This window comes from Microcaecilia unicolor, chromosome 11 (genome assembly GCF_901765095.1).
Source record: "Microcaecilia unicolor chromosome 11, aMicUni1.1, whole genome shotgun sequence".
NCBI lineage: Eukaryota > Metazoa > Chordata > Amphibia > Gymnophiona > Siphonopidae > Microcaecilia > Microcaecilia unicolor.
Window position 1 is genome coordinate 187,957,656 of NC_044041.1, and position 144,179 is coordinate 188,101,834.

A 144,179-nucleotide genomic window follows, 5' to 3' on the forward strand; every position below is an offset into this window, starting at 1 on the left:
CGTCTATACTATGACCTGGTTCTAATAAAGGATTTTTAATGATTGTTTTAATCTAAAACATGAGGTGACGATTAGCCATTTTCTCTCCTGAACCCTTTGCTTCACAAGCATAATGTGCTGTGTCATGGGGATCCTGAGAATTTTTTTAACAAGTACAATAGCCTGTATTTGAGACTAAAATGTCCCGAGTGATTTGATTACAAAACAAGTTCCGTGAGATTAAATCTTTGTTCACTGGCTTTAATGATCTCTAGAACCCATCTGTTAGGCTTTCAGTTTAACCATTCTTAACAACCATGCCAACTGGGTAACATTCAGGTTTAGAATTAGGATTGCCATCGTGGGCTATTCCATACTGTTATTCAAACTTATCATTTTAGATATATTTTTTTTCAATTTACTAATTCATTTTACCTGATTGATGGTTTTAAACCTGCCAATTACCAATTATTTTAAGAAAAGGGATGAAATGTCAACATTTTAACAGACTTACCTTGAGATTTAGAAGTGGGAGGGCACTGAAAATGAGAGCGCCATTCCACAGCAGTGTGGGCAAACTACGGTTCCTCTGAAGTCATGTTTTGGGCTATTGCCTGCTCCAGGGGCTGGGAGGAGTCCCATCCACACCCAAAACAGGCAACGCCCACAGATGTAGCCCCAGGGCAGCAAAAGAGAAAAGAGCAGACTAAATATGCCCCTTCCTGTATTCTCTCATCATTTCCACCACATGGCCCCTGCCCACATAACCTTCTACCTACCTGCCCCTTTTTCACATAGTACTTCAAGTCCCTCTTTCACATGCCTGATCCAGACTTTTTTTTTTGTTACATTTGTACCCCGTGCTTTCCCACTCATGGCAGGCTCAATGTGGCTTACTTTTTAACTCAACTTATTCCCTATCCCTTTTCATCCACTTCTTGGTTGTGCTGATGGGGCAGTAGAAGAAGGAAGAGAACGGCACAACCTTGGGTCATGTTCTCTTTTGATGCCTGGAGCCAGGGGTGTGCTGGTAAATTGTTAACAGGGGGCTCTTTCACGCCAGCAAAGTAAAAGAGAATTCAGGAGGGGCCCAAGCCCACATTTTGGGATCCATTTGTTAAAGTAGCCATGGAGAACCGGCTCCCAAAATTCTTAAAAACTTAACAAACGGCTCTCGAGAGCCTGTGAGAGCCTGCTCCAGCACACCACTGCCTGGAGCCCAATTACTGTTCTGAACCTCAGAGGACACTATCCAGCTCATTTTCGAAAGTGATCGCCGGCCATCTTCCGCCACAAATCGGGAGATGGCCGGCGATCTCCTGAACCCGGCCAAATCGGTATAATCGAAAGCCGATTTTGGCCGGGTTCAACTACTTTCCGTCGCGGAGCCGGTGAAACATCAAGGGGGCATGTCGGTTGGGTAGTGAAGACGGGACAGGGGCGTGCTCACAAGATGGCTGGCTTCGCCTGTTAATGGAAAAAAAAAAGCCAGGCTTGGCAAGCATTTCGCCAGCTGTACTTGGTCTCTTTTTTTTCCACGACCAAGCTTCAAAAAGGAGCCCCAACTGACCAAATGACCACCGGAGGGAATCGGGGATGACCTCCCCCTTACTCCCCCAGTGGTCACCAACCCTCTCCCACCCAAAAAAAAAAATTAAAAAACATTTTTTTGCCAGCCTGTATGCCAGCCTGAAATGTCATACCCAGCTCCATGACAGCAGTATGCAGGTCCCTGAAGCAGTTTTTAGTGGGTGCAGTGCACTTCAGACAGGTGGACCCAGGCCCACCCCCCCTACCTGTTACACTTGTGGTGGTAAATCGGAGCCCTCCAAAACCCACCCAAAACCCACTGTTCCCATATGTAGGTGCCCCCCTTCACCCATAAGGGCTATGGTAATGGTGTAGAGTTGTGGGGAGTGGGTTTTGGGGGGGGGGGTATTTGGGGGGCTCAACACCCAAGGTAAGGGAGTTATGCACCTGGGAGCTATTTTAATGTTTCTTTTTTTAATTTTTAGAAGTGCCCCCTAGGGTGCCTGGTTGGTGTCCTGGCATGTGAGGGGGACCAGTGCACTACAAATGCTGGCTCCTCCCACGACCAAATGCCTTGGATTTGGCCGGGTTTGAGATCGCCGGCATTATTTTCCATTATGGCCGAAATCCGATGCCGGCGATCTCAAACCCGGTGAACTCTGACATTTGGCCGGGCCCAACCGTATTAGCGAAGCAAAAGATGGCCAGCCATCTTTTTCGAAAATACGGTTGGCTCCGCCCACTTATGGCACCGGCCCGGAAGATGGCCGACCAGCTATTTGGCCGGCACCGTTCAATTATGCCCCTCTATACAATCATCAGAGTTGGCTCAATCATTAGAGCAAACAAGGTAATCACCTAAGGTGATACATTTCGAGGGTGAAGTAAAAAGCACCTGCAGTCAAAGTGAAATAGATCTTCACGGCCACACAAACACAAAGAATTTTTACAGGATCTTGTAGGGGGGTCCTTTTACTAAGCTGTGGTGAAAAGTGGCTTTAGCACTCCCTTACATGAGTCCTTCCTGTGCTCTAATGCCTTTTTTTTCTATTTTTGCATTAATAGCCGTTCGCTAATGCATCCATTTTTTTAAATTACCACATGAGCAATTACCATCACCCATTTTGTAGGTGGTAAGGGCTCCTGCGTGATCTGTGTGCAAACTGGTTCGCACAAGAAAGCCCACTACGCTTGACATGCCTTCTAAAAAAAAATGTTAGCACGTGGTTAGTGTGCACAGATTTCAAAGTTACCACAAGACACCTGAGCGCATTCCACGGAACTCCATTTTTGGCTGCATTAGCGCCTAATGCAGCTTAGTAAAAAAAGTCCCTTAGACAGGGATATTGGGATAATCATGATTGTTGAGTTTAATTGTTAAAATCTCCTGGTGGAAGGGCCTTGGAGCCTGAAAGGTGATTGGGGTGGGGGCACAAGACTTAATATTCACCTGGGGTGCCTAATTTTCTTCCATCAGCCCTGAAAATCATGCATTCAAACAAGCAATTAACCTCAGTCAGCAGAAAAAGAGGACATGAACCAAAGGGCCTCCACTGTTTTCCTTACTACCGTAGGTCCAAAGATAGAGAAAATTGTCTCTGGTGCACTGTAAATGTGCCAGCAGGGTGCCACCACCCGCAGGATGCTGCAGCTCCCAAGCTGTCCCTGCCCCTCTGTTAAAATTATCACAAAGCCCTGCATGGCATTGGGCTTTTACTGATGAGATCAGTATGTAGGTCTTGGAAGCATAGAGTCAGTGGACTGGTAAGCCTGAAAATTTAGCAATGTTGAATAGATGAAAGGGCTCCATGGGCTGGCTCATGGACCTTAGTTTGCCCATCTCTGCCTTACAGGCTAAATCAGAAGTCCTGAGCTGAGTTTCCATCCCTGGTCTCATACATTGTTGGACATGTTGGCTGAAACTCACCTAGGATCTCAATCTGAGCTTCTGGGTCATAGCCTTACTCAGTGAGTGCTCTGTGTGTATTTGTGTGGGGTGGGTGGGGAGCTGTTATTTTACAATTACATTTCTACCGTGAGAATTTCACAGAGCTTGAAAATGTCTACAAGCAACTGACAACAAATCTGTTTCACTGTGTATCATCTTAATGCCATGCTTAGAGTAGTTTTTATTTTGTTACATTTGTACCCTGCGCTTTCCTACTCATGGCAGGCTCAATGCGGCTTACATGGGGCAATGGAGGGTTAAGTGACTTGCCCAGAGTCACAAGGAGCTGCCTGTGCCTGAAGTGGGAATCGAACTCAGTTCCTCAGGACCAAAGTCCACCACCCTAACCACTAGGCCACTCCTCCATTGTGCAGCCTTCTACACCAATGTGGCCGTGCAGGCTTCTGTTTCTGTGAGTCTCACAGAGACAGAAGCCTGCGCAGCCTTCTACATGGAATGTTGCTAGTGGAATAGCAACATTCCATGTAGAATCTCCAATAGTATCTATTTTATTACATTTGTAGCCCGCACTTTGTCACTCACGGCAGGCTCAATGCAGCTTACATGGGGCAATGGAGGGTTAAGTGACTTGCCCAGAGTCACAAGGAGCTGCCTGTGCCTGAAGTGGGAATCGAACTCAGTTCCTCAGGACCAAAGTCCACCACCCTAACCACTAGGCCACTCCTCCACTCAACTCTAAGCAACAAGTTCAACTTAGGATTCTACGCCAACCTCAGACCAGCTAGCATTGGGGTGTGATGGAAGCAGTAAATACAGCGCTTGGATTCAGCAGATGAAGCTACTGTCCTCCAAATACACCTGCTGGCAATCGTGAAGTCACAGAAGCAAATGTCTTTACAATAAAAGAACTCACAAGTAAAGGGTGAAGGCATCTCTGGTGAGCCCCCAGTTTGTGACCTGGAGCAAGATTCGCACAATGGAGAGAGAACTGGTAGAACATAGAGGAAGGTCCGATCAGCACTGTGTTTCACACTCTCTGGTCCTGATCCAAAAGGGCTGGGAGTTTTGCAGGTCCCTTATGTCAGCATTGAATAATGTAGTAGCAGAGCCTGTGGAAAGTGAAGCAAAGCGAAAGCTTTCATTTAAACCATTCCCCCCTCCCTGGCTGATCTCCACAACTTTCCTGCCCTTCCATGTCTATTTCTCTACCTCCCTATATACACAGAGTTCTGTCACAGAGAGGATCAATGAGAAATTAATTAATCTGATAACCAGGGTACATATAAGCACATAAGCACTGCCACGCTGGGAAAAGACCAAAGGTCCATCAAGCCCAGCACTCTGTCTCCGACAGCGGCCAATCCAGGCCCCAAGAACCTGGCAAAACCCCAAAATTTAATAACACTCAATGGACTTTTCCTTCAGGAATCTGTCCAGACCCCCTTTAAACTCAGCAAGGCCAGCTGCTGTCACTACCTTCTCCGGCAATGAGTTCCAGAGTCTAACCACGCGCTGAGTAAAGAAAAACTTTCTCCGATTTGTTTTAAACCTACCACATTCTAATTTCATCTTGTGTCCCCTGGTTCTATTATTGTTAGAAAGCGTAACCAAACGTTTCACATCTGTTCGCTCTACCCCACTCATCATTTTGTAGACCTCTATCATATCACCCCTCAGCCACCTTTTATCCAGGCTAAAGAGTCCTAGCCTTCTTAACCTCTCCTCATAAGGTAGTCGTCCCATCCCTTTTATCATTTTCATCGCCCTTCTCTGCACCTTCTCCAATTCCTTTATATCTTTTTTTGAGATGAGGCGACCAGAACTGAACACAATACTCCAGGTGCGGTCGCACCATGGAGCGATATAACGACATTATATCATCCTCATGCTTGGTTTCCATCCCTTTTCTATTAATACTCAACATTCTATTTGCCTTCTTGGCCGCCGCAGCACATTGAGCGGAAGATTTCAATGTCCTATCCACGATGACTCCCAGATCCCTTTCTCGGTCCGTAACTCCTAAAGCGGAACCTTGCATGACATAGCTGCAGTCATATTACATGTGAAGTCAACATGGACTCCTTGCCACTCTTTGGCAACTGGCTACCCTACAGAGCAGGTCAGCCTTGCAGAAATATGCTCCTTTGCCCAAAGGAAGGATTTGTCACTGGAGTCTGGTAACCATGTAGCATCATGTCTGGCTGGGCCATTCCTGGTGCTACCTCATTTCATGCAGAGAAATATGGTCCTACTTTTCTTAGGGTGCTCAATAGAGAAATCGGAGTTCCACTTCAAAAGGGTACAACTAGCAGTGTTCATGCCAGGGGCGTTGCCATGGGTGGGCCTGGGCTCACCCAGTCTCATCTCAATTCTGACACCCTTATGGCTAGCGGGGATCGCCAAGCATCGGCTGGCAGCGCTTTCCATCCAATGCCACGGTACCAACCCCCCCCCCACCTCGTGCATATACCTGAAAACCGAGAAGCCAGCACGGCAGCAATGGGTGGAACGTGCCGCCGGCTGTTAGCAGGTAGGAAAATCACTTGTTCTGGCCGCAGGAGGACATATTCAGCTGGTCAGGCTTGGGAATCCCCCACCAGTTCAGGTATTTATTTTATTTTGGGGGGGTTGGTGGTGTGGGGCAGGTGCAGAAAGTGCAAGGGGGGGGGGGTAGGAGATTGTGTGCAGGGCAGGGACAGAAGCGCGAGGGGGGGGGGAATTGTAGGCCCACCCAGTTTGGGCTCAGGCCCACCCAGAATACCGTGTCTGGCTACGCTACTGGTTCATGCTTGTGCCCCTAGAAGACAGAAAGATGTATGGTCTTGTAAATTAGTGCATTTTAGTGCTGCCGTAAGGTCTACAGTTCTGGTTTCTGTTCCTCTGGGGACTTGATGCCGCCCTGGTGGCCAGACAGTTCTATACATAACAGAGCAAAGCGCAATGGTCATGTTCCTCTGTATTAGCTCTACTGGAGCTGGGTCTAAACAAAAATGCTCTTGATTAGTGAACTGAAAAAAAAAATGACGAGAGAGTGAGAACAGGAGCTGATTATGCAAATGCTGTGGCCTGTATATTTTCAGATAGCTGTTTCGGCTAGCTGGGTTCTTTTATGCATGAAGAGCCCTCTGTGGATGCTCTTGCAATAGCACACTACTTAAGGCATTCATATCTGCAAAGCAGTATTTAATGGGTTTGCATCCTGGCTCGGCTGACTCATTCCTTCATCCTTCTGTGTAAGCAAAATATGCAATAATTGTAGTTGGGTAATAACTGTGTTTGGAAGGTATTTTAGTCAGAAGTGGTTTTCAGCAAATGCAGTGTCACTGAAACGCTGCCAGCCAAAGCTAAGGTATGAAACCCCGTAAGAAATGATTATTTCACTTTTTATTTTCATGTTAGGCTTTTAGCTCTCCTTTTAGTGGCCAATGAGGCTTGCAACAAATGTAATACAAATTCATAATGCAAATGAACAATCACTTAAAAATACAATCTATACATAAAGTCAACATAACAAATAGACACAAAACAATAATCATAAAACAGCAACCATAAATCTGTCCACTCACCCCCATACATCCTGTCCGTAAAACCTACAGAAAGAAGAAAATACATCTGAAGCACATCAACTCACACCACCAATGAGCTAAAACATGCCTCCCCTCCTCCCGGCAATAGCCTAATTTTTAATCAGAAACTTTTGGTTAGATGTACCTCCTAGATAGGGTGGGGAAACATTGGACTAGGGTTCTCTTATGCAGTAGGAAAATCCCTGGTATTTGTATTGCAAGGATAGGGACCCCTTTACTAAGCTGAGGTAAGCGTTGGTTTGTGCGTACCACAGGTAAAAAATTACTACCGCAAGCTGTGCTCAGGCATCCCGTGGTAGTTTTGGCAACTGTTGCTAAGATGCTAAGAAATACTTTTATTTATTTTTTTTCAGTGTTGGGGCATGTTTAGGGGTGGAGAGTAGACGTGTCCAGTGCTAATCAGTTAGTGCAGCTGCATCGCCATGTGTTAACCGATTAGCACATGGCTAGTCCGTGAACCCTTACTACCTAGAAAAAGAGCCCTTACCACCTAGAAAATAGGTATTGATAAGGGCTCCCACACTAATGGCCATGCAGTAATTGGGAATTTAGTATGTGGCTATTAATGGAGGGAAATAGGAAATTCGGCTATTTTACAGCTGCGCTATAAGTGCAAAGCCATGCACTAGTCATAGGAGTGGAGGAGTGGCCTAGTGGTTAAATAACCTGTCTTTGACATCCAGAGGTGCCCAATTCGTATATCCCACTGCTGCTCCTTGTGATCTTGGGCAAGTCACTTAACCTTCCATTGCCTCAAGTACAAACTTAGGGCCCTGTTTACTAATCCGCGTTACAGGCACGCTAACGTCTTTAATGTGTGTTAACCATGTACGCGTGTTGACCGTGTATGTGCCTACAATATCCCTATAGGCGCCTACACGGTTAGCGCACGCACCAATTGTAGGCACGTTAAAAACGCTAATTCACTTTAGTAAACAGGGCTCTAAGATTGTGAGCCTGACAGGGAAATACCCAGAGTACCTGATTGTATCACGCCTTGAACTACTACGGAAAAAGGGTGTGAGCAAAATCTCAATAAATAGTGCAGGCCATTTTCTAGCGCAACTTAATAAAGGACCCCATAATGATCTGTTCAGGCCTTGTTCTGTCTCCCTTCTCTCTGTTGGAATGGAATTTCATTGTTCAACTCCTCTTGACCATGACATTCCTTTTGAGAAAATAATCTATTATTTCCTTGAAAAACAGAAGTATTAAAGAAGGAGGCCATTTTCAGATTGATTTATGTAGACAGTGAATGCATTACCCACTTTATCAGCCGTCCATAAACTGCCCTTCCTCATTTTGGCTAAAAGCGCATTGCTGGTCAACATGTAAACTTTTAGCCACTTTAGAAGAAGGCTTTTCAAAGGGCATGTTTCGGCTGCAGGGAAGAAACGTACTCAGCATTTCAAACTTTTCTTCCATACTTTTCCAGTAAGATTTTACAAGGAGAAAGAGCAGATGCCAAGTTTCAAAGGAAAATGATGTATGTACGTACATTTGCTTTGAAAATTGCTGCAAAGCCTATGAGTAAAAACTATGCCTGGTCTTCCTCTAAAAGTAGATAATCAAGAAATCACCCCTAACTCTTCTCCTGATTACTTGTCAATACAGGTGGCATGAGGCTAAGCCTTCCCAAAATAATTTCCACTTAATAGGGATCCACTGGGTGGCTGGAGAAACCCATCCTGCAGGTCACTAGAAAAGAGTTTGCAGAGGGTTTACTTGCGGAGTCCATGCCACCAGCTGGCACAGGATTCTTCACAGAGTCCATTCCACTGGTTTTGCCAGTTGCCCCGATATTCTTTTTCATGGTTGTCCCAAGCCTGATCCTTTCTCATGTTCCTGGGACCAAGTGTGCTTCATTCTCTGAACCTCTTGCCCTATACCAGGAATACAAGGCTATCACGGGTCCTTTTAGGTCATCAATGAATGAAGAATTGTTGGAGTATTTGGAAAACAATGCTTTCACTGAAATCATTCCCTCATCTCTAGCTGATTTCCTTCTTCCATTTCCATTCCTCCACCTCTCTACCCACAAACCCCTGGATTCTAAAAAACAGTGCCTAAAATTGCGTGAGCCGATTTGAGGACCACTGCCCTACACCCATGGGGCGAATTTGGGTGAGTAGGTTAGACCCAGTTTTCAGGACACACAATGAATATGCAGGAAGTAAATTTGCATGCATCGCATCCATGTATGCAAATCTATCTCATGTATATTCATTGTGTGTTTTCTGAAAAAAAAAAACTGGTTGAGTATGTCCCAAGGATTCATGTGTCCTGTTTTTCCTACATTGGCACGCAGCTGTGGAATACATTACCACTTGATGTAAAAAATATTCATGACCTTATCAACTTTCCAAAATCACTAAAGACCTACCTTTTTAACAAGACTTACCATAATTTTTCTTGAGAGGCTAGGATGGGGGAGGGCAGACTTATACGGGGTCTGTGCCGGAGCCAGTGATGGGAGGCGGGACTGGTGGTTGGGAGGCGGGAAATACTGCTGGACAGACTTATACGGTCTGTGCCCTGAAAAAGACAGGTACAAATCAAGGTAAGGTATACACATATGAGTTTATCGTGGGCAGACTAGATGGACCGTGCAGGTCTTTTACTGCCGTCATCTACTATGTTACTATGTTACTATAATAATCAATAACAGGAACTCCAACACATCATTACTTACTAGAGAATCTGTCTGTTTTTTGATTTATCGAATTGTTTAATCTGTCTGTTTTCTGATTTATTGAATTGATTATACCCATTATGTTACACTTGTTCTTTATGTAACCAATGGTTTTACCTACTCTTGATTGGCGATTGTCAGGATGTATTATTGTAAGCCACATTGATTCTGCAAATAGGTGGAAAATGTGGGATACAAATGCAACAAATAAATAAATAAATAAATAAATAAATAAATAAAGAACCACTGACTCTGACCACTGCATTAAGACTGAGCCCCTCACATGAGAACAGACTGTTCTCCTGTTTTGACGTGTACTAGCACTATAGTTCATTTCCTACTACTACTACTACTATTTAGTATTTCTATAGCGCTACAAGGCATACACAGCGCTGCACAAACATAGAAGAAAGACAGTCCCTGCTCAAAGAGCTATGTAATAAAAGTGAGCCAAGTATAGGACAATCAAGCCATTGTGACATCACTGATGAGGTTGGCTCTTATTGGTGGCCTGAGGCATTATGACATCACAATATTAGCTCTGGTTACAAGAGACTACTACTACTACTATTTAGCATTTCTATAGCGCTACAAGGCATACGCAGCGCTGCACAAACATAGAAGAAAGACAGCCCCTGCTCAAAGAGCTTACAATCTAATAGACAAAAAATAAATAAAGTAAGCAAATCAAATCAATTAATGTGAACGGGAAGGAAGAGAGGAGGGTAGGTGGAGGCGAGTGGTTACAAGTGGTTATGAGTCAAAAGCAATGTTAAAGAGGTGGGCTTTCAGTCTAGATTTAAAGGTGGCCAAAAATGGGGCAAGACGTAGGGGCTCAGGAAGTTTATTCCAGGCGTAGGGTGCAGTGAGACAGAAGGCGCGAAGTCTGGAGTTGGCAGTGGTGGAGAAGGGAACAGATAAGAAGGATTTATCCATGGAGTGGAGTGCACGGGAAGGGGTGTAGGGAAAGACGAGTGTGGAGAGATACTGGGGAGCAGCAGAGTGAGTACATTTATAGGTTAGTAGAAGAAGTTTGACAGGATGCGAAAACGGATAGGGAGCCAGTGAAGGGTCTTGAGGAGAGGGGTAGTATGAGTAAAGCGACCCTGGCGGAAGACGAGACGGGCAGCAGAGTTTTGAACCGACTGGAGAGGGGAGAGGTGACTAAGTGGGAGGCCAGCAAGAAGCAGATTGCAGTAGTCTAAACGAGAGGTGACAAGGGTGTGGATGAGGGTTTTGGTAGAGTGCTCGGAAAGAAAGGGGCGGATTTTACGGATGTTGTAAAGAAAGAAACGACAGGTCTTGGTGATCTGCTGGATATGAGCAGAGAAGGAGAGAGAAGAGTCAAAGATGACCCCAAGGTTTCGAGCTGAGGAGACAGGGAGAATGAGAGAGCCATCAACAGAAATAGAAAACGGGGGGAGCGGGGAGGTGGGTTTGGGGGGGAAAATGAGAAGCTCGGTTTTGGTCATATTTAATTTCAGGTGGCGTTGAGACATCCATTTCATTTCTCTGTTTTCTTTCATTATCTAATCCAAATTTTAGTTTCCACCAGCCTTCTTTTTTCTACCACATTCATCTGTTTCTTGCGTGCATGATGAAGTTGAGGTCTTAAGTAAGTGATGGTTTGCCTGGGATCCCCAGCTGATTCTGAATCTTGACATAAGGCATCTGAAGTTCCGTGACAACACAGCAAGCCAGTCGGTTGCTTAAAATATCAGATTATACTGTATAGGAATGAAAAAAGAAATCACTGGCTGAAAAGCACATGCTCAACCTGGCCCTAATGAGCCCTGATAAAATGTATAGATGGATTGTGAGTTTCCAGCCTATGAGGGATTTGATGCTAGACAGGAAATGCTTTTGGTTTTCTGAAATGCTCCATGGGCTTTGGCCAGCTCCTGCTTCATATGAGAGAACATGTATCTGCTAAGTGAGGTATCAATGCCGTATTTCAGTGTGATAAAAAGGCTCCTTTTCAAGCAGGGCTTTCTGGCTTTTTCTTTTCATTTGCTGAGGTTTTCACTTGCAAATGTGACCTGGGTTCTAGGCCCGTAGTAAAAATAAAATTGAAAAAGGAAAGAGCCCTTCCATAGAAATACATGTGATCGTGCAACACACCCTTCTCACCTACTGTATAAAGCGGCGTCTTCACGTTCCATTTATAGGGACAACTTTCCAAAGTTCCACTGTGCCGTTTTCTATGACTGTAAATGCTGTTACTAGTTACATGAAAAGACCTTTGATCTTCTCTGTGAAAGTAATACCGGGACATGATCGAAAACGCAGGCCTGCAGATGCACCAGTAGAGATGGGTAGCCAGAAAATGTTTGTTTTTTTTAAATTAGGATTTATTTAGTAGGATTTATTTACCACCTTGTTGAAGGAATTCACTCAAGGTGGTGTACAGCATGAATCACGTCAACCATAAGCAATAGACAATTACAGCACTAAAAATATTCAAACAACAATACAAAGTATGTTTGTTACATTTGTACCCCACGCTTTCCCACTCATGGCAGGCTCAATATGGCTTACATATTGTATACAGGTACTTATTTGTACCTGGGGCAATGGAGGGTTAAGTGACTTGCCCAGAGTGACAAGGAGCTGCCTGTGCCTGAAGTGGGAATTGAACTCAGTTCCTCAGTTCCCCAGGACTACTACTACTATTTAGCATTTCTATAGCGCTACAAGGCGTACGCAGCGCTGCACAAACATAGAAGAAAGACAGTCCCTGCTCAAAGAGCTTACAATCTAATAGACCAAAGTCCACCACCCTAACCACTAGGCCACTCCTCCACTCGGTAGTATGCTGCATTACAATGTCAACACAATACACAATAAAACATTTTAATAGACAGCATGGGGTGTAAGCAAAGATGGAACAGAAACCACAAAAAAGTGGAGGTACTCTGGATTCCTATGAGGGTCAGCCCTCCCCTCCCCTGCCCTTGATGTCCCGTGATTCTGTTGTTGTTTGTACCTGAACGTTCTTTGGCTGGCTGGCTTCGTTCCGTTCGTAGCATCCCCTGACGTCAGCTTGCCTCAGCGTTCCCTTCCCTCTCACTGTTCCGCCCTCTGACGTCATTATGTCTTGACGCGAGGGCGAGACAGTGAGGGGGAATGGAACGCTGGAGGCTGGCTGACGACAAGAGATATTACGAACCCAGACAGCCAGCCAGCCATGGAACGCTGGAGGTACAAATTATTATATAGGATAAGAGAGAGTAGCAGGAGTAAGAAAATAAGGGATTAGTTAAAGGGAGTTGCCAATGAGGTCAGAAAGATGCTTGAACATTAACTTGGCTAGGGTAGGAGTGGACAAACATGTCCTGCTGTGCAGTTGGTGTCATTCCTTGTGTGTGTGTGTATGTGTGACAAGTTAGGGCTTTGTTTACTAAGTAGCGTTATAGGTGCGTTAGCGTTTTAAACACGCGTTAACTAAGTGCACGCGTTAACCGTGTATATGCCTACAATATCCCTACAGGAGCCTACACGGTAAGTGTGCACGCTAATTGTAGGCGCGTTAAAAATGCTAACGCACTTTAGTAAACAGGGCCCTTAGTTACTTCTCTCATTAAAAGGCCTGATTGAAGAGCCAAGCTTTCACCTGCTTCCTGAAATTAGCACGTGAGCCCGGTGGCATACCAAGGGCGGGGCGGTTTTGTATCGTTTCCGTGTTGTTTCTGAGAATGTTCATTTTATTCATTTTCTTATCACAGGAGCAAAGTTGTTGAGCGCCCACGCTTTCGAAAGGAGGCGCACTCCCTATAATTCTATAAAAGTCGCCAAAACTTCTACACACAAACTTGTGCACGTGTCCAATTTGCATGTGAAATTTAATTGAGTAATGACCTGAATAGCACCAATAATTGGCTTTTTAACAAGCAATTACTGGCACTAATTAGATTTGATTAGAACCTATGTGAATAAATTTAGGTACGGAATCTGCACATGCAACTTGGGTGTGTGCCCACAGTTGATCACACAATTTTGGGCATCATAAATAGAATCCGGGGGGGGGAGGGGTATATATGCATAGCGGCACCCTGTCAAAAGAAACCGGTCAAAAGAAACCAGACAAAAAACTTCTAAACAAAAAATGTTCCCGGCATAAAAGTCACTGACAAAATAGACTCCCGACAAAAGGGCCTGATGAAATAGATGTATTTTTGAATGGTACAAATTTGAAGGGTACAAAGAAGTGGAGGAGCCATAAATTACTGAGAAAGTCCACGGCTTGTCACTTGAAAGTCCTGGCATCTGCCTACGGCTTGACTTCACTATCCACACTTGGTATCTAGTGAGAATCATAAATCTGCTTGAAAACATAATCCAGCTTGATTAAGGAGATTTCCCTGCCCTGTTTTGTGTAGTCTATTTTGTCTTGGGGTTTTTTTGGGAGGGGTTTTTTTGTCATAGTCTGTTTTGGTTTGTGTTCTTGATGGCAAATGGTATTCGTTTCAAATGAATTCTCATCCCTACCTAAAAGGGATATTTTTTTATTGGAAGGCCTTGAGGAGTTTGGAAGCAACAGTTGTGAAAGCCATGGAAGAAGTATCTGCTTTTGTGAGTAAAGGTGATTTGCTAGTCGCTAATATAGAGCTCATAATAACTGAGGGGCCCTTTTACTAAGACGCGCCTAAAAGTGGCCTGCGCTGGTGTGGGCGCGTGTTTTGGATTCAGGCAGGTCAATTTTTCAGCGCGCCTGGAAAAAAGGCTTTTTTTTGTGTGTGGCTGAAAATGGACATGTGGCAAAATTAAAACCAGCGCGCATCCATTTTCAGCCTGAGACCTTACCGCCACCCATTGACTTAGTGGTATAGAGAGGCATAATCGAACAGCACCGGCCAAATAGATGGCCGGCCATCTATTTGGCCGGCGCCGCAAAGAGCAGTCCCGAACCATATTATCGAAAAAGATGGCCGGCCATCTTTCGGTTCGATAATACGGTTGGAGCCGGTGAAATGTCAGAGGTGGTTGGGTTAGAGATGGCCAGCATCGGTTTTCGACGATAATGGAAACTAATGCCGGTGATCTCAAACCCGGCCATATCCAAGGCATTTGGTCGTGGGAGGAGCCAGCATTTCTAGTGCACTGGTCCCCCTCACATGCCAGGACACCAACCGGGCACCCTAGGGGGCACTGCAGTGGACTTCAAAAATAGCTCCCAGGTGCATAGCTCCCTTACCTTGGGTGCTGAGCCCCCCAAATCCCCCCCCCAAAACTCACTCCCCACAACTGTACACCGCTACCATAGCTCTTAGGGATGAAGGGGGGCACCTACATGTGGGTACAGTGGGTTTGGGGGTTTTTTGGAGGGCTTAACATTTACCACCACAAGTGTAACAGGTAGGGGGGATGGGCCTGGGTCTACCTGCCTGAAGTGCACTGCACCCACTAAATACTGCTCCATGGACCTCCTGGGTATGACATTTCAGGCTGGCATAGAGGCTGGCAAAAAATATTTTTTTTGGGCGGGAGGGGGTTGGTGACCACTGGGGGAGTAAGGGGAGGTCATCCCCGATTCCCTCTGGTGGTCATTTGGTCAGTTGGGGCACCTTTTTAAAGCTTGGTCTTGAAAAAAAAGGGACCAAGTGAAGCTGGCAAAATGCTTGTCAAGGCTGGCTTTCTTTTTTCCATTATCGGGCGAAGCCGGCCATCTCGTGAGCATGCCTCCATCCCGCCCCTGTCCCGCCTTCGCTACCCCACTGACACGCCCCCTTAAAGTTTGGCCGGCTCCGTGACGGAAAGCAGTTGGCACCGGCCAAAATTGGCTTTTGATTGTGCCGATTTGGCCGGGTTCAGGAGATCTCTGGCCATCTCCCGATTTGTGTCGGAAGATGGCCGGTGATCTCCTTTGAAAATAAGCAGGGAGGTCTAACATGCTAACCAGGTAGTAAGTGGCCAACGTGTAAACTGCCAATTACCGATGGGTAAGCGCCACACAGTAGAAAATAGAAAATATTTTCCACTGCGTATTTTGGACACGCGTCAAAAATTGAATTACCGCCCGGGGCATGCGGTAGCCAGGTGGTAGTTCCAATTTGACGCACATTGGATGCACGTAGGTGCCTACGCACTGCTCAGATTAATCAAGTCCAAGAAGAAGTTAAATCTCTTCAAGTATTATTGGCTACTTTCTTGAAAGATAAAGTTGTGACACAAAGAAAAATTGAACAGATGGAAAAAACCAGTTTAGAAGACTTAATCTTCATTTTTTGAAGTTTCCTAAGCCTCCTGGGATGACCCCTGCTGATGTGTTTAGAAAGTATCTTCTAGAAACTTTGACATTTACCCCTGAGACTATTCTTCTAGTAAATAAAATGTATTATATTTCCTCCAAAAAAGAGACAGTTGTACAAGAAGGAGAACAAGTTGGTGAAGAGAAATTGGATTTAAATAATCTTTCTATATTATTACAAGTATATTACAGAGACTGTAGAATGTTCTACTTTACTTATTTCTTTTGTTAGGGCTCTTCAGCTTGGAAAAGAGATGGACGAGGGGAGATAGGATTGAGGTCTACAAAATCCTGAATGGCGTAGAACAAGTAGAAGTAAATCAATTTTTTTCTTGTTCCAAAAGTACAAAGACTAGGGAACGCTCGAGGAAGTTATGTGGAAATACTTTTAAAACAAATAGGAGGAAGTATTTTTCACTCAACGAATAGTTAAGCTCTGGAACTCTTTGCCGGAGGATGTGGTAACAGCAGTTAGAGTATCTGGGTTTAAAAAAGGTTTGGACAAATTCCTGGAGATAAAGTCCATAGTCTGCTATTGAGACAGACATGGGAAGCAACTTCTTGCCCTGGGATTTGTAGTATGGAATGTTGCTACTCTTTGAGATTCTGCATAGAATTTTGTCACTCTTCAGGATTCTGGAATCTTGCTATTCTTTGGGGTTCTACACGGAATGTTGCTACTCTTTGAGATTCTGCATGGAATCTTGTCACCCTTTAGGATTCCGGAATCTTGCTATTGTTTGTGATTCTACATGGAATGTTGCCCCGATTTGGGTTTCTGACAGGTACTTGTAAACTGACTTGGCCACTGTTTAGAAAACAGGATACTGGGCTAGATGGACCATTGGTCTGACCCTGTATGGCTACTCTTATGTTCTTATATGTTTCTATTTGAGCAAGATTTGAATGCAGTCTTAAGAGCTTATTTTTGTTGCTCACAGGGGTTGGTCAGAAAATTTGTGTTTATCCAGATGTTACTAAATCTACGCAAGTACGTAGGAAGCTTTTTTTTTTGCAATGAGACAGGACACCAAAGATCTTGAGGCTACTTATTTACTGAGTTACCCATGTAAATGCATTGTCAAATAAGCTGGGACTATGGGGTCCTTTTACAAAGGCACGCTGAAAAATGGCTTGCGGTAGTGTAGGCACGGGTTTTGGGTGCACGCCGATCCATTTTTTTAGCGCGCCTGTAAAAAAGGCCTACTTCCGATTACTGCTCAGTTAGCGCCACACGGTAGAAAATAGAAATTATTTTCTGTCACGCATTTTGAAAGCACGTCAAAATTAGAATTACCGCCTTGTATGTTTGTAGGCCCCTCAAATAGCAGGTGAAAAAAAAAAGCATGGGCACTTTATTGGATCCTTTATCAAAGGGGAAAATGCAGTTAATCTCATGCCTACTACAAATCATTTCTATAGCACTACCAGTCGTACGCAGCGCTTCACAATTGAACATGAAGAAAAGACAGTCCTTGCTCAAAAGAGCTTACAATCTAAATCAGGACAGACAGACAGGACAAATAAGGGATAAGGGTAGGACAGACAGATAGGACACTTAGGGAAAAGGGACTATTGAAGAGAGGAAGACAAGATAAAGGTTACGAGCAGGTGACAAGTTAGGAATTAAAAGCAGCATCAAACAGGTAGGCCTTTAGTCCGGATTTGAAGGCGGCCAGGGATGGAGCTTGACTTAATGGCTCAGGAAGCCTATTCCAGGCATAAGGTGCAGCGAGATAAAAGGAACGGAGTCTGGAGTTAGCAATTGAGGAGAAGGGTGCAATTAATAGAGATTTGCCTAGTGAACGGAGTTCCTGGGAAGGAGTGTAAGGAGAGATGAGGGTGGAGAGGTAGTGAGGGGCAGCAGAGTGAATGCACTTATAGGTTAATAAGGGGAGCTTGAACTGTATACGGAAACGGATAGGGAGCCAGTGAAGTGACTTCAGGAGAGGGCTGATATGGGCATAGCGACTTTGGCGAAATATTAATCGTGCAGCAGAATTTTGAACAGATTGAAGAGGAGAGAGATGGCTGAGTGGAAGACCTGTGAGAAATAGTCCAAGCCAGAGGTGATGAGAGTGTGGATGAGGGTTCTGGTAGCATGCTCAGAAAGGAGAGGGCGAATTTTGGCGATATTATAGAGGAAGAAACGACAGGTTTTAGCAATCTGTTGAATATGTGCCTCTGCGACCCTGTCTGCAGTCAGACTTGACCTCTACCTGTCAGCACAGATTTGTGGATGTCCTTGGCTCTGTTCACTAGCTTGGTGTGTCTTGTCCCTGCTGATCGTGGACTGCGACGTCTCCACTGACATTGTGGCCATGGCTCATGCGTTCTTTCTAATCTTTCTCACTGTCTCTTGAAGCTTGCTCTCTGGTTTTCATTGCCGAGGCCCCAAAAGGACTGTAAACCAGCTCGTAAAAGTGCTCCGACTTTCGCAGGTCACAGCACTTACACTCTGACAAGCTGCTAAGGGAAATCCCTCTGGCTTGGTCTTCGGACTTATCCAGGTGTGATGGAGCTCTGCCTTTAATCAATGTGTGCTGACCCTTGTCATGGTATAACTTTGCAAAACTTTTCTTTTCAGTTGTGTGTCTCACTGTCATCTTTCCCTATCATTCAATGTTGCTGTCTTTTTAACATTAGAAAAACTGCTTAGGTAAATTCCAGCCATTCCCAGCATTCTTTTGGTGTTAGAGATCAGTCTTAGTTATAATTTTAATCCTTTCTAGAGAAAATTGCCTCCTTTCCAAATCTGGGAGCAGCTGAGACCTCACCCACCCCTTTATTTCTTCCCTTCCAAAACTGAATCTAGCTGGTCATGTTTTGAGGGGAAGGGGAACAGAAGGAATCTATTGATTTCCAGACTGTTGCTGAGCCTCTATGAATGCTGGTTTTCTTTCCTACCATTCATAAAGTTTGGAGCCTCCCGAGACCAAGGCAGGGTGGGTCTAACTCTTCATCAGCCTTTATCCCCCACATATCCATTTCCAGCTGATGTTTATAAATGCTCCCCCCACACAGTGCCCTCAGACACATAGGTGGTTGAATTTCTGTTCTTACTTTGGGGCCAGACCTGTTGCCTTGGACTCTGTCTCCAGCTTCACCCACCATGAGGAAGGTCGTCCCATCAATCCTGCTGTCTCTGCTTGTTCTCGCCCAGGACCCTGGCGTTGGTGGAGCCCCTCCTCAGCAAAAAGGTGATACCTTCCTAAAGCTTTAGACCCAAAGATCCCAGCCCAGCCTGGCACTGGAGTCTGCAAATATAGCTAAGGATCCTACAATCAGGTTTATTCGCTACCTTTCATAGAATTTCTCTTGATTCAAATGGAAATGCTTGTGCTGTTTTGCAGTGCTGTCTTTCTAGAATTACGAGGCAGTCCTTTTTCTGTGCCAGTTGAGTTCAATGTTTGTTTTCTTGCTTAGAGCAGGTCAAGCACAGAGGTGGCTGCAAGATCTGCCAATTAAGGGGCCCTTTTACTAAGCTGCGGTAAAAATCGACCTGCGCTAGTTTGGATGCATGAAACTGGCATGCGCTGGGCTATTTTTTAGGGTAGAAAGGCCTTTTTCAAATGTGCATGGCTATTTACTGCCTGAGTCCTTACCACCGCCTCTTTACTTGGCTGACATGCTACTCGTATGGTAATCAGGCAGAGTGCAGCAATTACCAGGGCCGCCGAGAAGGGGGGGCAGGGGGAACAAAATTCCCTGGGCCTCCAAGGGGGGCCCGGCGCCGGGGTCAGGCCGCCGGCGCTGCAGTTCCCGGTCTCACCTGCCTGCCTCCTCGGCTCCAGGCCACCTGCATTCGAAGCGGCAGTCACAGATCGCCTCCCTTCAGGCCTTCCCTCCCTGTGTCACGCCCTTTCGGAAACCGGAAGTTACATCACATGAGGGCGGGACACAGGAAGGGAAGGCCAGAAGAGAGGCGATCTGCGACTGCTGCTTTGAATGCAGGGGGCCTGGAGCCGTGGGGCAGGCAGGTGAGACCGGGGACTGCAGCAGCGGGTGTATGACGGGAGTGCGGCAGCAGCAGGGGGAGCGATGTGGGGTGGCAGTGGCGGGGGGGGGGGGGGGGCAGAGGCGGGCGGCCTTGCCCCGGGTCCGGCCTAGTCTCTCGGCAGCCCTGCTGATTACTGCCAGAAATGCCCCCCTCCCCCGGTAGAAAATAGAAAATTAATTTCTATCATGGGAAACAGCACGAGCCAACTTTGGAAATACTAGCAGGCGCCCACGCTACCCCGGCAGTAGTATCAATTTGGCATGCACAACCTGCACGTTAGCCCTACTGCGGCTTAGTAAAAGGGCCCCAAAAAGCTGTCTACTTTTGTGCCTGCTCTGGTCGTTTCACCTGTTGTAGTACAGACTGCTGAGGAATTTTAAAATGTCCTTAAACCGTAAGGATTTATCTTTTCTTTTTACCGTCTACTACTAACATTTGCTTAAAGTCGTTCTGAATCTTTCCCATTTACCTTCCCCAAGGAGAGGTGTAGCATATGGATATGTAGAATGACAAGTTGTTCTCTTTGTGAGCATTGTACATATTCACACCTAAAAGATGCAAATGAGCAGAGGGAACAGAAGTACCTGCCAGTCCTGTCATCCACTTCCTTCATGTATGTGTCTGCTTCTCATTTTAATTTTCTGTCAAGAGACCGCAGTTTGTTACCTGTCGCTTTTAAAACTTTTTCAAGCAGGTGAACCTGGTAATCAATGTGCTAGTCGTCTCTTCCCTTAGAGATCTAGCACCGAGCAGTATGTTGCCTACACGTTGTTAACAAAAGAAAATGAGCAGAAAACAAAAAAACATGACATTTTGGAGAAAGTATTCAACTGGCAGTGGTGAGCATTTTGATTTTTAGTTCTAGCGGCTTTAGGTCCCGATATTCAACGCCAGGTCAGGTCTGTGCACCGGCCTTGAATATTATTATTAACATTTGTATAGCGCTACCAGACGCACGCAGCGCTGAACAGCCAATATAGAGAGAGACAGTCCCTGCTCAAAAGAGCTTACAATCTAAAAACAAGACAGACAGACAAAACAATTAAGGACAAATCATTACTCAAAGCCCACCTATTCAATGTCGCTTTCGGCACCTAATCACAACACCTCTACTCAGGAAATCTAGACTACCCCAACTTGACATTTCGTCCTTTAGATTGCAAGCTCTTCTGAGCAGGGACCGTCCTTAGTTATTAATTTGTACAGCGCTGCGTAAACCTAGTAGCGCTCTAGAAATGTTAAGTAGTAGTAGTACTGGGTGAGAAGGAACAAGGGGAGGGCAAATTGAGTAGTGGCTAGGAGCCAAAAGCAGTGGTGAAAAGGTGGGTTTTTAGCATAGATTTGAAAACAGGTAGAGATGGAGCTAGACGTACAGGCTCAGGGAGTCTATTCCAGGCATAAGGTGCCGCGAGGGAAAAGGAACGAAGTCTGGAGTTAGCAGTGGAGGAGAAGGGGGACAACAAGAGGGATCTGTCCAGCGAGCGGAGGTCACGGGGAGGAATGTAGGGAGAGATGAGAGTGGAGAGGTAATGGGGGGCTGCAGAATGGACGCCATTAAAGGTCAGTAAGAGAAGCTTGATATCCAGGTTTGATGCGACCGACCAACTTTTGTGTATTTAAGGGGTCCTTTTATTAAGGCGAGCTACTGTTTTTTCAGTGTGTGCATTAAATATTCATGCGCTAAACGCTAGAGACACCCATATATTCAGATGGGCATCTCTAGCGTTAAGCATGTGCTAGAAAAACCACTGCGCCATTGTAAACATGGCCAAGACTGAGCTTCTCATCTTCCCCCCTAAACCAACCTCTCCTCCTCCCCCATTCTCTATTTCTGTGGATAACACTCTCATCCTTCCTGTCCCATCAGCTCGTAACCTTGGGGTCATCTTCGACTCCTCCCTCTCCTTCTCTGCAGGTATTCAACAGAATGCTAAAACCTGTCGTTTCTGTCTCTATAATATCAGCAAAATTCGCCCATTCCTTTCTGAGCACACTACCAGAACCCTCATCCACGCTCTTATCACCTCTCGCTTAGACTATTACAACTTGCTTCTCACAGGTCTCCCACTTAGCCATCTCTCTCCTCTTCAATCTGTTCAAAATTCCGCTGCACGACTAATATTCCGCCAGTGTCGTTATGCTCATATTAGCCCCCTCCTCAAGTCACTTCACTAGCTTCCTATCCGTTTCCGCATACAGTTCAAACTCCTCTTATTGACCTATAAGTGCATTCACTCTGCAGCTCCTCAGTACCTCACCACTCTCATCTCTCCCTACATTACTCCCCGGGAACTCCGTTCACTGGGTAGATATCTCTTATCTGCACCCTTCTCCTCCACCGCTAACTCCAGACTCCATTCCTTTTATCTTGCTGCACCATGTGCCTGGAATAGACTTCCTGAGCCGGTACGTCGAGCTCCATCTCTGACCGTCTTCAAATCTAAGCTAAAAGCCCACCTTTTTGATGCTGCTTTTAACTCCTAACCCTTGCTCACTTGTTCAGAACCCTTATTTTATCATCCTCACTTTAATATTCCCTTATCTCTTGTTTGTCCTGTTTGTCTGTCCTAATTAGATTGTAAGCTTTGTCGAGCAGGGACTGTCTCTTCATGTTCAAGTGTACAGCACTACATACGTCTAGTAGCGCTATAGAAATGATAAGTAGTAGTAGTCTTTGGGATTCCGGATTCTTGCTGCTCTTTGGGGTTCTGCACAGAATCTTGCTACTCTTTGGGATTCTGCACAGAATCTTGCTACTCTTTGGGATTCCGGAATCTTGCTACTCTTTGTCCTTATCCCTTATTTGTCCTGTTTGTCTGTCCTAATTAGATTGTAAGCTCTGTTGAGCAGGGACTGTCTCTTCAGGTTCAAGTGTACAGCGCTGCGTATGTTTAGTAGCGCTATAGAAATGATTAGTAGTAGTCTTTGAGATTCCGGAATCTTGCTACTCTTTGGGATTCTGGAATCTTGCTACTCTTTGTCCTTATCCCTTATTTGTCCTGTTTTGTCTGTCCTAATTAGATTGTAAGCTCTGTCGAGCAGGGACTGTCTCTTCATGTTCAAGTGTACAGCGCTGCGTACGTCTAGTAGCGCTTTAGAAATGATAAGTAGTAGTAGTCTTTGGGATTCCGGAATCTTGCTGCTCTTTGGGGTTCTGCACGGAACCTTGCTACTCTTTGGGATTCCGGAATCTTGCTACTCTTTGTCCTTATCCCTTATTTGTCCTGTTTGTCTGTCCTAATTAGATTGTAAGCTCTGTCGAGCAGGGACTGTCTCTTCATGTTCAAGTGTACAGCGCTGCGTGTTGGATTATTTGTAGTAAATAATTAGCAGATTTTAGTACACACAGCTTCAGCTTTAGAAATGTTAATTTCTTTCTTCATCTCTCTCTCATTCACCCCTGAATAATTCACTGCTGAGTCACTTTAAAGTTGAAGTAACAAAACATCTGTTTACTCACAGTTTGCAGTTAGATTATAATCAGACAGGCTTATATATACATATTACTATACATTTGTATTATCAGCTCCTTCCATGTGCTTAGATGGTAATGGATGCTCACACCACCATAGATCCTCTCAGGTTAGGAGAGATCATGAGCTCCATGTGCTCATGTGCTGCATCTTCTTCATCTGCTGCATCTAACCCCTACAGGAAGTTGCATAGCTGTGTGACCTCTCTAAGTAATTCACATCAGAGGTCACAGAGTAATCACAGAGAAATAATAGGTGACAGGCAATGCATGTAAAATACAATACATTCCAACAAACCCCTTCTCATGCATAACTGTCATGCAATTATTTATTCATACAAAGTCCAAGCTTTATACGCAGATTCACAAAATGTTCTCTGGGTAACGGTTTGGTCATGATGTCAGCTGTCATCTCACTGGTGTGACAATAGTGTAGACTGATGACCCCTTCTTTCGCCAACTCTCGCACGTTGTGGTATTTCGTTGCGATGTGCTTGGTGCGTGACTGAACCTTGTCATTCTGTGACAGTCGGATGCAGCTCTGATTATCTTCCATTATCTGGATTGGTCTCTTTTCAGCTATTCCAAAATCCAGCAAAAGTTTTTCAATCCACATCAGTTCTCTGCACGCTTCCGATACGGCCACGTATTCAGCTTCTGTAGAAGACAAACTCACAATACTTTGTTTATGACTGGCCCATGAAATTTGTACATTTCCATACATAAACACATATCCACTTGTGGATTTATAATCAGAATGATCCCCTGCCCAATCTGAATCACAGTAACATATTAGTTTTGGATTACTATTGGCTGAAATCTTTAATTTACAATCAATGGTACCCTTTAAATACCTTACCATCCTTTTAACTGCAGTCCAATCTGATTTGGTAGGTGAGCTGACCCTTCTGCTCAAAATTCCTACTGCATTTGCTATATCAGCCCTGTATGTGGTAGCTAGATATAAAAGCTTACCTATGGCTGATCTATATTGGATGTTATCTGGTAAAGGTTCTCTTACTGTTTCATCCTTCAGAAAATCAGTGATCATGGGAGTGCTTACAACTTGGGCATCTTGCATACCTAAACTTTCAATAAGCTCATTTATTTTCTGCTTCTGGCTTAGAAGATAAGAACCATCATTTTGTTTCTCAATTTCTATACCAAGATAGTATGACACATTACCCAGTTCTTTTATCTCAACATTGTGGTTTAAACATTTTACAATGTCCTTGTACTCTTGCTCACTTTTGCTTGCAATGAGCAGATCATCAACAAAAGCTAAAATGTATGCATATTGTCCATTTGTGCACCTAGTGTACAAACATTTATCTGCTTCACCTTGCTTAAATCCTAAATTTGTCAATATTTCATGCAATTTTTCATTCCAACATTCTGCACTTTGCTTTAATCCATAAAGACCTTTGTTTAATTTACACACTAGCTGTCTTTGTTTTGTATTTATGAAACCTGTTGGCTGTTCCATGTACAAGTCTTCAGTTATATCTCCGTGAAGAAACGCTGTTTTCACATCAATGTGTTTGACTTGCATGCCTTTTGAGACTGCAATGCTCAGAAGTGTTCTTATTGTCGTGTGTTTCACTACAGGTGCAAACACTTCATCAAAATCTTCTCCATATTTTTGAAGATATCCCTTTGCCACTAATCTGGCTTTATACCTTTCCACTTTTCCTTGTGCATTCCTTTTTAACTTGAATACCCATTTGCATCCTATAGCTTTCTTGCCAGGAGGTAATTTTGTAAGAATCCAAGTATTATTTTTATCCAATGCATCAATTTCTTCTTGTGCAGCTTTATGCCATTCAGCAGCTTCTTCTGCTGGCATTTTCTCAATCTCATCCCATGTTAAGGGCTCTTGAGCTTCTGCTGACTTTGTTAGGTAAGACAGTCTTGGGGGTGGAACACCTTTGTTTTCCCTGGATGAGCGTCTGACAACAGGTTGGTCTGACCTTTCCGCATCCTCTAAATCTGAGAGTCCTTCTCCAATTGATTCCCCTTCTCCAACTGTACTGTCTTCTTCAATGATCCTTTCTGTGTCTGCTTCCTCTACCTGTTCCTCGTTAGATACAGATGAGTTGCTTTCAGACATCTGCCTTGGTATGGCATTTATATACACTGGCATGTCTATTATGGTTCTAGTTTCATATTCTGGATAAGGCTCATCTGGGATAATCCAGCCTTTATCAACCCTTTTGTTTTCATCAAAATATGTAACATGTCTTATGCCAACAATGCCAGTTTTCAGATTCAAAATTCTATATCCTTTGTGTCCTGGAGTATAGCCAACTAAAATGCCCCTTTCTGTTGTGGAATCCAGCTTATGTCTTCTTTGCTTTGGTACATGAGCATATGCTGTACTTCCAAATGTTCTTATGTGTGACAGGTTTGGCTTCCTACCATGCCATGTCTCATGTGGTGTGCGCTCAGCGCCTTTAGTTGGCATTCTGTTTTGTAGGTACACTGCTGTGAGAATGGCTTCCCCCCATAGTCTTTTAGGGAGATTGCTATCTGACAGCATACATCTGGTCATTTCCACAAGTGACCTAAATTTTCTCTCTGCAACAGAATTTTGCTCTGGTGTATAAGCTACTGTTGTGATATGTTGAATGCCTTCTTGTTCTAGAAATGTGCGCATGCTTTGTGAAGTGAACTCACCACCATTGTCGGTCTGAAGAACCTTTGGTTTTCTTTCAAATTTATTGCTCACCATGGCTACGTATTTCTTCAGCATGTCTGTGACTTGACTTTTCTCTTTCAGCAAATAGGCCACACAATATCTAGAGAAATCATCCAAGAATATTAGCACAAATCTGTTATTTCCCAATGATGGGATATTAAACGGTCCACATAAGTCACTGTGTATTAAGTCCAGCACTTTATTACTCCTATTTCCTGTGTATGCAGGAAATGAGGGTCTCACACCTTTTTGAGTAACACAGTCTATGCATTTCTCCATTTTACCAGCATCTGCACTTATCTGAATGCCGGTGGCCAGTTGCTTACTGTAAAGATCCTGGATCACCTTACAATCACGATGTCCCAGGCGGCGATGCCAGATTTCCAGACTACATTTACCATCATTCTTCCTTACTTGCGCCATATGTGAGGCTTCACCTGAAATGCTCAGTTTATAAACATCATTATGCATAAAAGCTTCAGCATACACTTCATCATTTTTAGAGATTGTGCACTTACTGTTTTCAAAATGAATCACAAATCCCTTCTTATCTAATGTAGATACACTAAGCATATTGCAAACTGCTTGGGGAATATACAAGACATCATTTACAGGAATTTCTTTAACTTCATTAGACACTTTGCATTTTAAGAATCCAATACCTTTTGCTTGGATCTTAGCAGTCCCTGCGTTTGCAGTTTTAAGAATACCTTCCTCTGGACACATTTCCTGAAAGAAATCCTTACAATTGGTTAAATGGCATGTGCTCCCCGAATCCAAAATCCAAGTACTTTCATTTGAATTATTATTTACCATAGTCAAAGATTTTTCTGCCATTAGAAAGCCCTTGTGTTTATCTTTGTCCTTCATACATTTCCTGGTTTGAAAATTCTTTAGTTCCATTGGCTTAGGTGAGCTAGAGGGAGTGTTTTGTGTTTCCTTACACCATTTAGATACATGTCCCTCCTTTCCACATGAGTAGCAAATCAGCTTGCCCTTGGGTGGAGTTTTCCCATAGCTCCGCCTTCCTCTGTTCTTTGCCAAGAAATTTGTTTCATTTCTCTCTGACTTGCTTTGAGAACACATCTCCTCAGAATCATTTATTATGCATTCCTGCCTTAGTTTTGATGTTGCCTGTTCAAAAGATTGCCCTTCAATGGCCTCATTTACAGACCTAAAAACATCAAACTTCTTTGATAGTGAGGTAAAAAGAAATGCTCTTTTCAATGCATCACACATGGGAATTCCAGAAAGTTCTAGCTTTTGAAATGAAGACATAAGATGCATAATGTGATCATTACATTTACTTTTATCCCTTAATTTGGTTTCATTCAACTCTGCCAACCAAATTGGTTGCTGTTTTGCATATGTAGTTGCATACATAGTTCTCAGTTTATATAAAATGTCCTTTGGTGTATCTTTTCCCTCCACTAATATGGCTTGTTTCTCTGAGAGAGCTTCCAAAAGCATGCATTTCACATAATAGTTTGCATTGTCCCATTCAGCCATATTTTCAGCTGTTCTGTCTTGGTCTAAGCATATATTTAATCTTTTTGCTCGAAGGAGACATATGAATCTTAGTTCCCACTGCCGATAATTAAACTCAGTTAATTTAGGCACCTTGAGAGAATAGAACAATGGTGAATTTCTTCCCTCAGCCATTTTCTTAGCCTTCTGTCTGCTGTGTGGGGGGAGAGAGAGACAGACTGAATCTTTCCTTTAAAACTTAAGAGAAAAATGTGGCCTTTTTTCTGCCTGGTAATATTTCTCTTCTTTTTCAATTCCTGAGCCCCTGGGCCCATAACCCTTTTGTTGGATTATTTGTAGTAAATAATTAGCAGATTTTAGTACACACAGCTTCAGCTTTAGAAATGTTAATTTCTTTCTTCATCTCTCTCTCATTCACCCCTGAATAATTCACTGCTGAGTCACTTTAAAGTTGAAGTAACAAAACATCTGTTTACTCACAGTTTGCAGTTAGATTATAATCAGACAGGCTTATATATACATATTACTATACATTTGTATTATCAGCTCCTTCCATGTGCTTAGATGGTAATGGATGCTCACACCACCATAGATCCTCTCAGGTTAGGAGAGATCATGAGCTCCATGTGCTCATGTGCTGCATCTTCTTCATCTGCTGCATCTAACCCCTACAGGAAGTTGCATAGCTGTGTGACCTCTCTAAGTAATTCACATCAGAGGTCACAGAGTAATCACAGAGAAATAATAGGTGACAGGCAATGCATGTAAAATACAATACATTCCAACACTGCGTACGTCTAGTAGCGCTTTAGAAATGATAAGTAGTAGTAGTCTTTGGGATTCCGGAATCTTGCTGCTCTTTGGGGTTCTGCACGGAACCTTGCTACTCTTTGGGATTCCGGAATCTTGCTACTCTTTGTCCTTATCCCTTATTTGTCCTGTTTGTCTGTCCTAATTAGATTGTAAGCTCTGTCAAGCAGGGACTGTCTCTTCATGTTCAAGTGAACAGCGCTGCGTACATCTAGTAGCGCTTTAGAAATACCTAATAAGTAGAAGTAGTAGTAAGTAGTAAAAGGACCCCCAAGCGTGATATTCAGCACTTAACTGCCTGACACAACATAAAGATGGGACTGGGCATTATGTGGTCCGATTTGGTCACTCAGGGCCCCTTTTACCAAGCTGCAGCAAAAGGAGGCCAGTGCTGGCGTCGGTGCGTATTTTCCACGCGTGCCAAGGCTCCCTTTTACCACAGCTGGTAAAAGGGAAGTCTTGCCTTCCTGCAGGAAATGACTGCGTGGCAAGTAAAGTACATGCTGCGTGGCCATTTTGTCGGAGCGCCCTTACCGCGGCACTGTCCGATAACTGCCAGGTACACTCTGGCACTACAAAAATAAATACATTTTTTGTAGCGCTGGAAATGACAGCATGCTAGGGGTGGGAAGTACCACCAGGCTGCTGCGGTAGCCCGGCGATACTTCCTGTATAGTGAGCGGTAAGCCCACATTGGGCTTACTGCTGCTAAGTGAAAGGAGCCCTTAGGAGGTTAAGTGCTGAATATTGAGATGTAAAGAGCAAGTAATTAAGAAACTGCAGACAGCCCAAAACACAGAGGCAAGATTAATTTATGGAAAATCTAAATTTGAAAGTGCCAAACCCCTCCGAGAGAAATTACACTGGCTTCCTGTCAAGGATCAAATCACCTTTAAAATCTGCTCCCTAGTTCACAAAATTCTATATGGTGAAGTTCCTAGTTGTATGATTAATCTAATCATCTTACCACCCAGGAATGCATTAAGACTATCCCCGTTCATATCTAAACCTTCATTACCCAAGCTGCGACGGACTTAAGTACAAAACCACGTATGCTTCATCCTTCTCCTTCATCAGCTCACAACTGTGGAATTTTCTGCCAAAAACTATTAAAACCATCCTCAACCATCTCAATTTCAGGAAATCACTTAAGACCATGTTATTTGGAAAAGCTTATCCAAAGGACTCAGCAAGTGTCTCCTCTCTTGATACACATCAATCTATCGACAATTTTGGACACATCCACCCTTCCCTCCTCTCCCCCAGTTTCCCTGCTCCTTCCGTCCCTTCCCCATCTTCCCCACATTGAAGCCTGATGCTGTTGGGAAAATGTGGGGTATAAATGAGATAATAAAATAAAATAAGTGCCAACTCTACCTCTGGACTGCCCACAAAATAGCCAGCTTTCAATTTAGCGGTCACCGGTGATATTTGTGGCACTAACCAGTTGAGTGTCACTGAATATCAGTGGATAGGCCCTGCACAAGCGATCTATACAGCCAAGAGTCTCACCTGACTGCTTAAGTCACTTTGAAAATCAACCACTTTTGTGATTTTTCATTTGCTGGTAATAGTGTAAAGAGGGGGCACTGAATTATTTATCTAGTGAAGGTTTTTTGCCTACATTACATTCATTAAATCAGACTTAAGATGAATGTATTGTTGCCTTGAGACTCTTTCAGTCTTTCATACAAATTAATTTATAACACACAGGGCTCAATTTATTAAAGATAAAAGTTAGAGGTTTGTCAGGATGACTGCTTGGCCAGTGCCTGATATCCCTCATGTGCCAAGATGCCAGACCACCCGAACCCTCGTCCACTCGCTCGTCACCTCTCGTCTTGAATATTGCAACCTTCTTCTCACTGGCCTTCCGCTTAACCATCTATCCCCCCTTCAATCTGTCCAAAATTCTGCCGCACGTCTTATCTACCACGTGAACCAATACTCATATCACCACTCTCCTCAAGTCACTTCACTGGCTCCCGATCCGCTACCGTATAAAGTTCAAGCTTCTCCTTTTAACCTTCAAATGCACTCAATCTGCAGCCCCCCAGTACCTCTCTACACTCCTCTCCCCGTATGTTCCCACCCGTAACCTCCGCTCTCAGGACAAATCACTCCTATCTGTACCCTTCTCCACCACCGCTAACTCCAGACTCCGCCCCTTCTGTCTCGCATCACCATATGCCTGGAACAGCCTTCCCGAGCCCATACATCATGCGCCCTCCCTGCCCATCTTCAAGTCCTTACTCAAAGCCCATCTCTTCTCCCTTGCTTTTGGCGCATAACCACCTTCCCCACTCATGATGCCTACACTGACTACATAGTTTGCAACCTTTAGATTGTAAGCTCTTTTGAGCAGGGACGGTCCTTCCTTGTGTTAAACTTGTACAGCGCTGCGTAACCCTGGCAGCGCTATAGAAATGCTAAGTAGTAGTAGTAGTAGTAGTAAGATGGGCAAAGTCAAACTGCAGCTCATTGAAAATGTGAGCAAAGGTGCGGGCTTCATAAATCCAACCTGATCAAATTAGGCAATGCCGTGGCAGCCATTTTGGTTTCAGTCAGCTTATAACCCAGGGGTGGGCAACCTCGGTGCTTGAGGGAATAGGAGCCAACTTTTCAAAATTATTGGGGGTGCGAAGCCCAATGGAAATAACCCTTCCCTGGACACATACAAGGAGTTTTCTCAATATCGGGGGTGCTCAAGCACCCACAGCACAGGCTCCTGTGCTTGAGGGCCACAACCCAGTCAGATTCTCAGGATATCCCCAATTCATTTGCATGCACTGCCTCATTGAGGTCCTAGTTTGCCCGTCCCTGTAACACCCAATTTGGAAATCTAAGAGGTGTATTTCTGAAACACAATCAGACCCAGGGCCTTGTTGCCTTATTATTAATTAGGATTTTGCTCACACCTTTTTCAGTAGTAGCTCAAGGTGAGTTACATTCAGGTACACTGGGTATTTCTCTGTCCCAGGAGAGCTCACAATCTAAGTTTGTACCTGAGGCAATGGAGGGTTAAGTGACTTGCCCAAGATCACAAGGAGCAGCAGCTGGATTTGAACCGTCCACCTCTGGATTTCAAGACCAGTGCTCTAACCACTAAGCCACTCCTCCACTGAGTCTATCCCATACATGGTAATTTATTGTTATCTCTTGACCAGTGATGAGAGGAAAATATTTTTGATCTGTCTCAAAGTACTGTGAAATACAAAAGAACTGCAAGGATGTGGAAGAAGTATGCACTAGTCAATCCAGAGGTGGCCGGTTCAAATCCCACTGCTGCTCCTTGTGATCTTTGGCAAGTCACTTAACCCTCCATTGCCTCAGGTGCAAACGTAGATTGTGTGTCCTCCTGGGACAGAGAAATATCCAGTGCACCTGAATGTAACTCACCTTGAGCTACTCCTGAAAAAGGTGTGAGCAAAATCCTAATAAATAAATGCTATGTCCAGTTCATAAACAATGAGTGCTGGTGTACAGATAGAAGTGCACTGCTGACTTTTCCGATGTTTAGCCAGCATGGGGGTGGGGGGCTCAGGCAGTGGACCTCTTCAGCTGGTGGGGCTTGGGCATCCCTGCCAGCAAAGATATGAATTATAATGTGGTGGTGGTGGAAGAAGGTCAGTGAGAAAATGGATGACCCCCAAGTCCACCCCTGGTGTTCATTCTGTAACTCCTCATTATTCCTTATCTCTCCTTACAACCCTTCTTGAGAACTCCTTTCATTGAACTACGTTGATTTAATTTTATTGTAAACAGTCCGGGTGGAATTCTCATGGGTGGTATAACAAATTGTAATCAACTTTATTTGTATCCTTCTCTTCATCACCACCTCCAGACCCCATTCTTTCAACCTTGCTGTGCCATATGCTTTGAATAGACTTCTTGAGTCAATGCTCCACGCTCCCTGTCAGGCCGCATTCAAATCTAGTCCAGAAAAAAAAGAATGGAACAAGTGTGCTTTATTGATGACCCGACACAGGCCGTGTTTCGGTGTGGTCAATTCAAGCCACATTAGGTACATGAGTGGTTACTCAAATGATAGATATTGCGGCTCAATATATTAGTAGTCCGCTCTAGAGTAAAACAGTGAATGCCTGAAGCAGGCTTTGGTAATGCTAAAACATGGTCCATGTCGGGTCATCAATAAGGCACACTTGTTCCATTCTTGAGATCCCTTTGTGCTTTTTTTCTGGACTGTTCTTGTTGTGTACTTTGAACCTCTCCATGGCATGCCTCATTCAAATCTAGCCTAAAAGTTCACCTTTTTGATGCTGCTTTTCAATCTTAACCACTTATTGTCATGTTTATACCTATGGTATTTTTAGCCAGTTCTCATAATAAATGAAACTTTCCAATCTTTCATTTATCCTGTTATCTGTCCTATAAGCTCTGTGGAGCAGAGACTGCTTCTTATGTTATGTGTATGGCACTGAGTACATCTAGCAGTACCATGCAAATTCAAAGTAGTTATAGTCAGGCTCGCCGAGATACTGAACCGGGCCCGGGGCAGGGCCGTCTCCCCCCAGATTGCTGTTGCCCCCCCCCCCCAGAATCACTGCCGCAATTGAAATACCTTGCTGGCTGGCGGGGATCCCAAAGCCCCGCCAGCAGAAGACGTCTTTCTCCAGTGCTGCTCTTTTGCCGATTGCCTGACCCTGCACACTTGGTTTCAAAAGAGAGCATGCGTGCCTAAGAGGAAAAGCAGTCACTCAGCGGGGCAGAAAAGCAGTGCTGGAGGTGCTCCTCTGGGTCCTCCCCAGCCTCCAAGGGGGGCCCAGCCACGACGCCGGAGTTTTCTCTCTCCTGCTCCTGTCAGGATGCGATCACTCGAGTCCTGTCAGGAGCAGGAGAGAGAGAGAGAGAGAGACCCCGGTGCCGGCCCCCCCTTGGAGGCCCGGGCCCGGGGAATTTTGCCTCCTGTTCCCCCTTTCAGCAGTAGTAATAAGCAATTTTTGAAAAACGTACAAATTCTGAAGCATAACGAGATCCTGTCTGAATGAAAGGCACTGTATAAATCAAAGTTATTATTGTTTTTTTCATAATTATTTGCCTAACTTATACCCTGAATATTTCTGAATCTTCTTGCATTAGACCCAGCACAATCACACATTTCAAAACTGTGTGTGATGAATAGGTACCACTATTCTAACGTAACTGGATCATTAATTTCTATTCTAGACCTTCCCTTGGTAAAAGCACCTTTGTAATAGGGTCCAAACAGCTGGTTTCTTTATGCGCTTCCATCGCTCTGCATAAACACTCAGATGAAAACCTTAGAAAGAGCTAGTGAGCTAGGATCGGCACCCTGGAGCCCAAGCAGGTTATCTGTCTCTCATGCGGATTGCTCTGGTTACACTTTGGGACCATAGAACAAAGCCAAATGTGTATGGCAGAAAAAGTCCGAAGTGTGAACAAATGAGAATGACAGCAAAGCATGAACTAATCTATGGGTATAAGTGGCTACGCTGTTCTATCCCTTTTTTTCTCTCCCAAGTGATTTTTTTTTGTAGTTGCCAAAGGTATTAATAGTCTGAGAGCACTTAACCTCAGAATAGTTGGCATCACTTTTCATGGTAACGTTATGGATGTGCTCATCATTTTCAAAGAGGGTTGCCATGCGGTTTGACAAAGGCATGAAAACTCTGTGGGTTTGTTGAGTCAGTTCAGTCATGGTCTGTCTTTCCTATGATTATAGCCCCCTCCAACATCAGTCCAGTCATCACAGTCATATCTTTGGGCAGGGGACTCAAATCAGACTGGCTGATGTGGATCTTACGTCTGGCCACTGGGTGTAGCCACTGAGCAATGGCTAAAATTGATCCCCCATGTAGGAATTCTACCTGACTCTGTCTGGATTTTCAGGACAGGTTAACTCAGTTCAGGGGATTTGTCATCTCCCTTTTCTTAGGAAATTTATTGGGAGAAATAAGAATTGCAAGTCCTTTGCATGCCACAGGGTAAAAGCCGGAATGGATCAGTCTGTGCTGAAAAGATTAAGCCAGTTAACTTTAACCCCAATGGCTGTGAAGGCTTTGTCTCTATCATTCCCACCCTGTCAGGTCCAGAGAGGAGTGTATCAGGCGAGTTCCCACCTAGATAGTTCCCACCAGACAATTCCCACCCACCAATTCCCCCCAAGACAATTCCCACGTAGGACAATTCCCCCCGGGACAATTCCCACTTAAGTAGGGACAATTCCCACCAAGGACTTTTCCCCCCCAATCATTTCCCAACCTCCCTAGCCTTTTTTTTTTTTTTACTGACCGTAGCTTTTTTCTTGTATCAGGTCCCATAAGTCCTAGCAGTACTTTTATTTTAATGGCATCTGGAACAAGGTTAGAGCAGCATACGGATGTACACAGAGGACGTGTGGTGGAATAACTTTTCATAGGTAGAGTAGAGGAGTGTGGTAGCCGTGTTAGTCCACTCTTAAGGTTATCAATAGAAATCAAACAAAATAAAACATGGAAAAGAAAATAAGATGATACCTTTTTTATTGGACATAACTTAATACATTTCTTGATTAGCTTTCGAAGGTTGCCCTTCTTCGTCAGATCGGAAATAAACAAATGTGCTAGCTGACAGTGTATATAAGTGAAAACATTCAAGCATTACTATGACAGTAAAATAGATACCATTGGAGATTCTACATGGAATGTTGCTACTATTGGAGATTCTACATGGAATGTTGCTATTCCACTAGCAACATTCCATGTAGAAGGCTGCGCAGGCTTCTGTTTCTGTGAGTCTGACGTCCTGCACGTACGTGCAGGACGTCGGACTCACAGAAGCAGAAGCCTGCGCAGCCTTCTACATGGAATGTTGCTAGTGGAATAGCAACATTCCATGTAGAATCTATAGAAATCAAACAAAATAAAACATGGAAAAGAAAATAAGATGATACCTTTTTTATTGGACATAACTTAATACATTTCTTGATTAGCTTTCGAAGGTTGCCCTTCTTCGTCAGATCGGAAATAAGCAAATGTGCTAGCTGACAGTGTATATAAGTGAAAACATTCAAGCATTACTATGACAGTAAAATAGATACCATTGGAGATTCTACATAGAATGTTGCTACTATTGGACATTCTACATGGAATGTTGCTATTCCACTAGCAACATTCCTGCGCAGGCTTCTGTTTCTGTGAGTCTGACGTCCTGCACGTACGTGCAGGACGTCAGACTCACAGAAGCAGAAGCCTGCGCGGCCACATTGGTGATCTACAAGGGCTGACTTCTACATGGAATGTTGCTAGTGGAATAGCAACATTCCATGTAGAATCTATAGAAATCAAACAAAATAAAACATGGAAAAGAAAATAAGATGATACCTTTTTTTATTGGACATAACTTAATACATTTCTTGATTAGTTTTCGAAGGTTGCCCTTCTTCGTCAGATCGGAAATAAGCAAATGTGCTAGCTGACAGTGTATATAAGTGAAAACATTCAAGCATTACTATAACAGTCTGACAGGGTGGGAGGATGGGGGTGGGTAGGAAGTATGCATGGGGACATCAAAGCATATCATTGATATTCTAACAGGATGGGTGTGGATAGGTGAGGGGTGGGGTGATCAACAGAGACAGCTTTATGGTTTATAATGGGCTAGGAACCCCAGGTCCTTGTTAAGTCCATTCTGTTGGGTGTTAAAATTTTCAATCATTCTGACTTCAAAGGTCTTACGTTCTTGTATGGTTTTAAAGTTACCTTTCAGTATTCTCACTGTGAAATCACTGGTACAGTGTCCTGGTTCTGTGAAGTGCTGTCCCACCGGGGTGGGGGCCCTACTGGCTGTATTGTTCATTTGATGTCTATGTAAATTGAATCTTGTCTTAAGCATCTGGCCTGTTTCTCTAATATAGCATCCTTCGTTACATTTTTTACACTGAATGATATATACCACATTGGAAGATGAGCAAGTGAAAGATTCCTTTATGTTGAATATCTTTCCTTTGTGGATGACTGTGGGGTCCTGTGAAATATTTTGGCATAGTTTGCAACTGGATAAATTACAGGGACGTGTGCCCTTCTGTTCCTTTTCAGTCTGTGATGGAAGTTTACTTCTGATTAGCTTGTGTTTTAAGTTGGGTCGTTGTCGGAAGGCCAGTACTGGTGGGGATGGGAATATCTCTTTCAGTAATTCATCTTCCTGGAGTATAGGTTGTAGATCTCTTATGATAGGTAGAGTAGTAATTCATTAGAAATTGTAATCAGTGTGTCATTTAGAGAGCTGAATTAGGTTGAAACCTAGTTTGGGGGGTGTGGGGGCATTGCCCCTCCCCCCCAAACTGCATGTCTGGAAGTGGAAAGGGATGTGTAAAAGATAATGTTGAGGGGGGGGGGGGGGTGAGTGGGGTGCTGGGCCTCCAAACGATCTGGAAGAGAACAGGGAGAGAGATTACTTGTCCTACTGTGTTTTGTATTTTTTTGGGTTATGGGTGGAAATTGTCCTCTTTGGTGCGGTGGAAATTGGTTCAGGGGGAATTGTCCTAGGTGGGAATTGTCCAGATGGGAATTGGTGGTGGGGAATGTCCGGTGGGAACTGTCCAGGTGGGAACTGACCTAGAACCAGGAGGAGAAACCAGGTCCAAGAACTGAATCCGCGTCCAATGTTCCTCTAACCTTCGTGGTGTTTGCCTACTCAACTTGTGCTGCACACCTTTGAACACCAGAGCCCAATATTCAGAAAATACTGAGCTCCTATGTTAACCTCTTAAATATGTGCCCTATTTCCAACCAAATTTAGGAGCACAACCTTTCAGCTGAAAATTGAAAAATGGATCTGAACACGTTCAAAACACATGCCTACATTAGCACAGGCCATGTTTCAGTACACCTTAGTAAAAGGATCCCATAGTACTTTCACTTTGTATCCCCTTCTTTCTGGAATTCCTTCCCCCTTCCCCTTTGGGCCGAGCAATCTTTTAAAACCTTCAGGACGCTATTGGAGACATGACTTTTTAAAAAGGCTTTTTCTCTAGATTAGGCCATTTTTGATTGTTTTTAGCTCTCCCTGCAGATTGTTCTTTTTTCCTTTTGTTGTCTTACCTGTTGTCTTACTTGCCTTCTCTCCCCAGTTGGTGTGATTGTGTATCTTTCCTATCCAAGAATATTGTAGTTCCTTTCCCCCTAATTTTGTGTGTATTTTTAACATGTAAAGCGCTGTGATCTTCCAGTCATGTATGGCAGAATATCAAACCTAATAAACCATACATTATTCACGGTGAGGCCCCGGCCTACATGTCAGACCTCATAGACCTACCAACACAAAAAGGTCAGCACGCACATTCCTGAATCTCCACTACCCCAGTTGCAAAGGGCTAAAATATAAATCAACATATACATCTAGTTTCTCATACATAAGCACCCAACTATGGAACACACTACCAAACGTCATAAAGACAACGCACGACCTAACAAACTTCCGAAAAAATCACTAAAAACCAACCTGTTCAAAAAGGCATACCACAACGATCCAACCTAAATACCTGACAACGAAACATATACCGGAACTGGACAAAACCGAACTCTCTACACTTGAATGCCTCATCTAGGAGTGGCCTAGTGGTTAATGGTTAGGGTGGTGGACTTTGGTCCTGAGGAACTGAGTTCAATTCCCACCTCAGGCACAGGCAGCTCCTTGTGACTCTGGGCAAGTCACTTAACCCTCCATTGCCCCATGTAAGCCGCATTGAGCCTGCCACAAGTGGAAAAGCATGGGGTACAAATGTAACAAAAATAAAATAAATAAAAAAAATCTCTAATGAACTTTAACACAATTCCACTTTATTTTTCATTCGGAAATGAACTCTTTATACCTGACTGTTTAATCCGATCTGTCACCTATGAACTTTAATGCAAGACCGCTTTGTATTTCTCATTCCGGAAATGGCGATCGCCATTACGGCATAATGTAAGCCATATTGAGCCTGCAAATAGGTGGGGAAATGTGGGATACAAATGCAACAAATAAATAAATATTAGCAATTGCTTGTTTCAGAAAGAGATAGCCTTCTTTCAAAAGAGTATGCACTAGGGGAAAATGAAAAACACAAAACGTTTTTCCTACTAATTCTTTTCATTTTAATGACATGGTATATGTTGTTGACGCTTTCCATGTCACTGCAAATGAATGCTCTTCCCTAATGGAGATATAATCTGCCCTGTAGCACTCACCAGGCTTTGCTCAAAAGGGACTTCTCCCTTTCTGGGCCTGAGGAAAAACTCTTTATTGATGAAGGTCTTTAATCTTTATGCTGTCGTGAATGTTCTTTGAGTTAATTTTAACATGTCTCATTTCCCCTTTGACGTTTCTAGGTGGCCTGTGCAGGACGAAGCCCACTGACCTGGTGTTCATCATTGACAGTTCCCGCAGCGTCCGTCCCGCTGAGTTTGAGCAGGTTAAAACCTTCCTGTCGCAGGTCATTGAATCCTTAAATATGAGCCCCAATGCCACCCGGGTGGCTGTGCTGAACTATGCCAGTTCCGTCAAGAACGAGATTGCACTGAACAGCCATAAAACCAAAGCCAGCCTTCTCCACGCTGTGAAAAAAATTGAGCCCCTCTCAACGGGCACCATGACTGGTCTGGCCATCCAGTTTGCCATGAACAAGGCATTCAGTGAGTCAGAAGGGGCCAGAGTGAGATCTCTTGACACCAGTAAGGTAATAAAAAAAAAATGAAATGTAGAATTTCTAAACAAACTTAGATTATGAGCCCTCCTGCGACAGAGAACTATCCAGTGTACCTGAATGTAACTCGCCTTCAGCTACTACTGAAAAAGGTGTGAGCAAAATCTAAATAAAACAATAAAAGATTAGTGATGACAGGCATTTAATTGGCAATACTGTGACTTATGCACAGACCTGCTCCACGCCCAATTCTGTAACAGCGTGTCTACATTTCATAGTGCGCAACTGAAGTGGAGGAGTGGCCTAGTGGTTAGGGTGGTGGACTTTGATCCTGGGGAACTGAGTTCCATTTCCACTGCAGCTCCTTGTGACTCTGGGCAAGTCACTTAACCCTCCATTGCCCCAGGTACAAATAAGTACCTGTATACAATATGTAAGCCGCATTGAGCCTGCCATGAGTGGGAAAGTGCGGGGTACAAATGTAACAAAAATTTAAAAAAAATAAAAGGGGGCACGGCCATGGAAGGGGCTTGGACAGGTCAGAGGTGTTCCCAGGATTTAGGAACAACGTTATAGGATTGGGTCATTTACATACCCAAGTGTCATTGGTTGCACGCCAAAGTTAGTCATGAGATTTCTGCTAAGGTTGCATGCCCTTTGCCTAATAGTAGCTTAGCGTGGATCTTCCCGGCGCCTAATTTTGGGTACCATTTAATGAGTTGTGCCCATAATTTCTAAAAGGCTACTTGAATGCTGTACTGCATATTTATTTATTTATTTTGTAACACTTATACCCCGCACTTTCCCACGTATTAGCAGGTTCAATGCGGCTTACATGGTATAATAGGTTTACAATATAAACATAGAATGGATACAGTTTTCAAATAGTGAAAAGAGGTAGTCAATTAGATGTGGGTAAATGAGATGGGTGAGGTAGGAGAATAGTCGCGGCAGGGAGTGGAAGGTGGGTGAGTATTGGGTAGCGTATTATAAGTAAGGCAAAATAGAGAGGGGTTGGAATAGAGATGAATTTAGAGAGGATTGAGTAGGGGAGCATATTCCAGGTTCTGTCTTTATAGTCTGATCCGGGTATGATTTCGAGTTTAAGTCAGGTCATCTGTGTAGGCTTGCTTAAAGAGGTGAGTTTTTAGCAGCTTCCGAAAGGGTAAAAGGTCATTGTCTCTTCGAATAGTTCTTGGCAAGGTGTTCCAGAGTTGACTGCCCATAACGGAGAAGTTGGATGAATAATATGTTTTGCACTTAAGTCCTTTGCAATTGGATATCATTTTGCATTGCAACACGTTGTGTTTTGTCTGCACCGGATGCCACATTTCACAGGAATTATTATAGTCTGGATCAATGACCTTCTTCATGGGTCTGATGGGTGCTACTCTATTGGGTGCAAATGTTATCTAGCTGTGTACTTCCAACATCATCTTTGTAAGTTATTGGCACTGGACAGTCGGGCGTACATGGCTGTCCTGCTACGGTTGGATGTCAACTGTGGTTATTTCTTTCTTTAATCTAATCAATAAATGGCCAATGCTAGAGGTTGCATAGCACTGCTTCATTTATAGAAACAGAACATGACAGTTAGTAAGACTGAAAGACCCAGCTAGCCTGAATATTTTTTCCACCAGTAAACTTTGAAGTACAGAGCCGTAGGCTTCCATTAGATGCAACAATCAAAGTAGTTACGAGTACCCTGGGCATCCGTTTCCTGTAGTCCTACGTATCTGGTCTTTGCTTCTTGTGGTAGTGACACAAGAAGAGAAAACATAAAGTTGATGCATTAAACTGACTGCCAGCTGCCATCGTTTCCAGGAGTCTTTGGGTTTCTGAACAGCAGCTTTATTACAAGAACGCTTGGCTCATTTTGAAATATTATTGGGCAGCATCTGGCCTGCCCAATAATCATTTCTAAAAAGGCTGACAACTGCTGCAGAGTTGAAAGGGGACATCCCAAACATGATGTGAGCTTTTTTATAAAACTTTAAATCTATTTTATTGAAGTGCGAGAGAGCAGACAACGTATACATAAGTACATAAGTAATGCCACACTGGGAAAAGACCAAGGGTCCATTGAGCCCAGCATCCTGTCCACGACAGCGGCCAATCCAGGCCAAGGGCACCTGGCAAGCTTCCCAGGTGCCATCAAATACATACACCAGACTTATACATCTGTTCTCCATTAATCCCCTTCTTTTCTACAAAGCTAAACGAAATAGTAGAAGGCCTGGATTCTTATGACCACCTCCCTAACGTCCATCCAAAGCGCAACCCCCGCAATCCCTTCCCTCCCCCTCTCCCCATGAGTGACGCTCCAAAACAGACTGCACATGGGACTAATTGTTCAAGTCAGTCAACACCAGGCTTCCTGCTCGATGTGAGATGTCCTGAAGATATGGGTTCCCAATCGTAAAAAATGTCCTCTTCTGGTTCAAAGTTGCTCCAGCATCTCTGGCTTCCAATATCATCAGCAAATGAAACATGTTTCCCCAGTGCCAATAGCTTGGTGGCTTCTTTTGTATCCTATATTGTAGTACACATTTATGCTCCACCACACATGCCTTATTAAATAACAAATGTCTTTCCAAACCAAAAATCCCACAACTAGATTTACTTATTCTATTCTATCCTATCCTATTCTGTGGCTTATATTCCTCTTTTATCTCAGTAATTCAAAGTGGATTACATAGTAACATACATAGTAACATAGTAGATGACAGCAGAAAAAGACCTGCACGGTCCATCCAGTCTGCCCAAGAAGATAAATTCATATGTGCTACTTTTTTATTTGTACTGTCCTCTTCAGTGCACAGACCGTATAAGTCTGGCCAGCCCTATCCCCGCCTCCCAACCACCAACCCCGCCTCCCAACCACCAGCTCTGGCACAGACCATATAAGTCTGGCCAGCCCTATCCCCGCCTCCCAACCACCAATCCCGCCTCCCAACCACCAGCTCTGGCACAGACTGTATAAGTCTGGCCAGCCCTATCCCCGCCTCCCAACCACCAACCCCGCCTCCCAACCACCAGCTCTGGCACAGACCCTATAAGTCTGCCCAGCACTATCCCCGCCTCCCAACCACCAGCCCCGGCACAGACCGTATAAGTCTGCCCAGCACTAGTCCAGCCTCCCAACCACCAGCCCCAGCACAGACCGTATATGTCTGCCCACACTAGCCCCGCCTCCCAACCACCAGCTCTGCCACCCATTACAAAAGATAACACATTCTTAACTGGAAAGAGTTACAGTAAATTAAAGAAACAACTATAATTCAAAGTCATTAAAACATACAAACTCATTTATAAAATGAAAATAAGTATTTTTAAAGAACTTTTCTAAAAAAAGAAAGAAGGTGTAATTAAACGAATCTCAACCAATAAAGTATTCCACATTCTTACACCCTGACAAGAAAAAGAACACTCCCATAATGATTTCTGAGTCATCCCACTGAGGGAAAAACCAAGTATTAATGTTTTTGAACTTTCTCAAGCCAGATCTATGTTTTAAAAATAAGCCTCCATACCTGAATTTAATCCATAAAGGTATTTATAACCACTTCAATCTCTATGTTGAATATGGTCTCTCCATAGTCGATGACCTAAAGAATGATACAACCCAATTTCGTACTCAGGAACGTTCATGTATTACTATAATTTATTCTTCCTTAACATATATATGCACATGATATATATCTATACCATGATCTGTTCACGTATGTTATGTTACATGTATGCTACCATGTATGTATGCAACTTAACACATTACCATTTGTAATTCTATTACCCGGAAATGGCAACCGCCATTACGGCAAATGTAAGCCACATTGAGCCTGCAAATTGTTGGGAAAATGTGGGATACAAATGCTACAAATAAATGAATAAATTTATAAATCATACAAGCGATTTTAAAATGAACACAAGATTCTGTTCTCAATCAATGTAATTCTTTAAAAAGAGGAGTAACCTCACTATAGTTAAATTTTCTAAAAATCAGTCTTGCAGTAGTATTTTGGGGCGTAGCCAGACAGCAGATTCTGGGTGGGCCTAGACAAGAAGTGGGTGGGCACCAAGTGTTCTTCACCACCACCACCAAAAAAATATCTCAGCTGGCGAGAAAACGCTTCTTTCCACCTTGGCTTACCATGAAAGGGAAGTCTTCAGCTGATAGAGCTTGGGATCTCCACCAGCTACCACTAAACATATGCTACTGTTGGGTGGGCCTGAACCCTAAGTGGGTGGGCCCTGGCCCACCCAGGCCCACCCGTGGCTAAGCCACTGTTTTGTAGACGTTGTAATCTCTTCTGCTGTTGCTTACTTATAGTGCAGTATAATGAATTACAATAATCCAATAAAGGTAAGAGAACTGCCTGAACAATAACCCTAAAACTTTCTGGATTTAACGATGCTCTAATTACCCGTAATTTGCGCAAATTAAAGAAGCACTTTTTTACCATTTTTAACTATTGAAAACTCATCTCTTTGAGAAAATTTATTGCAAGGACTAAAACACATGAAGTCCATACACACTAATAGAAATGCATCAATACACTCTCTTCTGAATTCTCTTCCCCCGTATTTTCACCACACTTAAAACTCTACCCACAGATAAAATTGTTATACCCTAATGTTCTCCTGTTACTGTTTATCGCCCTATCATTTCCCCATTGTTAAATTCAATTGTTCTATTCCCCAAATGATGTTTTGACTTTGACTTTGTCTTCCCATAACTCTTCACAATGTAACCCATAATCGTACTGTAACAAATTGTATTTCCATCATTCACAATGTATTGTAAGCCACACTGAGCCCGCAAATAGGTGGGAAAATGTGGGATACAAATGCAATAAATAAATAAATAAATAAATACCATGTTATCAATATGATGTTCATAAGGTAGCTTAGAATCTAATATTATCCCCAGTACTCTGGACTTACTGTCAAACCATAAAGATGTTCCTGAAAGGAGGACCATACTTTCTAAAGCAACTTTTTGCTGTTTGCCAAACCAGAGTAGTTTTGTTTTCTGAGTATTTAGCTTAAGAAAATCTGTTCTTGCTCAGTCCTCGACTATTTTTATATAAGATTTTACCATCTGAATAGAATCAATTAATAAGTTTCAAACAGGGCATAATACAAATATGACATCTACGTAGGTTAATGAAAAGATGTCCTTTCTTGCAGATAACTTCCTAAATGACTCATATAAACATTAAACAATTGGGGGGGGGGGGGGGGGGACAAAGGTGACCCCTGCGGGAGAATATTGTCTGTTTCCTAAGAAGGCTTTGAACCAAGCAAATACTCATCCACCTATTCCCATCTCACTCATCCTACTCATTATTAAACTATGGTCCACAGCATTAAATGCTGCTGAAATGTCAAATTGTAAAAGGTCTACCTCTTTACCTTTGGCCAATATCCTCCTTATTTCTGTTGTAAGTACAATCAATGTGGTCTCTGTATTATGCACCGATCTAAAACCATGTTGGGTTGGACGTGAAGTCTTCAAAAATGAGGTAAATAGATAATGAACAACAAACTCTAGGAATTTAGCCAACCAGGGAATATTCGCTACTGGTCTAAAATTATCACCTTGCTTTAGATCTCCTTCGGTATTCTTAGGAATTGGGGTGAGTGCAATAGATGCTATGTCATTAGGATAGACTCCTTCCTTCAACACAGTGTTGATAAAATTCGTAAGCCATAAGTACTTAAGTATTGCCATACTGGGAAAGACCAAAGGTCCATTGAGCCCAGCATCCTGTTTCCAACAGTGGCCAATCCAGGTCACAGATACCCGGCAAGATCCCAAAAATGTACAAAACATTTTATACTGCTTATCCCAGAAATACTGGATTTTCCCCAAGTCCACTTAAAAACGGTCAATGGACTTTTCCTTTAGGAAGCCGTCCAAACCTTTTTAAAACTCCGCTAAGTTAACCGCCTTTACCACAGTAAGCCAGTGCAATACTTCAGATGGTAAGGATTTCAAAGAGAAATACGGACAGAGATCTAAACAACTTCCCTTTTTTACCACTCGATTTAAAAACTTCAAAATAATAATGGAAGTTACAGGGAGAAACTTGTCCCACATTCTATCAGTTGGTGTATCTGTCATCTCATCATGTTGTCGTTCAGCTAAGATCTTATCAAAGGCTTGGGTGTTAGATAAAAACAGAATTACGAATGTTGTTAAACTTTGACTGAAAATAAATGGCAAAATTATCTGCTAATTCTGACTTGTTTAAAGTTCTATCTACAATTCCTTATAGATCTTAAAAAGCATCTTAGATGAATTATCTGCTTCCTTTTGCTTTCTTATCATAATATTGAATTTTCGCCTCTCTAACTGCATTTTTATACTGCTTAATGTTGTTCCTCCAACTCTGATGCATTTCATGTTCTTGTTTTTTTTTTTTTTCTCCACTGCTGTTCAAGTGATCTACATTTCCTTTTGAGTATTAACAATGCCTCGGTAAACCATGGATTATCCAAATTAGTTTTCTGTTTACAATTTTTCTGTTTATTTGGAACTTTCTATACTGCACAGATCTGACTAGCAGGGCTTGGTGGTTTGCAAATTATGGGATCATTTTACTAAGCTGCGTAAAAAGTGGCCTGCGGCAGTGTAGCATGTGTTTTGGGCACACGCCGGGCCAGTTTTTACCGCATCTGCAAAAAAGGGCTTTTTTTTTTTTAATGGGACGGGAAAAGGGCATGTGGTAAAACTGAAACCAGTGAGCGTCCAAAACCGGCCTGAGCCCTTAATGCCACCCATTGTCCAATTCTGGTCGCCGCATCTCAAAAAAGATACAAAGGAATTAGAAAAGGTGCAGAGAAGGGCGACGAAAATGATAAAGGGGATGGGACGACTTCCCTATGAGGAAAGGCTGAGACGGTTAGGGCTCTTCAGCTTGGAGAAAAGGCGGCTGAGGGGTGATATGATAGAAGTCTACAAGATAATGAGCGGAGTAGAGCGGACAGATGTGAAGCGTTTGTTTACACTTTCAAACAATAATAGAACCAGGGGACAAAAGATGAAGCTAGAATATGGTAGATTTAAAACAAACAGGAGAAAGGTTTTCTTTACTCAGCGTGTAGTTAGCCTCTGGAACTCGTTGCCGGAGAATGTAGTGACAGCAGCTGGCCTTATGGAGTTTAAGAGGGGTTTGGACAGATTCCTGAGGGAAAAGTCCATTGAACATTATTAATTTTTTTTTTTTTTTGGGGGGGGGGGGGGGGGGGGTGGGTTGCCGAGTTCTTGAAGCCTGGATTGGCCGCTGTCAGAGACAGGATGCTGGGCTTGATGGACCCTTGGTCTTTTCCCAGTATGGCGGTACTTATGTACTTATGATCTAACAGTAAGGGCTTACATGCTACACTCACGGTGACTGGTCAGTGCACACCAAATGCAGATTACCGGTGGAAACAGCACGCGTGGGAGGAAATAAATAAATAAATCATCCAGGCGCTATGGGCATTCCAAATCTGAAATTACTGCCCGGGGGCATGGTAGCCTCATGGTAGTCTCATTTGGGTGCATGCTGCATATGCATGGAACCTAATGCGCCTTTGTAAAAGGGTCTGAAAAGGGGCCATGTTTACTAAGGTGCACTAGCATTTTTAGCGCAAGCTAAAAATTAGCACGCTCTAATGCTAGAGACACCCATAGGAATACCGCTAGGTCAATGGCTGGCGATAAGGTCTCAGACCCAAAATGGACGCGCGGCAATTTTGATTTTGCCGCACCTCCATTTTCGGCAAAAAAAGAGGCCTTTTTTACAGGCATGCTAAAAAATGCATTGGAGCGTGCCCCAAACCTGTGCCTACCGTACCGCAAGCCGTTTTTTAGCGCGCCTTTGTAAAATGACTCCTCTGTTTGTAAAGTGACATTCTTAGCGACATTGTTCCTGTAACAATAAAATGGGCGAGGAAATCTGAATAAAATAAAAATTCAAGTACATGACACAGGAAACAACACAAATAACATTTTCTAACTGCCCACCCCCAATATCCCTGAAATAAATACAGAGCTCAAGGTGTAAATCAGGACTTTTTTTCTTTTTCTTTTTTTTTTTGGCTATGGACAATTTGAAAAAAATGCATCTTATTATTTTTAAGTGCCCTGGAGACATTTATTGAATGATCCAGGAAAAAATTGTTTAGGGTAATTGTTTGACATTATAATATATAAGACTTTTGTTTTTATATGACTGTGAAGACACTAACCCAAGGAAGTAAAGTATTTCTTTCTTAAAATCAAACGTTACCTCCTAGCAAAAACAAAATGCTCCTTAAATGATTTAAGTACTTTGCTGACCTTTAAGTATGCACAGTAGAAATAAACAGAATAGTGGAGATTGGAACTGAAACGATCAGATCGGGATGCAATCAGTTCTAGTGGCATTTTAGAAAAGGTTTTGCCAACTCCCAACCTTTTGTAAAATACCTTAAGAGGTCAATATGTATTTGTCGGCGCATGCAGTGAGAGCAGCCATTTTGCAAATATGCATAAGTGTTGCCATACTGAGACAGGCCGAAGGTCCATTTCGCCCAGTATCCTGTTTCCAACAGTGGTCACAAGTACCTGGTAAGATCCCAAGCAGTAAAACAGATTTTATGCTGCATATCCTAGAAATAAGCAGTAGATTTTCCCAGTGGCGTACCAAGGGGGGGGGGCGGTGGGGGCGGTCTGCCCCGGGTGCACGCCGCTGGGGGGGTGCCACGTGTCTGTCGGCAATGCTCGTTCCCTGCTCCCTCTGCCCTGGAATGGGTTACTTCTTGTTCCGGGGCAGAGGGAGCAGGGAATGAGCGAAGCCGACAGGCGCGCAGCACCCCCCCCAGCAGGTAAAGATACACCAGGGGGAAGGGGGGTGTCGTTTCACCGGGGGGAGGTGTCCGTCATTTTGCCGCTGGGGGGGGGGGTGCCGCGCGTCTGTCGGCAACGCTCGTTCCCTGCTCCCTCTGCCCTGGAACAGGAAGTAACCCGTTCCGGGGCCGAGGGAGCAGGGAACGAGTGTTGCCAACAGACGCGCGGCACCCCCCAGCAGATAAAGATGCACCAGGGGGAGTCACATCGGCGATCCGCCCCAGGTGTCAGCCACCCTAGGAACGCCACTGGATTTTCCTAAGTCCATTTTAATGTTTTTGAAAATATCCAAATCTTTTTTAAACCCTACTAAGCTATCTGCTTTCTGCTTTTACCCCATTCTCTGGCAATGAATTCAGGAGTTTAATTACAGGTTGAGTGAAGAAATACATTCTCTGATTTATTTTAAATTTACTACTTAGTAGCCCATTTTTGTACATCATTTGCAATGGGGAGCTTCTTTTTTTTAAATGAAATTCTGAGTGAATTTGATTGAAAATCTCAGTTCCAAGTGAGTCAATGCCATACGCTGTCTGTTCTTTCCAAGGTGGCCATTGTGGTGACCGATGGACGCCCTCAGGACAGTGTGAAGGATGTAGCAGCCAGAGCTAGAGAGAGCGGAATTGAAATCTTCGCAATCGGTGTGGGCAGAGCAGAAATGAGCACTCTCCGTCAAATAGCCAGTGAACCTCTTGACGAGCACGTGGACTATGTGGAGAGCTACAGTGTCATCGAGAAACTAACCAAGAAATTCCAAGAAGCGTTATGTAGTAAGTGTTACGATCATTGGTGTTACGATCAATGTAAAAAATGTTGAACCGCCACCTTTCCTACTTCATGAACTGTGATATCAACCGGCCCAACCTTCTTGTTGGTCAACTAGCCACAACACAGTAACTCAAATTCTTGTCAAGACTAAACTAATTCGTCAGATGTCCTGTAGTTAGTGGGTATTTCTCAATATGGAAGCCATCTACCGTTCAGAAGACCCAACTCTTCAAGAAAGCTTACCCTAATGACCCAACTTAACTTTTTAAGCTCACCCACATGATTCCTGCCTCGATGATTATTATACCTTTGACCATGTCTCATAATCTCCTTATGCTCATTCCTCAATCTCTTCCTCTCCATCCTTCCTACTCCTTACCCCTCCCAATCTCTTCTCCTTTTGCTCATCCTATCTTTGTTTACCTCTCCATGCTCAATTTACATATCCTCAAAACCCCACTACTACTATGTTTACTACAACTTGTAACATTCTCCTTCAAGACTTTGTAATTCTATTTACTATGTAAGCCACATTGAACCTGCTATGTGTGGGAAAGCGCGGGGTACAAATGTAATTAATAATAATAATTTAACATTTGCATGCATTTTTAAGCCTTTAGCAAAAGGTCCAAAAGACCGCCCGATATTCAAAGGTATTTAACTGTCCAAGAATGACACCTTCAAGCCGGCTATCCGCCACTATTCAGTGGGAGATAACCAGCTATCTCCCACAGAATATCCCAGTCAGCGGATAGTCCGGTCATTGCCTATGTCAAGCTACATAGCCAATTAACACTGATTTTCAGCGACTGACTGGTTTAGTGGCCAGGCCAGATTGACCCACATAAATAGCAGGTCTATCTTTGGCCGCTAGAATTAAGCCGATCAGCTGATGAATATCGGCTTAACCGGCTATGTTTGTAGCACCTAACCCCCCCCCCCCAGACATTCAGTACTGTTGGCAGGATACGACCCTGGCTTTGAATTTCTGGGTTCGCCAGCGACAGCGGGAGCTGGTCTAACTCCCATTGTCTCAATATCGGGGCTAGTATCTCTTGATATGGGAGATATGTTAAGCCAGAACACAGTTGTGTTCAACAATTACATCATGGGAATTCATTCAAAAAGAAATCAGTTTTTTGGACTTTTCTCATATTTACATTCTCAACAGTTACTGTGTTTGGGCTTTTCAGGGCAGTATAGTGAACCCTACACATGACAACAGTGGTCAATGAAGGGCACTTGATAATGATAATAGACTGTTGCACAAGAAGTCCTAAAGATATATACAGAACTCCACTAGCAAAACACAATAAATAATAAACAGGGGGGTTATTCTATAAAATAAGCGCTAATATTTACCCATGTGTTATGTTCACAAAGGTTTAGAATGTCAGCATACACATGTAGAGACCAAATCGGTACATGTCTTATATAGTGCATATTTGCAAAGGGTTCTGCAGATGGGCGGAGCCTTGGGGCTGTGGGCGTGGCACACATGTATTTGCATACCTTATAGAATGCTACAAAGTAAGTGCATCTCTATGGCAACTGACTCTCAAGTATTCCATGACTAAGGGGCGTGTTTAATAAAGCAACCTCTTTGACTATCCCACATTCATCAGCTCACGCTCTATAAATGACCAACGTATGACTTTTACCAGGGCCCTGTTTTGCACGAATAGAGCCAACTCGTTGCTGTGCATTCTATGCCTTTACCCATACGCAGTGAACTAAATATTAAGAAATGTAAGGCCATGCTAAAGACCTGGTTATTTGAACAGTGGCATACCGAGGGCGAGGCGGTCCGCCCCGGGTGCACTCTGCAGGAGGGGTGCAGGGAGCAGCCGCGCAGCTGTCGGCTCCGCCGGTTCCCTGCTCCCTCTGCTGTTACTTCCCGTTCCGGGGCAGAGAGAGCAGGGAACCGGCGGAGCCCACAGCCGCGTGGCTGCTCCCAGTACCCCAGCAGGTAAGAAGAATTCACCCGGGGGGGGGGGGGGCTTAGAGGTGATGCGCCGGGGAGGGGGGGACGGTGATGCGCCAGGGGGACGCTGCACCTGTGGGGGGGGAGGAGTGTGGTGCTGCACCCGGAGGGGATGGATGACGCTGCGCCTGGGGGAGGGGGAACGCACAGCGGTGAGCCGCCCCGGGTGGCAGCCGACCAAGGGATGCCACTGTATTTGAGCAAGCCTATTCTTGTTGATTGGGATGGTTTGCAGGGTATCGGTGCTTGAGAGAGAGAAATTTTATGTCTGCTTTTAATTAAATACTTAGCGTTGCTCGTGTGCTTGCTTGTCTTTGCTGTCACAATATTGCAGTTCTTATCTTTTCCTTATACTTTATCTTCTAATATTTGTAAACCACCTTGCTCAGCCTGGCAGTTAAAGGCGGTAAATCAAGCCTTGAATAAGTAAATAAATAAATACAGAATAGTGCATAGTGCAAATTCTTGCACCCAGCTTTGGTCGTGAGGACTTGCGTCTGTGGAAACCTGGTGCAAATGCTGACATACAGCCATTGGCTACTATGTACTGGATCAGCCAGCAGGCTACTTAGTTTGGGATGAGGCGTGGTATGAGTGAAGATTGTAAGTGGACCATACATTGTAGTTGGCGCGAGGAATTAGCCTAACGTTGTCAAATGCGCAGCTACCGCTGATGCGTGCAAAGCCACCTCAAGAGGGAGCATTAGATGAATCTGCATTAGGCTTTAACACATGGTAGTGGAATTAGAAAAGGTACAGAGAACGGAGATGAAAATAATAAAGGGGATGGGATGACTTCTCTATGAGGAAAGGCTAAAGCGGCTAGGGCTCTTCAGCTTGGAGAAAAGGCGGCTGAGGGGAGATATGATAGAGGTCTATAAAATAATGAGTGGAGTGGAACGGGTAGACATGAATCACTTGTTTACTCTTTCCAAAAATACTAGGGCGAGGGGGCACGCAATGAAGCTACTGAGTAGTAAATTTAAAATGAATCAGAGAAAATATTTCTTCATTCAATGTGTAATTAAACTCTGGAATTCATTGCCGGAGAATGTAGTAAAAGCAGTTAGCTTAGCAGGGTTTAAAAAAGGTTTGGATGGCTTCCTAAAGGAAAAGTCCATAGACCATTATTAAAATGGACTTGGGGAAAATCTACTGCTTATTTCTAGGATAAGCAGCATAAAATGTATTGCACTTTTTTGAGGATCTTCTCAGGTACTTGTGGCCTGGATTGGCCACTGTTGGAAACAAGAAGCTGGGCTTGATGGACCTTCAGTCTGTCCCAATATGGAAATACTTATGTACTTACAGAATTTGTCTGAGCAGTAACTGCAGGATGAATGCTTGACAAGCTCCTGACAGTACATTGTATTAATTTTGGCTGTTAATGCACCATAAGTGCAAAATCTTACTGCACGCTAGTAAACAGGACCCTGACATGTCCAGCCAGGATAATAAAGTAACCAATCTGTTGTAATTTGAAGTCATCCCTGGCCGCCATTCAATTAACCCCATCAGTCTATTGTTCTTTTGAAAACGCTATTTCTTGATCAACCGCCCTTCCCGAAACATAGCTCTACCCCAGAACTGCTCAGAAAAGACTCACGTACAATTGCACACATGGGAACACAGCTGGTTTCAATGTCTGACAGAAAGCAAAATCAGTCTATTTGCTTACAGAAGACTGTGAAGCTAAGTAGCATGATACTGCAGTCTGCAAGTCACGCATGACCGCCTGAGTTTAGCCTGAAATTAAGAGAAAATCATATTTGCATGTTTATTTTCAGTGTTCTCAGATGTGATATGGACTGAGTTCTGGTAAGCTGCTTAGTCAAATTGTAAGGTCCGTTGGTGATATGCTAAGTGGCATCTCATTGTTAATTCAATGAAGGATCTCTGTATAGACAGAAGATGAGACCAATGCCAGTAACTGGAAATGGCCCAGCATTTTATATCCGGGTTCAGCGCGGACCATGGGAGTCAGCCCGGCTATCTCCCATGGTCTGAATATTGGGGCTTATATAATAAAAATCAAAACAAAACAGGGGTTTTTTAGACCAATGATGGTGGTAGTAAAATGTGAAGCCAATCATATGCCTATTATTAGACTATGAGCAGTGGCGTTCCTAGGGGGGCTGACACCCGGGGCGGATCGCCGATGTGCCCCGCCCCCTGGGTGCAGCGCCCCCCCCCCCCCGGAACAGCATGACGCCACCCCCGGCGAAAGACCCCTCGATCCCCCGGCGAAAGACCCCCCCCCCCCGGGTGCATGCCGCTGGGGGGGGGTGCCGCGTGCCCGCCGGCTCTTCGTTTTCATGTTCCCTCTGCCCCGGAACAGGAAGTAACTTGTTCCGGGGCAAAGGGAGCATGAAAACGAAGAGCCGACAGGTGCGCGGCACCCCCCCTGTGGCGTGCACCCGGGGCGGACCGCCCCCACCGCCCCCCCTTGGTACGCCACTGACTATGAGGCCACTGAAGTCTTTTCTCCTGAGTGGTAGTGATAGCATTTTTGGTGTATAAGAGGTAACTCAGATTAATAGAATGTGTATTAATACCAGGGCTTTTTTTGAGGGGGTACTTGGGGGTACTGAGTACCGGCACCTTTTCCATTGTCTACTAAAATTGACCCATGGACCCCAAGTTTTAAAATGAAAGAGCTCAGGTTCTGCACGCCAATTCGGCCTTGTTATAGATTCTGTGACTGGTTGCAGGGGGCCTGGCTATTGTGGGGTGGGTCCCTCAATGATCCCCCAAAGGGTGGCCTAGTATTTGAGTACCAGCACCTTTTTTGCTAGAAAAAATGCTCTGATTAATACAAAGATTGCATCTGGATTTGGTAATCATTCTGATAGTTGGTGCAACTTATGACAGTTGGGCGCTTAAACAGCCCTATTCTATAACATCACCCTCGAAATTCTGAGAATGCCCATGACCTGCCCGTGCCCCCCTCATCCCAGCAACTTGGCAAAGAACAAGACAGATCCACAAGGGTTAAGAGGGGAAAAAAACGGAAACAGCTGGTTGAAAGCAGTAAACCCCTCTCAAAATATACTTCTAAAGATCCCATACAAATCTTCACATACAGATCTTCACGCAGTCTACCACACAAGTCCTGCTAGTAATAGACGTATACACAGAACCTACTCCCCACACTGAGATCTATACCTTCCATTGCACAAATAACTCAACGGAGAAGGAACAGATGGGGTCTGCACACCTTCCACAGGGAAAGTCAAGAAACAAAGCAGAGGTGGAAGTGGGACTGTACCACTAAGGCAAACCACGGATAATCCAGGGCCGGACAAACCCGGTAAGCGGGGTAAGCACCGCAGGGGGGTGCCTGCCTTCAAGGGCGCCGCCATACTGCGCCGCCCTTGGTGCTTTAAATCTTTAATTTACCTCAGTTCCAGCAGCAGCGTCATTTGAAAGCCCTGCCCTGTCTCTAGCTTTCCCTCCCTTCGTTAGTTCGTTCTGCAGTCCCGCCTTCTGACGTCATTTCCTCGAGGGCGGGACTCTGAGGGAACGAACTCACGAGGGAAGGAAGGCTAGAGACAGGGCAGGGCTTTCAAATGACGCGGCTGCTGGAACGGAGGTAAATTAAAGATTTAAAGTACCAAGGGTGGCGGGGGATGGGGCGAAGGAGAATCGCTGGACAGGGGAGGAGAAGAGAGAAAGGAGATGGGTGGGGGGGCGCCAACTCATAGTCTGCTGGTGGGAGCCAGAGACCCTAGGACCGGATAAAGAGCCCTGCATAAGGGAATCTGGCTATTTCCTAATCTCCTTTCTCTCCTTCTCTCCCACCCTCTGGAACATCAATAGGCCTTCATCCCTGCCTCCCTCCCACTCCTAGAACATGACTAACTCCCCCCCTTCTGATCCCCTTTCCTTCCCTCCCTTCTGGAACATCACTAACCACCCCTGGAGCCTCCCTCCCCTTCCCTATTGGAGCATCACCAACCTCCTCCCCCCACACGGAATCCCCTGGGCTTACTTGCCTGGTTCCTGATGGTTTAGAGGAGGAATGGGCAGGATCAACGCTCACTGGCTAACGTCCATCATGGCTGTGCCTTCAAAATGGCTCACGTGACCTCTAGTGGTACTATGTATGCAAGCATATTTTATAACCTATTATGATGAAACTCGTGACTTCCCCACACTCCACCCAAACTCCTCTCCTAAATATGCTTACTCAAATGTTGCCCATAAGACATGAATAATTGCACCACAAACACTTTTATGCGTGAGGTATTCAGCATTTTAGAATCAAAAAAGGTTTGTAAAGACACTTCCAAAATGTTCCACTGAGATCTCTTCTGCTACAAAAGGGAGATTGTAAACACAACAATGATGTATTGGAAAAATTATTTTACGTGCCGTGTAATGGATATAAAACAAAGGAAAAGAAGAAATATCCTGAAAATCTGTAATTTTCCTTTTTCTTCAAGCAACAGTATCAGACCTATGTGCTATGAGAGACCACGACTGTGAACAGATCTGCATCAGCTCCCCAGGCTCCTTCTCCTGTGCCTGTAGAGATGGTTTCACACTAAATGAAGATGGAAAGACATGCAATGGTAAATATTACTGTTACAAACATCCTGGAGCTTTGCTATAGGCATTTTGTTATAGCTGACACGGAAGCATGTGGAAAACAGCATAGGAAAAATCACCACAAAATTCCGAGACATTGACTAACATGCGATACTTGAGTGGATAGGATCATAGAACATTCCCACCATCTTCCTTGGACTCCCTTCTGGGAGAAAAGTAAATACCCTGATGAAACAGGGGGCCCCCTAATTTGGGATCTGAAATACTTCTGCTGGGCTAGTGGCCCAAATATTGACCTCTTCCTAGCTCCAGGGTGTGGGAAAATGTAAGAACCAATCCACAGTAACTTCTGTCCTGCCCCCAACACTAGGGTTACCATATTTTGTCCCCCAAAAAGAAGGACACATGCCCCGCCCCCACCACACACCCTGCCCACCCCCTTTCACACCCTCGCTCCGCCCCCTGTCACACTTTCCACTCCCCCCTGTCACACACCCCGTCACCCCCCCTTACCTTACTACTGCCCTGGTGGTCTAGTGACCTCTTCGGGGGCAGGAAAGAGCCCCCTTTTTCCTGGCTGGAGCGCTGCCCTGCATGCATCCTTCCTGTTGCTGACCTCGGCGCCGATTCAAAATGGCCGCCGAGAGTTGAAGTCTCGCGAGGTCACTTCAACTCTCGGCGGCCATTTTGAATCGGCGCCAAGATCAACAACAGGAAGGATGCATGCAGGGCAGTGCTCCGGGCAGGAAAGAGGGGGCTCTTTCCCGCCCCGAAGGCGGAAGAGGTCACTAGACCACCAGGGCACTAGTAAGTAAGGGGAGGGGAGGCTAGCAATGTGCCCATTTGTCCGGATTTCTGGACAAACGGACAGGCTGGCGGGCAGGCCGTCCTCTAGGACGGCCCGCCCAACAGCCTGCCCATTTGTCCAGAAATCCGGACAAACAGGCAGATTGGCAAAACCCGCCCGGTTGCCTGTACATGTCCTCAAAAAGAGGACATGTCCTGGTAAATCTGGACATATGGTAACCCTACCCAAAACCACCATTTTCAAAAGGGCAGCACATTATTGCTACTGGTATGTCAGACAGTATCACTAGGGCTCAGCCTGCCAAATAAGGCATTATATTTTGGAAGGTATTGTGATTTATTTATTAACCTTTATTTCTTGCATTCAAGTGGAATAACACGCTAACCACACTAGTTTATCCATAATGCTCGGAAACCTATCCTGAAATGTTTCTTCATCCATGTATGTATGAGTGTCCTCTTCAAGCTGTTGTGAGGCAGGATTTTGTGGGCAAGATCCCATATGCCAAATCATATTTCTACATTTAGAGGCCCTTTTAGTAAGCTGAGGCAAAAAGTGGCTTGCGGCAGTGCGAGCGCGTCTTTTTTGGTGCGCTATGCCATTTTTTACCGCGTCCTGGAAAAGGGCCTTTTTTTAAGGGGCTGGAAAATGGACTTTCGGAAAAATGAAAACCAGCGCATGTCCATTTTTGGCCTGAGACCTTTCCGCCACCCATTGACTTAATGGTAAGGTCTCATGTGCTACCAGGGTGATAAGCACGCAATGCGTGTAAGCTTCTGTTTACTGCTCAGATAAGCACCTTGCGGTAGAAAATGGAAAATATTTTCTACCGCATGTTTTCGGTGCAGTGGCGTAGGACTTTAGCCTACCCAGCAGTGGCACAACACTGATGTGGCTGGCGGGGATCCCCAAGCTCCGCCAGCAGAAGATTCCCGGCATCTCTTCCGTTAGGAGATCATGGAGGTCACTTAACTCCACTCCACTGAACCCCCCTTTTACCTTTAAATCCTTTAGTTCTTCACTGGCAGGGAGTAGCAACACATTCCCCCTGCTTACACTGGTCTGAGCCTTCCCTCTGATGCAACTTCCTGTTTGTGGGACCAGGAAGTTGCATCAGAGGGAAGGCTCAGAGCCGGTGCATGCAAGAGGAATGAGTTGATTCTCGTTGCTGGCAAAGACCTAAAGGATGTAATAGTACTTGGGGTGGGGGTGGGGGGGGAATACAATTAAGTGACCTCCCATATTGCCTGGGGGGAGGGAGAAATGTTCGGTGGGGGGCTGCAGGAGGCGGGGTTGTTATGCCCACCCCTTTTGTCCTCAGGCCCACCCAAAATTGGGTGTCTGGCTACCCCCCTGTTTTGGTGCGTGCCAAATTCGGAATTACCGCCCGGGGGACATGGTAGCCAGGCAGTAATGCCGAATTTGTGCAAGTTGGACACATTTAGGCTTTACGTGCCTTTGTAAAAGGGTCCCTTACTTAACTAAAATGAGAACTTTGATAGCCACACACTGTTCAAAATTAGTTTCTTGGATAAGATGAATACTAAGCATAACAGCTCTTATCCTGCATTTCTCATTAAAATGTAAAAACAAATAAATTATAATTGTTTTTGCTTATTCCTTTTGATTGTGACCATTCCTCCTCAGATTCCCCCGCCCCGCCCCCCTCCGCGAGAGGGGGGTGTCAAATGTGGCGGGGGAGGGTTGGCGGCAGGGGGAGTGAAAGCAGGGGGGCCAGCTCTAATGTGCATAAACACTTTTTAAAACGAACTTTACCTGTTTCGGCACTTTTAAATGTTTCCTTCGTGTCTTTAAGTGTTCTGGATCTTTCTTTTTTTCAGCCTGTGGAGCAGCTGCTACTGACCTTGTTTTCCTCATTGATGGGTCCAAGAGCGTGAGGCCTGAAAACTTTGAGCTGGTGAAGAAGTTTATCAATCAGATTGTGGACTCCTTGGACGTGGGAGAGAAGAAAGCTCAGGTCGGATTGGTTCAGTACTCAAGTTCCGTCAGGCAGGAGTTTCCCTTGGGACAGTACAAAACCAAGAAGCAGATCAAGGATGCAGTCAAGAAGATGTCCTACATGGAAAAAGGCACAATGACTGGCCAGGCTCTCTCTTATCTTGTGGACAGTAGTTTTGCTGTCTCCAATGGAGCGAGACCTGGTGTTCCCAAAGTGGGCGTTATTTTCACAGATGGTCGTTCACAAGATTACATCAAAGATGCTGCCAAGAAAGCCAAAGATTTAGGTAGGACTCCATGGCTACCCATTTATTTCAAAGTATTTTTAAGAATTACAAAGCCTGTCTAGCCAGACTTCGGCAGGAGGGGGGTCCACAGCCCAAGGTGAGGGGGCACATTTTAGCCCCCCCCCCTGGTGCTGCTGACCCCCCCACCACTTTTGACCCCCCCCCGGCGCCCCTCCCCCATCCCTTTCAACCCCCTTCCTGCCTCTGCCAACCCTCCCCCGCCACTGCCAGGTACCTTTGCTGGTGGTGGTCCCCAACTCCCACCAGCCGAAGTCCCCTCCAGCGCCAGTCTCCGAGTCTGGCGCATTCGCTGATCTGGATTCTGTTTTTGTGAGTCCTGACATCCTGCACATTCATGCAGGACGTCAGGACTCACAGAAACAGAATCCAGATCAGAATGCGCCGGAGACCCGTGCTGAAGAGGACTTCGGCTGGCGGGGGTTGGTGACCCCCGCCAGCAAAGGTACCTGATGGTAGCGGCAGCGAGAGGGGGGGGTCAAATGTGGTGGGGGAGGGTTGGCGGCAGGGGGAGTGAAAGCAGCGGGGCCAGCTCTAAGCTATAGAAATGCTAAGTAGTAGTAGTAGTAGTAGTAGTGGGGGCCCATGCTCCAGTGGCCCCACCTAGCTACGCCTCTGCTGTCTAGTCTGCCCAGTCTGCTTCCTTTTACGAATGCAATAAACCCAAGTGGATTTCTGGCTTAACCTAGGCCTTCTGGAATCCCGATATTTGGAGGTCATTCCATGCACTCATCACCTCGTATTTGTTTGCTATTGTTACATCTGAAATTATTCCCCTTTGAGCATCCTACCATGACCTCCTGTTCTAGAACTTCTTTTCCGATGGGAAACAAAGTTTGTTTCTTGCATGTTATTTATAGCTTTTAGGTCTCGGGGAGGAATACCATAAATGGTGCTCAAAAATGGACACCAGAAAGTGCTTTTCTATAAAGGGCATATTTATTTATTTAGATTTTGTTCTCACCTTTTTCAGTAGTAGCTCAAGGTGAGTTACATTCAGATACACTGGATATTTCTCTGTCCCTGGAGGGCTCACAAGCTAAGGTTGTACCTGAGGCAATGGAGGGTTAAGTGACTTGCCCAAGATCACAAGGAGCAGCAGTGGGATTTGCTCCACCTCTGGATTGCAAGACTGGTCCTCCACTTCAGTAGGCCACTCCTCCACTTTATATAAAGCACTTAGGGCCAGATTCTATATAAGGCGCCTAAAAAATTCTACGTGGTAGACATTTATGCCTACGCGTATTCTATAAGTAGCGCCTAGATTTAGGCACGCCAAAAACTACGACCTCCATGTACACCAATGAAAACATGGCATAATTCACTGCACCATGTAGATTTCTGTGCACTGGGACATATTCTGTAACTAGAAGTGTAAATTTTTGAACGCCCATGAAACGCCCATTTTCCCACCCATAGCCATGCCCCCTTTCAACTGCACACATTAGAATTTAGGAGAGGTTCATTACAGAATATGCTTAGCGAGCTGTGTAGGTAAATTCTAATTATTGCCAATTAGTGCTCAGTATTGCTTGTTAAGTGCTCTTATCAATGCTGATTGGCTTGTTAAGCCAATTAAGTTATGCGCATTGTTACTGAATATGCCTAGATTTTGGCGCAGATCTCTAGGCACGCTATTTAGAATCTGGGTGCCAGACTTGCGCCTACTGAATCCTAGTGTAAATCTCAACGCTCAAGTTAGGCACGGAGACCCATTATTCTATGACACTGAGGAAATCTTTTTGCAACAACCCTGACCCACTCATGCACCTCCCATGACCACACCCCCTTTTGGGTTGTGCTCTATGGGATTTAGGTGCCTAGTATTATAGAAGAGCAAACAGCCAGATGTGCACACAAATGAATGCCAATTAACATCAGTAATTGGTTAGTAGCATCAAATTGTTGATGGTTAACAGCTCGTTAGCCAATTAAGTTGCTCGCACATCTTGACAGAACGCCCAAATCTGGACACCATATATAAAATCTGGGGATGAGTATCTCTATCATGTTCAACCTTTCTTTTTTCTCCTTTAGGGTGGTGCTTTTGTTATTGTTATTATTATTATTATATGAACAAGACATTATACAAGTGCTTTATAGACGCATTTAGGATCAGGGCTGGCTCAAGGGCATTTGACAGCCTAAGCGAACCTTCAGCCCTGCCTACTCCCACATAGGCTGCTCATGGCCCTAATCTGATGACCAGTGGCTGAATATTAAGCTCACTATTTCTATAGTACCATCAGGTGTGTGGCACTTTACAGACACACGTGGTAGACCGTCTTTGCTTCTTGAAGCTTACAATCTAAAAAAAAAGAGAGATAAGTAGACAAATGAAACAGGCAAGACATGTTGGATTGGTGTCTTTCAGATAAAACAGTGTAGCTACCTGCAAAGACTGAGGGCTAGGGTGGTGATAGAGTCCTAAATACCTGTGCCTATGTGACTTAACCAAAGCACTAGTGCCTATGTGTCACCTATAGAAGATTGGACACTTGAAAAACGAGGAAGGATGCCCTACGGAGTAAAGTTGGCCTTTACTTCCCAAAGCAGGGAAGGGATATAGGTCAACCAAACGAGAGGGACTCCAGAAGTAGATCAATGTAAGGTCTTTATTGCCAAAATACAGATAAGTGGACTCAACACGGTCTCTCGTTTTGGCAACATTGTGCCTGCCTCAGGAGTTTTGGTATCTGTTTGGCTTCTCAGAGATCGTTACTCAAAGAAATAGCACAAAACCATTGCTACCACGGGTGTATTAACAAGCACATCAAAAGTACTGCTGCAAATGGTAAGGACAGTGAAAAAGAAAAGAGGTTCAGTAAATGGCGTTGAAAAATTGGCGCTAAGTGCTTTTCAATAAAGAGCGCTCCAAACTGAGCATCCGTTAAAGAATAGCATTTAGCGCTGATTCCCACACCCAAATCTAGGTGCTAGCGTGCCCAACTCATGACGTTTGAGCATGTAAGCGGTGCAATTCTATAACACTGCGCAAATGTTTTGAACGCCCCCTCCCATGGCCACACCCACTTTTGATTTGTGTGCTATGAAATTCAGGTGTCCAATATTACAGGATGGCGTACAGGCGGATGCGCATAAATCCAAAGTAATGCCAATTAACTTCAATAATTGAATGTTAACATCAATTAATTGATAGTTAATGGCTCATTAACCAACATGTGTGTGTATCTTGGTGCCATATATAGAATCCGGGGTATGCACATCTAGGCACCCACTCCCCAAACTTAACAATTATTCTAATCTCTTGAATAACATGAGAAATCATATGACAAGGGGGCCAGATTTGTATGACCTGAAGTTTATTATTTATTTATTTATTACATTTGTACCCCGCGCTTTCCCACTCATCGCAGGCTCAATGCGGCTTACATAGTAACAAGAGAATACAATCTATAGTAACAGAATCAACAAAGGAGGTATGTGATAGGACAAATGAACAAGGAGTAACTGGGATAGAAGAGGTATGAGAAAAAGGATAGGGATAGGTAAGGAAGTAGAGCGATGAAGAAGAGGTAGGGGAAGAGCATGGAGGGTAAGAAGGTTGGTAGGAGATATTTTCTGAGTCGTTTTTCTTAATGGTTATTTGAACCGGTAGGTAGATGGTTTGTTTATGTTTGCTTATGATAGGTCAAGTCACTTGGGTAAACCTGTTTGAATAGATGGGTTCTCAAAAGTTCTAAGGCTCAGAAGGTTATTTTTATTTCTGCTTTTCCAGGGCACTGAGTAAAACAATAGTAAAAGACTAAAAGTCCAATTTTTGTGCGTTTACAGGCTTTAAGATGTATGCCATTGGAGTAGGCAACGCTGTTGAAGATGAGCTCAAGGAAATTGCTTCTGATCCAGTTCCACAACACTATTTCTACTCAGCCGATTTCAAGGCAATAAACCAGATTGGAAAAAAGCTACAGATGAAAATCTGCATTAGTAAGTTTCCATCATGTAGGCCGGGGGAATCTTTCCCCCGGATATTCATCTGGTGGCAGGCAGCGCTCTTGCTGTCCACTGCTGCCGTTAAACCCGGATAGTCAATGCTGGGATGCAACCGGCATTGAATATCTGGTTTCATGTCTGCCTGCGGCCATTTAACTGGTTAATCTGATATTCAGCGCCAACTGGTTAAGTGTTTAGCAGTTAAAGATAGATCTGCTATTTTAACCCCTAAACATAGGCGGTTTGGGGCCCCTTTTACCAAGCTGCGGCAAAAGGTGGCTGGCGCTGGCATCAATGTGTGTTTTATACGTGAACCAAGGGCCCCCTCTACTGCAGCTGATAAAAGGGAAATCTCGTATTCCTGCAGGAAATGGCCAAGTGGCAAGTAAAGCACTTGCCGCGTGGTCGTTTCGGGGGAGAGCCCTTACTGCCACCCATTGAGGTGGCGGTAAGGGCTCCCACGTTAACCCGGAAGTAACCGGACAGCACGGCACTGCCCTATTACCGCCGGGTACACTCTGGGGCTACAAAAATAAATGCCACATGGCAATGCAGGAGGGGGGGACTTAACGCCACCCATTGAGTTGGTGGTAAGGGCTCTTGTGCTAACCCGGCGGTAACTGAGTAGCGTGCGGTGCTGCCTGATTACCGCCGGGTTAGTGCCACGCAGAAAAATACGGCCCTATTTTCTCCAGGGCGGGAAACGGCATGCACTAGGGCTGGAACTACCATCAGTGCCCATGTTGGGCTGGTGGTAGTTCCAGATTAGCGCACTGTAAGCTCACGTTGGGCTTACCACCACTTTGTAAAGGGGCCCTTAAGCGTTATTCTATAAACAATGCCTAACTTTACACACAAGGATTTACACCAACTAAACTCTCGTGTAAATCCTCATGCCCAGTGCATTTTTTCTAGTGAAAAAGGTGCCGGTACTCAAATGCCAGGCCACCCTTCAGGAGTGGGGTGATCCTTGAGGGACCCACCCCACAATAGCCAGGCCCCCCTGCAACCAGTCACAGAATCTATGACAAGGCAGAATTGGTGTGTAGAGCCTGAGCTCTTTCATTAAAACTTGGGGTCCATGGGTCAATATTTGCAGACAATGGAAAAGGTGCTGGTACTCAGTACCTCCAAATACCCCCTCAAAAAAAGCCCTGCTCGTGCCTAAATTAGACATGGAACCCCCTTATTCTATACAAGGCAACCAGAGAGGGTAAAACAGTATACACAAATGAGCAAACAGAAAAAAAGCACAACTGGGCCTACAAGACTGGGACAGCAGGAGTCCTTTATTGGTATGTGACCTGACACGGGCCGTGTTTCAGCGTCCACAACGCTTGCCTCAGGGGTCCGAGTATAAAAAACCAAGGTGGGGAACTCTGTGGAAACAGATGTTAGATCTAGTGTATGATTCCCCACCAACGATAAATCTGTAGCATTTTTGCTTTGACTGACAGCCTTTCATTGGAGCTACAGCTTTATCGTCGGTGGGGAATCATACACTAGACCTGACATCTGTTTCCACGGAGTTCCCCACCTTGATTTTATACTCGGACCCCTGAGGCAAGCGTTGTTGATGCCGAAACACGGCCCGTGTCAGGTCACATACCAATAAAGGACTCCTGCTGTCCCAGTCTTGTAGGCCCAGTTGTGCTTTTTTTCTGTTTACCCCCCTTATTCTATAACAGCATGCATAAAATGCACAAGAACCCCCGATCCACCCATGACACTCCCATGGCCGCACTCCCAGTTTGGAGCCACACAAAAATTTACACAGGATCTCAGCGCCTAAAATTGTGCGCATACATGTTAATTGATGCCAATTAGCGCTGATAATTTAATTATTAGCACCCAGCTAGCAGCACTAATTAGCTTGTTATTCAATTAAATTGTACTAGGGGCGTAGCCAGACCTCGGCGGGAGGGGGGGCCAGAGCCCGAGGTGGGGGGGCACTTTTTAGCCCCCTCCCCCTGCTGCCGACCCCCCCACCGCCGCCGCCCATCCCTTGCCCTGCCTCCACGTCAGGTACCTTGTTTGCTGGTGGGGGTCCCCAATCCCTACCAGCCGAATAGTCTTCTTCAGCGCCGGTCGACTCAGGCGCCTTCGTTGTGTGATCATCTGTTTCTCACGCCTTACGTCCTGCACGGGGCTACATGCACGGTGCAGGACGAAAGGCGTCAGAAACAGATGATCACACAACGAAGGCGCCGGAGTCGACCGGCGCTGAAAAAGACTCTTCGGCTGGCGGGGTTTGGGGACCCCCGCCAGCAAACAAGGTATCTGATGCGGCGGCGGGGCGGTCAAATGTAGAGGGGCCAGGGCGTAATCTGTGGGAGCCCATGCCCCCGTGGCCCCACGTAGCTATGCCCCTGAATTGTACGCGCAATTTTGGAGCCATATATGGAATTTGGGGGGATACTGTAAGTCCAGCCGCTGACTATATATGCATAATTGTATACAGATATACATATAAAGTTATATCAGCTATTTATGAAAGTGGTATAGTGGCTGATTATTGCCACTGTCCTTAAAAATGTTGGGCCTGTTCCAAGTCTTGATCAAAATTAATGGAGCAATTTGACCATTAATGTGATTTATATTGGCAAATGTTAGCCAATCTGCTGCAGGGAAAATTCATAAACAAAGTATTTCTGCAGTCAGCACTCGCTGCCAGGCACATAAGTCCTTTTGAATACCGGCCTGGAAGGGCATATGGTAGATCTTGTCTCCTGTGCTGGTACAGTAATTTGCCTTTGTATGGCTTCATTTTCATTTTGCTCATTATGCTAGTCACCTAGTTGTCTTGCGTATACGAAATATACCGTTAAAGTCAGCGACGCTGGCAGAAATTTGCTCTGCTAAACGGGGGTTTGTTTTCTTGCCTTCAGAGGAAAATCCGTGTGAGTGTAAATCCATTGTGAAGTTTCAGGAGAAAGTGGAGGAGCTCATCCAGACGTTGACCCGGAAACATATCCTTTTACCTTTCTGTTGAAGACTTAAATGTCACACTGTGCCTAACGGCACGAGGAAGAATACCCTAGGAAAGAAGTACTGTCCAAAGTAGTAGGGAAGGGAGGTAAGGCAACCAGTTCAGGCAGGGCACAAAAGATGAATAGACTTAAATGTCACATGAAATCAGTGCGTTTTTTTCTAGCGAACAATTCCAGGCCAGGGGTGGGGTGATCACTGAGGGACCCTCCCCACAATAGCCAGGCCCCCTGCAACCAGTCACAGAATCTATGACAAGGCAGAATTGATGTGTAGAACCTAAGCTCTTCCATTAAACCTTGGAGACCATGGATCAATTTTAGCAGACAATGGAAAAGGTGCCGGTACTCAGTACCCCCAAGTACCCCCTCAAAAAAGCCCTGCATGTAATAAATATATTAAAAAGTTGCAGTCAGGGCTGGCTTAATCATTAGGAAGACTATCCAGCTTATAATTGAAAAAGAAAAACGCCTATATTGCGACCCAAATCGGGAGATAGACGTTTATCTCACAAAAACGAATAAAGCGGTATAATGGAAAGCCGAATTTGGACGTTTTCAACTGCACTCTGTCGTGGTTGCGGACAAAGTTGATGGGGGCGTATTGAAGGCGTGGTGAAGGCGGAACTGGGGCGTGGTTATTGGCCGATCAGAGATGGGCGCCTTTCGCCGATAATTGAAGAAAAATATGCGTTTTTAGCGAGAATTTAGGGCACTTTTCCTGGACCCTGTTTTTCCACGAATAAGGCCCCAAAAAGTGCCCTAAATGACCAGATGACCACTGGAGGGAATCGGGGATGACCTCCACTGACTCCCCCAGTGGTCACAAACCCCCTCCCACCACAAAATATGATGTTTCACAACTTTTTATTTTCACCCTCAAATGTCATACCCACCTCCCTGGCAGCAGTATGCAGGTCACTGGAGCAGTTATTAGGGGGTGCAGTGGACGTCAGGCAGGTGGACCCAGGCCCATCCCTCCCCCCCATCTGTTACACTTGTGCTGGTAAATGGGAGCCCTCCAAACCGCCCCCCAAACCCACTGTACCCACATGTAGGTGCCCCCTTCACCCCTTAGGGCTATAGTAATGGTGTAGACTTGTGGGCGGTGGGTTTTGAGGCGGATTTGGGGGGCTCAACACCCAAGGGAAGGGAGCTCTTTTTTTTTTTTTTTTTTGTAAAAGTGCCCCCTAGGGTGCCCGGTTGGTGTCCTGGCATGTGAGGGAGACCAGTGCACTACGACTCCTGGCCCCTCCCACAAACAAATGCCTTGGATTTATTCGTTTTTGAGCTGGGCGCTTTCATTTTCCATTATCACTGAAAAACAAAAACGCCCAGCTCACAAATTGTCGAATAAAACATGGACGTCTATTTTTTTTTCGAAAATACGGTTCGGTCCGCCCCTTCACGGACCCGTTCTCGGAGATAAACGCCCATGGAGATAGATGTTTTTGTTCAATTATGCCCCTCTATGTGGTTGCTTTTGGCAGCCTGCTTTTAGGGGGTGGCTGAGAGCAGCTGCAGTCCAAGCATAGGGTTACCATATTTTGTTCCCCAAAAAGGAGGACACATGCCCCTCCCATCACACACCCGCCCCGCCCCCTGTCACACTTACCCCGCCCCCTTTCACACCCTCGCTCCGCCCCCTGTCACATTTTCCCCTCCCTCTAGTCACACACCCCATCACTCCCCCCTCCCCGTCACCCCCTCCCCTTACCTTACTACTGCCCTGGTGGTCTAGTGACCTCTTCGGGGCAGAAAAGAGCCCCCTCTTTCCTGCCCAGAGCGCTGCCCTGCATGCATCCTTCCTGTTGCTGACCTCGGCGCCGATTCAAAATGGCCGCCGAGAGTTGAAGTCTCGCGAGGTCACTTCAACTCTCGGCGGCCATTTTGAATCGGCGCCGAGGTCAGCAACAGGAAGGATGCATGCAGGGCAGCGCTCCGGGCAAGAAAGAGGGGGCTCTTTCCCGCCCCGAAGGCGGAAGAGGTCACTAGACCACCAGGGCAGTAGTAAGTAAGGGGAGGCTAGCAATCTGCCCATTTGCCCAGAAATCCGGACAAACGGGCAGATTAGCAAAATCCACCTGGTTACCGGACATATGGTAACCCTATCCAAGCAAAACAATAGGCCCGGAGGATCACACAAACTGAAATAACCATAAGTGCATATAGTACTTCTTTCTGAAGCAAGACTTTTGGGTTCCACCATTTTGTCGCTGCCAATTAGGCACCACTGTTAGGACGCAAGACTTTTGACCAACCAGACTTATGGCCACTAGTCTTTTAGAAACCCAAACGGCAGCATCTAAAACAGTGGCGTAGCCACAGGTAGGCCTGGGTGGGCCAGGGCCCATCCACTTAGGGCTCAGGTCCACCCATTTAGTGCTAGCTAGTGGGGACCCCAAGCTCCACCAGCTGAAGACCTCCCCCTGATGGTGCTGAAAACACTGCTCTCCACTTCAGCAGTCTAAGCTTCCTACGCTGCTGATACTGGCCTCATCACATTGGGGGGGGGGGGGGGGGAGGAGGATGGTTCTTCAGAAAAAACCTGTTCTGTCCTCCTCACATGCACCATCTGATGCAGCTCACATCTCCCTTCTGCTCCAAAGACCCTCGGCCAAAGCAGAGAGCACCCACAGGCCCTGCTCTCCACTGACCAGCACCAGCACTTAGTGTGGGGGAGAAGTAGATAGAGGTCTTTTAGATTGTTTATCTTTCTGCCCTCTCCCAGGTATAAAGGTACTAGTTACCTGTAACCTGGAATGTCCAGCACTCCAGGGATTATGGTCCTAATGCCACCAGGTGGAGAGACAGAAAGACACAGAAGGCTATAGTAATATGAGAATAATTGTTTATTACACTTACCAATCAGGACTACAATTAGAATACGTAATATAATGAATTAATTCTCATATGAGACAGCAACTGGGACACAAACGTGACCTCTGACATTAGCTCTCCGATTGCCTCTGTCCAGGATTCTCCTTTTATACCTTTTTCTCTCATAGGCTAGTAATGGAAGTATAAAGTCAGCAGTCGTAAGTTTCGTTTTATGCATATCACCAGTAAAATCAAAATCGATTCAAAAACCCAGGCTTTTAACAGCTTTCTGAAGTTGGATCGTTTTACCCTCTAAAGTTGGATTTATAATATGAAAATAAGAGGATTTGCCGTTGACCCATTGCAGAGTAGTTTTTTCTAGGTGGTATAATTTGAGTCAATTATCAATCATCTGTCTGGAAATGATAGAAAAACGGGACCTTAATATGTTCAAATAATTTGATAACCTCTGGCTTTGCCGAAGCCCCACCTGTGGACTGTACCAACGCTGTCTGGATAGTGTCGAGGTGGTCAGAGGGAATATTGGGTAGCACAATCCGGTTAGCAGCACCCGCTAACCGGATAAGTTCCTTTGAATATTTGTAAGTTTGCATCTGATGGAGGGTTGATGTTCCTTAACTCTAGCTCACTGGAAGCTGTGACAAAACGAATTGTGGACCTGGAGAACAAAATCATTTAATTTTGGAACAAGAATTTTTTTGGCCTCCAATCTCCGGTAACCAACTCTAGAGAACAGAGGAAAGAAGCCATAATATTCCATCCAGTTTTGTATATAACGAGTTTTCTTCTTGTGCAAATGGAAGGACTATGGTAGTGCAGACGTGATGTGAAAGCAAAACACTGTGAATCACTGTAGGCCATGACAGTTTTGCATCCTGTCTATAGGGTGCACATAGGAACAAAAAAAACCCCCACAAAAACCAAAATTTTTGAAAAAATGTATAAAATATAATTATAAATATATATTTCTTTCACTTTGCCAACGTTTACTTGATTAATGCCAGTTCTGTGAATCTTTTATTCATTTAGGGGCCCTTTACCAAATGACAGTAAAAAGTGGCCTTAGCGTGCTCTTATGTGGGTCTTTCCCAGGGATTAAGGCCATTTATACAGCTGTACTAAATTGGCAGAATGTCCAATTTTTTGTATTAATGGCCATGCACTGATTTTGCCCTTTGCACGTGGCCACTAAAATGGACGAGTGCATGATCCCTTACCGCCACCTATTTTTAGACACTAAGGCAGTGGCGTAGCCACAGGTGGGCCTGGGTGGTCCGGGGCCCACCCAATTAGGGCTCAGGCCCACCCAACAGTAGCGCACGTATTAGCGGTAGCAGGTGGGGATCCCAAGCTCCGCCAGCTAAAGACTTCCCCCTGATGGTAATGAAAACGCTATTCTCCACGATACCAGCACCTGCGCATGCTCAGTTTTCAGCGCATGCCTGCTGCAGACTGCTAAGGTGGAAAGAAGCGTTTTCCCGCCAGCTGAGATTTTTTTTTGGCGGTGGGTGAAGGGGAGAACACTTGGTGCCCACCCACTTCTTGTCTAGGCCCACCCAAAATCTGTTGTCTGGCTACGCCGCTGCACTAAGGGCTCACACGCTAATCTTGTGCTAATTAATAAGCATACGGTAATGTAGCTGCAGTAACCAATTAGCACAGACTATGCCCACTGTCAGTCCCCAGACATGCCCCCACCATGAAAAAAATAGATGTTATTTTTTAGCGTGTGGGAAACATACACACTTCCTTAAATTACCGCAGGATGCCTCAGCACGCCCTGCGGTTGCCATTTCTTGCTGTGTTAAATACACCTTAGTGCTTACTGCAGCATTGTAAAAGGGCTCCTTAGTTCATCTTTTTTTTTTTTTTAATTTTTGTCTACAAAAGTTTCTTTGACTTTAAAGTAATTTAGCATAAAGATGTGAAATTGGGTTAATGTTTGGATTGTTAAAACCTGTTACAAAATAAACGCATAAAAGGCAAATATTAATTGTTAATGAGATCACTTCTCAATAATGCACATTAAGGGGCCCTTATACTAAGCCGTGGCAAAATGTGGCCTGCGGCAGTGCGAGCGCGTCTTTAGGGCGAGCGCCAGGCCAGTTTTTATCACATCCTGGAAAAGGGCCTTTTTTAAAGGGGCTGGAAAATGGATGTGCGGCAAAATTAAAAACCAGCACACGTCCATTTTCGGCCTGAGACCTTACCATCACCCACTGACGTAGTGTTAAGGTCAAACGTGCTACCTGGGCAGTTTGGTTCATTTAATTAATGAATTTAATGAATGGTGCAGCCTGCAGGTAACCCCAGGGATGGCAAAAACTTTAGGCCAATAATTCTCTACATAGTTCTCAATAAAAATCCACAGGGGTCATGTTTGCTAAAGCACACTAAGCAGTAAGCTATTTGGCTGACTATGAATAATGGGCATTGAGCTTTAACATAATAAATTATAAAATAAGCACTGTGAAATCAGAGATCAAGTGTTTATTCCAGTAGGATTTAGGACAGTAGAATCTTGGATTATTCATATTTGAATTTAAATCGCTATTTGGCTGAATACAAATAATGTATTCGGGACAAGATGCGTGGCCGGATCGAATTGAATACATACAGAGGCCCTTTTACTATGCACGCCAAAATGGCTACCGCGTGGCTCTTGCAGTAATTTTATTTTTGGTGCGCGTCCAATATGCGCAACTGAAAAATTCGGATGCACGTAATGGGTGCGCACCAAATGGCATTTTACGCGTGTACACCATTACCACATGGTTACCGTGTGAGACTTTACCGCTAGGTCAATGGCCAGCGGTAAGGTCTCAGACCCAAAATGGATGTGCAGCAATTTTATTGCTGCACTTCCATTTTCGGCAAAAATTTAAAAAAGGCATTTTTTTGCAGGTGCGCTGAAAAATGATTCTACACGCGCCCAAAACACACGTCTACACTACCGCAGGCCATTTTTCAGCACACCTTAGTAAAAGGACCCCATAATTGGTACAGTCCTACTTTTAACACACTCTACCAGGTAGGACTAGCATGCGCTTACAGCATATGTTAAAACAGCCGGTGCTAAAAGTCCAGCACTAAGTGGGAGATTCTACATAAGGCGCCTAAAAACTCAGTGTGGAAATCAATGCTGACTAAGCGTATTCTATAAGCGGTACCCAGTACATATGTATTGCCATACTGGGACAGACCGAAGTTCTATCAAGCCCAGCATCCTGTTTCCAACAGTGGCCAATCCAGGTCACACAAGTACCTGGCAGAAAAACAAAGAATAGCAACATTCCATGTAGAACCCCAAAGAGTTGCAAGATTCTAGAATTCTAAAGAATAACAAGGTTCCATGCAGAATTTCAAAGTGTAGCAACATTCCATGTAGAACCCCAAAGAGTAGCAAGATTCCATTCAGAATCCCAAGTACATAAGTACATAAGTATTGCCATACTGGGACAGACCGAAGGTCTATCAAGCCCAGCATCCAATCTAGGTCACAAGCACCTGGCAAGATCCCAATGCTCAGAGAACAGCGAATAAAACAAAGCCGCCTTTACCGCTGAAAAAATAACACCAGCTTTGAGCAGGCGTTAGAGTGTTTGAAGAGAGGATTTCTCAAGATTCTTTCTTTAAAATCTGCCGGTTTTTATATAATTTGGAAGCAGAAGGAAGTCTATGCAAGCCCCTAAGCGCTGATAGTGAGAGATGTATGTATGTGAGTCAGAGCAAACACAAAAGTGAAAGCACACATTGATGCCTGTTTCCTGCATTTAAATATAAGCCTTCCAAGTAAAACAAAAAAAAAAAATTGAGACGCTTATATTTAAAGGCATAGAAAACAGACGCCAATATGTGCTTCACTTTTGGGTTTGCCAGGTGCTGAGCTTACCACAAAATTCTTCTGTGCATGCGCCAAGCTCGTTTCCCCGTTGCTTTCGTTTTTACAGTGCACATATAATTTGAATACGATTTCCTTTGAGCACTGGCATGCTAGCTTTCTGCGCTGTTCCCAGGGGCATAGCCAGAAGGCGGGAGGGGGGTCCAGAGCCCAAGGTGGGGGGTACATTTTAGTCCGCCTCCCCCCTGCCACCTCCCCCGCCACTTTAGATCCGCCCCGCCGCCGCTCCTCCCCCGCCACTTTCGACACTCCCCTCCGCCGCCGCAAAGTATCTTTGCTGGAGGGGGTCCCCAACTCCCACCAGCCTTAGTCTTCTTCAGCGCCGGTCTCCGGCGTGTTCGCTCACTTCGCTGATCTGTGCTGTGAGTCCTGACGTCCTGCACATTCCCACTTAAAAGAACATACAGGACGTGCTGGACATCAGGACTCACAGCACAGATCAGCGAAGTGAGCGAACGTGCTGGAGACCAGCGCTGATGAAGACTAAGGCTGGCAGGTGTTGGGGAGCCCCACCAGCAAAGGTACCTTGCGGCAGCGAGGGTCAAAAGTGGCGGGGGAGGATCGGCAGAAGGGGGGGGGGGTTGAAATTGGAGGGGGCCAGGACTAAATCTGTGGGGGCCCATGCCCCCACGGCCCCACCTAGCTACGCCCCTGGCTGTTCCAGCGGTATAGTTTCTGCGCTATTGGCGGGAGTTCTGAGTATCGGAGCTTCAGTGTGGAAGAGACAAGTACCTTCAAGTCTACTTTGCAAACTGGTGAAAAAAAATGAATGAGTTGTTTCATTCTTTACTACTACTACTACTACTTATCATTTCTCTAGTGCTACTAGACGTAAGTAGCGCTGTACACTGAACATGTCCCTGCTTGACAGAGCTTGCAATCTAATTGGGACAGACAAACAGAACAAATAAGGGGTAAGGACAAAGAGTAGCAAGATTCAGATTCCGGAACCCCAAAGGGTAGCAAGATTCTGGATTCCCAAAGAGTAGCAAGATTCTCCGTATCTCCGTATCTCAAAAAAGATATAGTAGAATTGGAAAAGGTACAGCGAAGGGCGACGAAAATGATAGTGGGGATGGGACGACTTTCCTATGAAGAGAGGCTGAGAAGGCTAGGGCTTTTCAGCTTGGAGAAGAGACGGCTGAGGGGAGATATGATAGAAGTGTATAAAATAATGAGTGGAATGGATCGGGTGGATGTGAAGCGACTGTTCACGCTATCCAAAAATACTAGGACTAGAGGGCATGAGTTGAAGCTACAGTGTGGTAAATTTAAAACGAATCGGAGAAAATTTTTCTTCACCCAACGTGTAATTAGACTCTGGAATTCATTGCCGGAGAACGTGGTACGGGCGGTTAGCTTGACGGAGTTTAAAAAGGGGTTAGATAGATTCCTAAAGGACAAGTCCATAGACCGCTATTAAATGGACTGGAAAAATTCCTCATTTTTAGGTATAACTTGTCTGGAATGTTTTTACGTTTGGGGAGCGTGCCAGGTGCCCTTGACCTGGATTGGCCACTGTCGGTGACAGGATGCTGGGCTAGATGGACCTTTGGTCTTTCCCAGTATGGCACTACTTATGTACTTATGTACTTATGTACTAATCCCATAGTGTAGCAAGATTCTCAAAGACTACTACTACTACTTATCATTTCTATAGCGCTACTAGACGTAAGTAGCGTTGTACACTGAACATGTCCCTGCTTGACAGAGCTTGCAATCTAATTGGGACAGACAAACAGAACAAATAAGGGGTAAGGACAAAGAGTAGCAAGATTCAGATTCCGGAACCCCAAAGGGTAGCAAGATTCTGGATTCCCAAAGAGTAGCAAGATTCCGGAATCCCATAGTGTAGCAAGATTCTCAAAGACTACTACTACTACTTATCATTTCTATAGCGCTACTAGACGTAAGTAGCGTTGTACACTGAACATGTCCCTGCTTGACAGAGCTTGCAATCTAATTGGGACAGACAAACAGAACAAATAAGGGGTAAGGACAAAGAGTAGCAAGATTCAGATTCCGGAACCCCAAAGGGTAGCAAGATTCTGGATTCCCAAAGAGTAGCAAGATTCCGGAATCCCATAGTGTAGCAAGATTCTCAAAGACTACTACTACTACTTATCATTTATATAGCGCTACTAGACGTAAGTAGCGTTGTACACTGAACATATCCCTGCTTGACAGAGCTTGCAATCTAATTGGGACAGACAAACAGAACAAATAAGGGGTAAGGACAAAGAGTAGCAAGATTCAGATTCCGGAACCCCAAAGGGTAGCAAGATTCTGGATTCCCAAAGAGTAGCAAGATTCCGGAATCCCGTAGTGTAGCAAGATTCTCAAAGACTACTACTACTACTACTTATCATTTCTATAGCGCTACTAGACGTAAGTAGCGCTGTACACTGAACATGTCCCTGCTTGACAGAGCTTGCAATCTAATTGGGACAGACAAACAGAACAAATAAGGGGTAAGGACAAAGAGTAGCAAGATTCAGATTCCGGAACCCCAAAGGGTAGCAAGATTCTGGATTCCCAAAGAGTAGCAAGATTCCGGAATCCCATAGTGTAGCAAGATTCTCAAAGACTACTACTACTACTTATCATTTATATAGCGCTACTAGACGTAAGTAGCGTTGTACACTGAACATATCCCTGCTTGACAGAGCTTGCAATCTAATTGGGACAGACAAACAGAACAAATAAGGGGTAAGGACAAAGAGTAGCAAGATTCAGATTCCGGAACCCCAAAGGGTAGCAAGATTCTCAAAGACTACTGGATTCTGGATTCCCAAAGAGTAGCAAGATTCCGGAATCCCATAGTGTAGCAAGATTCTCAAAGACTACTACTACTACTTATCATTTCTATAGCGCTACTAGACGTACACAGTGCTGTTCACTGCGTAGATTTTTAAAGTGCCATATATAGAATCTGGCCCATTATGGGGCCCTTTCATCAAACTGCAGTAAAATTTGGCTTTAGCATATGTTTACATGGGTCAAACCCACAAGCTAAGGCCATTGTTTCTGCATGGGTAAAATGTCTATTAATGGCCACTCGCTAATTTTCCCATTAGCTTGTGGCCATTAATGTGTAAGCCTCTACTGACACCTGTTTTGTAGGCAGTAGGGGCTCCCACGCTAACCACGAGCTAATCGGTTAGTGCAACTGCGCTAACTGATCAGCGCAGAATACACCCACTCTCTGCCCCAAGACCCACCCTCAGCACTAAAAAATAAAGAGGGGCATAATTGAACGGGGTGCCCAAGTTTTCCTGAGGACGTCCTCGCAGGACATCCTGGTGAAGGGGAGGGGAAACCCGTATTATCGAAACAAGATGGGCGTCCATCTTTCATTTCGATAATACGGTCGTGGACGCCCAAATCTCCACATTTAGGTCAACCTTAGAGATGGTCATCCCCGGTTTTCGGCCATAATAGAAACCGAGGACGCCCATCTCAAAAACGACCAAATCCAAGCCCTTTGGTTGTGGGAGGAGCCAGCATTCGTAGTGCACTGGTCCCCCTGACATGCCAGGACACCAACTGGGCACCTAGGGGGCACTGCAGTGGACTTCAGAAATTGCTCCCAGGTGTATAGCTCCCTTATCTTGGGTGCTGAGCCCCCCAAACAGGGCCGTGCCGACGCGTTAAGCGAGGTAAGCATGGCAGGAGGGCGCCATCCTCTGGGGGGCGCCCCGCCCCACCATGCTTACCTCGCCCTCTTCTCCCCAGATCCTTTTTTTTTTTTTTAAATTTACCTCTCCGGCGCGCGGCAGCGTAGGCAGCGTTTGTGAGAAGGAGGCGGCGCTGCCCCGGCCGCCCCGACGTGTCTTCCCTTTGCTCAGTTCCGCCTTCTTCTGACGTCATTTCTGACGTCAGAAGAAGGCGGGACACAGCGAGGGGAAGACACGTCGGGGCGGGGGAGCGCCGCCTCCTTCTCACTAACGCTGCCTACGCTGCCACGCGCCGGAGAGGTAAATTTAAACAAACAAAAAAAAAAGGATCTGGGGAGAAGAGCGCGGGTAGTGTAGCGCTCATTTTCGGGGGGGGGGGGCGGACGCCAGAGAGGCCAACTGCAGGGGGGCGCCGGAGACCCTAGGCACGGCCCTGCCCCCAAAGCCCACTCCCCGCAACTGTACAACACTACCATAACCCTAAGAGGTGAAGGGGGGCCACCTACATGTGGGTACAGTGGGTTTGTGGTGGGTTTTGAAGGGCTCACATTTACCACCACAAGTGTAACAGGTAGGGGGGATAGGCCTGGGTCCGCCTGCCTGAAGTGCACTGCAGTACCCACTAAAACTGCTCCAGGGACCTGCATACTGCTGTCAGGGAGCTGGGTATGACATTTGAGGCTGGCAAAGAGGGTGGAAAAATATTTTTAAAGTTTTTTTTTAGGGTGGGAGTAAGGGGAGGTCATCCCCGATTCCCTCCGGTGGTCATCTGGTCAGTTGGGTCACCTTTTTGAGGCTTTGTCGCAAAAAAAAAATGGACCAAATAAAGTTGGCCAAGTGCTCGTCACGGATGCCCTTCTTTTTTCCATTATCGGCCGAGGACGCCCATGTGTTAAGCACGCCCCAGTCCCGCCTTCGCTATGCTTCTGATACACCCCCATGAATTTTGGTCATCCCCAAGACGGAAAGCAGTTGAGGGCGGCCAAAATCGGCTTTCAATTATGCCAATTTGGGCGACCCTGGGAGAAGGACGCCCATCTCCCGATTTGTGTCGAAAGATGGGCGCCCTTCTCTTTTGAAAATAAGCCTGAAAATGTACTTTTTAGCCTGTGGGTAGCATGTGCCGATGCTAAAATTGCTACTGAGCACGCCTCGTGGTAAGACATTTTTGTTGGATTATTTGTAGTAAATAATTAGCAGATTTTAGTACACACAGCTTCAGCTTTAGAAATGTTAATTTCTTTCTTCATCTCTCTCTCATTCACCCCTGAATAATTCACTGCTGAGTCACTTTAAAGTTGAAGTAACAAAACATCTGTTTACTCACAGTTTGCAGTTAGATTATAATCAGACAGGCTTATATATACATATTACTATACATTTGTCTTATCAGCTCCTTCCATGTGCTTAGATGGTAATGGATGCTCACACCACCATAGATCCTCTCAGGTTAGGAGAGATCATGAGCTCCATGTGCTCCATGTGCTGCATGTGCTGCATCTAAACCCCCACAGGAAGTTGCATAGCTGTGTGACCTCTCTAAGTAATTCACATCAGAGGTCACAGAGTAATCACAGAGAAATAATAGGTGACAGGCAATGCATGTAAAATACAATTACATTCCAACAAACCCCTTCTCATGCATAACTGTCATGCAATTATTTATTCATACAAAGTCCAAGCTTTATACGCAGATTCACAAAATGTTCTCTGGGTAACGGTTTGGTCATGATGTCAGCTGTCATCTCACTGGTGTGACAATAGTGTAGACTGATGACCCCTTCTTTTGCCAACTCTCGCACGTTGTGGTATTTCGTTGCGATGTGCTTGGTGCGTGACTGAACCTTGTCATTCTGTGACAGTCGGATGCAACTCTGATTATCTTCCATTATCTGGATTGGTCTCTTTTCAGCTATTCCAAAATCCAGCATAAGTTTTTCAATCCACATCAGTTCTCTGCACGCTTCCGATACGGCCACGTATTCAGCTTCTGTAGAAGACAAACTCACAATACTTTGTTTATGACTGGCCCATGAAATTTGTACATTTCCATACATAAACACATATCCACTTGTGGATTTATAATCAGAATGATCCCCTGCCCAATCTGAATCACAGTAACATATTAGTTTTGGATTACTATTGGCTGAAATCTTTAATTTACAATCAATGGTACCCTTTAAATACCTTACCATCCTTTTAACTGCAGTCCAATCTGATTTGGTAGGTGAGCTGACCCTTCTGCTCAAAATTCCTACTGCATTTGCTATATCAGCCCTGTATGTGGTAGCTAGATATAAAAGCTTACCTATGGCTGATCTATATTGGATGTTATCTGGTAAAGGTTCTCTTACTGTTTCATCCTTCAGAAAATCAGTGATCATGGGAGTGCTTACAACTTGGGCATCTTGCATACCTAAACTTTCAATAAGCTCATTTATTTTCTGCTTCTGGCTTAGAAGATAAGAACCATCATTTTGTTTCTCAATTTCTATACCAAGATAGTATGACACATTACCCAGTTCTTTTATCTCAACATTGTGGTTTAAACATTTTACAATGTCCTTGTACTCTTGCTCACTTTCGCTTGCAATGAGCAGATCATCAACAAAAGCTAAAATGTATGCATATTGTCCATTTGTGCACCTAGTGTACAAACATTTATCTGCTTCACCTTGCTTAAATCCTAAATTTGTCAATATTTCATGCAATTTTTCATTCCAACATTTTGCACTTTGCTTTAATCCATAAAGACCTTTGTTTAATTTACACACTAGCTGTCTTTGTTTTGTATTTATGAAACCTGTTGGCTGTTCCATGTACAAGTCTTCAGTTATTTCTCCGTGAAGAAATGCTGTTTTCACATCAATGTGGTTGACTTGCATGCCTTTTGAGACTGCAATGCTCAGAAGTGTTCTTATTGTCGTGTGTTTCACTACAGGTGCAAACACTTCATCAAAATCTTCTCCATATTTTGAAGATATCCCTTTGCCACTAATCTGGCTTTATACCTTTCCACTTTTCCTTGTGCATTCCTTTTTAACTTGAATACCCATTTGCATCCTATAGCTTTCTTGCCAGGAGGTAATTTTGTAAGAATCCAAGTATTATTTTATCCAATGCATCAATTTCTTCTTGTGCAGCTTTATGCCATTCAGCAGCTTCTTCTGCTGGCATTTTCTCAATCTCATCCCATGTTAAGGGCTCTTGAGCTTCTGCTGACTTTGTTAGGTAAGACAGTCTTGGGGGTGGAACACCTTTGTTTTCCCTGGATGAGCGTCTGACAACAGGTTGGTCTGACCTTTCCGCATCCTCTAAATCTGAGAGTTCTTCTCCAATTGATTCCCCTTCTCCAACTGTACTGTCTTCTTCAATGATCCTTTCTGTGTCTGCTTCCTCTGTCTGTTCCTCGTTAGATACAGATGAGTTGCTTTCAGACATCTGCCTTGGTATGGCATTTATATACACTGGCATGTCTATTATGGTTCTATTTTCATATTCTGGATGATAAGGCTCATCTGGGATAATCCAGCCTTTATCAACCCTTTTGTTTTCATCAAAATATGTAACATGTCTTATGCCAACAATGCCAGTTTTCAGATTCAAAATTCTATATCCTTTGTGTCCTGGAGTATAGCCAACTAAAATGCCCCTTTCTGTTGTGGAATCCAGCTTATGCCTTCTTTGTTTTGGTACATGAGCATATGCTGTACTTCCAAATGTTCTTATGTGTGACAGGTTTGGCTTCCTACCATGCCATGTCTCATGTGGTGTGCGCTCAGCGCCTTTAGTTGGCATTCTGTTTTGTAGGTACACTGCTGTGAGAATGGCTTCCCCCCATAGTCTTTTTGGGAGATTGCTATCTGACAGCATACATCTGGTCATTTCCACAAGTGACCTAAATTTTCTCTCTGCAACAGAATTTTGCTCTGGTGTATAAGCTACTGTTGTGATATGTTGAATGCCTTCTTGTTCTAGAAATGTGCGCATGCTTTGTGAAGTGAACTCACCACCATTGTCGGTCTGAAGAACCTTTGGTTTTCTTTCAAATTTATTGCTCACCATGGCTACGTATTTCTTCAGCATGTCTGTGACTTGACTTTTCTCTTTCAGCAAATAGGCCACACAATATCTAGAGAAATCATCCAAGAATATTAGCACAAATCTGTTATTTCCCAATGATGGGATATTAAACGGTCCACATAAGTCACTGTGTATTAAGTCCAGCACTTTATTACTCCTATTTCCTGTGTATGCAGGAAATGAGGGTCTCACACCTTTTTGAGTAACACAGTCTATGCATTTCTCCATTTTACCTGCATCTGCACTTATCTGAATGCCAGTGGCCAGTTGCTTACTGTAAAGATCCTGGATCACCTTAGAATCACGATGTCCCAGGCGGCGGTGCCAGATTTCCAGACTACATTTACCATCATTCTTCCTTACTTGCGCCATATGTGAGGCTTCACCTGAAATGTTCAGCTTATAAACATCATTATGCATAAAAGCTTCAGCATACACTTCATCATTTTTAGAGATTGTGCACTTACTGTTTTCAAAATGAATCGCAAATCCCTTCTTATCTAATGTAGATACACTAAGCATATTGCAAACTGCTTGGGGAATATACAAGACATCACTTACAGGAATTTCTTTAACTTCATTAGACACTTTGCATTTTAAGAATCCAATACCTTTTGCTTGGATCTTAGCAGTCCCTGCGTTTGCAGTTTTAAGAATACCTTCCTCTGGACACATTTCCTGAAAGAAATTCTTACAATTGGTTAAATGGCATGTGCTCCCTGAATCCAAAATCCAAGTACTTTCATTTGAATTATTATTTACCATAGTCAAAGATTTTTCTGCCATTAGAAAGCCCTTGTGTTTATCTTTGTCCTTCATACATTTCCTGGTTTGAAAATTCTTTAGTTCCATTGGCTTAGGTGAGCTAGAGGGAGTGTTTTGTGTTTCCTTACACCATTTAGATACATGTCCCTCCTTTCCACATGAGTAGCAAATCAGCTTGCCCTTGGGTGGAGTTTTCCCATAGCTCCGCCTTCCTCTGTTCTTTGCCAAGAAATTTGTTTCATTTCTCTCTGACTTGCTTTGAGAACACATCTCCTCAGAATCATTTATTATGCATTCCTGCCTTAGTTTTGATGTTGCCTGTTCAAAAGATTGCCCTTCAATGGCCTCATTTACAGACCTAAAAACATCAAACTTCTTTGATAGTGAGGTAAAAAGAAATGCTCTTTTCAATGCATCACACATGGGAATTCCAGAAAGTTCTAGCTTTTGAAATGAAGACATAAGATGCATAATGTGATCATTACATTTACTTTTATCCCTTAATTTGGTTTCATTCAACTCTGCCAACCAAATTGGTTGCTGCTTTGCATATGTAGTTGCATACATAGTTCTCAGTTTATATAAAATGTCCTTTGGTGTATCTTTTCCCTCCACTAATATGGCTTGTTTCTCTGAGAGAGCTTCCAAAAGCATGCACTTCACATAATAGTTTGCATTGTCCCATTCAGCCATATTTTCAGCTGTTCTGTCTTGGTCTAAGCATATATTTAATCCTTTTGCTCGAAGGAGACATATGAATCTTAATTCCCACTGCTGATAATTAAACTCAGTTAATTTAGGCACCTTGAGAGAATAGAACAATGGTGAATTTCTTCCCTCAGCCATTTTCTTAGCCTTCTGTCTGCTGTGTGGGGGGAGAGAGAGACAGACTGAATCTTTCCTTTAAAACTTAAGAGAAAAATGTGGCCTTTTTTCTGCCTGGTAATATTTCTCTTCTTTTTCAATTCCTGAGCCCTGGGCCCATAACCCTTTTGTTGGATTATTTGTAGTAAATAATTAGCAGATTTTAGTACACACAGCTTCAGCTTTAGAAATGTTAATTTCTTTCTTCATCTCTCTCTCATTCACCCCTGAATAATTCACTGCTGAGTCACTTTAAAGTTGAAGTAACAAAACATCTGTTTACTCACAGTTTGCAGTTAGATTATAATCAGACAGGCTTATATATACATATTACTATACATTTGTCTTATCAGCTCCTTCCATGTGCTTAGATGGTAATGGATGCTCACACCACCATAGATCCTCTCAGGTTAGGAGAGATCATGAGCTCCATGTGCTCCATGTGCTGCATGTGCTGCATCTAAACCCCCACAGGAAGTTGCATAGCTGTGTGACCTCTCTAAGTAATTCACATCAGAGGTCACAGAGTAATCACAGAGAAATAATAGGTGACAGGCAATGCATGTAAAATACAATTACATTCCAACAATTTTAAGCTACTGTAAGTATGCGTTACTGCTTAACACAGCTTAGTAAACGGACCATGTATAATTTATGTAACATAACATAGTAAGTGACGGCAGATAAAGACCTGAGTGGTCCATCCAGTCTTCCCAACAGTCACAATCATTATCAATTCAAGATCTAAATCAACAATGATCGTGATATTATATACTTGATCTTGGTCTTTCTTTGGTGTTTCTGGGACATAGACCGTAGAAGTCCACCCGTCTCTGTCCCTATGTTCCAACTACTGGAGTTGTCGTCAAAGCCCACTCCAGCCTATCCAAATCTGTCTTGTCATTTGCGGGACAAAGACCATAAAAGTCTGCCTGGCACTGTCCTCACATTTCAAACCACTCGAGTTTCCCTCAAAGCTCTCTCCAGCCCACCCTAAACCGGATCACCATACGCGGGACTCAGACCGTACAAGCCAGCCCAGCACTAGCCTTAGCTGATGCATCTAGAGTTGCCATCTAAGCACCACTTGACATACAAACACGTATGCAACCCTTTAAGTTTTGTTTTTTATATCATTTATCTTCTAATTAGAGATACTCTGTATTCATCCCACGCCTTTTTGAATTCCGACAGTTTTCATTCAAGGCATCCACCACCCTCTCCGTGAAAAAAGAATTTTCTGACATTACTCCTAAGTCTACCACCCTGCAACCTCAATTCATGTCCTCTAGTTTTACCACTTTTCCTTCTCTGGAAAATATTTGTTTCTATATTTATACCTCTCAAGTATTTAGACATTCTTGGGTATACTTATTCAGGTCTTCCAGTCTCTTCTCATATATCTTTTGGTACAAGACCCACATCATTCTTGTGGATACTTGGCCTCTGTGCACACCTATCCACAAAGTAAGGGAAAGGACTTGATATACCATCTTTCTGTGGTTACAATCAAAGCAGTTTACATATTATATATAGGTATTATTTTGTACCTGGGGCAAAGGAGGGTTAAGTGACTTCCCCAGAGTAACAAGAAACTGAAGTGAGAATTGAACCCTGTTCCCCAGGATCAAAGACCCTTGCACTAACCACTAGGCCTACTCCTCCACTTGCCATCTTGTCAATTTATGCATGCAAATGACTTTCTAAAATTACTCCAGAAGCCATACAACCTGGAGGATTCAGATATATAACAGCAGAGGAAAGATGCCTGTATGTTTTGCATTTTAATATATACAGAGTAATAACCAGTGCCCTGAATGTTGAATGCATTTATTCTAACACTTTTGTTTCACATTTCTATATGTAAATAAACCACATTTGGAATTAATTCACCGCTAAGCACGTACAATCAAGCTATTGCAGGCACAGGGCGATACAGGTTTTGTTCTTAAAATTATAATTTTGCAGTGTTGGATAACTGGTGAAATTCTCTCCCCTATTAAGTTTTTCTCCGAGCTATTGTGTTTTATGTTGTTGTTAATTAATAGGCAGCTCGTTTCATAAATGGAAGCTCTATCCAAAAAGAACCAGTTGTTTTAATCCTGTCAGATTGATATACTCTGCAACGAGGAATACAATGAGGATAATGCTTTAATAAAATACAATTTCTTTTACACATATGAAAACAATAATTACATCTCTTGTCAGCCTCTTTTAATTTGCTTTCTAATGGGATGGGATGGGCAGTGTCAGGATTAAAGCATGAGGCCGTGAACCCTGCGTCTAAGGATGGGTGAGTTTTCAAATAATTAGATTGCGGACCTGCATTAGAGTTTTAGGTGGGTTTTGTATCCATTTTGCAGAAATTCACCCATGGGGACAAGACAGATTAAATGGCCGCAAAAGCTCAGCTTACTTTAATTAAACTGGAAACACTAAATAAAACATTTTTTAAAACTCAGAAAAGAAAGTAAGTCGACACATTCTTGAGAAGTTTCCACAATTCTTTTTGGAACACAGTCGAGGGGATCCGAAGTACACTCAACACAAGAGTGAAAACAAAAGCACAAGGAGCCTTCAAGGACGGGGCCGCTACTGAAAAGTTTATTAATCAAACCCGACACAGTCCGTGTTTCGGCGAAACCGCCTGTGTCAGGGGTCTATCAGTACTGGATGATGTCTCATATTGTCAAATGATTCAGAATAACCCCAATATCTGGGGTAATAGTATCAAAACCAGGGCTTTTTTTGCGGGGGTACTTAGGGGTACTGAGTACTGGCACCTTTTCCATTGTCTGCTAAAATTGACCCAAGGACCCCAAGCTTTAATGAAAGAGCTCAGGCTCCACACACCAATTCTGCCTTGTCATAGGTTCTGTGACTGGTTGCAGGGGGCCTGGCTATTGTGGGGTGGATCCCTCAGTGATCACCCCACCCTTGAAGGGTAGCCTAGCATTTGAGTACCGACACCTTTTTTGCTAGAAAAGATGCACTGGGGGTCCTTTTACTAAGGTGTGCTGAAATATGGCTTGCGGTAGTGTAGGCACGGGTTTAGGACGCACGCCAATTCATTTTTCAGAGCGCCTGTAAAAAAGCCTTTTTAAAAATAATTTTGCCGAAAATGGATGTGCGGCAAAATGATACACCTAAAGTTATTCAAAGTCGTTAAATCACGGGAGGATTGTGAAAAATTACAAGAGGACCTTACGGGACTGGGAGACTGGGCGTCTAAATGGCAGTTGACGTTTAATGTGAGCAAGTGCAAAATGATGCATGTGGGAATGAGGAACCCGAACTATAGCTACGTCATGCAAGGTTCCACGTTAGGAGTCACGGACCAAGAAAGGGATCTAGGTGTCGTCGTTGATGATACGTTGAAACCTTCTGCTCAGTGTGCTGCTGCGGCTAAAAAAGCAAATAGACAAGTCCATAAACCACTACTAAATGGACTTGGGAAAAATCCACAATTCCAGGAATAACATGTATAGAATGTTTGTACGTTTGGGAAGCTTGCCAGGTGCCCTTGGCCTGGATTGGCCGCTGTCGTGGACAGGATGCTGGGCTCGATGGACCCTTGGTCTTTTCCCAGTGTGGCATTACTTATGTACTTATAAGGAAAGGAATATAAAGCTTATAAGCTCCTTGTGACTCTGGGCAAGTCACTTAACCCTCCATTGCCCCATGTAAGCCGCATTGAGCCTGCCATGAGTGGGAAAGTGCAGGGTACAAATGTAACAAAAATAAAATAGATACTATTGGAGATTCTACATGGAATGTTGCTACTATTGGAGATTTTACATGGAATGTTGCTATTCCACTAGCAACATTCCATGTAGAAGGCTGCACAGGCTTCTGTTTCTGTGAGTCTGACGTCCAGGACGTCAGACTCACAGAAGCAGAAGCCTGCGTGGCCACATTGGTGATCTGCAAGGGCCGACTTCTACATGGAATGTTGCTAGTGGAATAGCAACATTCCATGTAGAATCTCACTCAAATAGTAGCAACAGTGGAGGAGTGGCCTAGTGGTTAGGGTGGTGGACTTTGGTCCTGAGGCACTGAGTTTGATTCCCACTTCAGGCACAGGCAGCTCCTTGTGACTCTGGGCAAGTCACTTAACCCTCCATTGCCCCCTGTAAGCCGCATTGAGCCTGCCATGAGTGGGAAAGCGTGGGGTACAAATGTAACAAAAAAAAATTAAGATCTTCAGCCAATCATTCTAGGAGCAGGAGGAGGTGACATCAGAAACATTCCAGGGTAGAGCCAAACGTTGTCCAGATAGCAATATTCAGTAGCTCTCTGTAGAATGGTATCCATTTAAGAGCTTCCCTTTATGTGGGCGCACTTCTGAATCATGTCCGCTTTGCTCGGTATAAAAGTGCTGTTGACAGGTTTGGTCAGCAGATGTCCCTGTTTGAACAAAAATAGAGCTGTTCCATCCAAAACACTGTGTGCTGTACAGTTTGATGCAGACAGTAATAACTCCAGACAACAGTACAAGTAAGGTGAATTTGTCTGAACCTTCGCACCAAAAGAGAATCCTTGCACAGCTAGACAAGGACTCCATTTTGACCAGCGGCACAGGGCAGGACTTTACTGAGGGCTGTGCAGGTTGAGTTGCCACACAGGGCTCACATGAGCATCAAATCTGCTTTTCATCCGTTTACTTCCAGAGATGCCAAGTTACCTAGTTCCAGGCTGGAGACTTTTAGGCCAGTTCTGGTTTTGATCTGACATCCCAAAGCACTGTGGGGTTTGTATTTCCTGATCCTGCCCATTGAAACCAATGCTGCAACTCCCATAATGCCAACAGGATGGGGTAGTCAGAAATCCAGAACTGTCCCAATATCTCCAGCCTGGAAGTGGGTAACTTGGCATCTCTGTACTTCAATTACTGGTCGTGGCACAGTGGGCAGCACAGGGGTGCCAGGGGGCATGTCACACAGGGAGCAATTTTGTCTCAGTACAGCCCTTGTACAGGGTGACCTTCATAAGATGGTAGTGCACCAAAAAAAATGCTGTTAACAATTATTGATATTAATTGGCACTAATGGGGACTTATGCACGGATCTGTCTATGCACCATTCTAGAACAGTGCATGCATAAATTGTCTCGTGTGCAACTCAAAAGGAGGCTGGGCAGAAGAACAAGGGTGGGTCAGGGGTGTAATAGAATAGAATGCTGCCATTGGTTCACCAGCATTTATACCAGGTTTCAGCAGACGTACGTCCTTGGCACTAAGTGACCTTTATAGAATTGATGCTTAGCTCAGGTCTTCCTGGAGCCTAGGGGTGAATTGTATATATAGAGCTGAAAAAAACGCTATTCTATAAGCTGTGTTTAAAGTTAGGTGTGGTTTATAGAATAGTGCTAATGCCCAGCACTCACGCTTAACTTTAGATGCGGCCATTTGCACCAACTGAAATGTGGTGCGAACGTATGTGCCGAAATTAGGTGCATATCCCCATTATTCTATGATAATGCGTATAAATGCTAGGAACACCCCTCCCCCCCCATTCCAACCATGACCCTCCCATTTCTGCTCCTTTTTTTAAATCATTTATTTATAATCTTTCATTTTACAAGGGTCAATTGCAAACAGTAATACAGAGATGACTGTAAATTAATACAATAAAAGAAAAAGTCTAAACTAGAAAATGTATTGTATACAATCTATCACTTTCTTAGACCACAAAATGAAAAGGAATGGGGGGGGGGGGATTTAATAATTGAGGAGATCTCTATATATAAAAGGCACCACCAACGTTCTAAATGAAGCCTCCAGCCGGAAGTGTGAAGGGGGAGAGAGATCCAGTTTCCCCATGAGTGTCTGCCCCACCCTCGCTCTCTCTGTAACACAAACAGTGAAGGAAAACACAGCAAAGCACGGAATCAAATCGCTCTCTCTGTAACAGTGAAGGACTCAGAGGGGGGAGGGGAGAGAGGGCAGAAGCCCTCACTATCTCTGTAACACAAACACAGCACAGCAAGAAACTTAACACTGAAGGACTCGACTCCGAGGAGGAGGGGACAGACAGCACAGGGGAAGGGAGAGAGGGCAGAGGGCAGGGACACACACACTCCCACATGCACACAGAAGAAAACCTTGCTAGCCCCCGTTTCATTTGCATCAGAAACGGGGCTTTTTTACTAGTATTATACTAATATAACAATTGAAGAAAATGGCCTGGCCAGTTCCCATACATTCTTATCTTAATCAAGGATCTTATTCTCTAACTTCTGGGCTACCCTGAATCTTTTTAGTATATCGAAACACTTGAAGCTGATCTGGTTCAAAAGAGACATATTTTGTCCCAATAAAGTTTATCAAACATTTACATGGATATACTAATGAAAATGTTGCTCCCAATTTTTTTGTTTCTTCTCTCAAAGCCAAGAATCTCTTTCTTCTGTCCTGTGTTAATTTCGTAACATCATGGAAGAGCCAAATCCTTTGTCCACAAATTTTTTTAAAATAATTTTTGAAGTATAGTTTCATAATTGAATGAACATCTTGTTCTGCTGCTCCTTTTTTTTTTACTGATGCGCAAAATTTAGGTGCAGATCCCATGCCTAATTGTACATGCGTAAGTTCCAATTAAATCGAATTAGTGCCAATTAAATTGCAAGTGCAAATTGGGCACACACCTAAATTTGCGCACACAATTTTTGACAACTTTTATAGAATTAGGGGGAATCGTGCATACACTATCCCCTGGATTCTATATAGCGAGCCTAGAGACCTGCACCAAGATCCAGGCGGATTCTGTAACAATGTGTTTGACTTAATTGACTTAACAAGCTAGTTAGCGTTGATAACAGCACTTAACAAGCAATAATAAGCACTAATTGGCAATAATTAGAATTTATGCGCACAACTCACTATGGGGCCATTTACTAAGGTGCGCCAAAAGTGGCCTGTACTGGTGTAGATGCATGCATTGTATTTCAGCGCACCTGCAAAAAAGGCCTTTTTTTTGGACGAAAATGGACATGCAGCGAAATGAAAATTGGCGCGTATCCATTTTGGGCCTGAGCCCTTTTTGCCACTTACTTGCTTAGCAGTAAGGTCCCACATGTGAACTGGGCGGTAATCGTCAGTGCGCGTACAATGCCGATTAGCGCCTGGTTAGCGTCACACGCCGGAAAAATAAAATATATTTTCCGGCATGCGTACTGGACGTGCGTAAAAAGTGAAATTACTGCCCGGGCCACGTGATAGCCTGGCGGTAGTTCTGAATTGGCGCATGTTGGGCTTACGTAGGCACCTACGCGGCTTAGTAAAAAAAGCCTCTCAGTGACTGTGGCTAACTTCTAATATGTGCAGACAAACAAGGGCGTGGTTATGCGTGGGGAAATGGGTGTTTCGTGGGCGTTCCAAAATTTATACGCATTGTTATAGAATATGACCCTCTACACCTAAATCTACATGCTGGGATTTACCCCATGTTTTCATTGGTATAAATGGATACACGTAGTTTTAGCTGCTGGGATATCATTAAATGTATTCTAAATACCACGCCTAAATCTAGGCTCCGCTTATAGACTACACTTAGGCAAAAATGTTTTCCACACGGATCTTTTAGGTTCCATATATAGAATCCTCCTCCCCCCTATATGCAAAGATTGTGTGCTCTTATTGGTGAATAACATTTGTTTCAAACGACAGCCCATCCCTAGTTTACAAAATGTCAAAATAAGTTTTTCTATTTTGGCCCTAAAGTTTCCTCATGCTTCTTTGGGTTTCTAGCTCAGGTCACAGTACCTATGAGCCCTCATTTACAAATACTAGCAGCTTTTCCCCCTTCTATTTTCTAAACACCCAGGTTAGGGCATCTTTTACTAAGGTGAGCTCACGTTTTTAGCGCACGCTAACATTGTGGGCGCGCTAAATGTAAGAGACGCCCATAGGAATGCATAGGTGTCTCTAATGTTTAGCTCACCCACAATGTTAGCGCGCAGTGGCATAGGAAGAGGGGGCGGTGGGGCGGTCCGCCCCGGGTGCACGCCGCTGGGGGGGGTGTCCACTCCGTTGGTTCCTTGCTCCCTCTGCCCCGGAACAGGTTACATAGTAACATAACATAGTAGATGACGGCAGAAAAAGACCTGTACGGTCCATCCAGTCTGCCCAACAAGACAACATATGTGTAAACCTTACCTTGATTTGTACCTGCCTTATTCAGGGCACAGACCACTTCCTGTTCCGGGGCAGAGAGAGCAAGGAACCAACGGAGCCGACGCAGCTCCCAGCGACGTGGCCTCGGGGGCGGATCGGCCCTCCCGCCCACCTCTCGCTTTTAAATCAATTAAAAATGCGTCCCGGGGGGGGGGGGAGGGTGCGCTCTGGAGGGGAGGTACGCGCCGAGGAGGGGGGCGCCGTGCTGCACCCGGGGGGGGGGGGGGTGCGCAGCGGCGACCCGCCCTGGGTGTCAGCCGCCCTCGCTATGGCACTGTTAGCACGCACCAAAAATGTGAGCGCCTCTTAGTAAAAGACGCCCTTTGCCTATCTAGGGCAGCATTAATCCTTGTCTTTAGCCCGGGTTAGCAAGTGTCATGAGCCTGGCCTGTAGATGTCAGCATTGAGCTGTGACTGACTCGCCCTCCTCTAAATCTCTGCAGTGTTCTCGCTCCAGACTGGCTTCGGAAGGAATCCCAAATCTTCCACAGCTGTGATGAAATTTAAAAGGGTCACTTAATCCCTGACTCAGGGCTACAGTTTAAGTTCATGCCCTTCTAGGAGTCTGTTTCTGAATTTCTGGCTCCCATCCCAAATTATCCCATAAAAGGCTAGCAATTAGAAATTCAGGACTAGACACACTTCTCATAAACACATGTCAGCTGACATTCAGATGGTGCTGGGCATCACGCTGTCCCCCCGGATATTGAATGCTAAGTTATTTCCAGTGGCCAGCATTGAATATCTGGGGTTATTTTGGCTGGTTTAAACTTAACTGGCTATCCAGCTCATTTTCGAAAGTGATCGCCGGCCATCTTCTGACACAAATCGGGAGATGGCCGGCAATCTCCTGAACCCGGCCAAATCGGTATAATCGAAAGCCGATTTTGGCTGGGTTCAACTGCTTTCCATCGTGGAGCCGGCGAAACATGAAGAGGGCGTGTTGGTAGGGTAGTGAAGGCGGGATGGGGGCGGGATGACAGTGTGCTCACGAGATGGCTGGCTTCACCCGATAATGGGAAAAAAAAAGCCAGGCTTGACGAGCATTTCGCCGGCTTTACTTGGTCTCTTTTTTTTTCACGACCAAGATTCAAAAAGGAGCCCCAACTGACCAAATGACCACCGGAGGGAATCAGGGATGACCTCCCCTTACTCCCCCAGTGGTCACCAACCCCATCCCACCCAAAAAAACAAAAACAAAACTTTTTTGCCAGCCTCTATGCCAGCCTCAAATGTCATACCCAGCTCCCTGATAGCAGTATGCAAGTCCCTGGAGCAGGTTTTAGTGGGTGCAGTGCACTTCAGAGAGATGGACCCAGCCCCCCCCCCCACACCTGTTACACTTGTGGTGGTAAATGGGAGCCCTCCAAAACCCACTGTACCCACATGCAGGTTCCCCCCTTTACCCCTTAGGGCTATGGTAATGGTGTAGAGTTGTGGGGAGTGGGTTTTGGGGGGGATTTGGGGGGCTCAGCACCCAAGGTAAGGGAGTTATGCACCTAGGAGCTATTTTAATGTTTTAAAATTTTTTTTAGAAGTGCCCCCTAGGGTGCCCGGTTGGTGTCCTGGCATGTGAGGGAGGCCAGGGCACTACAAATGCTGGCTCCTCCCACGACCAAACGCCTTGGATTTGGCCGGGTTTGAGATCGCCGGCATTATTTTCCATTGTGGCCGAAAACCGATGCCGGCCATCTCAAACCCGGCGAACTCTGACATTTGGCCAGGCCCAACCGTATTAGCGAAGAAAAAGATGGCTGGCCATCTTTTTCGAAAATATGGTTGGCTCCGCCCCCTTATGGCGCCGGACCCAAAGATGGCCGGCCAGCTATTTGGCCGTTGCCGTTCGATTATGCCCCTCCACATAACATTCAGTGCTGGTCGGTTAAGTTTATAGCGACCAAAGATAGGCCTGCTATTTCAGCAGCTTGATTTAGCCACCAAACTTAGCTAGCGATGCGCTGGATATGCGTGGCTAACCAGTTATATCATGTGATATAGCTGATAAGCCACTATGGGCCAGATTCTATATATGGTGCCTAAAAAATCCACATGGAACTCAGTTTCGCCTAAGCATATTCTATAAAATTTATGCGTGATATATAGAATACACTTATTCAATATCATCACACCTAAATCTGGGCTGAAACAAAAACCTGGCATAAATCCTGGCACGTAAATTTAGACGGACTGGTCCGTATTTTAAGTTATGTGCGTAAATTTTGGAATGCCATAAACACACCCTTTTTGAACTGCGCACGTCACCGTTTAGGCGCAGTTTATTATAAAATGCGCTTACCGAGTTGCGCGCGTAACTTGCAGTTATTGTCAATTAGTGCTCATTATTGCTTGCAAGGTGCTGTCAAAAATGCTGATTAGCTCTTGCGCCAATTAAGTTACGCGCCTAGTTTTAGACTGCACCTGGATTTCGGCACGCAAATCTAGGCGCCATATATAGAATCTCCCCATCTGCGTTGCCTGTGAATATTCAGGGGAAGACAGCTGGCTATCCCCCAGTGAATATTCACGGATAGCAGGCTAAGTGCTATTAAACTGGCCAGGAGCCATTCCTGGTTAGTTAAATAGAACTGAACATTGGCCGGATGGACGTTGGCAAAACTACATTGGCTAAGGTCAGAGATATGTGGAAGGGCATTTACGATATGACATCCAAATCTGATTTTGAATGTTTTGCAAAAAAAAAAAAAAAAAAAGTCCAAAAATCCAGTGCCAAACATGGTCATTTTCGAATCAGAAAAGCTTTTATCCTTTTGATTCAAAAATTGCCCTGTTTTAGACATTTTTGTGCTCGGTTCATCCAGGGCCGTGCCAACACGGTAAGCGAGGTAAGCATGGCAGGAGGGCGCCATCCTCTGGGGGGCGCCCCGCTGCACCATGCTTACCTCGCCCTCTTCTCCCCAGAAATGACGTCAGAAGAAGGCGGGACACTTAGCGAAGGGAAGAAGACTAGTAGACACGTCGGGGCGGGGGAGCACCGCCTCCTTCTCACTGACGCTACGCTGCCGCCGGACAGAGGTAAATTTAAACAAAAAAAAAAAGGAAAAGGATCTGGGGAGAAGAGGGCGGGCAGTGTAGCGATCGTTTTCGGGGGGGGGGGGGGGAGAGGTGCAGTGCCAACGGGGGGGGGGGGGGGGGAGGGCGCCGGAGGCACCAACTGCAGGGGGGCACCGGAGACCCTAGGCACGACCCTGGGTTCATCTTTCTTTAAGGGCCATTTTCAAATGAAAAAAATGTCTAACGGAAAAGCACACAAAAGCAAGCCATTGGGGCCAGCAGTCTTACTAGTCTGGCCACACAGACATCCCAGTAGAGCAGTGGGGCAGCCTAGGGGGCACTGCAGTGAATTTTACCCATGACTTAGTAACCCCCTTATATTATGTGCTGAGCCCTCCAGGAATAGCATCAAATGTACTTTACCCAACTGTACACCACTGCAATAGCACTTATGCCTGCATGTGTCACCTATATGTGGGTTCAGTAGGTATTTGGTGTTTTTGGAGGGCTACTCACATTTTCCATCCACCAGATAGAGTGGGATGTGGGCCTGACTCCCCTTCGCTACAGTGCATTGCACCAACTGCTGGGCTACTCCAGTGACCTGCTTGTTGCTCTAAGAGGAATGACCATTACATCTGCAGCTGTCATAGAGCCTGCCTGGTATGTACTGTCACTTTTACTGCTTAGGGGGTGGGAGGGGGTTAGTGACCATTGGGAGAGGGGGCGGGTTCATGCTTTCGTCTTTCCCGTGGTCATGTGGTCAGTTTGGACACCTTTCTGGCACTTAGTTATTAATGAAACAGGCCTAGCCAAAAAGTCCTCCTTTTTTTATTTTGCCCTGGGATGTTTTTGCAATGTTTCATTATCGTAGAAAAACATCTAAATCATAAGCCCGCCCTAGTCTTGCCCAAAACGCACCCCACAAAATGCCCCCCTGAGATTTAAATGAACCGCATAGAAAAAAAAGTCTTAAAACTGAGTTTGAAGAATAGCGATTTGGTTAGTTGGTCGTTTTTTTTTAAATGTCTATCTGCCACTTTGTGCCATTTTTGGGGGCGTTTTCCTGTTTTCAAAAAATGAGCCCCTAAGTTACCCAGTTCCAGGCTGGAGACATTTTGGCCAGTTCTGGTTTTGAAGGGTTTTTTTTTGTTTGTTTGTTTTTTAGCTGTCTGCTTTCCCTGTCCTGTCAAAACTGGCATTCCTTTCAAACCTTACTATTTGAATTTAAATTGTAAACCGCTTTGTTACATCTATTGCATGAACTGCGGTATATCAAGAATAATAAACCATAACCATAACTGTAACTTACATCCCAAAGCTCCAGACAGCTCAAAACACTGCTGCAAGGCTAATATTGGGCAAATCACGCTTTGACCATGCTTACCCTCTTCGTTTTTCTCTACACTGGCTTCCCATTAAAGACCGTATTACCTACAAAATTCGCACGTTGACTCACAAGATAATCTATGGGGAAGCCCCTGCCTATATGCTAGATTTGATACATCTACCTTCTAGAAATGCATCAGTGACTGCTCGATCCTTCCTCAACTTACACTTTCCAAGTTGCAAGGATGTTAAATATAAATTACTTTTCGCATCAACCTTCTCATACGTCAGCCCGAAATCTTGGAATGTTCTACCACAGCAGCTGAAGGAGATAGATGACCACCAGCTCTTCAAGTCATCCTTAAAGACATATTTATTCAAGAATGCTTATCCCACTGTCAGTACTAAATCCTAGCCTTCCTCACATCAGCCGTTGCCCACCAGTCCCCCGACTGCACCTACCTCGACATGCACCCCTGTCTTATCCACATGTTGTTTACCCCTTCCTTTGGCTTCCTTGTATCTATAGGGTTACCATATGGCTCCAGAAAAAGGAGGACGGATTGAGCCAGCTGGGTTTTACTTCCATTGCTTTTCATTGAAAGCAATGGAAGTAAAACCCGGCTGGCTCAATTACTTCCATTGAAAGCAATGGAAGTAAAACCCAGCTGGTTCAATCCGTCCTCCTTTTTCTGGAGCCATATGGTAACCCTATATCTGTACCCTCCCTGAATTGTAACCAATTGTAATAGTGTAAGCCACATTGAGCCCACTCTTTTGTTGGATAACGTGGGGTACAAATGTACTAAAATAAATAAATAAAGCAGTGTGATATTTGTAATGCCTGAGCCTGCTCATTGAAATCAGCATTTCAAGTCCCACAATGCACCAGGATGGGGTGGTCAGAAATCCAGGACTGTTCCAAAATCTACAGCCTGCAACTGGGCAACTTGGCATCTCTGTAAGATGTGAACCAGAGCTATAATGAAGTCAGAAGCGCTTTGGTCTCTGTTTTTGTTTTGAACATTATGGTTTTAGGTTCTATTTTCTCTGGGTGGTTATTTTACTTCTAGATGGAATGATTTTTAAGAGCGTTGTCTAAGAAGATCATGTTTTAGGATTAGCAGATCAGAAATGTTCATAAAGTAAATGAAAAATCCAAATGAATCATAATACCTCTGATTTTAAAAAGAGAAAAACCGATTTTTACTTCTAGCTGTAGAAATCTCACTTTGACTTAATATATGTTGCAAGTTTCCAATGGAGGCTTAGGAATTTCCCACATTTCAGTATTCTGGGGTCAAGTAATGAAAAGGAATCTCTCTGGGAAGTGAGAAAGAGTGAGAAAAACATGTGTCATAACTCAGTTATCATTCCAGGAAAACTGGAGGCAGGTGGAGACTCTCCTCACTTAATTTTTGCTGGGATTGCAGAATTCCTTGAATGCTAGGGGTGTGGTCAGCTGTTCTCCACTGGAAAGAAGGCACCTCGTTTTACTGTTAAACATAGTAAACATAGTAGATGACGGCAGAAAAAGACCTGCACGGTCCATCCAGTCTGCCCAAGAAGATAAATTCATATGTGCTACTTTTTTATTTGTACTGTCCTCTTCAGTGCACAGACTGTATAAGTCTGGCCAGCCCTATCCCCGCCTCCCAACCACCAACCCCGCCTCCCACCACCAGCTCTGGCACAGACCATATAAGTCTGCCCAGCACTATCCTCACCTCCCAACTACCAGTCCCGCCTCCCACCACCATCTCTGGCAGAGACCGCATAAGTCTGCCCAGCACTATCCTCGCCTCCCAACCACCAGCTCTGGCACAGACCATATAAGTCTGCCCAGCACTATCCTCGCCTCCCAACTACCAGTCCCACCTCCCAACCACCAGCTCTGGCACAGACCATATAAGTCTGCCCAGCACTATCCTCGCCTCACAACTACCAGTCCCCGCCTCCCACCACCAGCTCTGGCACAGACCCTATAAGTCTGCCCAGCACTATCCCCGCCTCCCAACTACCAGTCCCGCCTCCCACCACCAGCTCTGGCACAGACCGTATAAGTCTGCCCAGCACTATCCCTGCCTCCCACCACCGGCTCTGGCACAGACCGTATAAGTCTGCCCAGCACTATCTCCACCGCCCAACCACCAGCCCCGGCGCAGACCATATAAGTCTGCCCAGCACTAGTCCCGCCTCCCAACCACCAGCTCTGCCACCCATTCTAGGCCTTGTTCTTTTTTTCAGTGGAGAAATAGCCTAGTGGTTAGAGCAGTGGGCTAGGAAGTAGAGAAGCCAGAGTTCAAATCCCCTGCTATTCTTTGCGATCTTGGGCATTTCACTTAACTCTCCATTGTGGCAGGTGCAAGCAGAGGTGTCCTTTTACTAAGCTGCGTTAGACGCTAAGACAAGCCTAACAGCTCGGTAACTGCCAAATTAGCATACGCTAATCTGGGTGCTAAAACATTTTTGTAATTTATTTTAGGAGGGGCATGTCTGAGGGCAGAGAGTGGATGTCTCAGTGCTAATCATTTAGCCCATCTACATTACCATGCGCTCACTGGGTTACGCAGGATTATCGCATGAGCCCTTACCATTTACAAAATAGGTGTCGGTAAGTGCCCTGGCATTGAATTTAAGCGCCTCACCTTCGAAAGCGCAGCAAGCAGCGGCAGACCACTCCTTCCTTCCGTGTCCCGCCCTCGCCTGACGTAACTTCCGCGAGGGCAGGACACGGAAGGAAGGAGTGGTCTGCCGTTGCTTGCTGTGCTTTCGAAGGTGAGGCGCTTAAGGTCAGTGCAGAGGGCCCGGGGGTGGAGAGAGGGCCCGGTGGCAGGTGGAGGGGGGCCTGGCGATCTCGGGTGGGCGAGGCCCCGGCGACCTCGGGTGCAGGGGGGCCCGGGGGCGGCCTTGTCCCGGGCCTGGCCCAGTCTCTCGGCGGCCCTGCTCTTTGGGATTCTGGAATCTTGCTATTCTTTGGGGATCTACATGGAATGTTGCTACTCTTTGAGATTGTGCATGGAATCTTGTTAATGGGACTTGATATACTGCCTTTCTGAGGTTTTTGCAACTACATTCAAAGTGGTTTACATAGTATATACAGGTACTTATTTGTTCCTGGGGCAATGGAGGGTTAAGTGGCTTGCCCAGAGTCACAAGGAGCTGCAGTGGGAATTGAACTCAGTTCCCCAGGATCAAAGTCCGCTGCAGTAACCACTAGGCTATTCCTCGACTGGAGGGATTCAGGCCTCGTTTTCATTGGACTAAATGGATGCGTGTAGTTTTAGGCACTAAGATTTCCACCTAAGCATATTCTATATACAGCCCCTAAATCTATGCACTGCTTATTGAATACGCTTAGCCGGAAGTCTTACCATGCAGGTTTTGTAGTTGCTGTATATAGAATCCAGCCCTGAGTGCTTACCGTGCAGGGAAACGCACTACCACAGGGTGCGCTCATGTGTCCCATGGTAGTTTTGGCATCTGTGCATACTTCCCTCATACTAAAAATAGTTTGGAGCCCTTTTACAAAGACAGATAAGAGCCTATGCGCATCAAGAGTGCGCCAAATTGGCATTACCGCCCAGCTACCGTGCGCCCCAGGTGGTATTTCTGAATTTGGCGTACGCCAAAAACATGCAGTAGAAATATTTTTTCTATTTTCTACCATGTGGCGCTTACCCGGCGATGAACAGCAGCGGGCGCACACAGCAAGCCTACTGTCCGGGTAGCATGTGAGATCTTACCGCTAATTCAATGGGTGGCAGTAAGGTCTCAGACTGAAAACGGATGCACGCTGGGTTTTATTTTGCTGCACGTCCTTCTTCCGGCCCCTTAAAAAAGGCCCCTTTTCCAGGATGCGGTAAAAACTGGTTTGGCGCACGCCCCCAAAAGATGCGCTCGCACTGCCGCAGCCACGCTAAACGTGGCCTCAACCAGCAGGGAAACCCATGCGCTAGTCATCGCACAGACCACCTTTTAGCAAAACTTAGTCAAAGGGTCCCACTCAGTTTGGTTCCTAGCTGTATTAAGCCCTGTCACGTCTGCTTAGTATTATAACTCCTGATCATTTCGGATCCCGATAGGTTCCAATTTACCATGAAACTTTCTCAGAATCAGGTTAACTTGAAAGTATATTGTTCCAGAACCAGGCCTTTAGGAGGGTAAGTAAATGAAAGCAGTGTGTAAATATTTAAATCAAAACACACTGCATTTTCAACACCGTATTTCAGAGTGTCTAACAAACACACATAACAAGATATATACTCTGTAAATGTAATGCATTTCATGCTGTCGAGCTTGAAGTGGAGAGAGAAAATCAAGAAACCAGTCCTGAGGGCTTCAGAAAGAGATTGAAAAATGCATTTGAGTGCAAGAACACCATCAGAAATGCTGCAGCTTTCATTATTTTAAATTCCCATCATCCCAGCTCTCAGGCAGAGGAGGATTTAGGTTGCCAGTCAACATCCCATTATTCTATCAGAACTGGATATCCTTAGTTTGGTGCAGCAGCTTCTTCCGATGTCTACAGACAATTCGAGACAGACAGGAGTGGTAAAACAATGCGCCAAAGTTTTCTTTCTGCAGCAGAGTGGAGAGATGAGAGTTCTTTTAATAATGGGATTCTTCATTGTCTTCCTCTCCCCCTCCCCCCCCAAATAAAGCAATGAGAGAGAGAATTGCCAAGTGAAATGTGTTTCTGAGCATAGACTTTTGCTCATGGCTGCGCTCTGAACCTATGGCCCAGATACTCTGGAGTCTGTAACCAGGGGCGTAGCCAGACTTCGGCAGGAGGGGGGTCCAGAGTCCGAGGTGAGGGGGCACATTTTAGACCCCCCTGCCACTTTTGCACCCTCTGGCACCGCTGCCCCTCCCCATCCCCTTCGACCCCCCCCCCCTTTCCACCACCGCCAACCCTCCCCCGCCATCGCCAGGCACCTTTGCTGGCGGGGGTCCCCAACCCCCGCCAGTCGAAGTCCCCTTCAGCGCCAGTCTCCGAGTCTGGCGCGTTCACTGATCTGGATTCTGTTTCTGTGAGTCCTGACCAACGTGCAGGATGTCAGGACTCACAGAAACAGAATCCAGATCAGCAATGCGCCGGAGACTGGCGCTGAAGAGGACTTCGGCTGGCGGGGGTTGGGGGCCCCCGCCAGCAAAGGTACCTGATGGCGACGGTGGGGGAGGGTTGGCGGTAGCGAGGGGGGGGTCGAATGTGGCAGGGGAGGGTCGGCGGCAGGGAGGGGTGAAAGAAGGGGGGCCAGGGTTAAATCTGTGGGGCCCATACCCCAATGGCCCCACCTAGCTACGCCCCTGTAGACTGTAACTCTGTCCTTCACTTCCATTGTAAATTAACACTGCAGGTACCACACTGTTATTGTTTGCTGATTGCACTTTTTATGTCCATTGTTCAATATTTTTTAAGACAATAAACACTATTCAGTTTATTGCCTCTGCTGTCTGGACTAATACAGAGTGCTTTCTGGGAACTGTGGGACCCTTGGGAGTGTGGCCTCCAGTAACTTAGAAATCACTGGGGATAATTTGAGAGCTAGAGACTTGCCCAGAGGTGGTTGAGACCTAGTCAGTGGGAGGAGGGTGCTAGTATAGAGCACAAGCTGCAGGTGCAGGCGGACCTGAGCTGTGCAGGGGATAGATCCTCTAAGTGGCCGCGGGGTAACCCCAGGCGGGTGGCTAGGCATTTCTTGAGAATAAACAGAACCCAACTCTAAGCTTCATTTATAGAATAGCGCTAATTTTTCTCAGCACTGATTTATCAGCGCCATATACAGAATGTATGTACTTGAATGTAATTCATGGTAAGCTAAATCAAAATGCAAAAATATATAATATATAAAAAAAATTAAATTAAAGCTGCGGCCAAGTTGTGCCATTTTAAGAAATACCTTGTGTGCTGTTGTTATTTAATGTCACGTTTAACAGTAGCCCTGAGAGGTCTCAGCTGCCTATGTTAAAGTAAGGTGCAGTGCCCCCCCGGGGGCACGGAGCCGCCATTAACATGGCGCCGTGCCCCGACGAAATGAGCAAAGAGCTTATTTCCTCCTAAAGAGAAAGCTGCCGAGTCTTTTTCTACTATCTTGTCCTGCCTAGGAATATTTAAAGGCTGGTGAAATATATGAAACAAGGAGAGGGGTAGGATTGATGGTTCCATTTGGATGAACCCTGGCTCAATTCCTAGATCTAGACCCTATATCCTGGAATGGGAGGGTCAGATATTCAAAGCCCCTACCTGGTTATATACAACTGCTATTACTGATCATTTCTATAGTGCTACTAGATGTACACAGCACTGTACACATTATATGCAGGCACTTTCTTTGACTGTAGAGGGCTCACAATTTAAGTTTTTGTACCTGAGGTAATGGAGGGTTCAGGGTCCCTTTTATGAAGCTGCAGCAAAAGGGGGGGGGCCTGTGCTGGCGTTGGTGCGTGTTTTTGACACACACCGAGGCCCCCTTTTACCACAGTTGATAAAACTCTTTTTTTCAGAAAATGGCCATGCAGCAAGTAACGCACTTGCCACGCAGCCGTTTCAAGGGGGGGAGCCCTTACCGCCACCTATCAAGGTGAGAGTAAGGGCTCTCTCGCTAACCCGGCAGTAACTGGGCAGCAGTGCCCAATTACCGTTGGGTGCACAATGCCAGTTTGTAAAAGGGGCCCTCAGTGACTTGCCCAAGGTCACAGGGAGCTGCAGTGGGAATTGAACCCAGGTCACTAGGAACTAGGATCAAAGCCTGCTGCACTAACCATCAGTGGCACTTAGCCAAGCAGTGCCGCTGAATATTGGCTCGGATCATTCTGGTACTGTCTTTTAGTGTTGGGGTAGTGCACGGGTGGGGCAAGTACTTAACTGGTTGGCAGAGATATTCGGTTCACTAACCGGTTAAGGAAGCAGATAAAGCAAGGCCAGGAGAAAGGCTGTCCAATCTTATATCTACCAAGCTAACCACACAACCCAGATCTTCAATACTGATGCCCCAGACATGACCCAGCATTGATTATCTGGGCTCAGTTCAGCCCATAGCCATCAGCGACTGAAAAATCACTGTATATTACCCCCAGAGTGTCCGGTGCTACAAAGGCAGCCACAGTTCCTAGAGGGATGAGAGTTGCAGTCATCAAGAACATCACCTATGATTGGACTTGGAGCCCATGATTATGAGAATTATCAATTCAATTTAAACAACAATACCAACATAAAATGAAAGATGGAAAAAATCATTTGTTCAAGATTCTGCCACTCACTAAAAATTAGCGGCACGTGCATTCATTGTCACACGTGGAAAAGGTTTCTTAATGTCTTGGCTGTGGCCGTGCCACCGCATTCTGACTCATCTTCTCTTCCAGTGGTTGGGTTCTGCGGATTCTCCAAACTGCCTCCCTGGCACTGCATTATTCCTGCACCAATGTCTCTGCTGCCTGTTTTCCAAGTTTCATTCCAGATACTATCCAAGCCTCGGTCTGATGCCCCAGTATCAGTGGCGTAGCCACAGGTGGGCCTGGATAGGCCAGGGCCCACCTAATTAGGGCTCAGGCCCACCCAACAGTAGCACACATTTAGCGGTAGCTGGTGAGGATCTCAAGCTCCACCAGCTGAAGACTTTCACCTGATGGAAATGAAAACGCTACTCTCCATCATACCAGCACTTGCGCTGAAAACTAAGCATGTGCGTGCCTGCTGCAGACTGCCAAGGTGGAAAGAAGTGTTTTCCTGCCACTTGAGATTTAGTTTTGGTGGTGGTTGGGGGTAGGGGGGGGAGAATACTTGGTGCCCACCCACTTCTTGCCTAGGCCCACCCAAAATCTGTTTTCTGGCTACGCCCCTGCCCAGTATTCTAGTCTCTCCCTGGTGCCCTGCTGTCTTCTTAAGTGTGTTCCAAGCCTTATTCCAGGGCACCAGTGACTGTGACATCATCAGTGAGAGCTAGGGTTACCATATTTTGTCCCCCCAAAAGGAGGATATATGCCCCGCCTGTATCATACACACCCCGCCCCCTGGCATGCCCACCCACCCCCTGGCACGCCCTCGCTCCACCCCCTGTTACATTTTCCCCTCCCCCTGTCACATTTTCCCCTCCCCCCCTGTCACACACCCCGTCACCGCCCCCCCCCCCCTTACCTTACTACTGCCCTGGTGTTCTAGTGACCTCTTTGGGGCAGGAAAGAGCCCTCTCTTTCCTACCAGGAGCACTGCCCTGCATGCATCCTTCCTGTTGCAGACTTCAGCACCAATTCAAAATGGCCGCCAAGAGTTGAAGTCTCGCGAGGTCACTTCAACTCTTGGTGGCCATTTTGAATCGGCGCCGAGGTCAGCAACAGGAAGGATGCATGCAGGGCAGCGCTCCAGGCAGGAACGAGGCGGAAGAGGTCACTAGACCACCAGGACACTAGTAAGTAAGGGGAGGGGAGGCTAGCAATCTGCTCATTTGTCCGGATTTCTGGACAAACGGGCAGGCTGGCAAAATCCACCCGGTTGCCTGGAGATGTCCTCAAAAAGAGGACATGTCCGGGTAATTCCAGACATATGGTAACCCTAGTGAGAACCTTTATAAATAACTGTGGGACTCTCATCCATTGCCTTTGCATCAAAGGTTTCCTACCTAGTTTGTCTCCATTCTGATCTGACCTGCTTTTCCTGACCTGAGCTCCAGCTTCAGCCCTGCTTGCTCCAGCTTCAGTTCCAGCTCTGCTTGTCCTTGGCTCTAGTTCCAGGCCAGCTTATCTCCAGCTCCAGTCTTGCTTTAGACCCTGCCTGCCTAGCCTACCTTGTCCTTAGCCAAGCTGGGTCTGTCTCAGTGGCGTACCAAGGGGGGGGGGGGGGGGGGCGGTCCGTCCCGGGTGCATGCCGCTGGGGGGGGGGGTGCCGTGGTGCGCGTGTGTGGGCTCCGACTTCACTAACTTCGCTCGTTCGCTGCGGCTCCCTCTGCCCCAGAACAGGTTACTTCCTGTTCTGGGGCAGAGGGAGCTGCAGCGAACGAGGGAAGTTAGCGAAGTCGGAGCCCACAGGCACGCACCGTGGCACCCCCCTCCAGCGGCGTGCACCCGGAGGGGTGTCATTTCGCCGGGAGGGGGGGGTGTGAAGGTGTAATTTCGCAGGCGGGGGGGGGGGGGCGCATCGGCGATCCGCCCCTGGTGCAATCCAAGCTAGGAATGCCACTGGTCTGTCTTGCCTTGTTCTTGCCTAGTGCTGTGTCTTGTCCAGGTGGTTTTTCTGCCGCTAGCTAGTACCTGATGGTGGCCCAAGGGCTCACTTTCCCTGAGTTGGTGACACTTAACAATCTGTATTATTTTGATTATTTTTTAGGAGATGTATTTTTTGTGTCCCATTTATAAGGGGAAACAATGAGATAAGAACAAATTGTTTACTATTGCTCTTTACGAATGAGATATAAAAGATAACTCTCCTAAAACATAATAGAAATCATACACATTGGCTTTTCCTTTTTTCATTTTATTTTGGTATTGTTTAAATTGAAGTGATTATTGCATTCACCTAATGTTTTGGAAAGGAATTATGAAATAACCTTGACTCGTCTTCCGCCAGGGTCGCTTTACTCATACTACCCCTCTCCTCAAGACCCTTCACTGGCTCCCTATCCATTTTCGCATCCTGTTCAAACTTCTTCTACTAACCTATAAATGTACTCACTCTGCTGCTCCCCAGTATCTCTCCACACTCGTCCTTCCCTACACCCCTTCCTGTGCACTCCACTCCATGGATAAATCCTTCTTATCTGTTCCCTTCTCCGCTACTGCTAACTCCAGACTTCGCGCCTTCTGTCTCGCTGCACCCTACGCCTGGAATAAACTTCCTGAGCCCCTACGTCTTGCCCCATCCTTGGCCACCTTTAAATCTAGATTGAAAGCCCACCTCTTTAACATTGCTTTTGACTCGTAACCACTTGTAACCACTCGCCTCCACCTACCCTCCTCTCCTCCTTCCTGTACACATTAATTGATTTGCTTGCTTTATTTTTTGTCTACTAGATTGTAAGCTCTTTGAGCAAGGACTGTCTTTCTTCTTCTATGTTTGTGCAGCGCTGCGTACGCTTTGTAGCGCTATAAAAATGCTAAATAGTAGTAGTAGTAGTAGACTAACAGTCATTATATCTGAGTCCTTTTTGAATATAGCATAGCTTTTAGCTCATGACTATTGCTGTATGACCAGAAAAGTTGTTAATGAAAGCTCACAGTGCCAGGATCTCAGGTATGGTTCAGACTGAGCTGGAGAAAGAAAGAGGGAACTGTCTAGTCAAATAAAATGAGAGGAAGAGGGGGGGGGGGGGTCTTACCTTGGCATTTTACAGATATACCAATTTTGTTGGAGTGGGTGATCATTTGGGGAGGAAGCTGAAGTCAGACTGAAACAGAGGTATATCATTGCTTTCCATGATTCTGCAAGTTGGGAAACACGTCGTTGCATAGGAGCCGGCTCTGTGGGTGCTTGAGCACCCCAACATTGAGAAAATCCCTTGTATGTGTTCAGGAAAGGGTTATTTCCATCGGGCTTAGCACCCCCGATAATTTCGAAAAGTTGGCTCCTATGACTGCAACAGAGCCTAAGCACTTTGTCCAGCTAAAAGGCCTCTTAATCTTTGCAAGTTCTCTGTCTGCTTTTAAAGGCCACCATGCTTTTAAATCTCTCTAATAAAGCCATAAGCCATCCCACAGCCAAATTGAATCTGACACTCAAGAGTAGCCGGTGAGCAGAATTGATCTTTCCTGTTATCTGTCAGGGGGTATCTTTCTGTCCTCTACTGTGGTGAGGGCTGGGTTCCTTTATTCTAAGTAGGCGTACTTGAGTTAACTAGTATAAGAATGAGCCATAAAAAAAAGAAAATCAGTCAGTCATAGAGGAGAATGAAATGGCCACAAGCTTGTGATTTTTCAACATCAAATCAATATTCACTTGGGTCTTTTAAGGGCACGAGCGGTATTTCAAATTAAGCAAAACGAAGTTAGATGCTGCTCAGTCCCTAAATTAAGCGTCGGAGTTTTGGCCATCCTCTAAGCTAACAAAGGCTTCTCTGTTGTCTTCTGTTACGAGATTTACCCACTGGTAATTTTGTGGCAATTCTTTTGAAAGGAACTTAGAACCTTTCTGCAATGTTGCAACATTGTTGCACATACGTGGAAGGCATAGCTTTGTCTTTAGCCCATTCATCCCTTTGTCCAAGGGTCCATTGTGCTCTGGTGTGTTATGATTGTAGCTGATGTGCTAGTACGTGTTTCTCAAAACACAGAAGGAGGTTCAGAACACAGAAGCTTTCAGGCGATATAAACACATTACAAGAATATCTTGAACTTGTGAAATATGGCAATAGGATGCAAGACTTCTAATGGACATTTGTTTAAGAAATTCCCTGAATATTTTGGAAAAATATGCTTTTCCAGTTATTGACTTGTTTCCCATGAATTAGTCACTAACCATTAGGAGTAGCCAGTGGCCTGAGGACCGATTGCAGTTTCTTGGGACAAAATATGTATGTAATATGTAAACCACTTTGATTGTAACCACAGGTGGTAAATCAAATCCCATCCCTTTCCCTTTTTGGACTAATTTATATTTAGCCCAGCATATGCTCTTAGGTGTCAGCCACTAGGTGGCAGTCAATTGTCACACAGCTGTGCACATTTATCTCTTCCTGGCCCGATGCTCAAAGCTCGAAGTATTTTTGTGGCCCGAAAAACGGCAGCCAGATTAATTTATGGAAAGTCCAAATTTGAAAGTGCCACGCCCCTCCGAGAGAAAATGCATTGGCTTCCTGTCAAGGATCGAATCACCTTTAAAATCTGCTCCCTAAATCCTATATGGTGAAGTTCCTGGTTACATGATTGATCTCATCCTCCTGCCTCCCAGGAATACATTTAGACCCTCCTGTTCATATCTAAACCTTCATTATCCAAACTGCAACGGAATAAAGTACAAATCCACCTATGCTACATCCTTCTCCTTCATCAGCACTCAACTTTGGAATTCCTTGCCGAAATCCATAAAACCATCAACAACCACCTAACTTTCAGGAAATCACTTAAGACCATGTTAGTTGGAAACGCTTATCCCAAGGACTCAGCATGTGTCTCCACTGTTGGATGCGCATCAATCTAGAGACAATTTTGGACACCACATTCCCCTTCCCTCCTCTCTCCTGGTTCCCCTACTCCTCCCGTCCCTTCCTCATCCTCCCCATTATTTTTTGAGTAGGTTTTCTGCTGTATTCGCTTCTTTTTACCGCATTGGCGTCTGCCTCTGTGGTGCGCTGTAAGCCACATTGAGCCTGACGCTGTTGGGAAACTGTGGGGCACAAATGACATAATAAATAAATAAATAAATAAATAAATAAAGCAAGCTCCAGCGCTATGACAAACAGCGCCTGCCCCATACCAAAGGAACAGCTCAGAAAAATAATCCTCCAATGCTCAAAGCTAATAGCATTCAAATTCTATGTGCGCTGTGAGACTGAAAGTACAAGGGAGGAACGTGCCTGACGCGTGCACCCAAGAGTTTTGTGGTAAGTGCAGCTCTCGTGCACATGCCCAGGTAAACCCTGAAGGGAATCAGACATCAGCGCCGTTCTTCTTCACCTTTAAAGATAAGCTTTGAAAAATGCTGTTCCCACTTCAAAAGCTTACATAGTAACATAGTAGATGACGGCAGAAAAAGACCTGCACGGTCCATCCAGTCTGCCCAACAAGATAACTCATATGTGCTACTTTTTGTGAATACCCTACTTTGATTTGTACCTGTGCTCTTCAGGGCACAGACAGTATAAGTCTGCCCAGCACTATCCCCGCCTCCCAACCACCAGCCCCGCCTCCCACCACCGGCTCTGGCACAGACCATATAAGTCTGCCCACCACTATTCCCCGCCTCCCAACCACCAGTCCCACCTCCCACCACCGGATCTGGCACAGACCGTATAAGTCTGCCCAGCACTATTCCCCGCCTCCCAACCACCAGTCCCACCTCCCACCACCGGATCTGGCACAGACCGTATAAGTCTGCCCAGCACTATTCCCCGCCTCCCAACCACCAGCCCCGCCTCCCAACCACCGGCTCTGGCACAGACCGTATAAGTCTGCCCAGCACTATCCCCTCCTCCCAACCACCAGCCCCACCTCCCACCACCGGCTCTGGCACAGACCATATAAGTCTGCCCACCACTATTCCCCGCCTCCCAACCACCAGTCCCACCTCCCACCACCGGATCTGGCACAGACCGTATAAGTCTGCCCAGCACTATTCCCCGCCTCCCAACCACCAGCCCCGCCTCCCAACCACCGGCTCTGGCACAGACCGTATAAGTCTGCCCAGCACTATCCCCTCCTCCCAACCACCAGCCCCGCCTCCCACCACCGGCTCTGGCACAGACCGTATAAGTCTGCCCACCACTATTCCCCGCCTCCCAACCACCAGTCCCACCTCCCACCACCGGATCTGGCACAGACTGTATAAGTCTGCCCACCACTATCTTCGCCTCCCAACCACCAACCCCTCTTCCCCCCACTGGCTCTGCCACCCAATTTTGGCTAAGCTTCTTAGGATCCATTCCTTCTGCACAGGATTCCTTTATGTATATCCCATGCATGTTTGAATGTGTTGTAATAGAGGGTATTTTAAGCTGATGATAGCTGCCAAGAAAATGATAATGCACAGACTAACCAGTAGCTGCGAGAAAACGCATGTGACCCATGAATCCTTGGCTTTAAATTTCTTTTACTACAGAAAATGTCACCTTATTTTATTTTATTTATTTGTGGCATTTATACCCCGCTCTTTCCCGCTCAATAGCAGGTTCAGTGCGGCTTACAAAGTGTGGTACAACGTACATGTAAGCGCAGAAAACGGGCACCAATGTGTGCTTTCCCTTTCGGGTTTGCTCAGGCTCGCACAAGTTTTGTTTTTCAGTTTCTGTGTCTAGATACTGTGTGGGACTATCATACTCATTGCTGGCTAGTCTTGAGCCCCCTAAAATACCTGTCTTATTCTCACCCCCCCTTGTTAGGGATTAAGAGGACATACATGAAATGCTTGGAACTGTCCACAGAATTGCTGCTGTTTTCATAGCTGCAGTGGCGTACCAAGGGGGGGGGGGACGGTCCGCCCCGGGTGCACACCGCTGGGGGGTGCCGCGGCGCGCGCCTGTCAGCTGAGTTCGCTAACTTTGCGCTAACTTCGCTGCAGCTCCCTCTGCCCCGGAACAGGTTACTTCCTGTTCCGGCCGGGGCAGAGGGAGCTGAAGCGAAGTTAGCAAACTCAGCTGACAGGCGCGCGCTGCGGCATCCCCCCCCAGCGACGTGCACCCGGGGGGGTGTCATTTCGCCGGGGGGGGGGAAGGTGTCATTTCACCGGGGGGGGGGGGGGGCGCATCGGCGATCCGCCCCGGGTGTCATGCAGGCTAGGATCACCACTGCATAGCTGATAAGTTAGAGGAACAGAAGACCACTTTCTCACTTCTTTATTTATTTACAGTATTTCTATCCCACATTTTCCAACCAGTGTTGTTTCAATGTGGCTTACGTGGAATTAAGAAACACAGTAAGATCTGAATTACACAGAATTGAAGAGGCTTGAAGAGGAATAGGGGGAGAAGCAGTGGCGTTCCTAGGGGAGGGGGCGGTGGGTGCGGTCCGCCCTGGGTGCATGCCGCTGTGGGGGGGGTGCCGCGCGCACCTGCCCTCCGTTGTTCGATGCTTCTTCTCTGCCCCGGAACAGATTACTTCCTGTTCCGGGCAGAGAAGAAGCATCGAACAACAGAGGAAAGGCGCGCGTGGCACCTCCCCCCGGCGGCGTGCACCCGGCGGGGGGGAGGGGGTTCCTTCGCGGGGGTGTCCTTTTCGCCGGGGGGGATCCGCGCTGTATCGGGGGGGGGGCGCTGCACCCGGTGGGGTGGGGGGATGGGGTTCCTTCGCGGGGGTGTCCTTTCGCCGGGGGGGGATCCGCGCTGTATCGGGGGGGGGGCGCTGCACCCGGTGGGGTGGGGCGTATCGGCGATCCGCCCCGGGTGCCAGCCCCCCTAGGAACGCCACTGGGGAGAAGTGAGGTGGAAGGAAATATGAAGGACAGGGGAAGGGCGGTAGGGGGGAGAAATGGATCTATTAACAGAAGCTAATGTGGGGTCGTGACCAGGCAAGGGATGGAGGGGACGTTGCTGAGTAAGAGTGATGACTATTCATAACTGATTCACAGTGGAGCTTCGTGGAAGGACTTTTTTGAAGAAATGGGCCTTGAATCATTTATGAAAGATCAGGTATCTAGGCTCCACAATGCTTTAGGGAGTGCATTCCAGCTCTTAGCGCATAGGTAGATGAAGCCCGATGAGTAAACAGTTTTGTTTCGTAAACCTGGCATTTGGGGAAGTGGAGTGTGAGATAGCTTCGTGCTTCCTTGTGTATGTTGCATAGGTTCGACATGTATTCTGGAGCCAGACCGAAGATGCTTGAAAATTACATAAGTACATAAGTATTGCCACACTGGGACAGATTAAAGGCTCCATCAAACCCAGCGTCCTGTTTCCAACAGTGGCCAGTCCAGATCACAAATATCCCAGAAATAAGCAGTGGATTTTCCCCAAGTCAATTTAATAATGGTCTATGGACTTTTCCTTTAGGATGCCATCCAGACAGTGGCGTACCAAGGGGGGGGGGGGGGCGGTGAGGGCGGTCCGCCCCGGGTGCCAGTGGGTGGGGGGTGCTCCGCTCCCGCCGCCTCCCGTGGCCGTTCCCGCGGCACCGCACATTAAAAAAACCGGCGAAGCAGCGTCGCAGGCAGCGCCTCGTGCCCTGCTTGTAAAAAAAAAAATCAAATCTCCTTCCCCTCCTCGTCTTGACGTCTTGACGTCGACTCGGGCCTTCCAATTTGATTGGAAGGCCCGAGTCGACGTCAGGACGTCAAGACGAGGAGAAAGAAGGAGATTTGATTTTTTTTTACAAGCAGGGCATGAGACGCTGCCTGCGACGCTGCTTCGCCGGTGGGGAAGGAGAGGGGCGAAAGGGACTCGGGTGGGGGTGTTCAGAGGGGAGAAGGGGACTGGGGTGGGGGTCTCAGACAGGGGAGGGGAGAAGGGGACTGGGGTGGGGATCTCAGAGGGGAGAAGGGGAGGGGAGAAGGGGACTGGGGTGGGGGTGTTCAGAGGGGAGAAGGGGACTGGGGTGGGGGTCTCAGAGGGGAAAAGGGGACTGGGGTGGGGGATCTCAGACAGGGGAGGGGGAGGGGAGAAGGGGACTGGGGTGGGGATCTCAGAGGGGAGAAGGGAAGGGGAGGGAAGAAGGGGACTGGGATGGGGGTGTTCAGAGGAGAGAAGGGGACAGGGGTGGGGGTCTCAGACAGGGGAGGGGAGAAGGGGACTGTGGTGGGGGTCTCAGACAGGAGAAGGGGAGGGGAGAAGGGGACTGGGGTGGGGGTGTTCAGAGGGGAGAAGGGGGCTGGAACTGGGGGCTGAAAAAAGGGGCAGAGAGAGAGAGAGGGGACAGATCCTAGATGGAAGGGGGAGCGAGAGGGAGGGCAGACCCTGGATGGATGGGAGAGGGAGGGCAAATGGTGGATTGAAGGGGCAGAGAGAAAGGGCAGGCAGTGGATGGAAGGGACGGCAGAGAGGGCAGACACTGGATGGCAGAGAGAGAGAGACTGAAGACAGATGCTGGATGGAAGGAAGACGGTGAAAAGAAGATGAGGAAAGCAGAAACCAGAGACAACAAACTGTAAATAAAATATGTTTTTTTATTTTTTTTGCTTTAGGATAAAGTATTGTAGATGTGTTAAATGTTTATAATAGAACATGTAAATAAGGTAATCTTTTTATTGGACTAATTTTAATACATTTTGACTAACTTTCGGAGAACAAAACCTCCTTCCTCAGGTCAGGATAGGATACTGTAACAGCACTATACTGTACTGACCCGAGGACGGAGGTTTTGGCCTCTGAAAGCTAAATGTATTAGTCCAATAAAATGATATTATTTGTTTTATTTCTATTTGTTAATTTGTAAAGTGGTGATTGGTACTTGTTAGGTTTTTTTTTCAAATTTACATCTGCTGTCTTTATATTTTGCACAGTACTAGGGGACAGTTTCTGTTTCTGTGGTGTTGCATTGTATGCAGAGTCTGGCATTGGGGGTTCAGTTTAATTTTTGTCTAAATAGAAAGTTTATGATTACTTATTCTATAGTGGATTAGGGTGTATCTGTGTTTGTGAAAAAGACATGGCTTTCAGTTGGCATTGACTGTGCAGGATCTACGATCTGTACTATTCTGTCTGGTTTCGTTTTACAATAGGTGAATTGATGTTCTAGTGTTCACTGTAGTGTTTAAGATGCTTTCCTTTTCCTTGTGTGACTCGTAGAAATGACTGCTTATGGTATGGTAGAATTGCTCTATAGGTCCTGAGTGTTTTGTATTCTCGGCATGCCTAGTACTGGATTTGGGGGGGGGGGGGGGGGGGGGTGTTAAAAAATGACCGGCCCCGGGTGTCAACTACCCTAGGTATGCCACTGCATCCAGACCTTTTTTTTAAATTCCGCTAAGCTAACCGCCTTTACCACATTCTCTGGCAACGAATTCCAGAGTTTAATTACACGTTGAGTGTAATTATTCTTGCCTGCACAGGGACACAGTGCAAGGCTTGAAGCAGTGGGCTGGTTCTTTTTTCAAGTGCAATTTTCCGAAGATCAGTACTACTTTCTTTGCCTTCAAAAGTTGGGGGAGGGGAGAAGGGGAGGTGGTAGCTCCCATCTAAAGCTGAGACACTGTAAAATACCAACCACCCAGAACCAAGATGCTACAGTCAATTTGTAAGGGCCACAAACCAGCTGGGTTTTTAGTTGGGTAAATATATGTGAAATACATTCGTGCATTATAATAATACTTATCATTTTATAGTACCTACTGCACCAAAGCCGCAAAAGGTGGGGAGAACAGACAAAGCTTATCCTCCCTTAAGACTTTAAAACCAATACAAGAGAAATCACATTGGGAGCTGGAGATTCATGCACACATCCTGGAGAGGATGAGGTAAGGTGTGTGACAGAGGCTTGCTGAACACCCCACTGTACCGCGGCCTGTTTTTCTAATTGAGGTGTCGGGATTGGAATGTTCAACCTTCTGATGCTCAATCAGGGCTTCTACAGCTGAGTTAAAGCAGCAGAACAAACCTAGTGGAAAATCACCTATAATTTATCCAAAGCTGCTTATATTCATGTGTTATTGTTGTACAGCAAGGGTGCGGGGAAAATATTTTGTTTTTCACTATCATCTGTTTCAGCCGTACAGCGCATGTTAAAAACATTTGCATCCACTAAAATCATTTGGCATTCACTTATCATTTTAGCATATTAAATGCAGAAATGAAAATGATTTTAAACAACTGTGCATCCTCATTGCGTACCCTTACGAGCCTGCTCGCGACATTATCAACTTGAGCAAAAAAGGCCTGGAGCAAATGAAGGGCTTACTGTACTTCGTATGATGCCGTGTTTATTTAATTATTTATTTTATTTCTTTATAGTACATTTCTACCCCATATTTTCCCACGCCTGCAGGCACAATGTGGCTCACATAGGAGTAAGGAAAATAGCAATACATTAAAAGAAATGGAAGAGACAAAATTAGGCAAGGAAGGGGAAGGGGGCATTACAGTATCAGGGATAAGTAAGCGGGACTATTAATCGGTAAGAGTGTAAGGGGAGTAGGCCAATCCAAATAGGCAGTGGCGTTCCTAGGGGGGCTGACACCTGGGGCGGATCACCGATGCGCCCCGCCCCCTGGGTGCAGCGCCCCCCCAGAACAGCGTGACGCCCCCTCCCGGTGAAAGAACCCCCCCCCCCGATCCCCAGGTGAAAGAACCCTCCCCCCGGGTGCACACCTCTGGGGGGGAGGGGTGCCACGCGCCTGCCGGCTCTTCGTTTTCATGCTCCCTCTGCCCCGGAACAGGAAGTAACCTGTTCCGGGGCAAAGGGAGCATGAAAACGAAGAGCTGACAGGCGCGTGGCACCCTCCCAGCGGTGTGCACCCGGGGCGGACCGCCGCCACCGCCCCCCCTTGGTACGCCACTGCAAATAGGTGAGTTTTCAGCAGCCTCTTGAACAGTTGGTGATCCATTTGTAGTTTTAGGTATTTTGGCAAGACATTCTAATTCTTGGCACACGCGTATTGGAAAGATGAAGTGAAGATCTTCTTGTATTTGACGCCTCTACAGTTCGTGAAGTGCAGGTTGAGATACGAGCGCGAGGTGGCTACTGCGTTTCTATTTGCAGAGGTAAGAAGAGATTTTTATTAGTAAGGGCTGGCCGTGCAGCCAGACTGTCAATTGGGGGGGGGGGGGGGGGGGCTGAGCCCCAAAGTGGGTGGAGCACAAAACTTAGTCCCTCCCCCCTTTGTTGTCTGCCCCTACCCTCGACCTTCTCTCTCAATGCTCACTTCCTGTGACCCCAAATACCTGAGGCAGCAAGTGGTGATCTGCAAGCCCCCTTCTCCTTCTTACCTACAAATGCACTCAGTCTGCAGCCCCTCATTACCTCTCTACCCTCATTTCCCCTTACGTTCCCGCCCGTAACTTCCACTCACAGGACAAATCCTTCCTCTCAGTACCCTTCTCCACCACCGCCAACTCCAGGCTCCGCTCATTCTGCCTCGCCTCACCCTATGCTTGGAATAAACTTCCTGAGCCCTTACGCCAAGCCCCCTTCCTACCCATCTTCAAATCCTTACTCAAAGCCCACCTCTTCAATGTTGCTTTCGGCACCTAACCTTTATACCTTTCAGGAAATCTAGACTGCCCCTATTTGACTGACTATACATTTGTCCTTTAGATTGTAAGCTCCTTTGAGCAGGGACTGTCCTTCTATGTTAAATTGTACAGCGCTGCGTAACCCTAGTTGCGCTTTAGAAATGTCAAGTAGTAGTAGTAGTAGTAGTCCTTCACTGGTGGCCTGGTAGTTGGCGATGCTTTCCGTGGGTTGCTACCACCACACTGCTGCTCCCTGCACATGCACAAAAAACGAGCATGCATGGGACAGGCAGCTAAGCCACACATACTCAGTTTCATGAAAACCAAGCATGTGTGTGTGTGGGTGTGTGTGTGTGTGTGGGGTGGAGGGGTGGGGGAATGCAGCAGAAGCAGCCTATAGAAAGGTTGTGGACTGCCAGGCCACCGGCGGTGAAGGACCTTTTGGGTTCATGGTGCTTGTGGATCCCTGCCATCCATAGCAGCAGATACCTGGCACCACATTTTAGGGGGCCTGAACACTAGGTGGGGAGGCACCCCAAGCCTAAGCCACTTGTTAAGGCCACCAATGTTGTTTCAAAACAAAAAATCTAATTTACTTATGCAAAAAATCAATATCTTCAAGGGACTTACAGTTGTTTGGAATCTCACAAGAGCCTGTAGGTCTCCATTCCAAGAAAGTGTAGGAACCATTTATTCCCATATTAAGAACATAAGCATTGTCATACTGGGACAGACCGAAGGTCCATCAAGCCCAGCATCCTGTTTCCAACAGTGGCCAACCCAGGTCACAAGTACCTGGCAGAAAAACAAAGAATAGCAACATTCCATGTAGAACCTCAAAGAGTAGCAAGATTCTAGAACTCTAAAGAATAACACGATTCCATGCAGAATTTCAGTGTAGCAACATTCCATGTAGAACCCCAAAGAGTAGCAAGATTCCATTCAGAAGTGGAGGAGTGGCCTAGTGGTTAGGGTGGTGGACTTTGGGCCTGAGGAACTGAGTTCAATTCCCACTTCAGGCACAGGTAGCTCCTTGTGACTCTGGGCAAGTCACTTAACCCTCCATTGTCCCATGTAAGCTGCATTGAGCCTGCCATGAGTGGGAAAGCGCGGGGTACAAATGTAACAAAAAAAAAAAAAATCCCAAGTACATAAGTTCAGAAGTATTGCTATGCTGGGACAGACTGAAGGTCCATCATCAAGCCCAGTATCCTGTTTCCAACAGTGGCCAGGTCACAAGTACCTGGCAAGATCCCAAAACAGCAATTCCCACACTGAATTGATGATGTTGTACTTTGCTGGTGCTGTAGCTCCCTTTTACAGGTCTTTTAACCTCCATAGTCAGGGATAGTCATTCCCCTAGAACACTATTCCAGTTTCTTTTTGAGATGCATTCTTGCCCCCACCCCTCCAAGGAACCCTGCCTTTTATTGGAGTCCTGTTTAAGTGGAAGAGCTTAGTAGGGCATCTTGCCATTTTAAAGAATCTGGAAATAGTCATTTAATTGGATGGGAGGAAAGGTTAACACAGAAACAAAATAATAAGGTGAATACCTTTTATATTTGACTACATTTCTTCACTAGCTTTCAGGAGTTAGATTCCTTTCTTCCAGCCCAAGCAGAATGAGCAGGTCAGAGATAACATCCTTTCATGTATTTACTTATTGTATCTATTGTCCTCTTGATGTGTTTACTGGATATGTTTATTGAATGTTGTTAATTGTAGATCCTAATCTGTTCCAACCTGCTTTGAGCTATGTAGTTAGAAAACTGTGAAATAAATGAGCGATGGTGGTGAAGTGATGATTGCCTGAAAATATGAGTGAAATTATTGAAGATGTTGTAATGGTAGCATAGAGGGAAAGGGTTCTACTCTCTGCCACATTCCTCGAGAAGAAACAAAATATTTTACAAGAGGGCATTGTATAATAACAATAAACACTATAAAATACCAGTAACACCAACATCACAATGTAAAATTTAAATAATACATTAAAACTCAACTCTCCTTTTCAACATCTGTTCAAAACCTGGAGTGATAAGATGATAGAGAGGCGTATTTGTTCTCTACCGGACTTGGCGTACGCCTTTACGGTACTATATAAGCCACATTGAGCCTGCAAATAGGTGGGAAAATATGGGGTATAAATATAACAAATAAATAAATAAATTATAGTAATTTCTGGTAGTGAGTTATAAATACAAGTCCTTTTGTGTAACTTCCACAGTATTTGATGTTTCACTTCAAATGTCTTACATTCCTGGATTGTCCTGATGAGAAGATCATTGATAGAGTGTTGGTTCTGAAATGATTCCTCACAGAGGTCGCCACATCTCAAAAAGGTACAAAGAAGGGCGACAAAAATGATAAAGGGGATGGGACGACTTCCCTATGAGGAAAGGCTGAAGCGGCTAGGGCTCATCAGCTTGGAGAAAAGGCGGCTGAGGGGAGATATGATAGAGGTTTATAAAATAATGAGTGGAGTAGAATGGGTAGACGTGAATCGTTTGTTTACTCTTTCCAAAAATACTAGGACTAGGGGGCATGCGATGAAGCTACAAAGTAGTAAATTAATACGAATAGAAGAAAATATTTCTTCACTCAACGTGCAATTAAACTCTGGAATTCGTTGCCAGAGAATGTGGTAAAGGCGGTTACCTTAGTGGGGTTTTAAAAAGGTCTGGACTGCTTCCTAAAGGAATTGACTTGGGGAAAATCCACTGTTTTTGGGATAAGCAGCATAAAATGTTTAGAACTTTTTCGGGATCTTGCCAGGTATTTGTGACCTGGATTGGCCACTGTTGGAAACTGGATGCTGGGCTTGATGGACCTTTGGTCTGTCCCAGTATGGCAATACTTATGTACTTGGGATTCTGAATGGAATCTTGCTACTCTTTGGAGTTCTACATGGAATGTTGTTACACTTTGAAATTCTGCATGGAATCTTGCTATTCTTTAGAATTCTAGAATCTTGCTACTCTTTGGGGTTCTAAATGGAATGTTGCTATCCTTTGTTTCTCTGCCAGGACCTTTGGTCTGTCCCAGTGTGGCAATACTTTTGTACTTATGTAGAGGTGTTGCCTTGATCTTCTCTGTGATGTGGGAAGGGATAAGAATGTGTGTGTTTCTGTTTGTGTGTGTGTGTGTGGGGGGGGGGGGGGGGTATGTGATGCCACTACAGCAGTTGTGTGTTTATTTTTAGTTATTTGTGCAAGGGCCCACACTGTGTTGTTACCTGTGCTCACACACTATCTGGCACTGTATGCAATGTGATGCCCTGTGTGGTACATGCAGGACAGAAGGATGCCAGAGAAGCCCCTGCATTTACCACACAGGCATTCGTTTTTGCAAGTAACAGATGGTAAGTGTAAAACCTCACCATACCTTAATAAAAGAGCTCATTAGCCAAGGGAGTACTTGAGACAATAGGAGATAAATTGACTTGTGAAATACAAAATCAAAGGTGTCCTTTTACTAAGCTGCGATAAACACTAATGCGGGCTCACCACAGCTTAAAATGCTTTACTGTGGGGCATGCTCTGGTGTCCTGCACTGATGCATAGTTCCCATGCGCTAAAACCTAAATTTTATTTTTTTTAGTGCTGGGGCGGAGAGTAGGCGTGTTCTATGCTAATCAGTGATATCTGATTAGCATATGGTTAGCATGTGAGCCCTTACCGCCCATAAAATAGATGTCAGTAGAGGTGGCGGGAGGGGGGATCCAGAGCCTGAGGTGAGGGGGGCACATTTTAGCCCCTCCCCCGGCACCGCAGACCCCCCCAGTCATTATCGACCCCCCCGCCGCCGCAACCCCCCCCCACCCTGCCATTGCTGACCCCCCCCGCCGCCATCTTTGATGACCCCAGCCGACAACCCTCTCAACCCCCCTCCCACCGCCAACTCTCCCTCGCTGTCGCCTACCCTGGCTGAGCTGCAAGGCTTCATTCTGTTTCCGTGAGTCTGACGTCCTGGACGTACAACGTGCAGGATATCAGAAACAGAATGAAGCCTTCGCGGGAAGAAGAGAACCTCCTCGGCTAGCGGGGATTGGGATCCCCCGCCAGCAAAGGTAGCCCATGGCGACAGCGGGGGAAGGTTGGCGGCAGGAGGGGGGTTGAGAGGGTCGTCGGCAGGGGGGTCCAGGGCCAAATCTATAGGGGCCAAGGCCCCCCTGGCCCCATGTAGTTATACACTGGTAGAGGCTCACAAGCTAATGACCAGGTGCTAATGGGAAAATGAGTGCAAGGCCATTAATAAAAATAAAAAGGAAAAATCGGCCATTTTACCCATGTGGAAAACATGGCCATAGTGCATTGGAATGACCCAAGTAAGCACGAGCTAAGGCTACATTTTACAGCAGTTTAGCAAAAACAGAAGCTCTGAGTTTCAAAATCATGGAAGCTTTTATTTAATGACAAATATACACCTAACATGTTTCACCGTATCGACTGCTTCAGAGGTTACAGTATAGTATATCAGTAGACAATATGCACAAGGGTCCAAGGATCACCAGGAGTGTTTGTGAGAAAAGCAGGTTCTGAACCTAGGTTTCTGACCTGTCGATCCAACCACTGGTCTACACGTTGAAGCGGTGGTGTAGCTACGTGGAGCTACGGGGGCCTGGGCCCCCCCAATTTCCTCTGGGCCCCTGATTTTGCTGGTGGAGGTCCCCAACCCCTGCCAGCTGAAGGCTTGTCCAACACCGGTCTCCAGCGCCACCGCATTGCCTGCCCTGCTTTTCATTTTCCCCTCACGTCCTGCGCGCTCCTTTTAGTGAAATTGAAGGAGTGTGCAGGACATGAGGAGGAAGAGAAAGCAGGGCAGGCAAAGCGGTGGTGCCAGAGACTGGCACTGGAGTAGGCTTCAGCTGGCGGGGGGTTGGGGACCTCCACCAGCCAAAGTATTTGCTGCAGCAGTGGGTGGGAAGCGGGAGGGTGGCAGGGGGAGGGGGCAGTGAGACCAAAATGTGCCCCCCCCCACCTCAGGATCTGGCTCCCTCCCACTGTGAGGTATGGCTTCGCCCCTGCTTTGAAGGACAATTTGTAAAGACGTTTTCACACAGATATGATTATATACCTGTGTGAAATGACAATTATAAAATGACCTCTTCCCCATGTAAAAGTAGGATGTAGGTGTGTTCACCCAACGCATAATTAAACTCTGGAATTCGTTGCCGGAGAACGTGGTGAAGGCGGTTAGCTTGGCAGAGTTTAAAAAGGGGTTAGACGGTTTCCTAAAGGACAAGTCCATAAGCCACTACTAAGTGGACTTGGGAAAAATCAATAATTCCAGGAATAACATGTATAGAATGTTTGTACGTTTGGGAAGCTTGCCAGGTGCCCTTGGCCTGGGCTCGATGGACCCTTGGTCTTTCCCAGTGTGGCATTACTTATATACTTATGAGTTTTGAATGGAGTTACCATTTTTGCACGTATTTTATGCACGAGCGGACGTCAGTGTCTGCACTTTTAAATTTTAGGTGCGACCTCTCTAAGATTTGTTCCTGTATTTTATTAACGCACGTGATAGGCATCTTTTTATCTTTTTTTAAAAATCTGCTTTTAAGTTTAATGCACATGTACCAATTTGGCGTCTAAATATCTTTATAAAATATGCTATAAATATTCACCCTCTTGCTCTTTCGGTCTATGTGACCTGTTGTAAATTGACTTCCCTGAACATCCGCAAAGGTAGGACGAAGCGGGATTTGTTGGCTCAGGTTAGCCACCTCTGCTTCACGTCTCCAGGTTTCTCAGGGACTCTGGCGGTGCATTTCCCCTAACAACTTGGAGTCGCTATATAAATAATAAATGCTGTTCCGGTCCTTGACGTTAATGGCAAGCTCAAGCATTAAGCACCATAACTGTCAGCCCTTCATTAGCCGCTTGATAAAATACTGAAACGGCGTATGACAGCCATTATCTTTTAATTCAAACCTGCACTTTAGGCAGCCAAATCTGCTCAGCCCACCTTGAGATTTATGCACAGCTGAGCAGTGAGGAGCAATCTCCCTCCTTCCCCCCGAGCTTCTTGAAGTGAGACGGAGCCCACTCATAGGTGGTTCTGATCCCATTACTCCTTTGCCTTTTTTTTTTTTTTTTTTTTTTCGAGCCTTAATTAAAACCATCTCAAGAACTCATGTGCAGCAATGTTTTCTTAATGAACGTATTATGCTAAGCAGAAGGAACAATGAATAAACAGAATGCTGTTTGCAGGTGCTTTGTTTGTTCATGTCTTACCATCACCCTTGGTTTTTTTTCCTTTTGCTTTCTGTGTGTCTGGTTTTTTAAAAATTTTCTTTTTGAGGTGTTCTCTTGGCATCCTTTTCATTTTGGTTGTTCTTGTTCATTGACCAAACAGTCTTTTCTGAGGGAATGCCCTCCCGCGGGAGGCGGTGGAGATGAAAACGGTAACGGAATTCAAACATGCGTGGGATAAACATAAAGGAATCCTGTTCAGAAGGAATGGGTCCTCAGGAGCTTAGCCGAGATTGGATGGCAGAGCCGGTGGTGGGAGGCGGGGCTGGTGGTTGGGAGGTGGGGCTAGTGCTGGGCAGACTTATACGGTCTGTGCCGGGGCTGGTGGTTGGGAGGCGGGGATAATACTGGGCAGACTTATACGGTCTGTGCCAGAGCTGGTGGTGGGAGGCGGGGCTGGTGGTTGGGAGGCGGGGATAGTGCTGGGCAGACTTATACGGTCTGTGCCGGGGCTGGTGGTGGGAGGCGGGGCTGGTGGTTGGGAGGCGGGGATAGTGCTGGGCAGACTTATACGGTCTGTGCCCTGAAGAGGACAGGTACAAATCAAGGTAGGGTATACACAAAAAGTAGCACATATGAGTTTATCGTGTTGGGCAGACTGGATGGACCGTGCAGGTCTTTTTCTGCCGTCATCTACTATGTTAACTGCAAATCCCTGCATGCAATGGGGTAAAGCCAAGACTGGATTTAAACTGTTTGAAAGATCTGGATCCAGTTGGCAACCATGTCCTTTCGTGTTCATCTGTAAAAACACATAGCATTGGCTGCAGAAGGGTGGGGGTGGGGGGAGGATCCTTGGAAATAATGACATGTGAATCTAATATCCAATTACGGTTGTAGCACTCTCTTTGGCACTTCCAGAACTGCTAAGCCAGTCCTGGTTTTAAATTTACAATCCAAAGCACTATGGTATTTGTGGTCTTTGATTCTACCCATTGAAATCGGTACTGCAGGTTCCATAATGCACCAAGATAGGATTGTCGGAAATCCAGGAATGGCTTCAAAAATCTCCCTTTTGGAACTGGGTAACTTGGAAATTTGGCAGTTTTCCAAGCTTTTGTTTAGAGCTTAGACTAGGGCAGTGGTTGCCAAACCTGGTCCTGGAGTCACCCCAGCCAGTCAGGTTTTCATTATATTCGCAATGAATATTCATGAGACAGATTTGCACGCAATGGAGGCAGTGCATGCAAATCTCTCTCATGAATATGCATTGTGGGTATCCTGAAAACCTGACTGGTTGGGGTGACTCCAGGACCACATTTGGGAACCATTGGACTAGGTCCAGGATTTCATAGCCCAGTCCTTGGGACACACCCAGCCAGTCAGGGTTTTAAGATATCCACAATGAATATGCATGAGATGAATTTGTATTCACTACCTCCATTGTATGCAAACCTATTTCATACCCATTCATTGGGTATATCCTGTAAACCTAACTGACTAAGTGTGTCCTGGGACTGGGTTGAGAACTCCTGGTCTAGATTCTAGGACAGGCACTTTCTTCTAGATTCAGTGAACACATCCAACCAGCCTGGGTTGCAGGATATACGCAAAAAGGGCAATTCTATAGAATAGGAATGTTTACACGTGATTGGTGCCAAGAATTGGGAGTAATGCATTTAAGTGCTAGACGCTATTCTATAAACCAGGGGTTTCCAACCCAGTCCTCGGGACACATCCAGCCAGTTGGGGTTTTCACATGGGATATCCTGAAAACCCTGACTACCTGGGTGTGTCCTGAGGACTGGGTTGAAAACCTCTACTATAAACAGTGCTCCTAACTCATTTCACACACAACTGTCAGGGGGGGGGGGGGGCATACATGAGGTCAGAGCAAGGGTGAGTCATGGGTGTGTTGCCTGGTGACATGAATAACTTATAGAATACCATCAGTGCACGATGCACTGTGGAACACTCACTTATGCCAGCCATTGACCTGTTCTGAGTAGGCGCGTCAATGCAGCTTTTTGCGATATTCTCTAATGGCTTAGGTGTGCCTTTAAGCCATTATAAAACTGGCACTAAGGCCCAGATGATCAAAAGCAAACGTGGGCGCTAGAGAACAATAGCGCTGGAGTAGCGCCCGCATTTCCCTACATCCCAGGATCAGAGCCGGTGAGCACATGCAACAATGCTCTCGCCGGCTCTGAACACTAATAACAAGCAAATGCATGCTAAATAGGGACATAAGTATTCCTACCCAACGCTCAGCGGGCAGCATGCCAATCTAGCACGCTGCTACCACTGTACACCAGCTCGGAGCTGGCATTAGGGTTTATAAAGCATTGGGGTGGAATGGGGAGCCCTGTCCAAGTTAGAATAGTGTAAAATAACGTCATTGAAACAATACAATTAACAATGTGTCAGAATTTTGCACTCACTGTGAATACTCAAAGTGTTCACCTCCAGCTGTAACATAAGTACATAAGTATTGCCATACTGGGAAAGACCAAAGGTCCGTCAAGCCCAGCATCCTGTTTCCAACAGTGGCCAATCCAGATCACAAATACCCGGCAAGATCCCAAAAAGTAAAAAACATTTTATACTGCTTATCCCAGAAATAGTGGATTTTCCCCATTTAATAACGGTCTATGGACTTTTCCTTTAGGAAGCCGCTCAACCCTTTTTTAAACTCCGCTAAGCTAACCGCCTTTACCACATTCTCTGGCAACGAATTCCAGAGTTTAATTACACGTTAAGTGAAGAAAATGTTTCTCCAATTTGTTTTAAATTTACTACATTGTAGCTTCATCGCATGCCCCCTAGTCCTAGTATTTTTTGGAAAGCGTGAACAGACACTTCACATCTACCCGTTCAGTCACTTTGGGAAGTTCTTAACAGGCATGTCGATCGGTCCTTGTGGCAGGCTGTCCCAGATCATCTGCAGCGTTTCCTTGAGTTCAGCGATTGTTTGCAACTTTGGATGGAGCTTGTGGTGTCATTAACAGTTAACTGGTACCCCATTTTTTTCAACTAATGGTAGTTTTAAAGTGCAAGCATTTGTAACTTTGCCATGTCTAAAGATAATCTAATTCCACTTGGCACATAAATGTAGATAGTAACAACAAATAAAGCTGTAAAATTTCACATGAAAATTCCAAGCGATTGATGAGAAAACAGCAAACAACCCTAGGAGTTACTTTTTTTTGCCTCACCCTGTATATATTCAGCTCTGACGCTTCTATGGATAGGGGTGCTGAATATATACAAAAAGGGCAATTCTATAAAGCACATCTTAATTTAGGCACTAACCCCTGAATTTATATGTGGCGCCCAAATTTGGACACCAACCGCTCAATGTTTAGTGCTATTTAACCAGTCAGAATGGATGCTGACCAGTTAAATAGTGCTCAACCAGCTATCTTCTGATATTCAGTGGGGGATAACGGGCTATCCTCTGCTGAATATCCATGGTTAGCAGTTTCTCCCTTATATGGTGTGAGGCACCGCCCAGCATATCCCAGGATGCACTGGGCAGGGCTGGGTGCCGCCATTTTGATGGCAGCATTGCTGGAAGAAGAGGAAGTGTACCTCTCTCCTCCAACAAAGGTATGGGGGACAGGGAATAGGGCTGCTAGACCACCAGTTTGGGGGGGGGGGGGGTGATTTGCAGCCCACTGGGCCACCAGGGCTTTTTTTGGGGGGGATGCTAGGGTTGTAGGGGGCTGCAGACCCACCGGATCTCCAGCCCCCCAACACAAGTTCAGGGGGGTCGGGGGGACTGGAGGTCCACCGTACTTCCTGCCCCCATGTTGTTGGCTTAGGGTAGGGGTTCGATGGGGGCACTAGGCCACTATGGCCATACTGTTTGAGGTCTGGTGGTCCCACGGAACTCCAGCCCCTGTGTTTGCCAGGTCTGGGCTTTTGACTAGCCATTTCCTTTATTCAGTGGAACGGAGGAGTAGCATACTGGATACTAGGGAAGCCCAGGTTCAAATCCCACTACCACTTATTCTGATGTTGGTCAAATCACTTAACCTTTCTTTGCCTTAGTTACAAAACTGAATCCTATCTAGCATTTCTAAATATAGCTTACTCTGAGCTGCCACTGAAAAGGCCGTTGTACTGTCCAAGGAAACCGATAGACTAGATTCTCACCTTCCAACATTTCATGTATATATCTCTTCCAGACTTGATCTTTTCTGAGAAATCGTGTTTCTCTCTACGTTCTAAAACAGGACCTGCATCTTATAATCTCTGGAAGAAGCCGGGTCAGGGTAATGATCACTTTGCAGGTGGTGTTTCTTCTGAAGTCCTTCCGTGTCACCTTCTCACAGACCTGTGGTCTCTAAGTTCAAATCCCAGTGAATCAGACTCTGATCTTCATTCTTCAGACACAGAGGAGATGAGTGAAGCTTGAGCACGGGGTGATTCATATTCTGCCCAAGAAGCTTCTCAGAGGGAATTGCTTTCAGACGTACAAAAAAAACGACACGCTTGCAATACAGAGCGCGTGAATACTCACAGGCACCTTCACTGCTCTCCTGGAGCTGTTCACAGATGTCAGCAGCTCTTTAGCCATGTTCAGTGTGTTTTGTACCCTGTCTCTTGACTCCCCGCAATAATTAATTACCCTTGTTTTCTTCTGTGTATATAAATTACCTCGTGAACATGGTGCATTATAGTATTCTCAAGAGGATGAATGGATATTAAACAAATGGTTTACATGCTAGAACATTACGGAATTAAGCAGCAAAGAACAGGCTTACACCGGGGTCTGGGAACTGAGGGCTTGATATTCAAAGCGATTTAACCAGCCAGGAGAGGTGGGACTAGTCAGCGGCACTTAATCTATTATTACCGCTGAATATATCAGCACTAACCACCAAACTGAAAACCAGCTATTTATTTATTTACTAGTAAAAAAGCCCTGTTTCTGATGCAAATGAAACGGGGGCTAGCAAGGTTTTCTTCTGTGTGCATGTGGGAGTGTGTGTGTCCCTGCCCTCTGCCCTCTCTCCCTTCCCCTGTGCTGTCTGTCCCCTCCTCCTCGGAGTTGAGTCCTTCAGTGTTAAGTTTCTTGCTGTGCTGTGCTGTGTTTGTGTTACAGAGATAGTGAGGGCTTTTGCCCTCTCTTCCCTCCCCCCTCTGAGTCCTTCACTGTTACAGAGAGAGTGATTTGATTTCGTGCTTTGCTGTGTTTTCCTTCACTGTTTGTGTTACAGAGAGAGCGAGGGAGGGGCAGACACTCATGGGGAAACCGGATATCTCTCCCCCTTCACACTTCCGGCTTCATTTAGAATGTTGGTGGTGCCTTTTATATATAGAGATTTGGATTTTTTTGCTCACACCTTTTTCAGTAGTAGCTCAAGGTGAGTTACATTCAGGTACGCTGGGAATTTCCCTGTCCCAGAAGGGCTCACAATCTAAGAGGTCCTTTAACTAAGGTGCGCTGAAAACTGGGATGCGGTAGTGTAGGCTCATGTTACGGACGCACGCAGATCCATTTTTCAGCCCACCTGTAAAAAAAGGCCTTTTTAAAAATGTTTTGCCGAAAACGGACGTGTGGCAAAATAAAAATTGGTGCGTGTCCATTTTGGGTCTGAGACCTTACCGCCAGCCGTTGACTTAGCAGTAAGGTCTCTCGCGTTAAGCATGCGGTAATCACCTATGCGCGTCATCAGAGTTACCGCATGATTTTCGCCGTGCGCCAGAAAATAAAAAATATATTTTCTGGCATGCATAGTGGACACACGTAAAAAATGAAATTACTGCATGGGCCACGCGGTAGCCGGGCAGTAACTCCGAACTGACGCACGTTGGGTGCGCGTAGGCACCTACGCGGCTTAGTAAAAGGGCCCCTGAGTTTGTACTTGAGGCAATGGGGGGGGGGGGGGGGGGTTAAGGGGTCTTTTTACTAAGGTGCACTGAAAAATGGGCTGCAGTAGTTAGGTATGTGTTATGGACGCGTGCAGATTCATTTTTCAGTGCACCTGTAAAAAAAGGCCTTTTTTTATTTTTGCTGAAAATTAACGTACAGCAAAATAAAAATTGGCGCGCATCCATTTTGGGCCTGAGACCTTACGCAAATAGAATGATGATTACTGCCTGGTTTTTACTGCACAGCAGAAAATAAAAATTATTTTCCAACGTGCATAGTGGATGTGCATCATACATGAAATTATCGCAAGGTCCACATGGTAGCTAGGCGGTAACTCCAAATTGACACAAGTTGGACGCACGTAGGCACCTACGCGGCTTAGTAAAAGGGCCCCATATCCCTTCTTGAAGCCCACTGCTCTTTTATTTTTACAATAATGTAGAAAATCCTTGTTTAAATTCATTCCTCCCATGAGCAATTTTCTTATTACCTCACTCCACTTTCTTTCATTTTGAAGCTATTAGAGGGAGGGAGAGAGAGAGACTTTAAGGTGGTCCTTCTTCTCAGTTCTGTCTTCCCGTAAAACCTTTCAACAAATAACCTGTATGAATTTGTCACAATAGGCTGTGCCGGGATTGATGAAATACCAACCAATTAAAGAGAACCAAAAGTTACTGCTCTTCACGTAAACGGGGGCTTCTATTACCCTCAAGGTTAACCCGATGCATCACAGAATATCGTCCACGCAACATAAATTTTCAATGATCTTCTTCCCCACCTTCCTTTCTCGCCTTTCTGATGAGATTTTACACAGATTGAATTGTAAACCTATCACATTTCAAAATTATTATGGAGCTCAATAAAAAAAAAAAGTGCATTCCTGCACTTGCAAAGAAATATATTCTTCAATGCAAAAGTACCCCTGCTGACTCTTTCTAGCCGTAAAGAAGGCTGCTTTACCATGTGGAGGGTAATTTTATGTATCTAAGAGTTGATATTCAGCCGTTGAGAGATTAGTGTTTTACTGACCGCTGCTGGTGTTATTCCTGGATATTCAATGCCAGGCTCTGTCCAGGCTGTTGAATTGAATATCTAGCTTTGTGGAGCTGGCTAATGTGAAGCCAGTTAAGGGGTCCTTTCACTAATACAGGTAGGTACCTGCGCTCACCCAAAATGTGTCAATTAGGAGTTATCACCCGGCTACCACATGGCTCTGGCGGTAATTTCATTGTTTACATGGGTCCGCTAAGTGCGCCGGAAAATAATTTTTATTTTATGGCGTGTGGCAGAAACTGGGCAGTGATCATCATTGTATGTGCGTGGATGATTACCACATGGTTACCGCATGCTAAGTCAATGAGCGGCGGTAAGGTCTCAGACCCAAGATGGATGCGAACCGATTTTTATTTTGCCGCATGTACATTTTTGGCAAAAATGTCAAAAAAAGGCCTTTTTTTACAGGCGCGCTGAAAAATTGATCTGCGCAAACCCAAAACACACAACTACGCTAGCGCAGTCCATTTTTCAGCTCACCTTAGTAAAAGAACCCCTAAGTGTGATATTCATCACTTAACCAGCTATGGGTTACCGCTTAAAGATAGGACTGACTTTTATGTGGTTACAGAAAAACAAAGTGGGAAGTGGATCAATGACTTCAGGACGTTGAGACTGAAATGATATTCAAAGAGTAAATTTTATTGTATCGCTCCATGGTGCGACCGCACCTTGAGTATTGTGTTCAATTCTGGTCGCCGCATCTCAAGAAAGATATAGTAGAATTGGAAAAGGTGCAGCGAAGGGTGACTAAAATGATAGCGGGGATGGGACGACTTCCCTATGAAGAAAGACTAAGGAGGCTATGGCTTTTCAGCTTGGAGAAGAGACGGCTGAGGGGAGACATGATAGAGTTATATAAAATAATGAGTGGAGTGGAACAGGTGGATGTGAAGCGTCTGTTCACGCTTTCCAAAAATACTAGGACTAGGGGGCATGCGATGAAACTACAGTGTAGTAAATTTAAAACAAATCGGAGAAAAGTTTTCTTCACCCAACGCATAATTAAACTCTGGAATTCGTTGCTGGAGAACGTGGTGAAGGCGGTTAGCTTAGCAGAGTTTAAAAAGGGGCTAGACGGTTTCCTAAAGGACAAGTCCATAAACAACTACTAAATGGACTTGGGAAAAATCCACAATTCCAGGAATGACATGTATAGAATGTTTGTACATTTGGGAAGCTTGCCAGGTGCACTTGGCCTGGATTGGCCGCTGTTGTGGACAGGATGCTGGGCTCGATGGACCCTTGGTCTTTTCTCAGTGTGGCATTACTTATGTCCTTATGTACTGTGTTTCGGCCACAGGCCTGCCTCAGGAGTCTAAAAAATTATCAAGGAGATTTTATTAATACAAATATATTAAAAATATATTAAAACAAAAGATTATAAACATAAATTTCAAAATCACAAATATATGTTCACAAGCACATATACAAAATAACGGATTTTTTTTTTATGTGGTTAACCTGGCCGGTAAGTGCTGAACATTAGCAGTTAACTGGCCAAGTCCTGACTCCAAACCCAGAACACCCCCAAAATAGTTGGTTTTCACCTAGGTGCTAACCACTAATTTTCAACTGTGATAACCGGTTAAGTGTCACTGAAAATTAGCAGGTGATTTAACCGGCTAGGAGCCATTTTTGGCTTTGAATATCAGTCCCCTGGTATAAAATATATTACGTTTTTGGCTTAACGCGATATAGTGCTGAATTTTAAATGTAGGTGGCACTGAGTGCTCCCGCGTAACTGGTGCATTAGCTGGTTAGCACGCAGGAAGTACAACACCCTCTCTCCATCTAAGCCTCGCCCCCTGAATGGCAAAAGGTTGAAAAATTCAGTAACATGCAGTTTAATGAGCAGAAACAGGCAACCTACCTCAAAGCCCCGTAACACAGTCACTTGGTAGCCTTTTTCCACGGGTTAACCTGGTGTTAACTCTCTTTAATAAAAGGGCCTTACGGACGGTTCTATATAATCACACCTAAAAATTCAGCGCCAAAATGAAATCCGCCAAAGCGCATTCTATAAAGTACGCCTTAATTTAGGCGTACTTTACAGAATAAGCCTAAATTTCCACATGGTATATAGAATACGGTGAGCGGCAATGACAGCACCTAACTCTAGGTGCGGCCATTTACGCCAAGAAAAACTTGGAGTAAATACCAGTGTCTGGGGGGTCCTTTTACTAAGGCAAGTGCCGATCCATTTTTCAGCGTGCCTGTAAAAAAAGGCCTTTTTTAAGTTTTTGCCGAAAATGGATGTGCGGCAAAATCAAAATTGCAATGCGTCCATTTTGGATCTGCGAGCTTACCACCAGCCATCGACCTAATGGTAAAGTCTCATGCGATAACTGGGTAGTAATGATCTACGTGCGTCAGATGCCACTTGGCGGGCGTCCGATACATGTCCCCAAAAATAAAAATTATTTTTCAGGCGCGTGTATCAGACGCATGCCAAAAATGAAATTACTGCAAAAATCACATAGTAACCGGGCAGTAACTCCATTTTGGCACACGTTGGGCACACGTAGATGCTTACGCGGCTTAGTAAAAGGGCCCCGAAGTAACATAGTAGATGACGGCAGAAAAAGACCTGAAAGGTCCATCCAGTCTGCCCAACAAGATAAACTCATTTGTGCTACTTTTTGTGTATACCCTACTTTGATTTGTACCTGTCCTCTTCAGGGCACAGACCGTATAAGTCTGCCCAGCACTTTCCCCGCCTCCCAACCACCAGCCCCGCCTCCCACCATCGGCTCTGCCACCCAATCTCGGCTAAGCTCCTGAGGATCCATTCCTTCTGAACAGGATTCCTTTATGTTTATCCCACGCTTGTTTGAATTCCGTTACCGTTTTCATCTCCACCACCTCCCGCGGGAGGGCATTCCAAACATCCACTACTCTCTCCGTGAAAAAATACTTCCTGACATCTTTTTTGAGTCTGCCCCCCTTCAATCTCATTTCATGTCCTCTTGTTCTACCGCCTTCGCATCTCCGGACAAGGTTCGTTTGCGGATTAATACCTTTCAAATATTTGAGGTTAGGTGCAGAGCCCCCAAGACAGCCAGTTATTCGCTAACTGCAAATATTTAGCGGAGATAATTGGTTATCTCCAGGTGAATATTCACACATAACCAGTTATATGTGATTTAACCGGTCAGTGGCTGTTGCCAACCAGTTAAATTTCTTTGAATATCGGGCTCCCGGTTCTGACATCTATGTACCACAACATTTGGGGGGGGGGGCAGGGGGCATTGTCCCTCTCATCCCCCAAACTACACCCCAATCTTGCTTTAAAAGAAGGGTCTATTGGATTATTGAATGATGATGTGCTGCTGATGGCTGCCATATTGATCTGGGAGCTGCTATTTGTAGAGGAATTTTGGGTCGTTCTTGAATCTAATCAAGATCTCAGCGTTTATTTTATTTTTTTTTGTATTCTCTATTCTATCATTAAACTTCTTTCTAATAACAGAATGTTTTATGTTCACAGATTGTACTGCAGTAGCATAATGTGCTTACCATGTGGGCTCATTTTCTTTTCTGATATACCTATGGGATCCTGCCTTCTCTTTGCAGCTAATTGGAAATGTCAGTGAACTTTTAATTTCTAACAGTAAATACACCGGAGGGGAAACCATTATGTTGCCTTGTTGGCCTTTGGAAGCATTAATATCCACCACGTTTTTAGACACGACTGTCAGAGCTTTAAATATTCATGAGTTGAGTGCCATGGGGAAGCATTTTTTTTGCATATTTGGAAAGCCAGAAGGTGCAGTGGAGCAGAAAGGTATCGCACAAGTTGAGGGTGATTGAACATCTTCCCGCATTTCGGAGGTTTCCGAAACCGTCCTTTTTGTTTATTTTGTTTTTAAAATTAAACTACATATACCTAAAAAGAAATGAGGTAAACATCATCCACTCAAATTTCCTGGTTATCAGCGTTTATGCTATTTTTCATACACTAATGAACTGCGGCCATTTTAACTTTCCAAGTGATGTGAAATGAAAGTGGTAAAGGAAATTACTAACGAGATCAACCAAAGCCTCCAAATAATGCACACCTGGGCAGATGCATTCCAACTAAAACTTAACGCAGAAAAAAACACAATGTCTTGTACTCACCTCACAACATAACACAAAAAACTTCAACGCCATAATAACACCATACTGTTCTCTTCCGGTCTCACAAAACCTGAAAATTCTCGGAGTCACCATTGATCGAAACTTCACTCTTGATACCCACGTGAAAACCACGACGAAAAAGATGTTCTACACCATGTGGAAACTTAAAAGAGTAAAACCTTTCTTCCCGAGATACATCTTCCGTACCCTGGTACAATCAATGGTAATAAGCCATCTGGACTACTGCAACACACTATATGCCGGGTGCAAAGAACAGACAATCAAAAAACTCCAAACTGCCCAAAATACAACCGCCAGACTCATATTTGGAAAAAACAAATATGAAAGCGCAAAACCCCTAAGAGAGAAACTTCACTGGCTTCCACTTAAGGAGCACATTGCGTTCAAGATCTGCACGATTGTACACAAAATCATTCATGCAGACGCCCCAATCTATATGCTAAACCTCGTGGACCTACCTCCCAGAAATGCCACAAGATCATCCCGCAAATTTCTCGACCTGCACTTCCCCAGCTGCAAAGGACTTAAATACAAGCTGATGCACGCCACTACCTTCTCTTACAAGAGTACGCAGTTATGGAATGCATTACCTACAGAACTGAAAGCAATCAAAGAAACAACTATGTTTCGAAAATCTCTGAAAACATTCTTCTTCAACAAAGCCTACAATGAAAACCTATCGCCTCACTAAGTCCACTCAATTATGATTGTACACCCTCTACACCTACCTTAACAACTCTCTTCCTTCTTACCTCTCCCCTTCCTTAACCGCCACACATAACTAACTGTATCTGTCATCCAGCTATGACAATGTTATCAAATCTATGTAAGCCACATTGAGCCTGCAAATAGGTGGGGAAATGTGGGATACAAATGCAATAAATAAATAAATATCCGTTTCCGCATACGGTTCAAACTTCTCCTATTGACCTACAAGTGCATCCACTCCGCAGCTCCTCGGTACCTTTCCGCTCTCATCTCTCCCTACACTCCTCCCCGTGAACTCCGTTCGCTGGGTAAATGTCTCCTGTCGTCCCCCTTCTCCCCCACTGCTAACTCCCGGCTCCGTTCCTTCTATCTCGCTGCTCCCTATGCTTGGAATAGACTCCCTGAGCCAGTACGTCAGGCTCAGTCTCTGGCTGTCTTCAAGTCTAGGCTTAAAGCCCACTTCTTTGCTACTGCTTTCGACTCCTAACCATGACTCTCTTACTCAACACCCTCACTTATCACCCCTACCACTGCAATTTCCCCACCCCTAGCTGTCTGTTTGTCTGTCCAATTTAGATTGTAAGCTCTGTTGAGCAGGGACTGTCTTTTCATGTTCATTTGTACAGCGCTGCGTAAGTCTAGTAGCGCTATAGAAATGTTTAATAGTAGTAGTAGTAGTATGAGCCAAGTATAGGACAGTCAAGCCATTGTGACATCACTGATGAGGTTGGCTCTTAGGCATTGGTGGACTGAGGCATTATGACATCACAATGTCAGCTCTGGTTAAATCACCGCAGCTCCTCAGTACCTTTCCGCTCTCATCTCTCCCTACACTCCTCCCCATGAACTCCGTTCGCTGGGTAAATGTCTCCTGTTGTCCCCCTTCTCCCCCACTGCTAGCTCCCGGCTCCGTTCCTTCTATCTCGCTGCTCCCTATGCCTGGAATAGACTCCCTGAGTCAGTACGTTAGGCTCAGTCTCTGGCTGTCTTCAAGTCTAGGCTTAAAGCCCACCTCTTTGCTACTGCTTTCGACTCCTAACCATGACTCTCTTACTCAACACCCTCACTTATCACCCCTACCACTGCAATTTCCCCACCCCTAGCTGTCTGTTCGTCTGTCCAATTTAGATTGTAAGCTCTGTTGAGCAGGGACTGTCTTTTCATGTTAAGTTGTGCAGCGCTGCGTAAGTCTAGTAGCGCTATAGAAATGTTTAATAGTAGTAGAAGTAGTAGTAAATAAATAAATGTGTTCCGGAGAAGCAACATCCTAGAAACAGAGAAAAAGATCTCAGATAAAACCCATAGGGCCTATCTAGTCGGTACTAGGGGCAATTTTGGACTGTAATCTAAAATTTGAATCACATGGACATCAACTAATCAATTATTTCTGGACAATGAGAAAACGTAGATGGGTTAGAACATTTTTGACACAAGAGCACTTTAGATTCATTACGCAGATCTTGAATTTATCTAAATTAGATTACTGTAACATTATGTATACAGGACGTACCAAGGTCCAGTTAAAAAAAACTGCAGACAGTGCAGAATGCTCCAGAAAGACTGATTTGCTCAAGTAGGAAATCTGATGGAGTGACCTCTTTGTATGTTCAGCTTCATTGGTTGCCTACAGAGGCCAGAGCATTGTTTAAATCATACCGCGTGATTTTTAAGATTTGACAAGAATAGCTCCTGTCTGTATGATTAATTTACTTGGTTTTTCACATATCTTCTGCCAACATTCTTTATATTGTTTGAACCAACTATGTTTTCCAAATCCTAAAGGGATAAGATCAAAAAGACTTTTTATTTCCCTCTTTTCTGATCAGGCAGCTAAAGCTTGGAATGTAAGAACAGAGTATAATTATGCTATTTAGCAAAATGATAAAACCTACTCTTTTTTTGTGTGAATATGTCACTTCTAAACTGATGTAATTTGGATTTTATTCACAGAAGGTTTTACATTTTTTATATGGTCCTAGGTGTTTAATCTAGTTTTTCTTGTTTGTGATCTGCTTTGAAATCATTGGGTATTAGCGGAATGCAAGAACAGAGTTTAATGTCATGTACATAAGTACATAAGTATTGCCATACTGGGAAAGATCAAAGGTCCATCAAGCCCAGCATCCTGTTTCCAACAGTGGCCAATCCAGGTCACAAATACCCGGTAAGATCCCAAAAATGTACAAAACATTTTATACTGCTTATCCCAGAAATAGTGGATTTTCCCCAAGTCCATTTAATAACGGTCTATGGACTTTTCCTTTAGGAAGCTGTCCAAACCTTTTTAAAACTCCGCTAAGCTAACCGCCTTTACCACATTCTCTGGCAACAAATTCCAGAGTTTAATTACACGTTGAGTGAAGAAACATTTTCTCCGATTCGTTTTAAATTTACTACATTGTAGCTTCATCGCATGTCCCCTAGTCCTAGTATTTTTGGAAAGCGTGAACAGACGCTTCACATCTACCCGTTCAACTCCACTCATTATTTTATAGACCATGTATTTTCTTCCTCCACATTTCCAGCCCTGGAGTGGTCTTCCGGTAGACTGCTGCAGAGGGGCATACAGTATAATCCATAGGCAGTGAAATGGAGTGGGCCAACGAGATCTTGATGGAACCAACATTTTGCTCTCTCCACAAAGTATCAAGAACCACGGAGTTTTGAGGTCAGGAACAGAGGTTAGTATGTTTATTCCCCACCCCCACCCCCTCCATACACACAACCAATAAAGGCAGTGGTGTGCTGGAGCAGTCTCTCACAGGCTCGCAAGAGCCGGTTGTTAAGTTTTTAAGAATTTTGGGAGCCGGTTGTTAAAGTAGGGCCCTCCATGGCTACTTTAACAACTGACTCCCAAAATGTGGGGTTGGGCCCCCTGCTGAATTCTCTTTTACTTTGCTGGTGGGATGCTGAGCCCTGCCAGCCAAGTAAATAGACTGCTGCTGCTCCCCGCTCCTTGTTTCCAGCTCTGAGCAGCAGGCTGGGACTTCTCCAGCATGTGTGAGAAGTTTCAGCAAGCTGCTCAGAGCAAGACATTGAGAGTGGAGGCAGCCCGCACGAAGGGAGGGAGGAGAGAGAGGGGCAAGTGTTGCTCCCCCCCCCCCCCCCCCGGCCACCCCTAGCCCTTCCAACTGCAGAGCTGGCTACGTCCAGAGAAAGAGCCTGTTGTTAAAATTTACCAGCACACCCCTGAATAAAGGTGTCCCACTGCCTCTGGATTAATCAGCTTAATGTTAGGCTTAGAACTCAAGATGGTCTCATGTTATGTTGAACATTTTTTCCTTGACATTCTGTTATGCTGTTAGTCAGATCCACGTTTGGAGATTTGAAAAGTTGCTCAGCATGCAAACAAAAGAGAAGAAATCTATAGTAAATGTATCAAACCATAATTGTAATATCAAGCAGAAATTAATTGTTGCTACTTAACTCCAACCTCCAATGGATTTCATGACTATATCATTAGGAAATCTTTGGGTGTCTATGTAAAACCCATAACGAATTCTCTGGCAAGACTCAACAAACCCTGATTTACAACTGCTTAGTGCAATAATAAGGTTTTGTAGTGACCCTTTCCAAAAAGAATATTAAGGAGTCAAGAACAGCTGGCTGGCAGTGGTTAGCGTCCATCTGTGTAGCACAAAAAAAAACAAATTAAAAAATTCAGGAGGTCATGTTTGGATCTGGCTTGACTAGAGAATCTGCCTTCACTTGCCCATGAAAAAAAAAAGAAATCTCACTTTCTGGCAGCTGAATTGGTTTTCTGCATAGTGTATTGAAGATGCACCTAAGTATTGCCATACTAGGACAGACCAAAGGTCCATCGAGCCCAGCATCCTGTTTCTAACAGTGGCCAATCCAGGTCACAAATACCCGGCAAGATCCCCCAAAAGTACAAAATATTTTATGCTGCTTATCCCAGAAATAGTGGATTTTCCCCAAGTCCATTTAATAACGGTCTATGGACTTTTCCTTTAAGAAGCCGTCCAAACCTTCTTAAACTCCGCTAAGCTAACCGCCTTTACCACATTCTCTGGCAATGAATTCCAAAGTTTAATTGCACGTTGAGTGAAGAAAACGTTTCTCCGATTCGTTTAAAATTTACTACATTGTAGCTTCATCGCATGCCCCCTAGTCCTAGTATTTTTGGAAAGCTTGAACAGATGCTTCACATCTACCTGTTCAACTCCACTCATTATTTTATAGACCTCTATCATATCTCCCCTCAGCTGCCTTTTCTCCAAGCTGAAGAGCCCTAGCCGCTTTAGCCTTTCCTCATACGGAAGTCGTCCCATCCCCTTTATCATTTTCGTCGCCCTTCTCTGCACCTTTTCTATTTCCACTATATCTTTTTTGAGATGCAGCGACCAGAATTGAATACAATATTCGAGGTGTGGTCGCACCATGGAGCGGTACAAGGGCATTATAACATCCTCATTTTTGTTTTCCATTCCTCTCCTAATAATACCTAACATTCTATTTCCTTTCTTAGCCGCAGCAGCACACTGGAGACCTAACCTGCGAGGATGGGGCGGGGACAGGAACGAACTTTGTCCCCATGTCATTCTCTACTGTGTGTATTGTTCTAGAATCCATGCCAATTTTGGCACCAATCTCTAGGCGAGCTATATAGAATCTGGGGGTAATGCTGACCACGAATATTCAGCAGGAGATAACCAGTTATGTCTAGCTGAGTATTCGCAGATAGCCAGTTAAGCGATATTTAACTGGCCAGGAGTCATTACTGGTCAGTTAAATAGTGCTAAATATCAGACAAGAATATTTTTCTTGTCTCCAGCTTGCACCTATATTTCTTCCTTGCTAGAACAAACTTATCTACCTTCTCTTTCCATCTCCTTCCCTTGAGTCTCTTTTTCTTTCCATCCTCACTTCCACAGATACATGAAACTCAGCTTTATTAACTAACTAGAATGAACAGATTGCACAGAATCAGACAACAACGTATGATAATAAGGCCAATTTTACACAGAACGCTGAGATCAGAATTGAAATCTCCAAGTTGGGATGTGCTCTGGCCCTGTGGTAGTTTACAGAAGACTCAGCTGAACATGGAGCCTTTTCATAAACATGTACAAGCTTTTTACAGAAGCCTAAAAAGAGCACCATCAACTCAGCATTTTACAACTTCCACGGCAGTAACTGCTGACACTCAGATATATAGACAATTCCATTTTACAAACTGATATGTCAAAGTGCTGCCAATTAAGTAGAGAAGTCACAATTTTTTATTGTTGTTGTTGTTGGTTTTAACAAGGGGGAATGAGAAGAATTTCTCCTTTAGTACTTCATGCTACACCCAGGGCAAAATGAGCACTTTAAAAAAAATCTGTGTATGGATCTGAGCTGTTGCAAAAGCAAACAGGGAAGTTTTTTTTAATATAGTCAGGATTCCCTAAGTAAGGGACCCTTTAACTAAGCTGCGTAAGCGTCTATGTGCACCCAACTTGTGCCAGAATGGAGTTACCGCCCGGCGGCATCCGATATGTGTGTCCGAAAAATACATTTCATTTTTGGAAATGCATATTGGGCACGTGCCAAGTGGCATTTGGCGAGCGTAGGTCATTACCATCCGGTTACCATGTGAGAATTTACCACTAGGTCAATTCAATGGCTGGCGGTAGGTTCTCAGACCCAAAATGGCCACATGGCAATTTTCATTTTGCCGCACGTCCATTTTTGGCAAAAAAAAAATTAAAAGTCACTTTTTGCAGGTGTGCTGAAAAATGATTCTGCACGTACCCAAAACACACGTCTACACTACCGCAGGCCATTTTTCAGCGCACCTTAGTAAATGGACCCCTCAGACCCAAAATTGATGTGTGGCAATTTTCATTTTGCCGCCTGTCCATTTTTGGCAAAAATTTAAAAAAGGCATTTTTTGCAGGTGCGCTGAAAAATGATTCTGCTCGCTCCCATAAGTACATAAGTATTGCCATACTGGGAAAGACCAAAGGTCCATCAAGCCCAGCATCCTGTTTCCAACAGTGGCCAATCCAGATCACATGTACCTAGCAAGATCCCAAAAAAGTACAAAACATTTTATACTGCTTATCCCAGAAATAGTGGATTTTCCCCAAGTCCATTTAATAACGGTCTATGGACTTTTCCTTTAGGAAGCCGTCCAAACCTTTTTAAAACTCCGCTAAGCTAACCACCTTTACTACCGAAAACACTTGTTTACACTACCGCAGGCCATTTTTCAGCGCACCTTAGTAAAAGGATCCCTAAGATGGGGAATATATATGTAGAAATTTGTCTCACCCATGTCACGTCCTCTTGAAGTCTCTGCATCATGGTGATGAACTGCACGTGTAAACAGAGGCTTTCTAAAATTGCTATTTCTACATGTATGCGATCTATTCATGTAAATAGTCTTACTCACGTGTGGAAACATTCTTGAAATAGAGGCCATCATTACACAAAAAGTTTGCTAAGATCCTAGGTCAAAGCAAGCTGGCACATCCCAGCTCAGGTGCGAGATGCACCCTGATGGAAACAGAAGAGAATTTGGAACAGAAAGATCATGTCAAGGCATGCAAGCTACATTGACAAGTATAGTCTTCCAGTGATTAATATCTCCAGCTCCTGGAAACAAGGTTTCAAATCACTCTCTAGAGAACAGGGGCACCGAAGTACCAACACACATTCTTTCTTGTCAGACATGTCCTTTGTTCTAAAGTTTAAGACCTTAAAAATAACAATACTTCCAATTCTCATCAGTCACCCTCGCTTGCTTTCAACACATCCACCATACCTGACCATACCTGTATTAACACTTTTATTTTTAAAAAATATATAGATATCCAACAACATATTTCTTTGATTTAGTGTTATAGGGTTGTACATTTATATATCTTTGTAAATCTAGAAAATTACAAAATTGCATTCCCAAATTCACCTGCCTCATATAGAGGGGCATTTAAAAAAAAAAAAAAAAACATCTGTCCAAAAAACCTCTAGCTCACAGCTGTAATCAAACAGGAAAAATGTTTAGATTTCCTGCTTGCTTATGGCGGTGAGATGGATGGTTTTGCACTGAAAGTGTCCAAAATGAATAGTCATTGTCCAAAGTGAAATGTGCATAAGTACATAAGTAATGCCACACTGGGAAAAGACCAAGGGTCCATGGAGCCCAGCATCCTGTCCACGACAGCGGCCAATCTAGGCCAAGGGCACCTGGCAAGCTTCCCAAACGTACAAACATTCTATACATGAATTGTGGATTTTTCCCAAGTCCATTTAGTAGCGGTTTATGGACTTGTCCTTTAGGAAACCGTCTAACCCCTTTTTAAACTCTGCCAAGCTAACCGCCTTCACCATGTTCTCTGGCAACGAATTCCAGAGTTTAATTACGCGTTGGGTGAAGAAGAATTTTCTCCGATTTGCTTTGAACGACAAAAAACCAGAGACATGAAAGTCTGTCTGCATTCATTTTCAAAAATATGGCCACACATCCATCCCTGCAGAACAAGGGAGTAGCCTAATGGTTAGTGCTGTAGCCTGTGAATGAAGGAACACAGGCTCAAACCCAATTATAACTCTATCTTTGTAAATGTGATCTCTTTGGGACCTAAAAAATACCTATTGTACCTGAATGTACACCACTTTGATAGCCTTGAAGCTTGTAGATACCTCATATATTTAGGTTCAGTAGGTATTTTTCTGTTTCTGGAAGGCCCAAAAAAGAGTTGATGTGGAATTTGAACCTGGATCCCTTGGTTCACAGTCCACTGCACTAACAAATAGGAGGAAATATTTTTTCACTCAGGGGTCCTTTTACTAAGCCATGGTAAAAAGTAGCCTGCGGTAGTGTAGGCGTGTGTTTTGGGTGCGCTGGGCCACTTTTTTTTACCGCAGCTGGGAAAATGAGCTTTTTTAATGGTTCGGGAAGTGGGCGTGCACTGAAATTAAAACTAGTACATGCCTAGTTATGGCCTGAGCTTGTACTGCTACCCGTTGACCTAGTGGTAAGGCTCACACGCTACCCACTCAGTAACCATACAGCGCGTGCCAACTGCTGATTACTGCTGGGAATGCCCTCCATGGTAGAAAATAGAAAATTATTTTCCACCATGGGATTTGGCACACGCCAAACTCAGAATTACCGCCAGGTGCACGCTCTAGTCCAGCGGTAGTGCTGATTGGTGTACGCCCTTCTGTGCCTTAGTAAAAGGGCCCTCAAAGAATAGTTAAGCTCTGGAACTTGTTGCGAGAGGATGTGGTAACAGTGGTTTATAAAAGGTTTGGACAAGTTCCTGGAGGAAAAGTCCAAATTCTGTTATTGAGATGGATATGGGGAAAGCAACTGCTTGTCCCAGGATTGGTAGCATGGAATGTTGCTACTATTTGGGTTTCTGCCAGGTACTTGTGACCTGGATTGGCCACTGATGGAAGCAGGATAGTGGGCTAGATGGACCAGTGGTCTAACCCAATATGGCTACTCTTATGTTCTTATTCACTGCTGCTGGCAAGATAATGCCCAGCATTGACTGTTCGGTCTGATTCTGCCCGTGGCAGTCAGTACCTTTAAAGATGGCTAACCACCACACACTGAGTATTGGCCAGAATATTTGTATCTCACCGAGGGGAAGGGGCTGGACCTCAAATATTCTCATATGGGGTTGTACCACATTACATGCTGACCATGATTGACTTGCCTGCCAGAAATGCTGACCCGTCATCGTGATTATATCTCACCTTGCGTTACCCAAGATGGAAAGGATGTAAGCATGGCTCTATTCAGGCGTCAAGCTTTCCATTCATCAGTGCGCAAAACTGGAATGCACTTCCCAGAGCCATAACCAGTCTGAGTGACTACCTTCTCTTTCGCAAGGCACTAAAAACTCATCTGTTTGCACAAATATTTTCTGCAAGACCTATGTAGGACTATAACCCCTGCAAGCATGCAAACGTGGTTGGACCCATTCTTTTGTACCGTTCTATGTAAAGTGTCTTTTCTTTCTTGCACTTTTGCTCTTCATGTCTAATTTGTCTCTGATATCACCCAGAGAACTCTCTCTCTCTCTCTGGTTTTGTAAGCCACATTGAGCCTGCATGTTTGTGGGGATAATGTGGGGTAACATAACATAGTAGATGATGGCAGAAAAAGACTTGCACGGTCCATCCAGTCTGCCCAACAAGATAAAGTCATATGTGGTATAAATACATTGATAAATAAATAAATATATAAATAAATAAAGATGTTTTCAACTGGGTTGGTCAAAATTGTGTATTTGGGTTTAAACATTTTTTTTTTGTAGGATCTAAAACTAAGAGGGCCAATATTCAGTTGCCTGGCCACAACAAACATAGGACTTCTTTTACAAAGCCGCGCTACCGATTCCCACCTGGCAAATGAGAGGAAGCCCATAGGAATTGAATGGGCTTCCTCTCATTTGCTGTACCAGGAATTGGTAGCACCCCCAATCATTTTGAAAAGTTGGCTCCTATGCTATGCAAAATAATGCATGGACAGCTCAATGTTGAGAGACAGATCACAGTCCGTATGTCCCTGTAGAGATTTTGAACGTTCCCACGAAAGCTGCCCAAGAGTGTAATAGAAACTCAGGAGCCCTTTTCATAAGCCACGTAGACGCCTACGCGCGTACAACACACGTGAGTTTGGAAATATCACCCGGCTACCGTCTGGCCTAGGCGGGAATTCCATTTTCTACACGCGTCCGCTACGCGGGCGGAAAATATTTTTATTTTCTAACACGCAGCGCTAACTCGGCAGTAATCGGCATTGTACGCACGCTGACAATGACCACCCGGTTAACGCGTGAGACCTTACCGCTAAGTCAATGGACGGCGGTAAGGTCTCAGACCCCAAAATGGACACGCACCAAATTTTATTTTGACGCGCATCCATTTTCGTACCCCCCCTCAAAAAAAGGCCTTTTTTACAGGCGCGCTGAAAAATGGATCTGTGCGCATCTAAAAAGACGCGCCTACACTAGCACAGGCCATTTTTCAGCGCATCTTAGTCAAAGGACCCCAACTGCCTTCCCAGAAATCATTGCCCTTGTTGTTCTAATGAACCGAAGGGAGCCTGGATCTCTCAACGTATTTTTCATTTCTCTCTACAGAATATTGACAAAAAAAAAAAAAACCTCCCTGGTGGAGCCTAGAAGTTTGAGACGTGTCTAGTTAACTTAGATTACGACTGGATTGTAGCTCTGCGCTGTGGTAATAGCTTTACCAATTTTCTGCTGTATCACATCTCGAGTGCTGGAAAATGTCACCCTAGAAGAACATAACCCCTGCAATTTCTGTTTCCTTCATTAATAGTCTCTTGTGCTAATAAAATCCAGCAGAACTAAATAAAAAATGAAGTTTATAAATAATATAACAGAATTATACAGTACAGTTCAGAGCTCACGTCGGAGTATTCATACCAAGCTCGTGCACCTTAAGAACTCTCATCACAGCCTTCCATTCGTGCAGGAAACAAACGCTGTTCATGATAAGTTAGATGTCAAATGTAATGTCAGTTTAAGAAATAGAATGAGTCTTTAGTGAAATACTTACATGCATACAATATACTTGGAGTAATGTATAGGTGGCATACTCACTAAATATAACAACATAAGAACTGTCAGACTGGATCAGAAAAAAGGTCCAGCTGTGTCCGATGGGGAAAAGCAGCTGCTTCTTAGGAGCATATAAGAAATAGGGCATTGTGGTTGGATACGGAAGAGAAGCACCAAGGGGGCAATTCAGTAGGGGGCCCTTTACATAAGTACAGAAGCATCGCCATGCTGGGACAGACCAAGGGTCCGTCGAGCCCAGCACCCTGTCACCGACAGCGGCCAAAAGAACAAGCAATTTGTCCCGCCCATCCTAGAAATACTGTATTATTCCCTCGTCCATTCAATAACATTCTATGGCTTTTTCCTGGAGGAAGCCATCCAACCCTTTTTTGAAGTCCGCTAAGTTAACCGCCTTAACCACCTTTTCCGGCAGCGAATTCCAGAGTTTAACTAGGCGTTGAGTGAAGAAACTTTTCCTCCGATTCGTTTTAAATTTACCACACTGCAGCTTCATCGCATGCCCCCCTTGTCCTAGTATTTTTGGAAAGCGTAAACATACACTCCACATCGACCCGTTCCATTCCACTCATTATTTTATAGACCTCTATCATAGCTCCTCTCAGCCGCCTTTTCTCCAAGCTGAAGAGCCCCAGCCTCTTCAGCCTATCCTGATAGGGAAGTCGTCCCGTCCCCTGTATCATCTTTGTCGCCCTTCTCTGCACCTTTTCCAATTCCACTATGTCTTTTTTGAGGTGCGGCGACCAGAATTGAACACAATACTCGAGGTGCGGTCGCACCATGGAGCGATACAACGGCAGAATAATATCCTTATTTTTGTTTTCCATCCCTTTCCTAATGATACCCAGCATTCTATTTGCTTTCCTAGACGCAGCAGGAACTTTTACAAAGTTGAGGTAAAAAGTGGCTTTAGCGAGCTTTTTCATGGGTCTTTCCTGCTTGCTAAGGACCCTTTTGCCACGACCGGAAAATGGATGATTAAAATCATTCACGGAGATGTTCCGGCCTACATGTCAGACCATATTGACTTGCCACCCAGGAATGCTAAAAGATCAGCACGCACATTCCTGAATCTTCACTTCCCCAGCTGTAAAGGACTAAAATACAGATTAACACACGTGTCCAGCTTTTCCTAAATGAGCACGCAGCTGTGGAATGCATTGCCATTTGACCTGAAAACAGTTTACGACCTAATCAACTTTCGTAAATCACTGAAGACTTATCTCTTCAACAAGGCATACCACAATGATCCATAATAGGAACTGCAACGCATCACCACTTACCTGATATTCTGAATGTTTTCTCTCTATACCTGATTGCTTAATTTTATTATGTTATCCATGCTCTTTATGCAATACCAATTGTATCTTTTACTCTGGAATGGCGAATGCCATGACGGAAATTTGTGAGCCACATTGAGCCTGCAAATAGGTGGGAAAATGTGGGATACAAATGCAAAAAATAAATAAATACATAAATAAATAAATTGCCACACGTTAATTTAAAATTCACATATTGCGTCTGTGGTACAAAGCCGCATCCTGAACCGGTGAGCCTAGATCCTCCATGCCTTACTGATTGTAACCTAGTGATAGTTGGTGGAAGGGGATAGGGTGGATTGGGGGGGATGGGCAGAGGGGAGTGGGGGTAGAATATCTCATGCAATATTGATGAACACTGGCAGTGTTGGACTGCTGCCCTTGGAACGATGTGATTCTTGACTGTCAGGAGGCTGGACAATAGGCCCACAGAGTTATGATGATAGACTGGTTTCTAGAGTTTGATTGCATTGTATAATTGAGTTTCGCTCATCCTTTTCAATTACAATAAAAAAGATTTCCACATAAATATATTAAGGAGAAGGTAATCCACCTAAGTGGATGAACACTAACTCCCACGCAAATATAACAGTGTGAAGGAAGTGAGAAGTGGAGCAATGACTCCAGGGAAAACGGGATATAAGTTTTCAGAGTACCACTTTATAAATTGGT

At 45.1% G+C, this 144,179-nt stretch overlaps 1 protein-coding gene across 2 annotated transcripts; it reads left to right on the forward strand.

The window, feature by feature from the left end:
- The first annotated feature begins 18,995 nt into the window (after positions 1-18,995).
- Positions 18,996-69,364, forward strand: MATN1 (matrilin 1). Of its 2 annotated transcripts, none has more exons than XM_030218689.1 (8): positions 18,996-19,144; positions 38,744-39,090; positions 48,483-48,705; positions 55,133-55,261; positions 57,888-58,292; positions 62,106-62,258; positions 65,153-65,233; positions 68,722-69,364. In XM_030218689.1, the coding sequence occupies exons 1-8, from the start codon at positions 19,057-19,059 to the stop codon at positions 68,769-68,771; spliced, it is 1,476 nt and encodes a 491-aa protein (XP_030074549.1). In that variant the 5' UTR covers positions 18,996-19,056; the 3' UTR covers positions 68,772-69,364. The 2 variants fall into 2 exon arrangements, with proteins under 2 accessions (XP_030074549.1, XP_030074550.1); XM_030218690.1 differs by having other exon boundaries at positions 55,139-55,261.
- The last annotated feature ends 74,815 nt before the right edge of the window (positions 69,365-144,179 follow it).

Excerpts from the sequence above, each read along its gene's own strand:
- MATN1 (XM_030218689.1), top strand. The coding sequence starts at position 19,057 with ATGAGGAAGGTCGTCCCATCAATCCTGCTGTCTCTGCTTGTTCTCGCC. Across the intron at positions 19,145-38,743 it reads AGCCCCTCCTCAGCAAAAAG|GTGGCCTGTGCAGGACGAAG; the intron begins GTGATACCTTCC and ends TGACGTTTCTAG. Across the intron at positions 62,259-65,152 it reads ACAGATGAAAATCTGCATTA|AGGAAAATCCGTGTGAGTGT; the intron begins GTAAGTTTCCAT and ends TCTTGCCTTCAG.